General features: G+C 36.0%; 1 protein-coding gene across 1 annotated transcript; it reads left to right on the plus strand.

Annotated features, from left to right (window-relative positions):
- Positions 1-554: 554 nt before the first annotated feature.
- Positions 555-120,857, plus strand: LOC134796972 (protein O-mannosyl-transferase TMTC2). The gene is made up of 10 exons (XM_063769168.1): positions 555-725; positions 11,533-12,340; positions 54,167-55,142; positions 89,013-89,127; positions 110,077-110,162; positions 112,066-112,328; positions 112,725-112,865; positions 113,002-113,086; positions 113,291-113,469; positions 120,135-120,857. Exons 1-10 carry the CDS (start codon positions 637-639, stop codon positions 120,300-120,302), a joined length of 2,910 nt encoding a protein of 969 aa, XP_063625238.1. The 5' UTR covers positions 555-636; the 3' UTR covers positions 120,303-120,857.
- Positions 120,858-144,179: the final 23,322 nt, after the last annotated feature.

A 144,179-nucleotide genomic window follows, 5' to 3' on the forward strand; every position in this document is an offset into this window, starting at 1 on the left:
GGATTAATGATGATTTGCCTGTAATGCCATACGATGACATAAAATGTAAAAAAAAGAGCGGTATATAATTTGACTTTTTTTTATCCTGCGATGTTCAGTAAGTTTAGTAAGGGATTTAGATAGAGGTTTCAAACGTTACATACTTTTTACATTTTTACGTGGGTGTTTCGAAATAAAACTAAGTATATACTAAATCTTAAATCATGCATTCTGGATAACCTCGCCAAAAATCTACACTAAAATGCCTCAGACCTACTAAAGGCAGAGCACATAAGTAAATACGTAGACGATAGTATTAATGCTCAATTTTATCATGACCAATCAATAAAACTATAGGTACCTGATGATTAATCAAATTACTTAGCGAAGTAAATTATGAGTTTGCAGACCTCACGATAAATAACAAATTTCAAATACCTATGGTACCGTAGATATATCCGGTACACGGTACACCTTAGTGTCATATACAATTAAAATTAGGATTTTGCTTATATGATTCGTTCTAACCGAGTATAAGAATGACTGATTTGACACCAAATCACTTATATTTTTTTCAAGGTTACTAATTCAAACCCTTTTCTCTTGTTTCAGAAATGGAGTACCTACAAATATTCCTGATGTAGACGTTGCATTGCCATGGATCAGTGGGTGACGGCGGCTAGCGCCCTGCTAGCGTTCCTCCTGTACTACAACACATTAGATGCCGGATTTGTCTATGACGACAGGTAGGGCGTAGACATAATCTTACATGCCATCCTAGCGCAATGCACCCGCGTTCAAATTACATATTTACGTGCTCACTGTTGGACAGAAAAGGCTAATAGTTTGCGCGATATAGCAACTGGTTGCCCTATAAATAAACAATTTGATTCTTAAATACATTTCTTCCACATTTGGATACATATACACACGCATACACGCAAGCGGAAGCAGTTTTTATTTCAACATGAATTGACTTGAGGACTATGTACTTCTTCGTTTGCATCGAATCAGTAATGAATATTTCACGACTACTACGCCAAATGACATTTATTACATATTCCTGACTTTGTATTTTTGATAATTAGTCTTGCGTGTTAAAATCTACTGCAATACTAAACAACGTTAATTACAGGAAGTGTTTTATAACTGGCAAATTAAATACTTCCTAACAAGATCTAATTGAGCACATAATGGGAAGTATTAATACCAATTAAAAACTTTCGCACAAACGTTCACGCTAACAAGCAAAGTTATCGATCGATCATCAGCTTTGATGGGCTGATTTAAAATGTTTATTCGTGTTCAGCACTTATTATAGTTAAATTGAACAAATGAGTCTTTTCAATAAGTCATTTCATTAGTTAGATAATTGTTCTCATGGGAATTGGAACATATCATGAAAGTTATAATTTTCCTATCTATCTATTCAGCCTATATCCACCCACCGTTGAGTTCGGCTTCTTCTTTTATATCTAGTAAGTACATACGATGTAGAAAAGGTCAACAGTTATTGTTGTATACTTAAAAAATATATTTATTTCGAAACGGAAACCGTATCAAAACCCGTTAAACTTTGAGAGGGTTCAAAATCTTATAGAAACTTTTCATTTTCTCTTTCTTCTAAATCTCTCGGAGCGATAATGAGGATGGAACGGAACTTTGTTCGTGTGCAACCTCTCCAGTGTTTTGTAATTGAGGGCTTACGTGACGCAGCCCGCAGCTGCCGCTGCCTTGCCCGGAACAGTTCGGTGCTTTGCCCAACTTTATCGACAACTTTCCAATCTAAAATGGCTTTTGTTATTTATTTCTTTGCGGTACAGCCGCACTATTCCACATTGTTCCCAACAACTAGAAAACCTCAATGCTGTTAGCACTAAATTAGTATAAGTTGCAGTGCATCTATGAACTTTAAGTAGGTATTTAACAAGCTGCAGACTTTTTGTAAAATACATTTTCTAACACCAGATACAAACCAAACACTTGTTCAAGTGTTTGGTACATTCACACGTAAAGCTATTTACTTTTTTCACTTAAGATCTACGTATGATAAACCGATTTGATGCTAAGCAGTTTTTTTATAAATAATTACAACTGGTTATAAATAGGATAAGGTATTGAATAAATAAAAATTGTTAAGTCCTAAAAGTGGAAAGTATTCATATTCCTTTGACATTTATTTGGCATCTTATGGCTGAAAAAAGATTAGATTACAAGATGAGAAATATTTTATAGTGTACAACCTCTACTTGAACCAGCTCTAGGTCTATAGTGAACCGGATGAGTGGACAATGAATCATTGAAATGATTATAGATAGATTAAATGCTAGGCCGGGCAGACCAAAAAAAAAGACCTAAAAAACTATGTTCTTTTTTCAATGAAAGACAACTTCAAAATCATTGAAAACTTCTAAGATCGGCCCAAAGAATCTGGAACTTTCTGGATGCAACGGGCATTAGTAATGAACTTTAAGAGCCAACAGGAGTGGTCATTCCTCCATACAAACGTAGTCCTCGTTTTCCTCCGTGGTTTTTGAAGCTAGAGCAATGATTTTTTCAACACAGATTAATATTGTCAATATCTGTGTCGGACCGTTTTGCTTTTTTTGATATTTTTGTTTTTTAAGGCGCTAGAGCCCTTCAAAAACGGCCAAAATGGCCTAATAGACTATGCCGCAATGAGAGGCGTGGTATTCAAAACTGATATCAATTAGCCAAAAAAGCAAAACGGTCCGACACAGATAATTTCATAATCATTTAGATTTCCAAATTTGGTTACGATTGGTTAAGTTTTGGGGGAGGAAAAAGAGGACTACGAAACCTCGATTTTTGTCATTTTTACGCAGGATTTTTCGCCTCAGCTGCAGTTGTCCCTATCGCACTAATTTTAGGGGCGGAGTCAAGTTTCTAAATACGTACACAGCCAGAAAAGTGATGGGCAATAGTCGACATTTAATGTCGATAATCTAGTGATGTAAGAAGTTATCGATAAACCGTCTTGTGTGAAAATATCTAGATCCTAAGATACAAGGGGTTTTGGGTTGAGAGTAGGGAACACATTTTTGTAGTTATGATATACAATCTATTATGAACTTTTTGATTCTAATATTTCAAATTAGAAATCAAAATCAAAAATATTTTATTGCATGGTTAAAATGGGTTAACACAATTTTTAGGTACCTACAGGCACGCTTCGTAATTGTCGAGCAATTTAGGGTCCTAGCTGAATTGGTTGTTCCATACTTACTCGTGCTCTATGGAATGTCCAATTTAGCTAGAACCCTAAATGGCTCAACAATCACGGAGCGTGACAGTACAAATGATTCATGTTCTGTATATCCTGCCCTACAATGGCGTTAATATTTGGTTGTCATGTCTATACTTCGTTTTTAAGCATAATTGAAAAAAAAAAGTAAATACTAATATTAACCACTAAGTACATAACTATTACAAAAAAAGCTAAATAATTATACGATTGCATGCTTAAAAAAGACACGTCACCTTCACTCTAATGCTAAACAAACGAAGAATAAGAACTAACAGCGATAAGACCGCCTGTTGCTACCTTTATCTACATTGTAAATCGGTTTTAGGGTTCCGTACCCAAAGGGTAAAACACGGGACCCTATTACTAAGATTCCGCTGTCCGTCCGTCCGTCTGTCACCAGGCTGTATCTCACGAACCGTGATAGCTAGACAGTTGAAATTTTCACAGATGATTTATTTCTGTTGCCGCTATAACAACAAATACTAAAAACAGGATAAAATAAAAATTTTAGTGGGGCCTCCCATACAACAAACGTGATTTTTGACCGAAGTTAAGCAACGTCGGGCGGGGTCAGTACTTGGATGGGTGACCGTTTTTATAAATAATGGTACGGAACCCTTCGTGTGCGAGTCCGACTTGCACTTCGCCGGTTTTTTTTAAATTTGTTTTTATGTTTGTGGTGTAATAAAGAATATTTTAGAGTCAGACCAAGAAAAGTCTACAGCAATTTTGATAGCACACGCAGTGCAAGTGTTATTTATATGTCATAATTTCATAGAAGCGACGTTTGAAATAATACTTGCACTGCGTGTTCTATCAAAATCGCTATAGATTTTTCTTGGCCTAACTCTACTTTAAATTACAAAGTAAGGCCTAAATTATAAAATAAGGCCCATCAATGTTTTTTTTTTGTGTTTATTAAACTTGATATTTTGTCTATAGTATTAGCGGACATGGCCTCAAAATTTAAACCCGCTTAAGAATCGGGCCTTATTTCGTGCATTATATACAATACTACCCATTTTTGTGTAGTCATTATTTATACTATAGAAGCATTGTTTGAGTAGCCAATTATTTAAACAGTATTTTTTTAAAGGGCAACGGTGGCAATATTTTAAGGTCTGGATAATAAGATACAGATCTTAATAAGGATATCAATGTAAGTGAATGTTACCATGACTACCAAACAAACAAATGTGATAGAATTTGCCAGCTGGCATTGTAACATTCAGACAGTTACCTATGTACCTAATCTGAAATATGAATAAATTAGTAATATTTTAAACAGGAAAGTAAACCGAATTTTGGCCTTTTGCTGGACACAATCACAATAGTAATTTGTTTTACAAGAGGGCAAAGTTTATCGCCACCGGTTGATGCATTTGCAGCACCAATGGTAGAAAATGCAAGCTCATCATCAACTGCATAATCGACGTTTGATATGACTATTGAATTCGTTTTTTTGCATTAAGGTAACAGATTTTGACATGTCTTATTAAAAATTACCATTGAAAAATAAGTCATAGCAAATATGTTAGAATTATAAATCATATTAATCATATTAATGAGCAAGAGCACCCTAAACCGGCGAGCGTGTATGAGGAATTTTATGAATGTGAAGGAAGCGAAAGTGGTATGTCAGGATCGTAGCAAGTGGAAATCCGTGGTCTCTGCCTACCCCTCCGGGAAATAGGCGTGATTGTATGTATGTATGTATGTATGTATTAATCATATACTTTTTTATATTCTTTTGCTTTCATAAGTAATATAAACTAATTTATGAAAGCGTTTTTCAATAATTATTAATAAAAAGACACGTCATGATTGTTTACCTTCTTTCTAATGCTAAAAAATAACGAACTATAATAACCGGGCCTTATTTGGTACAGAACCTTGATTTGATAGGTACATCGGATATTCTGGGCCCCTGAGTTTGTTACGTAAAGGACAAAATGGTGACATGTGGTTAGAGCTGATACTGTTAAACTAGTGATTCTGTGCGCTAAGTATAAAAAATAAGCTTCAGTGAACTCATTAAGCCTAGAAAAAACCCTACACCCTACTGCCACTTAAGTCAATCTTGAGTCTTTGAATCAATTTCCGTAGTAGTACTACTACTACTAAGGTACTAGGAGGTAATAAGGCCTATAGTAGGTATAATAAGGCCTACCTGAAAAATAATGTTCTTACAACAGTGTAACCGTGTTAGTTATTTGAGTAACATATATGTAAAGTGATACAATTAAAAGCTAACAGCAAACCAGTACATAAATTATATCTTATGTACTTCTTATGAATTACACTCTTATAAAGGTTTCGGCTAATTACGCATATGTGCATCACGCAATAAAATCTATAAGTAGGTACCTTCTAAAGTAATGAATACTCGTATTCTTAAAATAATGTTTCGTATAATAATAATACCCTCAGGTACCTTTATAGTATAATACTTAGAGGTTAAGTTCGTTGAAATTTAGATACTTAAATAAATTACTTTCAATCGGAATAGAGATGTTTTAGTGCCTTAAATTTTCAAATAAAATAAAACTAATATGATACTGGCAAATATTGGTCATATTTCTTGAGTACCTGGGCCTTATGAGAATACAGTAGGTATATGGTGCTTATAAGAATTATGTGCTTCATAAATCGAAGTAGGTTTATATAAACGTACATAGGCATTTTACATTTTTTTTTTTTAAATGAAATCTGTTTTTAATTCACAAAAAATAATACTATTACACGTTCTTAACCTAGTTATAATCTTTAATATTTAAGATTTTAGTAACTAGGATGAGGGGGACATATTAAATTTATTCCCTAATCTTAAGTTCTAATATATTTATTACTTATCATTATAAATACATAATGTCTATTTATGTGTAGGTATATGTATTATATTTATGTGCTTACTTAACTAATAATTATTCTTGTACTATGGTATTCAGTTCTTTTTTTATTATATACTTAATCTTATTAGGCTTATTACTTATTTCTAGTAAAACTCTATTAGGAAAGTTGTTTAGAATAGTAGGTAAGTATGAATTCCAAACTCTATTGCCATATTCATTAAATATTATGTGTGTAACTAATAAACACGATTTACCTATATGTATGTAGGTACCTACCTATACTTCGGCAAGTCATCTTTGACATTAGAAAAATGCAGCAAACTTAAAAAAAATGTAATCGACAATGATCGACCTCCCATTATAAATTAAATTTAGTGCCTTTTTCTAATGTTAAAGTTGGCTGTTGAGTGTAAGAGTATATATAAGTAAGTACACGATTTATTTTCCCTACCCTTTTGACTCATTATTTGACGTTATCATGAATTCTTTATAAATAAGTATCATAAGTAGGTACCCTACGTACAACACAAATGTCATAATTATTGTAATATTATAACCAGAAGTTTTGTAAACAACACGCAGGTATAACAAAAGGTATAGGTATACTTGAATAAAGGTAGATGAATTGCGTGCGGTCCAATAGGTAACCACAACTCACGGAGTCCAAAACAATAAGCTGATCAGCAAAGTCAAGTAAACAAAGCCAAGTCACAGTAGTAGAAAGATTATCGAGTTCCGTAAACGTAAGCCGGGTCAAAAAATTCAATCGCAACACAGTAAGTAATAAGTGAACGCCTCGTGGCAGTAACGCACGAAAAATGACATTGCAAATTGTCGGCAATGAGGCGCGCGCGGGTGCAAGCGTACGCATCTGTGTGCGTGCATTACACACACAAATACAGTCTCTCACGCCCCGTCAGAGCGACGGGTATATTCAGCTTGAAATCTCAAAATTGACTTTTAGCTCAGCTCCCGTTTCGTCTTAACGGGCCGTCACAATAGATCAATGCTGGTCGATGCGACACTCAAAGGCCCACAACACCCCAATAATAATAATACTAGACTTGCAGACAGTCATTCATAAAATAGTAATGATTATAATTAAACAGTTTTAGTCTGGGTTCAGGCGGAGTATGTCACTTTCTTAGGACGTCACATTCTGAGGACGTCACATTCTGAGTTCGTCACTTTCTGAGTACGTCACTTTATGAGAACGCCACTTTCTGAGGACGTCACTTTCTGAGTTCGTCACTTTCTGAGTACGTCACTTTCTGAGTTCGTCACTTTCTGAGTACGTCACTTTCTGAGAACGCCACTTTCTGAGTACGTCACTTTCTGAGGACGTCACTTTCTGAGAGCGCCACTTTCTGAGGACGTCACTTTCTGAGTACGTCACGTTTTTTAGCATAGGTACGATATCATCATCATCATCATATATCCAAGCAGATGAAGTCGCGGGTCGAAGCCAGCGCAACATATTATCTACAGTCCGTAGATATAAATCTCTCCATAACTCTCAGAATGACCTTCGGATTTTAGAAAGATACATCGGGTATCGGCGGTAGCACGCGAAGGTGATACTGTTGTTCTGCTTTCTTACTCACTCGCAAAAAGTTAGGGATACCTATTGTCTCAATGTAAAACGAGCCCTAATTTAATGACGTTATGCTTAATATTTGGTTGAAGACTATATTGCTATTTGACTTTTTGTCATAATCTAAATAAAATAGAATCTGAATTTGAAAGCAGAACGTCACACCGTCATTTATTACTTCTCGCTGAAATTATACAGAGTGGTAATAATAACAGGCATATTTTTTTGTAGGTAAGTGTATTTTTTATATTTTGTGTTTTTTTTATTTAATCTCTAGTTTTAATTAAAATTTACTTTAACATAAAAAAGTCAATTAAAACAAAAATTTTAAATTTAATTTGTAAATAATTTTACAGTACTTAAAAGTCACATATTTTAATATGAATCTAAATATTTACCTACTAGTTATGGTGGTATTAACTACTCTATACAGGTTGGTACAAACCTCAATGTCCAAAATTTTTAAGTGAAAACTTCTTTAGCGGCGCTGTGCACTTTTTGTGATGGGGAAAAAATGTTAAGCTCGCGACAGGTCACGTGACCGTAAGATTCGTAAGACGTAAGACGGACACGTGACCTGATCGAAAAACTGTTAGAATGTCATTGAGTTTTCACTTCTGCCGGCACTCCCGGAGTGCAACCCGTTGTTGTTTTTTTTAGATTCTTCACTACGGGGGCTATCAGATTACTAATTTGGGAACTTTCCACCTCGATTCCTTTGACCGGTGACTCTGTCAAATTATGACACTTTTTTTTACCTTTAAAAAAACTTTGGGACTAGCAGTTTCTAAAATAACCAAAAGTCGTTGAACTCGCATGTTTTTTTTTAATTAGGTAAAATCTAAACTTGACCTGCTTGAACGTAAAACTTTGACTTTTGTCTTTTTTTCCAACTCGCAGCCAAGTGAGGATGCTGATTTTTTTAAGCAACTGCGTCGTTTGTAAAGGATTATGTTATAAAAAGAAACATTCAAAAAAGTTCAATAGTTTTTTTTAATAAATTAATTGGTTCGGCCCGGAATTTCTTAACAAAAGTTAAAAGTTCAAAAATTCATAACTCGAAAGCTACGAAAAACCGGCTAACATATTCTATAATTGAATTGAGGAATCTAAAAAAAATTTGGACGTCGTGGTATAGACCACCCTGTATAGTTTTGAGTGTTGGATTGCAAGTTGCAACTAAATTGATCAGTACGACACTGTCATTTTCTATTACGCGAATACGTCCGATTTTACCCGAAAAACGAAGTTCATTCTGAGAGTTAACGGACTGTAAGTGGTCAAACAAATTTGTCATTAAATAAGAACAATAAAAACTACACTCATCCTTTTCTTTTGGGTGCTAGTACTAGTGTAAGACAAAGATAGTATGTTTATTTCTGTCTATGTTTGTAATGAGACAGTCCTTTGACAAACTTTATAACCTTTTTGTAGTTTCGGATTTTAAATAGAAAAAAAATGAGCGATGTCAAATCGGCGACATGATAGATTTTTATTGTCAGGCTAAAAGTACAATGTAATATTAATTTAAAAATTCATCGTGTAACCTATATCGGAAGAAAACAAACAAATAAATTACATTAAATATATGCAGAACATGAGAACTATGAGAGTATGGATCACTCCATACGCAGAAGTGATTGATGGCTGAACATATATTCTGAATATGCCGTTGCCGATATGAAGAAAAAATCCTTTGACGCCTATTCTCCACAACTGACACGAGAAGAAATATTGTCTGAACCAAAACTGCAAGAGCTGATTTTTATACGCAGATATCCAAAATTTACACTATCATCAGAAAAAAAGACTTGAGTTTATGGAGACATGACAGAAGACGCGGTATGTTGAAGAATATGTTGTCACGAAAGGAGCGGCAGTCCGTTTAAATGTAAATATGTGGGAATGACCTTCTACTGGTGTCAGCGAGCTTGCCATGATACCTTCACCAGCTAATCACAGCGGCGAATGATAAAATCATGGTTCCTACTGTGCGAAACATTTATGTGTATTGAATCGAAGCTGTTGCCGGCCTAACTCCAATCTGTGGCTAAATGTTTTGGTGCTTGTAGTTTCTAAGTATTCTGAATTAAATAATGATTTAAACATAATTAGATTGTATTTTTATTATGTATTTCTCTATTTTTCACTTTATTGCACGAAACATAGGACGTTTTGCCAAATGGAATTCTCTACCAGTCAGGCGTAAGGCAAACAGAGATTTGTATTGGTATGTAGGATATAAAAGCGTACCGTATGTCGAACAGCTAATCTGGTTGCTGGCAGTATACATTTTTCGTGCAGGTATATTATACTGTTAAATCGTACCTATGCTAAAAAACGCGACGTACTCAGAAAGTGACGTCCTCAGAAAGTGGCGTTCTCAGAAAGTGACGTCCTCAGAAAGTGACGTACTCAGAAAGTGGCGTTCTCAGAAAGTGACGTACTCAGAAAGTGACGTACTCAGAAAGTGGCGTTCTCAGAAAGTGACGTACTCAGAAAGTGACGAACTCAGAAAGTGACGTCCTCAGAAAGTGGCGTCCTCAGAAAGTGACGTACTCAGAAAGTGACGAACTCAGAATGTGACGTCCTCAGAATGTGACGTCCTAAGAAAGTGACATACTCCGCCTGAACCTTAGTCTGCGGGTGAAAAAACGCAGCAATTAACTAATTACCGCACGCCCTATAAACATAAATAATTGGTAACACCATTTAAAAGAGTTTACCTTTATCTATGGATAAATGTTTAGATGTACCTAAATTAACGCAGTTTTAGCCGTGATGGTATTTTAAAAGCATTTTTTGAAAAAAGTTATACCATATCAAAATTGTACCTAACTCATGTAAAGCATAGTCCTTCTCACAATTTGCAATACAATGGTGAAATGTAAAAGATCATTTTTTCTCTCTGCATAGTAAGCGCGGGTTCGGTCCCTATAAAATTTTATTATTCAATCGTCTATATCCCTGGCTTTCCTCTTCAAAGCAGGAAGCACAAAGGGATTGAATGCATTAGAAATCAAATTATAGGTCCGTACGAGATATTTCTTCCAGATGTTTCGTTTATCGCAGTTAAAGACAAAGATAATGTTCTTATCGAAGTAAAAATAATACACTTATTATAATGTAAAACATCAACAAAAACTCCACAGTCAATTAGAGTAATAATAAAAGTGATCTGTTGGCCGTATCCCTCAGCCACCCCGCGGCAAATTCACACATCAGCCGGCAAGCTGAAATGTACGGCTCACCAAAATCAATCCCAAAGGATAGATTGGTACGTTTAAACGTGTCCATTATTTAGACGGTATTCAGCCGGCAAAGGGAAGGACGAGGCTATAGGGCAGCGGGCCAATCGTTCGGGAAAACGTCGTATGAGATCCGAGCTCAGCGATCGAACGCGCGCCGGGTAAGAAGGCAATATTTTATTTAAATTAAGCAGCTAGGGACGCGTGTTTGGATTTGTTATTTCGCAAAGGCGGATGAAGGTATGGGTTTTCATAGGCAAATAAAGGAAAATCCTTTATTTTATGAAACCAAATCTGCATTGAGAACAATAACACTCAAGTGGGGTATATTTTTATATATTAACCCTTATCTTGACTTTGCGCATCACAAATGACGTAATAAAACTTAAAAAAAAGTGATCACGACGATCTATGAATATGTCCTTCTTTTTGTTGGTTTTTTTTACTCTTGACCGAAAATAATATATGCATTATATTAAGTAACGGTTTTCAAACATAAATTTCCCGCGTCCACGCATACTATTATGAATATTCACTTGCCTTTGATATGCTATAACTGGGACAAACTCAGATTGCAATTTTATTTTGCAGACGGGCGATCCTCTCCAATCCGGACGTCATCGGACACACACCGCTAAAGGCACTATTTGAAAACGATTTCTGGGGAACACCGCTCACAGACCCAGGTTCACACGGTTCATATAGGCCGCTGTGCGTCGCTACATATCGGCTCAATTACGCTTTTAGTGGATTCAAGCCATGGAGTTTTCATTTTCTAAACGTAGTTTTTCACTGCATAGCGTCAGCGCTCGTTGTTGTTTTGGCCCGCCGACTGATGCCGAGTTCCTGTATACGAGTGGGTGCGGCAGTCGCTGGGCTCACCTTCGCAGCCCATCCAATACACACAGAAGCAGTGGCAGGCGTCGTAGGCCGAGCGGATTTGGCGGCTTGCAATTTGTTTCTCATAAGCTTCTTACTGTACAGCGAGCACATCCGATTACGTGAACAACGCCATAAACGATTATGCAGACATATCTTAAAAAATAATTTAATGCGAAGATCGAGCTCAAGCAATGATCAGCCGTTTCGACTAAGTTGCCATAGCTTGGTCCAGCACGTCATGATGAACTTTCGTCGATTATTGAAATGTGGTAAAGCGGGCCCTATGAAAGTGTTAAATGCCTGGGAAGCGAAATCCGAGGCAGTGAGACTGAAGTGTCAGTACAGTGGCAGTGTCAGTGAGGACTCTGGTGAACTGTGGCAGTGGATGACCCTAGCAGGAACTCTTTTGTTTGCCGCGGCTGCTACATTATGCAAAGAGCCCGCCATCATGGTCTTGCCTCTTTGTATATTTTACGACTTTTTGAAAGGAAATCGCCCAGAAGATCTCTACGCAAAGGTAAGATTATGTAATGTACCTATACAGTGTGTGTCTTTCATAACGACACTAATTTTAAGGGCTGAAAGTATAAGTCCTAATGAACTGAAATTAGCATATTTAGTTAAAAAATAAAAAATAAAAATTTTCATACAAATTAATTGGGCACGCAATGTATCAGTAATAAATTTTATTAAACTTAACAATTGACATGTGATTTCATTGAAATTTCGCTCTTAGTGACATCTGACACCTATTACAATTACCTACATCGTACATGTCGGTGACACTTTTGATTGACAAGACCGTCAAAAATCATGACAAGTGACCTTGTTCGTAAGAAAAGGACTTAACCGCCCTGCTATCGCGAAACACTTTGCGAAGTTTCTCCTCTCTTTCTCACTCACAAAAGTTGCTTGAGGAGAAACTTCGCAAGTGTTTCTTGGTCAAAGTTCGATTGACGCTAGTCTAGCATCTTGCATAGCTTCGCCATACATTAGAATCATATCCGCTAATTCTTGCGAGGTATAAGGCGATGGTCGTGGCATTTTGGCAAGAAAATTATGACATGACAATTTCATGAAAAAAGTCACCTAAATTACGTCAACCTACCTGCATCCTGTCATACCAGCCAGTGCAGTCAAAGATTGATGTAAGTAGGTAACTTTGTGTTAACTAAGAAGGCGGAATCAGATAATCGTTTCGTTTAAGTACCGATTGACAACTTCACATTGATTGGGTTGAAGTGTCAAGATAACATCGAGTTTGTTGATCAACACAGACATTCGTAATAAATTTAATAAGCATGTTTGAACTAGGTAATGTGATTTCTAAGAAGTGATAATAAATGTATGTGCAGTGATTTTTGATATCAGTCTAGTTCAGTGAATATTGCGATTCATAAATGTGGTGGCTAAGACACAGAAAGATTTGTTGATGTAAATTTGTTGTGCTAGTGTGGTCAAAATTGCGTATGTTTTAAATTGCAGTGTTTTCTAGTGGATAATTCAGTAAATAAGTTAATGTGGGTAACAGTTCCGAGTTACTTTAATGTTTTGATCGAATTTAAATGGAAACGAAACTAGGTCTTCCTCTCTGAAACGTCAAATAAATGTTTGCATTACATTGCTGCTCGAGAATTTTTAAAAATTAATTACTCTTAATAATAAAAGGTAATCGTTATATTCTTTTGATAAAACTGTTAACAGCACTTTAAACTATCGTAACTTAAAACCAATGTCGTTATGAAAGACACACACTGTATAAGTTTAGAGTAAAGTAACCGAATTAGTGACACAACAGTTTACTACTGACAACTGGTATTGTCTACAGTTTTACGAATACAGATATACTATAACTTATGTATATACTTCTACAGTTGGCGTTTTAAACTATCTTCCACATTCTAACTGTTTCACATATAAAGTCATATCTATTAAAGTAAACAATATCCCACCAAAAGCATTTTCATGTAAAATGTTACCAAGTTGCCGTATGACTCGCATTTTCAAAAAGTTATCAGATCTTATGTAGAGCCAAGCTTAGAATAACTCTATTTACATGCCCTCACGTTTCAAACTCCTGATAGGCGTATTCTCATTTTAATAATAGGTTAATGATTAGATCTGGATTAGATACATATCTGATCTGTCAGTGTCAAACATTTTTCTTTGGGTTGAAGAGACCAGAGCCATATCTAGTCCAGATCTAATTCGTAACTTGTTATTAAAATTAAAATACGGCTGTTAGCATACATAGAGAAAAATTACAAAGAGTGCTCACTCTATACCGTAAAACGGGGTCAACAGAAATCGCGGGGTGAATAGAGAAATTTTTAACTTTTTCTTTCAAGTTGTTATATTTAAAAACGTACATCTCTAAAATTAGATTTTTTGAAATGCATATATTGTAGACTATTTATTCTTTACATTGATACCAAAAGAACTTAATCAAACTGCCTAAAAGTTAGATTTTTTTGACTCTAAAGTAAGGTCTCGCCGAGGTAAGAAATGAAGCCTGACTGAACTTTGTTCTAGCGGTAAATGTTTTGACATTAACTAAGTAAAAGTTAGCTAACCTGGTAATATAGTATCTGTAGTACCTAAATAATAAATAATATCACTAATTTTCTCTATAATAAAGCATTTTTTTGCAAAAAAACAATAACAAGCAAATTTACGTGATAAAGGGGTCAGTGGACACGCATATGGGGTGAACAGTTACGCCATAGGGGGTGATTAGATACAACAAAGGGGTGTAAAGACACGCCTTGGGGGTTAAAAGACACGATAAATTAATTTTGTGTCAAATAGCTGTTTAACAGATATATATACCATTTGCCAATAGAGTATCCACATAATAATTACCAAATTCGATGCCTATGACAACTAAAACTTAATATTTCTATTCACCCCTTTCTTGTGTCTATCGACCCCGTTTTAAGGATATGCAGAAAACAGGTAGTTTTCTTTGATTTTCTCTGAATTGGGTAGGTAAAAATTTATTTCACAAATGCAAAATTAAAGAGCTAACCAAGACTCAAAAAATGATATCAAAATTATTACTTTTATCATTTGGATTTTTGGCGAAAATCGTCCTTGAAGTTGAAAATCGTATCTTTTCACCCCGTTTTACGGTACATCAGTTTTAGTACCAAAACGACTATTATTTTCGTAGTCGACATCTAGCATCGAGTAGCGGAATTATCAGTACTGCTACTTGACAATACACGTTGCGACAACCGAAAAGTCTAACGGCGCGATTCGGGAAATGAATTAGAGATTAACTAGATACGATATAGTAAAGATAATATTATCTTTACTATGTCATATCTATTGAATCTCTAATTCATTTCCCGAATCGCGGGCCAGCCGCCATAAGGTACCTTTTGCCGTGGAACGTCACATATATTTAATATATCGTATGTAGTTAATCTCTAATTCATTTCCCGAATCGAGCCGTAATGCTCAACAATTTTCCGCTAATATTATAACCGGATTAACCGGAACTCTATTTTCGGCTTCTTCTGCTTCTAATATTACTTTTGTGGTTCAATACAATTTTCGTGAGTCGCGACACTTGAGACATCTAGTATCAAGTAGCGGTACTGATGTTTCCGCTACTCGATGCTAGATGTCGACTACGAAAATAATAGTCGTTTTGGTACCAAAACTGATTTATGGAGTGAGCACTCTATGCTTACTATATTTCTCTATGCCTGTTAGTCAAAATAATTATGTGAGTTGGCCGTTTCGTTACTCGGACTGTCACTCTCTTCATTACTTTTATGTTATGACAATAGTTCTTGTAGTAACGAAGTCACACAAAATCACCATTAGTTTTAAAATCACGAATGCAAACAAATTAATATTTGCAGGTACCCTCATTAAAGTAATTAATGTAAAACAATATTAAATAATGAACTACTTATGTACTTTATTACTTCAATAAGCACAAACACGGCCGAGTAACTCCTACAATAAGTTTCGTAGAGATCATTTACCAAAAACTTGAATATGCGGGGGATTCAAGTTTGTAAAGCTAGAGGGACGGCTGCTTGAGCATTGATATTATATTCCGCACAGTAACCCAGAGTACATTAAATCCGTCCTTTGTACTGTATATACTGGTTTTGCGGGCTGTATAAATACTTAAATAGTTGAGTTAAGTAGGTTTCTGTAGATTTTATCACAAAATTCTAAACGGATAAAAGATTTTGAAGTATTTTTGTTGTCGTTAAATACTACTTTATTAAGTAAATACCTAAGTAGTAAATTAAGAAAATGCCAATTAATTATATTCGGATCATTAAAATGGTTAAGTATTTGTTTCTTACGATCAATAAATAGGTAATATTTTTGTTTAGTTTTGTTTTTGGATTTTTATCGAAACAGTTTACTTTTTGGGAAAAATACGCACGCTTTTCATTGCATAAGGCTGTGGTGACTAAAAGTTCAAGGTCCTTATAATATTGGTTGTGCACATTCCACCCTGTACGCTTTATGTAAATACCCGGTTATAGGGTATTTGAATATGACTACTAAGTAGTTTCTTTTTTCGTACTGTAAAAACGACTTGCCACAATGGAATTTATATGATATACTAGCAAATGACGTCACGGTCAGCTTACTTACTCTTTATAGTTCTACACGATGTATAAAATACAAATGACGTCTAAAAATTACTTCTGTCTACGTTTGTTGGTGCTTTATTTCATGCATGGTGTGAAATAATTTATTTTACAGTACATATGGTCCTATTTTCCCGCACTAGTGAGTAAAATAGCACTTTTCGTGCGTATGTCAAAAGTTTAAAGGGCCATTTGTACTGTAAAACGTTGTACGATACACGTGCAAATAGGTAATTCGCAACTCGTGTCGATTTAAAACACTCCCTTCGGTCGTGTTTTAATTTATCGCCACTCGTTTCGAATTTCCTCTTTTCCGCACTTGTATCGTAAATAACTATTTCATATCTCATGCTCTGAAAGTGGGTCGTTGTTGTTCTAAAAGGTGCGCAGAAAGTGATACGTTTATGCTCTAGCGCAGAAAAGTGGTGTACTCCTCTGCGTCCCCGTCCCACGAACAACTGGGTGGAAACAAAATGGAAAAATAGTGTCTTTATTTCCTCGCCTGTAACAATTGGTAATTGTTTAATTTTACTAATACCACGTTGATCCTTTTTTTTTATAAAAAACGATGAAAGTAAATTGTTAAAAACAAATTATTCTTAATTTCTTTCGTTGAATTCTATTTACTCGATTTCATAAGACTCGAACCAAAAGGAATACACCAAAAATATTTTTTTAAACCTTACACTTGCGTAAATGAGCAAAGGCAGAATCGTATACAGCCACAGTTAAACGTTTGTACGATATTAAATTGGTTTTTAAAGTTATTTAGCACTATATTCATAAAAATAAAATAAAATACAAGATAAAAATTTCTTATATTATTAATTACATTGTTATTTAATATTTAAAATACTTTTATTATGTTATTGCGTGGTGCGGCGTACCAAGGTCGCGGTGCGGTCCGGTAGTCTGTGGCGGCTTTTAGAACGAAAAAGTATAAAATTAAAAAGTATGAGGCAATCCCGCTGATTTTCACACTATAATGAACAAATCATTTTAAAATTACTGCAGTTTGTTAAAAAATGTGTGTTTTCGTAAATATGCAATCTGAATGATTTTCGCTAGGGTTTATTAATCTTCACACATGTAAAGTCTCCGATTGCAAGTAAGTCCTAAGGAAAAAAATCATGGCCGTAGGTATATTGGGTACTTCAATTACTGATTTTGCGAAATTGCCTTGTCTTGTTTGGTTTCCTCGCATTCGATATGAAAAGTAGAGTGTTTAACTCGGGTGAAAGGCACCATTTCCGTCTCGGACTATTGGCGCTCTCACTGCGTTCGAGCGCCAAACTACCTCGACAGAAATGGGTGCCTTTCAACCCTTGGTTAACAATCTACTATTTAATACAGTCATCATACATATTTAATTGTTACCCGTTAACAAATTTATTTTCGCCTTATTTAGCAAATAATAAAATAATCTATGAGTCAGAAAATAACTGTACAAATTTCGAATAAATATTGCGTAATTTGAATATAAGCAATATTCATTAATTCGCAGAATTAATGATTATACACGGTGTGGCCTGTAACACGAGCAAATAATTAAAACATAGATTGTACCTACTCCTCAAACAGTGACACTTTTGTTCAACAACTTTTAAAAAATATGCAGTATTTAGACTCCCTATTTTTCATACAAAATAAATATTATCTTCAATGGACGCCATCGCCACGCCATATCATTGTGATTGACGTTGCTTGTCACGCCTTAAACATAACAAAATTCGCAATACATTGCGTCTTAGAATAAACTTTAAAGTGTATTAAAAATCAAACCACAAGTTATTTTTAAAAGTCGCTGAACAAATGTTGGTCAGTATGAGGAGTACAGCCTACTGTTTAATTTTTTGCTCATATTATAGGCCACACCCGGTATAGTACTATACGTGTAATAATTTATAGTACATTATTATGGTGCTACTTTACCGCACTAATGCGATAATTAGCAAATTACGTAACTATCTCGAAAATTTTAAGGGCCATATATGTAATTGAATAGGTAATTCGCAACTCGTGTCGATTTGAAACACTCCCTTGTGTCAGTTTTTGTTTGAAGAAATGTCACTTTTGACACTGATAGATCCGATCCATAACGTATCGAGATCTAGTTTTTGACGTTTATTAAAATTAGAAACAGGCCGTATCTCTTGATAATTGTCGGGAGTGTCGAGACTCATGAAAAATTAACAATGATTTCTAACAAAATAACACGAAAACATACTATTGTCGTTCGACATTATACTTTTGCACCTGGGAATTTGACAGATAGGATAAGTTAATAGCACCCGTGTTTATTCCTCGCTGCTTTTTAATTTTCCACCGACTGCCTCCTCTCACGTGGGAAATACTCAAAAGATAATCGTATTCCGCCCCGCTCGGTGACTACATACATCACTTTCATTCAGCCGTCAAGTACCTTTAGTTTTTATTTTATTTTATGCGCCTCGGTTATTTTATTTCACGCACTCTTTGAGACCTATTCGCACTTTTTAACTCAACCTGATTTGTTATTGGTTTGGTACTGACATTTTACGACCTGCAGTGGAGACTTTAAAATACTAATTAAATTCCTTCAGTTATTTTCGAACAAGTTAAAAGCTAAATTTATACCACCTAAAACAGGAATGGTCAAACCGCAAAAAACCACGTGTCGAGAGAATTCCGCGCCCGAGTCATTTATTACGAGGAGGTACCTACATTAAATAACAAAGACACGAGCGTTGAAAATAATTTGCATACGAAATAAATTATTTAGAGAACCTGCTAATATTTGGTAAAATTTCACGCAGTGACCTTAGTCTGAATAATTTGTAAAGTTATTCAGGGATAGGCTTTAACACATATGACACGGAAGCTTTATAGTATTTATAGGTTCGTCCGTTTGAACTTCCTGGCGTATGGCATTTTTTCTTAGAAATTTTAGATTTATAATAACACCAAGAAGTTTGGTAGGTGTGCTTATATGATTAACTACTGTTTTGTAACTAATTGTTGTTAAGTAAATATATTTAATTATTATAAACGTATTTCGAACACTCTCATATCACAATACGAACACTGTCGGCGTTTTAACGGATCATCGTAAATAAGGCGTCGCTTATAAGGAGGAACGTTATGCTGTGGTTGAAATAAAACAGGCTATTGATCAACTTTTTAGGGTTCCGTACCCAAAGGGTAAAACGGGACCCTATTACTAAGACTTCGCTGTCCGTCCGTCCGTCCGTCCGTCCGTCCGTCCGTCCGTCCGTCCGTCCGTCCGTCCGTCCGTCTGTCACCAGGCTGTATCTCACGAACCGTGATAGCTAGACAGTTGAAATTTTCACAGATGATGTATTTCTGTTGCCGCTATAACAACAAATACTAAAAACAGAATAAAATAAAGATTTAAATGGGGCTCCCATACAACAAACGTGATTTTTGACCAAAGTTAAGCAACGTCGGGAGTGGTCAGTACTTGGATGGGTGACCGTTTTTTTTTTGCTTTTTTTTTCGTTTTTTTTTTGCATTATGGTACGGAACCCTTCGTGCGCGAGTCCGACTCGCACTTGCCCGGTTTTTTTAAAGCCTGACTTCTATTTGGCCTTCGCCATTTGCATATTTTTAATGGTACTAATTTATTTTACTGACAAGTGACAACAGACGTTCAAAGTCATTGAATATCACCGATGTAAATAAGAAGAATTTGCAATTATAAACGATTTTACGACAAAAATGCCAAAAAAGATTCTCAAAGACGAAAGAAAATATGTTATCAATTCCAATAAATACTGTTTTGAAATTGGTCATTGACAAAACCGATACTAATATTTTATTATTGTATAAAACATAAAACTCGTTAGTTTGTTTGGGTTTATCTCAATAGGTTTGATTTTATTATTTGAGGTAGAAATATATAGCTCTACTATAAAAATATTTCTAAAAACAATCAGACGTTCTTGCCATTGTCACCAGTACAAAATAATGTCCCACGTAAAAATAGAGCCTTAACCCTCTGCAACTGTGGTGACTTTTTTAGAGAGATTCTTCTGATGTGGTGTCTATCAGACGTCATTTTCGATAATTCATTAAAAATAAACCAATGGAAAATGATAACTATTGTTTTATATAACGATCATTCCATTTATAATTTAATAAATTCAATCGTAAAATAGGTTTAAAATAAAATACATAAGACATATATAATAAACTTTAATGAGATCACAGTTTCTTACAATTTATACTTAGGCTAACTTAACCCTTTACCTACGGGGCCTTGAATCACTCTGTCATCGCTCAATACGGGCATGTTTTGGCGAGAGTCAGCGGTTAGGCATAATTTCACTTATAATACTTGAAACTTTTGAAGTATTATAGCTACACACTTGAAATCACACACACACAATAAGTATAATGTGTTTAATCAATAAATAATCACTTGGAGTAATAATATTCACTATTTTTTCTGATATCAAGCAATATATCAGTCACTAAGAAATTGAAGATTTTTAAGTGACTACTCGCGGATTTCACAAGTTTAAGTTTAAGAACATTAGTTCATAGTATATTTTACACAAATAAGCACTTAAATAACGATAATTATGAAAATAATGCATAAATATCAATCACTTAAAACGTTGCTTAAAAAAATTTGCCACTTATGGAAAATAGTGATGTGCGTCTATGGACACAGTTGTCGATATATCGATAACCTAGTAAATGTAAAATTTTACAGGTTATGATTTTGGTGAAATTATTATTAGGTAAATAGTACCTAATAATGATTTCATAACACGTTAAATTCCAATATTTGAACCAAACACGCTAAAAAACACTCCAAACACTCCCAAGCCGTACTCTCATATCGACAACAAGTCGATGAAATTTAAAACAACACTATTGTCCGCCATATTGAGTTCAATTATAAGCACTTCTACAGTACGGGTGTTAACCCCAGTCAAAAAAGCGGTAATTTTAAAAATATGTTTATGTCAGAGCCATCTACCGAAACATTATGATATTTTTTTCTTTGCATCTATACTAATCCCAATGCGTAATGTGACCGCTATTACCAAGACACAAGGTCTCATTTAGATTTAAAAAAATATTGAACATGACCATTACTTCGATCAACTATAGTTGACACCCGTTCTGCAGCGGTGTTGCCTTACTGGCAACTCTGGTTAACACCCGTAGGTAAAGGGTTAACAATCAACAACTTCAAGTAACTTAATTAATTTTCCTTCTTTTGAACATTGTATTTATACCTAAAAAAACATAGAGAAAATTTAAAGAGAGAATAAGGCACTAATCAGTCCTGAAGTTGGTACTTATTTTAAAGGATTTTCCTCGATCAGCCATGTAAAATATAATTATTTATGTGGTGAGCTCAGACACTATAGAAACATTTTACAATATTTTTGTGAGGTAACGTCTGATAGACACCATAATTACTATGAACAAGTACATCATTTTATGAGGTGAGGTCTGTCAGACCCAGGACTTTTTGCTGTACTCACGTCTGTGGGACACCCGCACCTCATATCCCCCGGTGCATGCACCACGTTGCCGCTCGGGCATCACTGTCCGATGCCGCTCGTTTTAGGAAGGTAATGAGCGAGACAGCTATATCGCGCCGTACGCCGACATAGCAACAAAAAAATATTTGGCGGTGTCTGATAGACCGCACATCAGTCGCAGAGGGTTAAGCCATTTAATTTTGAATATTTGGATTCAGATTTTGATGAAAAGACAATTATTCTAATCTAAACATGTTAACTTCGATTCTGTAAATACAATGTTTTGACATTCCTTATACAAATATATTATCACGAAGCTAATACACACTGTACCGAATATACATGACGTACCTACCTACACACATTATTGCCTTATGTAAGCTGTTCGTAGCGACACTATCTCAGGGCCAAATAGAAAGTTGACTCGCTTTATTTTTTTTACTATATATCTCTATCTATAAAGTTAAATATACTCGTAAAATGAACAAAAAATATGTATGTTGCCATCTTTCTCGACTCTTAAAATAATACAAAATATAAAATTAGAAATTAGCAAACGGGTAGGTAGATGTCAGATGAGGTCTGCTTGAAATGGAAATAAAGGAATCGTTAATTTGTTCGAATACCCGCATTTTAATGTGGTTCAATAAAAGCGGACTATTTTGATCTAGATCCACACCGTCCTCTCATTTTAGAGATTTTCAGACTCGATGTCTATCGACAACGTTTCTTACTTTATGTCCATTATAATATTTACTTTTGGATTACAATTAAGTTATTTAAATAGTGCTAGTATTAAGAGGCTAAGCAAAGTTAAATTTGCTCACTGTATTTCTGGGGCCTATTTCTCGCACGATATTAGACTAATAATATTAGTGTGTTGCCATGGTAACCCATACGATTTGACAGTTCGTGGACTAATAATATTAGTCTAATACCGTTCAAGAAATGGGCCCCTGAACGGGAGTGTAAGGAGAGGACTGTGTAGTGTGTACTCTACTAATTACGGTGTCGCAAAATCTTAAAACTAATGAATTAAAGAAATGTGCACTCCTTGTGTGTAAGAGTGCACATTTTTTAATACTCTTCTTCTCCTATCCATATGTTCTATCAAGCCGATTCCACCCAATCGTGTACTGACAACAGGAACAAGTAAATATTAAGATAAAATCACAATAAAATATAATAAACATATTTGTGCTTTACAATTAAATATATTGCTTGGCTAAGTACTTGCGTTTTACATAGGTCATTATAGTTACAACGTTTCCAACTGGATGAAGTTATATTGATATTTTTTAAATATATAAACTATCTTTTATTTAACTGACGGTTCCTGCCGGTGCACTATCAAACAATTGAACCCAATTTAGATTAGAAGCTCCACTTAACGAGCCATCGTGTGCTCGCTATAAACGTTACTGTTTGTTTGCGCATACGTCGTAACTCAGTTGACTAGGAATATTCTCATAACATCTACATTGTAAACTATTTATAGTAAATCTTGTAAGACTTTCACAAACAAACCTTTTATGTTTTCCCTTTACTCACATTTTATTGATATCAACGTAGCAACTTTAAGCAATCTCATGCAATAAAGTGATAAAATAGTTAGCTCGTACGAGTACGAACGAAACTGGTTCAGACGTACCCGTATCGACAAAAACATATAAAACAACCATTAAGACAACAAACTTGCGAACTGTTTTGTTTCTCTTTTTCATATCGCTTCATGGGCACAAGTGTCGTGTCAAGATACATAAGTAATACATAATGTTTACTGAGGAACATCGTTGGTTGTGTCGCTCAGAATATAATATGTTGGTTGAAATATTATATCTAGGTATATTTTACATTATCTTATCCATAATAAGTAATTAGTATATAATGAAAATTGTTCAGTAATTTATACGCACACATGCAAATTATGAATCTATGACATTATCAAACTGCACAACGGGACTTAATCGCGTATTTAAGTTTTAAGATTTACCTCCGACGTTTCGAGGACGGCGTTGTCCCCGTGGTCTCGGAGAAGACTGGCTCAAGTTGACATCAACATCTTCTAGCCGCGCGAGTTTTTCGAACTACCCGCACTTGGTCTTGTTTATCAGTTTGAACGTTTTGCGCACTAGGGATGTCACTCTGTCGACACACAACACTAACGATATTCGATTTATCGACTGTCGATATTCGTTTCCGCTTACATTTACTAATGACTGGATTCCATGTGGATGAGATCTTAAAACCCTCGTCCCGATTAAAATTGCAATGTTTTTTGATTTCAATGGCTTCCCGCACTTTTCTACTGTAGAAATGGCGATCCGTGGAGAGGATTTTAGGGTTATGCAGCTCAATCCAGTGGTTTGGTCCTGACTCCAGCAAATGCTCAGCCACCGCAGACTTGTTGACCTGACGATTTTTGACAGCTGCGATATGTTCCTTAACTCTTTCTGCTATGGTGCGCTTAGTTTCTCCGATATAGGAACTACCACAACTGCAATCTATTTTATAAACGCCAGGTGACTGGAACGGAATAACGTCCTTCGGTGACCTTAGGCTCCCTGCTACTTTGGATAAAGGTGTGTACACCGTCTTTATAGAGTACTTCCCAAGTACTGTGCCAACTTTATCCGTTACCCCTTTTACATACGGCAAAAATGCCGGCTGTCTGGAGACATCAGGACGTTTCCGCGTTGCCTTTCGTCTGGGTTGCCACTTTTTTACCTTGTACCCGTTCCTCCTTAGTACCTCCTGAATATGCGACATCTCACTCTCTAAATATTCAGGGTCACACAGATCATGTGCTCTGTTTACTAGCGAGGTAACCACCGATTGTAAGTGACGAGGATGGTGGTGAGAAAGGGCGTTCAAATACCTGTCAGTGTGTGTAGGTTTCCTATAAACAGTATGAGTTAGGGTTCCATCCACTCGACCAATCACTTTCACGTCCAAAAACGGCAAACTGCGCTGTGATTCCAATTCATACGTGAACTTCGTCTTCGGATGAATTGAATTTAGATATCGGAGTAGTTGCTCCACCTCCTGCTTCCCACCCTTCATAATACAGAAAACATCATCCACATAGCGCTTCCACAACTTCACCGCCCAAGGCTGCAAGTTTATACTGGCTTCGATATGCTCCATCCAGATATTTGCCAAAACCGGTGCTACAGGGCTACCCATGGCTACCCCATCAATCTGGAGGTAATGCGCGATTAAGTCCCGTTGTGCAGTTTGATAATGTTTAATAATCGTGAAAGTTTAAATCAATGAATCTATGAGTCTTTAAATACCTATATTACTCAATTACCTTATTTGAGTTGCATTCTTGTTCTATCAATATGACTTGACGATCCTCAGCATTGGGTAATTTGATTGCTGGTGTCTGATTTCTTTTTACTTTAAGTTGGCAGTAATGCCTAATGTTTTGTCATAGTCGATACATTCACTCATCTGATTGATCTGATCATCTTTATTGATTTATCGTATAAATTGACAGACATTAAGTAAATTCAATTATTAGCTACTTCAAATTTATTACTAGGTCATTCAATCTAGTCTTTATAATTAGATATAACAGTAATATAAAACATAAATATTAGATAACGTCAACGTACCTACAAGCTTTTTGCTAAAAACACCATTATTTATCGCGGCCAGTCCTCGTGACACTTCAAACTAAATCATGATTCGATTGGGTACCTACCGCAGATTATTGATTTTCTACATATAAACGGTTTAGAAAATTAGTAGGATATTGAGGACGAGCGTAGGAGCCTAAATAAATATTGATTAACTGTCGTCTCACACTTGACTCATTGCTCTGCATAAAATTAGTATTTGAACCTTTTCGCGGACAGCCCCCAATATTTCTCCCATCTTGAGGACTAAAGCAATTTTCTGTAGCTCTCGCCATTAAATTAACATTTGGGCTTTTTCTCCTCTCGCTTGCCCTCCGCCGTTCTGCGCCGGCCCAGGCCCAGTATATTTCAGCGGTCGCGTAATTTGTGGCTCGTAAATGTTCTGAAATTGGTCATCCCTTTGGTTGAGGTGAATTTATGGCCTCCTCGGTCGGCCTGTCGAAAGGGGAATTAATAAGTCCCCTCTAATGGTGAAACGTACCCTTGCCATCAATTTGAATGCCCCAAGATTGCCGTAGAGAACTGAAACGACCATCTGGACATGAAATATCTCACTTACGAATTCTTGCTCTTATTCATTTTGTGCTCTCGATAAATTGGATTCCCGACAAATGCCTCATTTTATTTCTGTTACAAAATAGGATCTTACTGTTCGCGGTGACAGGCACAAATTGAATACATATTATAGATTGCCCGGACTGACGGATTGTACGCTTCAACCTTTCTTTTCAGACTCGATTTACGAAGCATTATATTCAATATCTACTCTCGCTTTTGTTCACAATAAAACTAAAATACCTCAATAAAATCGATATACATACTTGCAGGAGAGATAAACTATATTTGATAGTAATGATTGACTTAAAGTGCGCCGCTGTTAAGAAAAATAGGTATTTAGCACATAATTACAAAAAATAAACAAATGAAAATATCCCATTCCACAGACAGGATGTACCTACAAAAATAACATACCTACTAGTCTTTATTTTTGAACCCTAAAATACACGAACGAACTTCCACGACCAATTTAAAGTAACATTGCAGTTTTGTTAATGGAATTGGGTTGCAGTGACTTGGCTGCAGTAAAGTTTGTCTCAAAATATCCTTGTAAGGAGATAAACAAACCTGGCTGTAAATAACATCGCTCGAACGCCTTCTTGTCTCGAGGAAAGAATAATGGTATTTTCTATTTCGTTAGGTCGGGTGAGTATAGTTATGTCCACTCGGACGCCTGCCAGCTGCGGCACAGCGCGTCGCCGCTGGCCCCGCCGGAGCCACGGATATAGCTTTACATTACAGGATGATCGGTTTACTTAAATGCGAATTCAATATTAGTTTGTACAATTCAACATGAATACGGTGTTTTAATCATTTAAGTAGTTTTATCCATTTAGGTTCAACATGACCAATTCTTTTTTGGAAAAGGAAATGTAGCAATAAATATCAAGCTGTCGAGAAATTGCTTGACACCTTTATTTATTGTTTACTTTATCTGGAGCGGCTTCCCAGCTTTGATCATTCCAAAACTCCAAACCTTTATAGTACTTATTGTATGTTGATTAGTGCAGCTCACTCGCACTGATATTTCAGTGCGCGCAAGATGAGTAACATCAAATCAAGATTATTTCGGATGCCGCTCCAGATCGATCAACATGAGAAAACAGTTGTCAGTTACAGTGTTGGTCTACTCTTTATTTATTTGATCTTTATTGCACCATACATTAAGGTACAAATGGCGGACTTAATGCCTTAAGGCATTGTCTAGTTGTCTACCAGTCAACCAATGGGTTAAACCAGAAAGATTAAGTAGGCTTTCGCAATAAGTAATGACTAGGTACTTAACTGTTTACAATAGTCAAATTTGCGGCATTTATTAAATAGTTGTGTGCAAACGCTTAAGTAGCATATTACGATATAATAATATTATTACTTCATTTACTTCCGCCGTAGCTGCATTTTTTTGCATTATCGTGCAATATTTATTAGTCGTTTTCTGTTAAGTCAACGCTTAGATGAATAGGTATACTGATACTTACTACCAATGGCATTCATTTTTATTTAAGCTTCTTGGACCTCCAATACACAAATCGGTTTTTTTTTATACTCTTACATATTTTTTACTTAATATTACTAAGCTACGCTTATCTTTAGTTTATAGTGGGACCATAAAGAAACATTAATACAAATTATATTATCCCACAGGCTCTTCCGTCTACTTTATAAAGGTCCGCCAGTAAATCAAACAGCCGTGAAGTCCCCCATACTTCCATATTTTCGCACCCAGACTACGCAGTATAATAGCTATTGACCAAATTTATCGACTCTCATGTCATAATTTTATCGTTTTGCGGTGGTTTCTCTTACATATGCGTCGCCGTCGGTACGCGTTCTTGATAATATACAATGAATTCATGTAAATCGCTGTCTCCCTGAATAGATTATTTATCTCGGTCGATTACCGGTCGGAGAAAAGAAGTATTATGGCTAATGTTTTAATGCTTTGATATATATACCTCTATATAGGAAATGTAAAAAAAGGAAAATAAGTTTATAAGTATATCTTAAGTTTGCTGCTATAAAATTGTTATTTAAACAAAATAAAGAAAAAAGAAAAATGGTGTGTTGTACCCTAATAAAATTAGTATAGCAATTCTTCTTCTTCTCTGTCATATCGCTCTTGACAGAGCGGTCGTGGTCACGTTGACGCGTCCGCTTCGGTAGTAGAGGCGGACACAGCTCTTCGCACGATCTCCCGCCATCTCTCTCTGTTGGCAGACTGTCTGGCACAGTCAGATACGCGGTTGCCCACTGCGGATTTTATTTGGTCAGTCCAGCGCATAGGTGATCTGCCGCGCGATCTGGTTCCCTCCACTCTTCCTTGTACGACCAGTCGCTCTATGGAGTCGTTATCTCGCCTAGAGACATGACCAAAGTACTGCAGTATAGCAATAGATACACATATTACACATTCAGTAAAAAACATCTTTTAAAGTAATGATTTAAGAGATTGATGCTTCAATTAACGTAGTCCTGACATACCAAAATAAACATCTGCGATTGCGAAATAACACTAGCTTATTCCGTATCTGTTAGCTATAAGACCCATTATCAGCCCTTTTTTTTTGGATTAGATATGATGCTTCAATTAACGTAGTCCTGACATACCAAAATAAACATCTGCGATTGCGAAATAACACTAGCTTATTCCGTATCTGTAAGCTATAAGACCCATTATCAACCCCTTTTTTTTGGGATGAGATGTATGATCATTCGACGTCCTGTTTGACAAACCGAAAAGGAAGTAAGAACGTTAATTAACACGTTTTGTGATGTTTACAAAATCTGAGTGCCATAAACACCTTAATGCCCAAAGCATTTGCTTGCTCACGTAAGGGGAGATACGTGCATTCAAAAAGAAACTAAGCAGAGAATCCGGAACGAGCAGTCACAAAGGAGCGGAAACGAGAGGCAAACGCTGTCTGTTGTACGCGTTCTGCCATGGCTTTTTATGGATTGAAATCACGGTAACTAACATCAATTTATCTAGGTTATCGTTTGGTAATTATTGTAATGAATTATACCGCCGTCTAGTACTTACCTATTCTAATGAAATAAAATTCATATCATCGTCTTCCTTTACTCGTGTGTCTCGAATAAGGTAAAAAGATGGAAATCAAGCGACGAGGGAAAGTACTTATTATTTAATTTTAATTAGCTCAGCTTCATTACTGAAGGAATAAACAGCAGTCAGGTCAGGATCAACGGTGTCTTACAAACACGTGTACGAGATATTTAAACTAGGTACTTAAACACCTAAGTATAACTCCATACAAGTAATTGCCACATAACGAAAGAGAAATAATTAAGTTGTAATAAAAAGCGTTTTTATATTTTTTTATAATGTTTGCTGCAATGGAGGAAATGTGTAACTAAAAGTAAAAATTGTTTACTTGTCATTTGATGTTGTCTTATAAAAGTAAAAATATTCAAAACGATCAATGAAGATGATTTCATTAATTACCTAATCACACTTAATGTGTTTTCTTCGTTTCGTATAATTATATTAACTACTCTTTTTTTCATAATATATATCGTTTAGGACTAAAATCTCTGTATGTGTGGGCTGGTCACAGTAGAATTTATGTATCGGTCGGAGGCGTACGAAGTTCCTTAATCTAAAATCGATGGAAACGACGTCGAACAAAGTTACGAATAGTAAAAGTTCGCAATCGAAAAAGTCAAACATTTTCTTCCAGCACCTGCGAAAATAGTCGACTACTGGTAAAGAAAGTTGCCACAGCAAACTCATTTTATGAATTAAGTATACAGGTTCTTAAAAAAATATTTAAATATTTTTTTCCTCTGTAAAACCAATTGAAGGGATGTTTACAAAAACAACATAACTGCTTAGAGTGGTTGACACTTTTTTAAGAACATTGTTAATCGTTTCAGGTGTCAACCAGTGTAGTCAGTTATGTTGTTTTTTTGTAAACATCCCATCAATTGTTTAATTACAATCTATGGAATAGTTATACGACTTCGAATCGTATTAGTACACAAAAACCATTTGTAATATTGTTTATAGATTTTTGCTTTTCTTGTAAAGAAGCTAAGCAAACGACCAAGAATATGATCTGATCAATATGGAAAATGCATAACTATAAGAGATAAATCAACCATTATTACTAATTTTTTTTATCTATTAAATAAAGCAATACAATGAGAGGCTAGAGATGTAACGCAACAGTTTTTTTATATTAAGTCACACACAATTCAAACATTGTACAAGTTTTTTTTTGCTTTGAGCGCACCTTTCTGGTGTTTCATTTTTGCAAACGCTCGTATGTTAGGAGTCCTTTTGTTCTGCGTGTCGCAGGTTGGCGTGGATGGCAGTAATTTAATCTGTGTTCACAACGCAGTCGTCCATGTACCAGTGGGACGAATTCACGAAAAAGGGCAAAGCCTCAAAATAAATGCATGAATAGAATGCAAAAAAGTTATAAACGGGCATTTTCTACGAACCTAAGTTGCAGTAAGCTTTATTTTATTATGTTACTTAATACTTTGAGTTTATTCATCTTGTTTCCATAAATGTTACTTTAAGCGGGCTTTTGTATTGGAAAAGTAACCTGGAGAGCCTCTTGTGCATTGTGAAATGCTTATTAACTGTGTTTCAACTTATTTAGATTTACCTAAATATTTTTCCCCTGGCCGTACCTATTCATTATACGAACATCGTAACTTTACTAAATTAAAATAGGTAAATACACCGTTTTATTTTGGGTGTGCGAAGTTCTTGGCGAGGGAGCTAAAAGAGACGACAATGAGAAAAAATTTGGAGCACTGTGCATTATGATATTATTTGACAAATGTCAACTCATTGCCAAGAGGACGACGACACACTCATATTTTTGTATTTCCGAAAAATATAAACACATTTTTTTTATTTTTGTATAATGAGTCCTATACAGTCATTTGCCCGTGGGCCGTGTCTTTTGCAGACATCATGCATCCAAACGTCACGCTGAATCATTAATTGCATACAGGAGCACTCACTCTTTTATCTTTTGTGATAAAATCAATTACATTATTCGAACTCAAGCTGTAAACTATAGTGTAAATAAGTCAATTTTTGTTTTATAATGGTTTTATTCTACGTTTAACAAGCAAATTAAACGTTTAATTTTACAAAAATATTTTTTATGCCTCGCAACTCCCTAAAAATCTGTTTACATCGCGTATGTAGGTAACGCTCCGTCTATTAGATAAAATGTTTTTGACATGTTCGCTTATGCGTGAAAATGAATCGTCACCAATGCAACGAAAAGTGCCTTTTTTGCTTTTAAGTAATTAAGTTTGTTTACGATCGACATCGTGCATCTTTATACTTTTTACATGTAAAAAATAATTAATTTATATAGTGATGTATGTTACCAATTAGTAATAAAAGGGATGTTGTATTTAAAATGTTAGATTTGAGTATTTTATGAGGACTCGAGTTGAATATGACGTTGCCGTACATTTAGAGAAGTGTTTTAAAATAATTAAATGAAAAATAATGTAATAAAAATCGCTCCTTTTTAGGGTTCCGTAGTTAACTAGGAATCCTTATAGTTTCGCTATGTCCTTCTGTATGTATGTCTGTCCGTCCGCGGCTTTAATGCTAGAAAGCTGAAATTTGACATGTATAGGTATAAATCAGTTACGCCGACAAAGTTGTAAAATAAAAACCAGAAACTTTTTTTTAGTTATTCTTATTTTCCAAAGATTAATAAAAATATATATCTAGCCAAACTTTTCCCAATCATTCAAAGGACATATGTACAGTCGAAAATTTTAATTTATGACCCATTTTGTACCTTGTCACAGTGACAATAATATGAGGTTTCTAGCGACTTTCATATTGATTGTCACTGTGACAAGCAGTGTTGGCCGAACGTTAATTGCAATTGACCATTAACCAGTACAAATTGAACGCAAACGGTAACGGACGGTTAATTTGTACTGGTTAATGGTCAAGAATATTCAATTGCATTAACGTTTCGGCCAACATTGGTGACAAGGTCCGAAATGGGTCATAAATTAATTCTTTCGACCATACGTCGCTTGCTGTCGGTTGTCACTTGTACATATTAACCTTGGGGCCTAGTCAATATGTCAATCGACAAGCGCCAAACGAATAGAATAAATGTACCGGGATGACAGATGCTACGAAAAGTCACGTGTTTTCTATCAAATATTGTCATTTTAGCTAGGTGCCCTGTAGGTACATAGGACTTGTAACAATACTTTAGTGCGACTTAAGGCGCTGCGCTGTTTACAAAAGGCTATGAAACGAGCGAAAGTTAGTTATTTTGTTCCTTAAAATTACTAAATTAAAATGGAAAAATAGGACCTATGTTTAATTAAATAAAATTACTTCCAATACTCCGTTAGATATAATCTATATTATGCAGCACTTGTTAAAAATAAAGGATGGATAACCTATCATCATAGAAATGTCTGTAAGGTGGGTATTCGGTAAGTACTTGTAACCAATTAACCCCAAAAATCGTGTTAATAAGCCCTACTTTATAAAATCGTAGTAATTTAATGTAAAATAAAGGTCTATAATTCAGATTCAGATTCATATCGTTTAATAGGTACGGTGTCATTAATGTCAAAAACATATAAAATATATCACATACGAGTACACACCTAAAACTAATTTTATTAAACTAATTAATGATGGCATATAGCTTTAAAAACTCCCGGGTACACCTACCACTACAAACACGTTTTTAAGAACTGGGTCTTTGGTTTTTACTGTAGTAAGTACACACCATAAGGCGAAACCAGGCATAATGTTGGTACATTAAAGAAAACAACAAATAGGGTATACGTCGCGTCGGAGAAATCCAGCTCTGCCACCGCTAAACATTTGCGAAAAGCACCTCGTCGATAATGGGGCTAATTGAAAACCACGGGGCTATTTGGGAAAAAAATGGCCGTGGTTAGTCGAGTCGAGTCAATCTAATGTAGTGTTGGTTAGTGGTCACAATGACGCCGAGGAATTCACAAACGTGCTTAATTTTTTTTTTGTGTGTATTGTTAGAAAATCAGTGCGATAGAACCTCGTCCTACTTCTATTCAGATTTTGGTTCGTGGTAGGTTAAAGCTTTTTTATATGTTGTAAAGCTATATGACATCATTTTAGGCCTTTATTTTGCATTAAATTTTGTAGATTTTATGAAGTAGGACTTTTTAAGACGATTTTTGGGGTCAAGTACCAAATACCCACCTTGTAAACATTTCAATGAAGGTAGGTTGTCCATGCTTTATTTTTAACGGGATAATGCTGCAAAATAAAGATATACTACGTATCATGCCTTAGGACATAAATCGACCCTACATGTCATGTACTTAAGAGGCATTAGTTACGTTTCATATGTTTTTTGGGAACTATAAGAAAAAGTTAATTTGCGAACGATAGGACTGTTATTGACACTGCTATTCATGTATTCATGCCTGTTATTATTTAAGAGCCATATAGATTTACCAAATACAATTTAGTAACTTTTTTATAAAGATTTAGAGAGACAGAAAAAGAAAAATATTCTATCTTGATTTGACTAAAATATATGTTCAGATTTTCTCCTTTTTTCTTTTTTTTTATTGATTTACTGCTGTCAAAAACGTTACTTTTATGTAATTTTAAAGGCGCACATTTTGGGTACATATACATGTGATTATAGTTAATAAAATTTATTTTACAGTTACATAAATATTTTCAGAAATCTTGTTTAGTGTGCATACATTTGGGTTTTTTTTGTCCCGAAAGGACCATGGGCAACTTTGTATGGAGCGTGGACCCAACGCCAGCAGAAATGAGAGTAAGGTCATTAGATAGGTATTTTTATGTACTTCATTTTGTTCTATGGGCACTAAGCGGAATTCCATTGCAGAACTTGGTAGTTTAGCCAAAATGTCGTCACCCTTATTACCTAGGCAATAGAGACTAAGTAAGTAAATTAATTGCTGCAGGGTAGATATTCGCGCACCTCCCGCCGGGCGATCACGCCGAATGATTTGCCGCTCTCGCTCGGCGGTGGACTCTATTGCCTAGGTAATAAGGGTGAGGACATTTTGACTAAAATACCAATTACTCAGTTCTGCAATGGAATTCCGCTTGGTGCCCATAGAACGAAATAAAGTACAGAGAAATACCTATCTAATGACTTAACTATCAATTCTGTTGGTTTTGGGGCAATTTTGACGCATAGTCCTTTATTAGAAAATTATGGTTACCCTGTTTTTAACAAGCTTTTATTAGGTCGACCTGTATGTAACTAACTGTAATGGAATCTAAGGTAACTTATTTAACCATCTTCCAAGGATCGTAGCGTCATGAAAATTGGCAGCTGTATGTAGTTCTGATGACAATACAATAATATGGTAGTGTCGAACTGATCTGATGATGAAGACAGGAGGTGGCCATTGGGAACTCTGTGATGAAACAACGCAACCTAATTGTGTTAGGGGTTTTTAGAATTGTCTCGATGAGTATTAGTTGTCTGTCGTAAGAAAAGTACAGTCAGCGATTTAAAACAACACAAGCTTCAAAATTCAGTAAAAACCAGTGCGAGACCCATCGATTTCCATATAGCCCCAAACATTAAATATTTGGGAACACCTCTTTAAAAAATCATTATTCGTTCTGTGTTAACAATTCAAGCATGTGTAGTACATACAATGATGGAGAAAGATGCGTTTTATCCATCAAAAATAAATAAAAAAATATTTTTGATATTAAACATGGAGTTATTGATGTTTTACTCCAAAAATTGTACCGAATAGCCCCAGTTTACGGTAGTTAAAAAAAATTGCCGATAAATATCAGGCCAATTAGAACGTATACTGACATCAGAATGATATAATTCAGTTTTACTATTCATCGACTGTAATTCTAATAAATAAATAAATAAATAAATAAATATTGGGGACATCTTACACAGATCAACCTAGCCCCAAACTAAGCAAAGCTTGTACTATGGGTGCTAGGCGACGATATACATACTTATATAGATAAATACATACTTATATACATAGAAAACACCCATGACTCAGGAACAAATATTAGTGTTCATCACACAAATAAATGCCCTTACTAGGATTCGAACCCAGGACCATCGGCTTCGCAGGCAGGGTCACTACCCACTAGGCCAGACCGGTCGTCCTTAATTCTTGAATTAAGATTTCTTATACCAAACTGCAATTAGGTATTTTTAATGTATGGGCTCCCAACCCAACTCAACTATAATATTCATTTCGATACAGTTTAGTCAACTATAATGAAATTGACCAATCACAGCTCGCCGCGATCAAGAGGACGAACCAAAACTATAGCTCAAATTAATTATTTATCTTAGGTTGTATAGTAGAAACAATTGGTTCATAAGTCAGAAACGCGCATGTGACACCCTTAATATAGCAACATCCATAGACTACGAAAACTACTTAGTGTTGCATCCATCCATCCATAGGCTACGGTGGCCAAAATCGAGAAAACAACTGTCTAAAAATTTAATTTAGCGTGGAGCAAGTACCAGGGCCTCATGAGTTACGAGAAGGTGTCATTGAACCAACCCGCCGAGCCGCGGCGGCCGGGGCGCGTACCAGTATGAAGGTATCGCGGCTGCTCGCGTATATTAGCTGTATACTTTTGGTTTGGTTTGTTTGTATGATTCTGATTATGATTGACTTAACATGCACAATTCTGTACACGCCCTCTTTGCTCTCTAAATACGAGTATACCTACGTTCGGTATAACGGATTCTTGTTTGTTGGCACGCTGGTAAAATATTGATGAACGTCTTTTGCGCAACATATTCCGTTTGCCCAAATCATTTTACTATTATTGTAGCAAAAATAATTAAAACCAAAATATTATTTTGCTAATCCGCGAAAAGATAACGTGCTAGTCAATCAGTGCTAACCCGTTATACTTACTTGCGTATTTTTACATGCAAATAATATTCCCACCCTCCCACCGCAAAAATAAATACGCAAATAAATATAACAAACCACCACCAAAGGAATAAACCTCGACACGTGTTTCGCCTCTCTACGAGGCATCCTCAGGAGTTGTTGACGGTCTGACGCCCGGCAACGGAATGACCTGTCTAGAATGGTCGGCCATATTTATACCTTGACCACTCCCCCTACCGTGCAAGTGTGAGTGAGATGGAAAAATTCGTAATAACGGCGATGACGCAACATTCAATTGTTCGTTAAGAATCATGCCCCTATTGTTGTACCTAATTATTTCCAGTTGTTCCAGAACACCCAAACGCAATCCCTTTTCGCAAACATGTAAAATATCAAAAGAATGATTCTCAGATAAAGTGTGACCTGTATCTAATAAGTGCTTTGCAAAATTGGACTTCTCTGGATGGTTATGTCTATATGACGCAACATGCTCTTTATACCTAGTAGTGAAATTACGGCCCGTTTGCCCCACATACACTTTATTGCAATCGTCACAGGTAAGCTTATAAACTCCAGACTTTTTCCCATTCTCGATCTTATCTTTGCCATTGCAAAGCTTTGAGTGCAAAGTATTATTTGTCTTAAAGGCCACAGGAATGTCGTTAGACTTCAAAATTTTGTAAATTGCATCAGACAACTTGCCAACATAAGTTATGCTCGCTTTATATTTTTTAATCGGTTCAGAGGATCGTTCCGCATACAACATAGTGTTGACCATACTATTCCGCTTTTTCCTGATGATACCATCCACAACAGACTTATCGTAACCATTCGAAACTGCTAAGTGATAAATATTATTTAATTCAATCTGATAGTGTTCATCAGAAAGAGGCACAGTCAACATTCTATGCACATAACAATGAAAAGCAGCCAACTTATGCTGCCACGGATGCGTGGAAGAAGCCGGGATAACTGTATCGGTATGTGTAGGCTTACGGTAAATTTTGAACTGATGCCTGTTGTTTACTTTAGTGATTGTTAAATCTAGAAAATTCAATGAGTTGTCTTGCTCTAGTTCCTTTTTAACCTTAATTTTTGGATGCTTACCATTAATTTCAGCAATAAATGCATCCAGCAGGCCCATACTACCCGTCCAACATATAATCAAATCATCCACGTATCTAAAATAGTATAATATATTATTGTTGCCCACAATATGCTGGTTCTCAAAATGGTCCATAAAAATATCAGCCATTAAAGGACTTAGTGGTGAACCCATAGCCAAACCGTGATGGTTTGGCTATGCAAATAATACTGTCCCCCAAATCTGAAATAATTTTGTTTCATACAAATCGCTGTTAGATCTATCAATTCATCTACTTCCCCTGGATGTAAACGTTGCCTTTCAAAAAGACCCTTAATAATTGTCCAAATGTTCATTTTATTTATTACTAACACTCAATGCAGTAAGTACATATATAATTAATAATATTTACACAGTTAAGGTTACCAGAAAGTAAATTCTCCATTATTATTTTTGTTATGTATTATTTTTGTTGACTCGTAGAATAAGTATTGTATACAATAGTGATATAATCAAGCTTCTCAATCTCGTACCTCACTTAGGCAACTCAGCAAGCTTCGTTGCCTAAACACGGTACTCGACTGAAAAGCTCTCTATTATAGCACGATTGTATAAAATACTATATCATACGTTTTTCTCGCGTCAATATGAGCGACAAGTACGAGCGAAATGCACGAAAACTAAATGCCATCATTTTGATTTCAGTGTACGTTTGAATTGGCCTGTAGATCTCCTTTTGAAATGTGAAAAATTTCATCAATAATAGTATTCCACTTTGAAATGGGAAAGAATGAATGAAACACAATTACTTAAACAGGAACTCGACACAAGCGTCCTATTTCTTTCTCGCCTACTACAGTAATGGGTTTGGTGCTCCCTCTCCTGAGTAGAGGCTGCGCCGCCCCTCCCGGCCCCCCTGCTCCCCAACCCTGTCTCTGACGCCGTCGGTGCCACCAACAATGACCTCGTATTTCAGACGGAATTGCTCAAACATGGAACAACGAAAACGTGGAATAGCGTTCGGAATATTTTATATAAAGCACATACAACTGCGTGAAGCAACACAGCGGCCGGTTTAGCAGCTGCCCGCTCGAGCTAGCACTAGAACAACAGAGAGTGTAGGTAACGTACATTTAAGCACTAACATTGTCCAAAGTAAGGTTGTTACTAATTCAAATAGTACTACGAACTCCTTATAAACTAAAGAATGACGAAACGAGTAGTAGGTACAATTGGATAATTTAGGACAAAAACAAAAATTATTACACCAAATGGAAATTACAAGCTAACTATTATTACAGAGTTATGTTGATTACCGTGTGATCTTTGTGACCAGTTCCACTTTACGTCCAGCACAATTCGTTTAACAACCTCAAAAATCTGCAGTGCCTAAATACGTGTCATTGAGGAGTTCCGTACTCAGCAGTAACAATGCGTTTTCGGCAGTTACAATGCAAATGCTAGTTTGTTGTTAAAACAGAAAAATAGCTATATTCGTGCCTATGTGACTTAACTTATCGATTATATATTTATGTTTTATATTCCATAACTTAAACATTTTTTAGAAATGAATTGAGAATGATAAAGATACAGCTAGGTAGCAAATAAAAAAACCGAATTTAGAACCACCTCCTTCTAATTTTTTTATTTGGGTTAAAAAGATGAAATAAACCTCGGTTTACTTCACCGTTAAATATATAGCCAGGACATAAACTCATAAAACTGTTCCATTACATCTTTTCCCGTCGGTGTTCGTGGAAACATTAAACTTTAAATACCTACCTCAAGGGCTTATGGGATGATGAACGCAAAATTTTTCCGAGACCTCGTTTGTTTGTGTCTCAAAATTTGCTTATTTATGTTTTATTGTGATCAGTTAGTATGTAATTAGACAAAATCAATATTTACATGCAAATATTACCATTCAAGATAGTACAAAAAACCGTGGCAGGATAAGGGACCATCAATACCATCATGTGGCTTAAATAATGGCTTTGCTGATTTTTTTCTGATGATGTTACCACGTCGTTAGTAAGTGCATTTTTTCTTATATTGAGTGTTAAGATATGTAAAAAGTGGTTTTACCTAGAGACCGCGTCATAAAAAATATATTTTCATGAAAGGTGTATTTGAAACTAAAATATGATTAATTTTCGGTAAATTTTGAATACCGCGCATTTGAAAGATAATGGCCAGCAAAACTACATACTATAGGTATTTTAAGTAGCCTCATATTTAAGTACGTCCACCACAAAATGTTACATGACATCAATATAGCACATGAAGGCTTGTATGTGCACGTGCTTTGTGCCTATCATTTTTTGTGTGGTTGGGAAATATACCTACAAAGACGGCTATCGAAAGAGAAACTATGAAAACTAATTAAGTAAGAATGATAATGAAATGACCAGGCCCCAATTTCACATCGGTGACAGGTGCGACAATTGTAAAACATCACTGTTGCTGACGTCACAGGCATTCATGGGCTACGGTTACCACTTACCATCGGGCGGGCCGTATTCCTGTTTGCCACCATCATTGTATTATTAAAAAAACTTTATTAAGTATGTATCTAGAATTCTAGAACGGGTTGCGCCATGTACCTACAAGTTTCAAACTGATCAACGTTACTATTATATATTTTACGGGTAATATTAGAAGGTTGGTTAAACTTAAGTTTACCCTAGTATTACCCAACCCTTTTGGGTAAAGTTCGAAAATGTATACAACATTTATCTGTATTCGGGCTTTACCCGTACACACCCAACATTGGCTGGGTAATGGTGTAAAAGTTGATTTAATTTTCGGGCAATACTCAAAAGGCTTGGGTAATACTGGGTATACCCAGGTAAACTTATGTAAGTTTACTTAAATTAAGTATACCCATGTTACGGGTAATGCTAGAATATTAAGTAAACTCAGGTTTACCCGGGGTTACATAGGATTACCCAAGCTTTATGGGTAAAGTCCGAATATGAAATAAAAAATAATATGTGTTCGGCGTTTACCCGTACTGTTTCAGCACAATCCAGACGCTGTTTTCGAAGTTTTATCTCTGTTATAAAAGCAATTTGGTAATAATTGAAGGCTTTCAGTTACGTGACAATTATGATTTGCTGGGTAAATCCAGACATGTTGCATGTTACTCCGTTCTTGAAACAGAACAGTCTTAGGGCATATTACGTAATATACATTATGTGTAAAATAATCACTTGGAGATTCATGTTCGCGATGTATGGCTTTATTCCTGTTTAGTTAGTGTTTTGGCATGACCTCCGAAGACGGGAGCCCAATATATAAATAAAAATAATAAAATAGTAAACCTTTAATATCACGAGTTGTTAGGTACAGACTAGGTGCCTAGCAACTCACAAGGTGAAAACAGGCTCGTGGTCGCAGGTTTATAACGTGCCAGCCGGCCTAGCCAAGGTGACAATCGCTATCACTTCGACAACGAAACGCTTTGTGTCTCTCTATCACTCTTTCATAATTATCATGGTCTAATAAAACATGGTCTTCCATTCCCAGAGTGACACGGGCCTACGTCACAATAACATTGCCACTTTATTTCAACATAACATGTTACATGGGTACATTATACCTATGGTTAATAAGTTAAAATATTTCTTTATAATTTTAAAATTTTCATTTATATGTATTTTAGCTTAAATTTTACAATAACACGTCATTTTTAATTACTCGTTAGCAATATCTTCCGATTCACGAAAGAAATTTCAGACTTTCGGGTAATTCTGTTTATACTACTGGCAACACAGGATAGCGCTGTGCACATTTGACAATTCGGATCTAGATAACTTCATGCCCTGACCGTCATCCTTGTCGAACGCGTGTTAATTGTTATTTCCTTCTCGCTCAGTGTCAGCAGTCGCAGTGTTTTCCAAACTTTTCACGTCGTAAGCTTGGTAATTAATGTGTAACTGTGAATTAGTTTTTTAAACGTTTGTCTTGTATAGATAAATAAAGTTTAATTTAATACATTAGATTTGTTTTATTTTACTATGTTTCTACATGAATAACTTAAAATTAATGCCGTTAAAATAATTTTCACCGTTGGTTAAAATTCTCCCACATTTCAAAGTTTGAGAACCTGTAAACAGCATGATGACGTAGGCGCGTGTCAGTTAGGTCATACGCGAATCTCGGAATGGAGTACCAGGCGGAGTATATTATTATACCATGATAATTATTAGTACGACAGTGACAGTTGCGTTTCGATCGCTATGAAGCGATTGACATGTTGGCTACGCGGCCTGGCTCGTTTCTCCTTTTATTTTCAGAAAGTCAAAGGAAAAACTTAGAGTGACATTTAAATGGCAACTGCAGCTGCATTATTGATACGACACACAGTCCATTTCCAACGACAGCAGCACTACCTTTCATTTTACTATGGAAATTGACAATAACACCGACGCGTTCGTACTAGTAGTGCAGCTGCGGTCAGGAATGCATATTACCCATGAATGAATGTTACCCTAATGCTGCGGCCTTGACGCGGGTACTGTCACTGTCAATTTCCTTGACAAAATTAGTGACGGATTTAATGAACGTTTTAATTCCAGCAGTCACTCATTTTATCACGCCCGCGTTTAGGCCACCGCAGTAATGGCGCAACAGTATATTGCAGGCACAGGACAGCTGCGATAGAAACCCGATAACAGTATAATTGTCTTACAAATGGCCTCGATGACGTATACAACATGCTTTTTTATGAGAAGAACCTTATACAAGAAGCGGTTCTTTATTTACTCATTTCGCAAAATGTTTATTTATATTATAAAAAATCTCTAAAACAATCTAAGTAATGATTTAAATACAAACCCTGGCCTCTCGGTACGTTAAGCACCGATAGTAAGTAAGTAAGAAGCTTTTCAAAGCTTACTTACATAAAATCAACCACTAAACAATCATATACGATAATTCATTTTATTTTAGTAAGCTTTGAAAAGCTTTTTACTTAGGTACTTACTCTCGGTACTTAACGTAAGGCCAGGGTTTGTGTTGAAATCATTAGACGGTTTTAGAGGTTTATTATAATATAAGTAAAAAATTCAGCGAAATGAGTAAATAAAAAAACGCTACTCGTATAAGGTTCTTCTCATAAAAAAACATGCTGTATACGTTATCGAGGCCATTTGCAATATAATTATACTGTTATCGGGTTTCTTTCGAAGCTGTCCCGTGCCTGCAATACGGTGATTAATTTATAAACAGCTACTTTTCAAGTTTTCCTGTAAATTTGTTATAATTTTATGACTGCTACACACGAACTCGTGCGTTGCTACGTCAGGTTGTAAAGTACTTACTAATGTTTTGTCGGCCATTACAGCTTTGAGTCAAATTATTGTCTCTATCTTCATATTATCAAGATATTTTCAAGTTTATTATCTGCATTTAATAGTGTATACTGTATAACATTTATAGAATATATATAATAAATGAACTGCTTTCAATTTAAAGGCTCCTTCTTGTCGTAAATAACGCACAACAAAATAAGTCGTTAGGTACCTTTCGTTTAATTATTTTTCCTTCAACACATTTAAGTGGATTTACATAAAAAATAAGTTACTATTTGTTAAGATTTCATGGACAACTCAGAACCACTTAGGTAACTAAAATGTTGACTACTTATACCTAAATTGTTATATTAAGGCCACTAAAATAGTTTTTCTACATCTTCTGTGGGTACTTAGTTATTGATTTCTACTTTTTTCTTATCCTGCTTTCCACATCTTACACAATCTGTAGTAATATTTTAGCTTGACCATTTCTCATAGAATGCGTAGGGTTTAATTGAAGTGTCCGCGATGTTCTCGAGACATTGCGGAATACCCTTGTTTACTTTCCAAGTCGGTACAAAGCGAGCAGACTGTTGACGTTGACTGTCACGGTAAATACTGGTGTGCCTTTATTTGCCGAGCAGACCATTGAAGGGACTTAATATGCCGAATGTAGCATTTGTTAAAAGTGCAAGCGGGTATTGCAATCAAAAAACTTAAATACATCGTTGTTATGAAAAAGTACCTGCTAAGAAATGTTATGCACTTTAAACACACGATAAAACAAATTTACGAGTGTCAACAGATTTACGGGTGTCGGCGTGACTATGATGTAAGATAAGTTAGCAAAGCAGTATGATTTTCAATCCTAAATACCTACCTTGTTATTTATCATTCATCATCATCATCATATCAGCCCTTTATCGCCCACTACTGAGCATAGGCCTCTCTTCTAGTACGCCACTTGTCCCGGTCCTGAGCTAATCTCATCCAGAAGTGACCCGCAATTTTCCGGATGTCGTCCACCCAACGAGCCAACGGACGCCAGGCGCTTCTTTCATTTGAAAGCGGCCACCATTCTGTTAACATTTTAGTCCACCTGCCATCACTCTGCCTAGCAATATGTCCCGCCCAATTCCATTTTAGTTTGGTAATGACGAAACCCACGTCATGCACCTTGGTGCGGCGACGGATCTCGACATTCCTGACTTGATCTTGAAGCTTACCATTTTACCATTTACCATTGATTGTTTTTTTACCATTGAGTTATTATTACTTTAGAGAAGACATCCCAACAATGAAATTGCTGCAATCACAACCTGTACCACGTGACCAAAACGTCGTAAGCGCCGTAAAATTCATGGCGCTTATGCGTTTAGGTCGCTAGATTCTTACTTCGCTTATCTATGCATTGATGTCAAAACAACATCAACTCATGGCGCAAAATACTGGTTCTCTGTGCCGGTTCTATACATTAGTAATTAGTTCAAATGTTTTTTACCTTTCTTTGAGAGACCTCCATCTATCATTTCACAAAGTTATAATTCCATAGGTCTAAAATATTTTTTTTTTTCGTTACATGAAACTTTATAATTACCATAATTAATAATGTAAGTGACTACATGGAAAAACATAAATATTGTAATATTACGACATTTGACGTACGTGTTGCTGTCAAAAGCTGAGACGTGAAGAATGATTGAGTCGGCTGACAGCACAGCAATCCATAAATATCTATACCTACACGCGGCAAGACCGATAAACTTTCGTTCCCGGCAGACACGAATTCTCTCATAATATTATTTGCCGCTGAAAATACGTGCCTCGAATAGCACCATTTACAAACCGGGTTATAACTATAAGAATTTGAAGGTTTCATCTAAATTGGTTTTCAATCATAGGTAGTTTAGTACCCGTACCATGAGTCACTGACAGAGTCAAAACGGACATAATACGGGCTACCGTTTACGAATTATTTACGAAAAACTATAAAAAGGGACCTTTAAACTCCGCCCTACCCGTTAGCTTCACTCCCACCCTCCGGTACTTTTAATATCTTGTTTAATACACCATTCCCTACAACTATGCCAAAATACGTTTATACACATATTATTTCCCCCGTTTTTCCTTCGTTTGTTGGCCTAAAGGCAAGCTTAGGTACCTTAACATTGACATTATAATAAATATACCAGGAAAAATATCTACTTTGTATACCTATACTTGATATTTCTATGAGATTACACTAAATACACCTTTCAAATACAAAATAGGTTGCGCAGATTAGTTAGCCGATTTGCCGTTAAAAGAACTCACACTAAGGTGTATTCGGGTATTACCGAATGTCGGATAATTCCGAAATTCAGATGAAAATCACCCTTAATTCCATCATAATAAAAGTCTCTTTCGGAATTATCCGACAGTTTTCGACATTCGGAATTACCCGAGTAAACCTTATATCGTTTTTATTATTATTATATATTATATACTTTAACATATTTTCGATCATTTTGTCTGCTATAAAAGTCCTAACTAAAAGAAATCCTAAAATGTGATTGGTGACGGTTGTCCACCTCGCGGTATGCGTGATTCTTTTGCTGTTCCTGTGACGCCTTATCCGCCTTATTAGACGCCTCATCACATACCTAGACCACGAGGATGACCTTTTTAGGGTTCCGTACCCAAAGGGTAAAACGGGACCCTATTACTAAGACTTCGCTGTCCGTCCGTCCGTCCGTCCGTCCGTCCGTCCGTCCGTCCGTCCGTCCGTCCGTCCGTCCGTCCGTCCGTCTGTCACCAGGCTGTATCTCACGAACCGTGATAGCTAGACAGTTGAAATTTTCACAGATGATGTATTTCTGTTGCCGCTATAACAACAAATACTAAAAACAGAATAAAATAAAGATTTAAATGGGGCTCCCATACAACAAACGTGATTTTTGACCAAAGTTAAGCAACGTCGGGAGTGGTCAGTACTTGGATGGGTGACCGTTTTTTTTTTTGCTTTTTTTTGTTTTTTTTTTTGCATTATGGTACGGAACCCTTCGTGCGCGAGTCCGACTCGCACTTGCCCGGTTTTTTTTTTCATGTAACTATCAGGTAAAGTCCTATTATATTATATTACCGTGGGTTATAACATTTTTGAAGTGAAAACTTCTTTAGCGGCGCTGTGCACTTTTTGTGATGGGGAAAAAAATTTAAACTCGCGAGAGCGTAAGACGTAAGACGTGACATCACGTGTGACGGACACGTAACGAACGTTACGTGATTTAAATGCCATCTAGTGATCCCTCTATCTGGTACTAATATAACTTGAGTACTAACAGTGATGTGCTTAGGGAGTTCAAGTAATGCGACGAAATAACGCTAGATGGCGTTAACCTCAATTATACATAGTGCTGCAGATATTTTGCACTAGATGGCGCCGTTATTCATATTTTGACGTTAGACGTAATACGCAACTAACTGTACAATGTAACTGTTACAATGTCATTGACTTTTCACTTCTGCCGACACTCCCGGAGTGCAACCCGTTGTTTTTTTTTAAATGGGATGCCTTAGTTAAGGTTACAAAAACAATGTACGTGTCTTTGTCTCTGGTAATGTGGTAGTCGGAATTAAAAAAGCTTTTTCCTGTTCCAGAGATTTCGTCATGTAGTTATGAGGGCATTAAAGTTAATGGACCCCTCGCCTCCATCGCCCACCTCGGTGACTTTATGAGTTTATGGCTAAGGTATCTCGCTGGCTACATTTTTATTTCTGACTTATTTCGTCTTTGAAAGCTTTTACTGGTTTACCCCACAAATTACCGTAATTTTACAAATTGAACATAATGTGCGGCCCCGATACTGGGTTTTTGCTGTCTGTACATATAATATAGATGTTAAATAAATATAAAACATTGCACTCGTAGGTGATGTTCATAATTAATTATAATATGTGCTTACAATGTGTTTATATTATACAGATCAATATATTCCACATCTATTGTTTGCCTGTAATAAAATAATCCACATATGTATTTAATTCTTGAATACGAACGAGCAATGTTCCGGTATTTATTTGCTCTAGGTATAACCTAATTCTGTTATAGTTATATTTTTAAGGCAACAAAAGGAAATATGTAGTTCTAAAAGTATTTAGATAAAGCCTAGCTAAATACAAGCCACGAATGTAGCGTAACCGATAAACGGCATAACGTGACAATGCATTAGCTCACGGAAATTGCTAACGTTCTCGCTACATTTCAACTCGTGGGTAAACGTCAGCGGTGGAAGGTAATTCTTACCGATACCTTTTTAGATTAGGTTGCTGAAATGATTCCAGAAAGTTTTTCACTTTAATCTAAGACACGTTTGATTACATTCGTAGCCTGGGGTTAGCATAAACAAATTTACTAAATAAATGTAACATGTGAGGAATTTCTTGAGTCATTCCGACGTTGGTTTTAATTTGTTGTCGGTACTTACGAATAAACAAAATATAAAATCAGAAGGATTTGCTTTAGATTTTGTTATAGCCGAATTAGACATTATACTCTTATGTGAATCGATGATATTGCTGCCGGAACTGAGTGGTGGCTCGTTGACAGTTTTAGCTTCAACAAAACGCTAAATACTAGTTGAATTGTTAACTAGGAAAACAAAGTAAGCATTGACTTGTTTATTAGTTGCTTTCGTCAACGATTTTTACAACTGCGTTTCGCTCGCATCGCACTCTCCGTTTCGTTTTCTCTTACTTTATTCGATTATAGTTTAAAAATCGATGATCAATGTTACCCCCAAGAATCAAAGTAACCCCTGTTTACGGAACATAAATATAAAAAAATAACGACGTTCTTTTGATGGAAAGGCCGAATGGTGTGAAAAGGCCAGTAGCCGTTGCTTTACAAGAGACTTACGAGTCGCAATACTTTGGAATAATCTTTTATATTTGTCCCTAACTCACAACATACATTATCAGTAATGGTCTAAGAGCTAACTACGGAAATAGGTTTGCAATTTATAGAGCAACGAAATCCCACTAGTTAGTGTGCCCTACTATCATTATTAATTAATCCGGGCGCCTGGCAGCTATTCAACGGTGGGTGTGACAGTGGTTGGGCAACAAAGAGGTTGTAAAAACAATTGAAGGTGTGCAATTTATAGAGGGGACCGAATTTTCACCCTTTGGGTAACGAAACACGATAAAATTTGACCCAGTAAATGAGATGACTTGGCACTTTTTCGCGCATCTTGGACGTCACCTGGCATTACATTTCCCCCAACTAAAACGCCTGGCAATGTTATATTCGAATTAAATACATAATTAGCTATTATATCACACCAAACTCAGAGCTCTATAAATTGTACACCTTCAATTTATTTGACACCTCTCACACCCACCGCTGAACAGCTGCCAGGCGCCCGAATTAATAAATAATGATAGTATGGCACACTAACTAGAGGGATTTCGTTCCTCTTTCTGTAAATTGCAAACGTTATACTATTAAGTATAACTTTACTATTGACAGTGTAGTCGAGGGTGGAAGCCCTAAACGACGGCGTTGCATGAACAAAGGATTTCCTTTGGCAGGATTGGTCCTTAAGACCCAAGGATGGATTTAAGAAGTGGAGCCACCGAGATTTTTGATGTAAATTTTTAGGGGGCGGGGGCTCTCAACTTTATCTTGATATCTATATCATTTTAGTTACTAGGCCAAGTTTGGTATCGTTTTCGTATAAATCGGGGATGCCGAATTCATTTATGATATCATTCCGGCATCATTCCGAAGTAAAAACACATAAAATATGAAAAAAAAAAACTTTTTTTTATTCCTCTTCACGTTTAAACTGCTGAACCAATTTAGTTGAAATTTGGTATAGAGATGGTTTCAGTCCCAGGGAAGAACATAGGATACTTTTAATGTCAAAAATAATCCCTAAAGGGTGTAAAAAGGGAGGTGGAAATTTGTATGGGGATTCAATAACCGCTGAACCGATTTAGATAAAATTTGGTATAGAGGTAGTTTGAGTCCCGGGGAAGATCATAGGATAGTTTTTTCCAAAAAAATCCCTTAAAAATGAAAGGTAAGGTGTAGGATTGTATGGGAAATCAATAAACGCTGAACCGATTTGGATGAAATCTATGTCTACATCTTTGATTTAGTTGAAAATGATACTAAACTTGACTTAGAACCTAAACTTAAAGAATTATTAACCTCAGACGTCGCAGACGCTTAAAAACCCCCCCACCCCCCACCTGCAACAAAAATCTGGGTGGCTCCACTTCTTAAATCCATCCTTGGGTCCTTAAACCATCCTGCCAAAGGAAATCTCTTGTTCATGCAACGCCGTGGTTGACCTTTTTATGCTCTGAGCACACACAACTAGTGCGGTGATTGGATGAAATGAAATAGGTAGGTACTTAATGAAAATCTAATGGAAGAAAATAATGACTATTAATTATTAACTACAAATTGTATAGCTTTAATGTTATTAAACTGATAATGATAAGTTTAGGTATATGAAAAAAACAGCGTGCTTACATCAGACACTTCAGACAGTTTGTTTATTTATATTTACTTTGAGAGCAGCGGGTTTAGTGTGTTTGGTCTTTAGAGTGTCGTGCCTTATGACACTGAAAAGCGATGCAGATTCGTTGCTTAAAGCCGCAGCTTTTTTCAAAAGGACTGGCAAATGAGCCGGCATTTACGAGGCGAGGATGGTAATGTCAGCCAGCCAGTAAATTTTCCAGATAAGCGCCCCTCTGACGTCTAGGCCAAGCTCGCTCGCTTATTTCATTAAGTTATTTGCTTTGACTTCAAGTTGCTGCTAGCGCAATAGTCCTTGAGCACAGCGTGGGATTCCTAAATGAACCTGAGCTGCTCATATTAGTAGGTATCTTATTAGCGTTATATTGTTTGCGCGTATCTCTTTTATTAATATACAGTCAGAACATACAACGTCATATAATTAAGCTACAGTTAAATCTAGAGAAATTAATGACAACAAACAAACAAGAAAATACCTAATGTAAAACTAAATTTTATAAAGTCTGGCTTTCATTTTCATATTTAATTAAAGCAAGCAGTAAAAGTAAATTAATATTTTTATAAAACATCTTAATGACGACTTATACCTTTCCATTTAAATCACTTTTATTTTCTATGTATAGTTAGTTTCCCTCTTTGTGTTTTTACTTTTCCAGGAATAGTAGTGACAAATTAGAGGCGAATACTGATTGAAAATTGCATAGGTACCGCATCGCAAAATCTAGGTGGTTGTGAAATAAAAGGGTGTATACGAGTAAAAGGACAAAGCACCATTCGTTTAAAAACATAAACGATTTCCATATAAACAAAATGCGTAAAGTTTTACGTCTTAATGTTGAATATATCGATACCGTTTATTTTGACAAATGTAAATGTAAGGTATATTAAGTTAAAATATATTAATTATATAATGTGTAATACAACTTTGGTTTTTAATCTTATTTTGTCGAGGTTATTCATAGTAGTAGTGACCTTTTGTCTCTCAGAGTGGTAATAGACGCTTCGCAAAGCGTGGCTTCGTCAACTTATTAGCGTGTCTCAGCTAAATTTGTAAACATATATTATTTATGTGTATATACGGTGACTAGGTGTTATTCATTCGGTTCATAATCAAACTCTGTTATTAATGTTGCAGTTCTTTGAAAATAAGGACTGGATGTTATGACATCTGGTAAAATTATGATAAAAGTTATATGTAAAGTGTTTTTCTATCAACTTGGTCACGTACTTGATTGATTGTGTGTAAAGTCTAAGACAAATTTATCAGGTGATGAAGAGGGCGCTGTACGGCTCCTTACATTGTTCGATAACCCTGGCGGTCAAAAGTAGTCGATTGTCAATTTACTTAGTGACCACAAATCTTTGTTGCAGTTTCGACTCAGTAGTCAAACTAGTGGGCACGATTTTTACTTAGACTTTAATTCTCTATTACAATCAATATCTATTTGGTTATACTGAACATAATTGTAGTTGTTGTATTAAGCTACAACTTTGATAAACAGATTGAACAACAATTAATCTTTGTTCGAGAAGAACTCATCCCAATTCCCAAAAGTGAGAAAAGGATCATCTATAATTCAGTTTCCCTGCTCCGATTGAACTAATTTCGCCCGTCAAGTTGCGCGGAGAGCGCTTACCACCTACGAGGCCGATGGTGGCGTAAATTGTGCTGGAAATCCGAACCGGCGTCGTTAGTTCTGAGGGTTTCCCCTGGGCTACACCGGGTAGGGGACGCGGTACCTTCATAAATCTTTTCCACGAGCTTCCCCAACTAACAAGCCAGCACCTTCCGACTCGCTATCGAAACCCTACACTAAATAATCCTACAAACTTTCATAATAACGCCACTTTAAATAGATTGTAATAACTAATCGTGTTTTCGTATGAATCATTATATACGTATTTAGAGTAGGGGTTGACAGTAGGTGCTTCTGGTAATTTAATAATCTAAAGGGACGTTTCCACGCGGCTGTAAATCAATTTTATCGTGCGCCTTCATTGAGGATTAACATTATTACACTTCTCAGATGATATTACACCACTCATGGTAACTGTTATATCTCATATCACTAAGTTATTAATTAAACTCGTATTTTGCCTAGAGCACATGCATGTATAAATACGCAATTATACGCACAAAATTATTACAGTTAGGTAAGTATAATAATATGTATAATTATAATAATTATACAATTCTTTATGGTGCACCACATAATGAAAAAGAGAATATAGAAAAGAAGAAAAATTACAACTAGGTAGCAACAGGCGGTCTTATCGCTAAAAAGTGATCTCTTTCAGACAGCAGGAAACCAATAAATTACAACAGTGAACGAATAAGTATACTTTGAGACAAGTCTTTTTAGGGTTCCGTACCCAAAGGGTAAAACGGGACCCTATTACTAAGACTCCGCTGTCCATCCGTCCGTCCGTCCGTCTGTCACCAGGCTGTATCTTACGAACCGTGATAGCTAGACAGTTGAAATTTTCACAGATGATGTATTTCTGTTGCCGCTATAACAACAAATACTAAAAAGTACGGAACCCTCGGTGGGCGAGTCCGACTAGCACTTGTCCGATTTTTTGTTGTAGTTCCTCATAACCGTATACTTTATATGTATAGTACCTATAGATGGAAAGGGCAATTATGTAACCTGTAAACCTATGAAAATGTACCCGGCTGGTTACATAATACCTAGGGATGTAATAAAGGAAAGAAAACACAAGAGTCCACTTGATAGCTGTTTTATTTCTTCTCTCAAAACTCCTACATACCCTAAAATTACATCTTCTAGCTCAGACTGCTAACGGTAGAGCTGTTGGTTCATTAATATCTGTATTCCTACACTTAGGATAAACCACCAACAAACTAGTTGTTTAATTAAATTTTATTCAGATAATTATAACACGTAAAGTTACACCTGTTAGATACGAATATCTAATAACACTTATAATCCTATTGTAATGGTTAGGATTTACTAAAATTTCGGAACTCGTAGATACGTTTGTTCTATCTTACTCGTAATTCTATTCTTAGATAAAGTATGAATAACCCCACATCGTAGTACCTATGTAGTAGTAATAGTCTTTGTTATGACCATACACTTCACTCTATTCTCAATATTGTCATCGAATACATTGAGCTCAGTCACATCTTTTAGCGCTGTTACTCGTATTTTACTACAATTTACCTACGGCTTAGGTACAATTTAACATAATTGCTCTCCAATTTACCTATGAATAAAATTATACACATAACATATAATCACGCCTATTTCCCGGAGGGGTAGGCAGAGACCACGAATTTCTACTTGCTACGATCCTGACATACCTCTTTCGCTTCCTTCACTTTCATAACATTCCTCATACACGCTCGCCGGTTTAGGGTGCTCTTGACCTGGCCATTTTGTAGGTTTGACTTCCGCTCATAAAACTGCGACAAGTAGTTTTGACAGTCCTGTCGTAGTGTTAACTTGGCCCTAAAAAAATTCCAAGAGACTGAAACCGGTGGAAATATGAGGGTGCAAGGTCGACTACATGGCGGAATAATTAAGTCTTCACAACCAGGCTCTCTCAATTTTTGCTGAGTGTAAGAGTTATTTTAAAATCCGCCAGATACAAACAGTCCAACCAAAGAGTTTATACCTATTTATTGCACACCTATAAACTTTTTCCTCGACCTAATAATATCTCTAATGACAATAAGCTACGCATGAAACAGATAACAACATCTTAGAGATACTCGTACCTTGCCATTTGTCGCTAAGTACGGAACTGTTATAGAGGAAAATATTTTTTCTTATTTTCTACCTTGTCAGAATTATTGACAGAGGGCACTGATCACGGGAATCTTTCCTCAACTTATGCTGTGTACCATTCTTTACTAGGTACTCAGTCAAACGGTTTTTATATATTAAAACAACAAAACAACGTTTATAGACAATAAAATAAATGAATACTCACATAGGTAGTTAATTATTTATAAATGACACTTTACCAAAATTTTAAGAGTAGGTAATATGTCTCCTCGAAGATTTAAAGACGCGTTTTCATATGATCGTGTTTATTGAAAGGTTGTAAAAAATTACCATAATTCCGAAACATTGCAGCAATTTCTTTGACAGATATTAATGAATTCCTGCAGAGTGGTGATCAATCAAGTTTTGGTTTGAGCAAAATTTTCGCGGCCAGAAGTTAGGAAACATTTTGTAGGAGTATATTTTTTATGACGTGAATTGAGGGAACAATCTTCCCTAGTGCTTATGTAGGTACCAAAAAAATCTGCAATGTGGACTCTCACTCCGAGAGTAACCTACCTTAATTTTTTTTAGACTTTAAATTTTTCCTTAATTCCTATAAACAGTTGACCGATTTTTCTTATTTTTTAATTGCCTCTTTATTGCACAAAATACATCGTACATTAAAAATGAAAAACACGACTGTAGTTCAAAAGAGAACTGAAAGGCTAAAAATATTTTTAGATAAATATGTTAGTTACTTGACTTAATGAATGAAAATTTTGAGTATAAGTGTGCAGCCAGTGCAGTGTCGTAGGTACACAGCAAATACAAAAAAAATGTATTCTGTCCAATAAGTCAAATTCAGTCGAATCAATAAGGACAAACATAAGGATCGAATCACTGTACTAAAACATGGTAAATAAAATAAAAGGAAAAACATAAAATCGAAACTTATTTCAATTTAACAGGAAAAAACATATTATGTATCCTAACTTATCAGTTGTTCGAAAAACAGGGGCCCCCCTGTTGTCGGTTACATAAGTTTATTCTTTTAAGGAGCTCATTTTGAGTAACTTTTAATAGCGTGTTGTGATGAATAGTCAAAATTGTATTGCGAACCTCAGTTCTCAAGTCGTTTACAGTTGCATATGCTTTTTTTATAAATTTGATTCGTGTCATAAAAGTACAGAATGTTGTGTTGGTGGTATTAGAAATTTCCTGTATGTTTATTTATAATGACACTAAGTTTGAGGATTATAATGTTAAACAGTTATAAAAATACAATAAATACACTTTAATGGAAAATCAATCAGACAATTTAAAAACTTGGAAGTGCTCGAATTGGAATCTTGTCCAAGACCGTGAAACTTTCCTTTATTATAAAATTTGTAAAATTATAACTTACCTATTTACATACGTGAAAAAATATTTATTAAAAGTATTTTTTTGTTTGTTTCAGCAACGATGGCGGAGCGTGTGCGCACTGGGGATGGGGGGAGTGGCCTTACTGTACTGGCGGCTGCGGCTGACAGGGGCGCCTACGGCTTTCGCCACCGCCGATAACCCAGCCTCTCGCGATCCTTCGTTCCTCACCAGGACATACACATTCGCCTATCTTCCAGTGTTCAACTTCTTCCTCCTTTTATACCCATTTCACCTCAGTTTTGATTGGTCTATGGACGCCATACCACGAATAACGACCCTTTTTGATCAACGAAATATTTCTACCATAATTTTCTACGCAATTATCTCTAAAGTAACCTGGCGGGCGATAGTCACAGAATTTAAGAAACGTCAAGAAAATTCTTATAAAGAAGCAAAGTATTATAAGAAACAAAATTGTAAAAATAAGCACAAATGGAATTACAACTGCAAACAGTACAATAGACAGGAACCTATAGACAGAAAGAATTACCATGCACCTCACAAAGAAAACTCGGTTAAGCGGCAATTGTGCCCTTGCAACGGCTGTAAGCATGCGTTGACGGAAGAACACACCAGTGCATGCCGGGCCATCAATAACAACAACACAATGATGCATCACTCCGCCTGCGTGTGTCCGATGGAACACAATAAGACGAAGGTGCAGCCTGTGCATAGACAGGTTTATCGCAGCCCTCAAGTGGCCATGCTCATGTCTATAGCATTAATGGCTCTGCCGTTTATTCCGGCCAGCAATCTCCTATTCTACGTCGGATTTGTGGTTGCGGAACGAGTATTGTATATACCAAGTGTTGGATTCTGTTTATTACTTGGCCTAGGAGCTGGTGCTTTGACCCGGAGTTGGCACAAAAGTGAAACTAAGAGCAGAATATTCATGCTTACTCTGTTATTGGTGTTGTCGGCCATGTGTGGAGCTACTTTAAGAAGAAACCTCGACTGGCACGACGAAGAGAGCCTTTTTAAAAGTGCGCTGCATATAAATTCGCCAAAAGGTATGTATTTCTGTAATTCCCTCTACATACTATAGTGTTTTTCATATAAATAGCTTGGATACGGTAACAGCTGTCATCTTCATATGATTTACTTATAACCTTAGAACGCAAAATATGCAAAATATGTATTGAGATGACAGCTGCCACCGTACCCAAGCCATGTGAAAAATACTATGATATTGCTATATTCGCATAAATACCACGCCTCGATATTAAAAATAAGCCTTCGAAATCCACAACTCTTATAGTTATTTAGGTGCACGGGGATGGTTCCCCTTGCCTCTTAACGGGTGAAAGAAAAATGATGAAACTTTTTAAATAGTCAAGACCAAAATGTAATTACTTACCCAACTGAGATTGCAGTTAGTGTTGACAGCAGTATCTTTTCCAACATGAAACAGATTTATTGCTTCGGAGAGCGCCAAAGTTTTCAATTTAACGGAGGACCATCGTATTAATCTTCAGTCAACGTCGTATCAAAAATATGCTATTTCACGCCGAAATATTTGAAGTCGACAGAGCTAACATTTATGCTCTGTACCTTCCAAAGTTTGTTCACAGTTGCTCCCTCGTTACCACTCAAAACTAAGACACAATTAATTTGTTTGAGAGACAGCTACAAACTACCTGTCCACGGCGTGTTAGTAGCGTTCGCGGAGTTGGAAAGGAGGCTGCCACGGCACGCCTGTCCGTCGAGCACGCCCTCGAGTTTATAATGTATTCACTACCTCTACACAGTCGGACTCTTGACCTTTCTAGGACGCCATTAAACATGCATGTGCGAGGTCCCGCGGGACCGCCCCGGGTTTCTGTTCACATCACAAACTTTCGCCCAAAGAGAAAAGTTTGGCTTGACTGTTCTCGTTTGCCCTCACTTCTATTCATACGGTCCTCATCGAATATTGAGATGTTGTACGCCTACAGACGAATATTATATTTCAGAGTTATATTCTATTTTTACTACCCAATTAATTCACTGACTTGTAATTAGTAACTACCTATTTTAAAGATGCATAATAATGACATTCATGACATGTCCTTTTTAGCCTACTACTTCGTTACACAAAATGTATTGTTATGTTATGTAGGATTTGTCGGTGTGAGTTACTGTTTTCTTTCATTCATGAGTAATGAAATTAGGTAGGTAAACTCTTGTATGTATTGTTCGATTGGCGACCGATATTCAAAGACTGAACTCAAGCCGTTGAGTATTAATTTGGGTTTTAAATTTATTTAAGTATGTAAATATTTATGAAACAACGTGTATTGAAACACGTTGTATTGTCAAAATAAGATACACAAACATAAATCACGTAACTGAGTGTCCTTGTATACTTATACGTTGGTCCTATATTAAGACAAAAACACGCGAAACTGAGTTATCAACAGGTCCAACTTAAATTTGGCAAGGGGCGCCGCCGAATGGAAAAATCTACCTATAACTTATTCAGAAGCCACAAATATAATAAAATATGTTCCCTTGCCACAAAAACAATATTTCACCTAAATTATGACACTTTATCGAGGGGTCCCCGATCTAAAACTATCTAACTTATTTGTGATGGGTTCGAAAGAAAAAAATAAGAGGCGTGGGTCATTTTTAAAAGTTTGTGGATGTACCTCGTAGTTTCAGGACGTTCGGAATCACTTGTAAAATATTGAGTAGACGCATGTGTCAGCTGGCGCGTTAACTTATTTTCCCATGAGGATTACCCACGGTGACTAGACGGGGAACGCGAATGTAGTTGCAAAGTATGTCGCTTTCCCAGTCGAGTAATATTTGTATAGCTGAGACTTTGCTTCAGCACTCGCACTTCATCCATAAATTTATTGAAGTACAAATGCTAACAACGGTTGTCTTCATTTCGTTCGAGGTAAGATATCGGATGATATTACTGCCGTTACGAATCTATTTAAAAAGTTAGTATTTTTTTTATTTAAAAGGGGTTTTAGGTACACTATAGTGCACTATATCTAAAAAATACTTTATTTGGCCAACAGTTAATTCTCTTATTAAAAACTTCACAGTAGGTAAGCTAAAATATATTGAATTAATTAATTAATACCTTTGTCTTTAAAACCTAGATTTCGCGAGCACAGCAAATAAATAGTCTTTTAAATTGAGTTTTTTTCCACTTCGAACTGATTGAATGTGAATTTGTAATGAAAATTCACAAAATATATTATTTTTCATAATAATTAAACGCTTCTAGGCACCGACTTCAAACATATCAGTTGCTGGCACATACCTATAAAAGGGATAATATTTTATTTCGGTCGTTATCTTTTTTTAAAGGTTTTATTTTATTTAAGGAGTGATCCGGAAAAAAGTAGCAGCACATTATGTGGATTTTTCATTTTATTTTGTAATAATTTGTAAGCAGTTCATTTCTATAGTGATCTGTAGATACTATTCTTTACAATTAAATACACTCGTATTTAATACAAAAGGGTGAATTAGAGTTTACGCGTTTTATATTACATCTCTCATGACACTTTTTGAACAGTGTCTTTTGAAGGAAATTATAAGGTATTACTCATACACATCGTTTTTTGTAAAAGTTTGATAAGCGAATTAATGCATTATCAAATTATTTTTCGTTCTATATAAAACTTTTTTTATTTGCCTTCACTTTGTGGTAGTTTCATGGAATTTCTACTTTTGTATATTTGCCATTTTTACAGAGATTTGTCTTCCATAGAAAAACCTCTGTCAGAGGTTAGATTGGAGAGACTTCCTAACTACCCAAGACAAATTCCAGTTTATTGGAATAGCTTATTCGTTAGATGATGTTCTTAAAAGCATAAAAAAAGTTATGAAACTGGAACTTCATTTGTGGCATTGTAGAAAACGGTCAACAAATATTATCAAATTGTACTGTACAAAAAGTTACAAAGTACACTGCAACACAAATGGGAAAACTCAAACTATTTCATATTTATCGATATTATTTTATTTTATATTTTTACTTTATAGTATAATTAACTAAATTACAAAAAAATAAACTGCTACATAATTAGCAAAAAAAATACCATATTATTCACTGCTACTTTTTTACTGGCATTCTCAAAAGTTATTTACGGCGTTACATAAAACACTTCCTGGGTATCTTTCGATTAATAATCATGATAATTAAGCAATATTAATAGATATAATGCTTCTCAGATTATATTTAGGTCTATTATTCCTGGATCATAATATATTGGCTACTTAAGTCGATCCGACAAAATAAATTCCATTAAAGCGGTTAAATGTAACAACCCGAAACATAAATCACAAATCAAGTGTTTGCGGAGACTGTTCCCTATTACTCTATAATATATATCTTGGCAACGTCTCTTTGTTCCATTCTTCTCAAATTTACAATTTTAGTGCTGGCAAGGACGTATGCGTAGAGTAATTTCTTGGTAAAACTGTTCAAATGAACCTATTTATATACTTTAACTTTCTATTGACCTACTCGTATTAATTGTAACTTCTGTACAAGTACGTCACAAGTAACCACCAACAAGGTATTCGGAAGTCTTAATTAATGTAGGTATACAGAAATGAACAGAATGAATAACACAGTTACTATAATTATATTAACTTCTTTGTGCTAACCTAACTCAATGATTGCACTTGCACTGGGGTGGTATTGCAACCACCACCATGCAGTTTGCGTAACATGCGAAACGCAGTTAAGAGAATTCGAAGTCACAAACCGGACGAGTGCGAGTCGGACTCGCCCACCGAGAGTTCCATACGAATTTGTAGGTACATATTATTAAAAGTGTAAAAAAAATTAGGTACAAAAAGATTTGGTCATCCATACAATTAAATAATTACAAATGTATCGTTTTCTAAATACTTAGTATAGAGATTTTATCGCAAATTGGATCGAAGCATTTCGAATAGCTATTCGACTTAATAATACGTGAGTGACCCGTTAAAAATAATTTTAATATAGTATAGAGAGTCGAAATATACTTTTTTTGCGGCATCAACGGTCGTACCTTATTTACGTTAACTTAGAAGCTTGATTTTTTTTACTACTTCAAGGGACGTAGACTTACATAAGTATATATTAATGGTTTTAACTTCATCTCAATGAAGCTTCATCGCGTTCCCGAAGTAAGGTTCTTGACAGAAAGACAGACGGACAGCGAAGTGATCCTAAAAGGGTTCCGTTTCCTTTTTAGGTACAGAACCCTAAAAATCATTCAAATTAACTGGTTCTCGATATCATACGTAAAAAAACAATTTTATTCCTTGAAACGCATCATACGTGCTAAAGAGGTGAAGTAAGGTAGGTAGGTAAAGGTAGGTTGGTAATTTAAATCTGTAAAAAATATTTTTTTAATTAAACTGTCAAAACCACAGCATGCATTTATTATGCAAATTATATTTATTTTAAAGTTTTACCACACTTAAGCCTTATTTCTAACTCGACAGCTTTTGCAAAATTCAACCAAAGCTCGTGTTGGTTCGGCTACAATCTATCCAATACCTTTAAACGAGCAATTCTTGTATATTTATTTATATATATATATTTCGAGGATCTCGGAAACGGCTCTAACGATTTCGATGAAATTTGCTATATGGGGGGTTTCTAGCTAGGTCTTATCTCTGGGAAAACGCGCATTTTTGAGTTTTAGTGTTTTCCGAGCAAGCTCGGTCTTCCAGATATTTATGATTAAAACATAATAGTTTTGTCATGGCTCTTAGCTATGCCTTGTGCTCTATTAGTTCCGAACATCAAATCCAGAACAAGGGTAGCAAGGCCGTAAGATTTGTGCCTGCAAATAATAGGGCATTCAGGGTTTGCTCTGCATTGTGCTTCATACTCACTGAACGGACTTATTGTTTCCAATACAAACGAAATATAATGAATCTTATTGTAAAGTTTTGTATTCATTACATTATGCTTAGGAGTAAGGGTTTCCTTTTTTTAATAATTTAAGTGAGTATACTTACCGGATTTCCTAGAAAATTATGAAACTAATTGCATGCGAAGGCAAATAATTTTTAAATTTATTTAGATGAATTAAAACTATTTTAACGTTTCCTTTCGTTGTCAGAGATCATTTTAAAACTCAAATATACGCGATTATGTCCAGTTTTTGTAATGATTTGAAACAGCCATTATCCTTCCTACTGATATTAAGTAAGTCACTCAAATCCCTAATATGGTTCATCATAATAATGAACTTAAATGACTTATTACTTATTTAAACGATTTCTATAAATTTACATTCTAAATTAAATACATTTGCATTAGAAACGGACAAAACTACAAAGTAGTAGTTAATATCCAACTGAGCTATCCCAGTGAAAATCGGGAGTTCTGCCGAAGCCAGATGCAGCAGTTACTTCACCATTTAGCATAGCATGAATATTTTATCTCAAAATTTTAAACTGTAACTTTACTGTGGAAAGAATCACTTCATTTGGTTTCAGCTTTCGTTAAAAGTAAACTTGTGAGCCGTCGCGAAACGTTTGTAATATCTAACTTTTGTATTATATTACCTACTAATTACGAGGCACGTCATACATGTGTACCTACTAAACTGGCTAATTGCAAACCTTTACAGCAACGTCAGTTAGTCACATGTATATAGTTTTAGCGCATGATCAAATATTATCATCACAACCAACCACGACACAATTACGATGTATGTATAAAGAAGCTTCCTGCCTCAGCTTTATTCCTAGACAATATATTTAATGTTTCATTCACATTTCTTTGGTATCGTTATCAAGACGTTTTATACTTTATTTTATTATCACCAGTTTCAAATAGGTACGTAACAGTCATGTACTTGCACTAGAAGCTGACAAAACTACAAAGTAGTTGTTAATATCCATGCTCGCGCTTTCAATAAGCAGATATACAACAAATCCATGAAACATTTAATTTCCTGAAGCTATTCTATTGAACGCCGTAAATGATTATTTTAATTATATGGGGAATGGGTTTGTTAATGTACCACCTGTATTGATCAACTTTGGTTACGTCGGCGCCGCGTTAACTGGCTTGTTAAGTGCATGCAATGCTTGCATTAGGCCACCAGCCAGCTAACATTTGTTTTTAATTTGAGCCGACTTTTCAGTGTATAATGTCTGATATTTAACGGATAATCATGGAAGATATGTTATTAAAATAATAAAACTTATAGGTATATTTTTTGTTAGATACAATATAGGGTCATACAGGCGATAGGCGGTGTAAAATTATTTGTTCCTAGATGCGAAGGACTATAGAGCCTAATTTCTTGTTTTGAGTTATATTAGCTCAAACCGCTTCCGATTTATCACTATATCATATGTAAGACGTGTAGACATAAGAAAATGGCGATAATTATACCAACAAATATTCTATGAATAAGTACATTTCATAGTTCCTTCCCGCTTTATAATGAAGAAATTGAATAATTGTGTATACTTAACGTTTTATTGAAACCAAGTTTAATGTACTTAGTTTAATTCACTATCCACCACCGGCTCGATCTATTTATGAGCATAAGTCATATTACATATCTGCCGACTGAGCCACAGGTTCAGAATCACTTGCAGACAACTCCGTATCTATCAGCAACAGAATTAACTAAATTAAGAGGTGTATTCTATATTCTCATTCTAATAACAGGTTATGAATTAGATCTGGGTTAGTTATGGATTTGACCTAATTCATAGCCTATTATTAAAATCATACGCCTATAAGTATGTCGTCATTATACTCGGAGTAATCATTATATTGGAAGATTATCCAATAATTAGTGTGGTAAAAACGAATTCCTTCAAAAACATGCAGTTCTTCTACCTAGTACCTACTACATTTTTTTAAAAGATGTAATGCGAAACCAAGTCGGTTATTTTAGTCAGTGCCAGGGGGTATTAAATTTAACCGTATCAATATTAGATTAGATATTTTTATTTTTAAATACGGTAGGTAGGTACCTATAATGACTCTCTGTCTGAAATTGTTTGGAAAAATTTAACGGCTTCTCCTGAAAAGTAGCCGTTTTACAGATCCGACTCTTTTAATTGGGACCGTCGATAGGGTAATTTTTATCAATCATCATCAACATTCCGCGAAGACGAAGTCGTGGGCAGAAGCTAGTATAGCATATAGACTGAATAACATGGGGTTTTTCCTAAAAACATTTGCTTCATTTCAAATAACTTACGAATCGAATTTACTCGTTCGAAGCTAACCGAAATAACCTTTGTTATATCGAAGTCAGCGGCCTATTCAGGTCAGATTAATCAGCTAACCAGTGTACTACATATCAACCCAATCCACAAGTTCAATAGATCAGCCGTCGATATTGAAGCAAAAGGTGTACGTACCCAATAAGCCCCAGGCTTAACCGATTAGGCTACCGCCCGTGTGCCGGCAAATTCGCAGTAATAGGGAGCACCCTGTGATTGCCTTGTTTCGAACACGCCAGAGACAAATTGGATCGAGTTAGCTCTCAGTGCACGTTGCTGTCAAACAAAATGGGAACATTTTTCTGAAATTGCCATTAGGAAACGAGTCATGTAACTGCTTGACCGTTAAGTGGTGACCGTGTGGACGGCGTTATAAAATTTGTAAAATCTCCTGCGATAAAATTGCAAATAAATTTGCCTGGTTACTTAAATGTAATTAGGTACATTTAAGTACTAAACAATTATTATTTAATACTATTTTTCATCGCATTTAATTACTATTGGACTATTAATCTATCCATAGTGCTAACAATCACGATATCTCGATGTTTCTTTCCTTCTATGAACCATTTTGCGTTACATCAGCGCTGAGACTGGGTCATTACGGCACTCTTAAATACTATTCAAAAATTACAAATTAAATTTAGAGTATTGTACTTATAGTTCGAATATAAGAATAAAAATTATGCCAAACGTTAATACTTTAGATAGTTGGGTCCTAAATAAAGAGTCGAGCGCTTTATGGCCGCTAAAGACATTAAAACTCTTATACTTATATGGATGAGTGCGCCTGTAACTCTTTCCAAGTCTTGTAATAAAATTGTACCAATGTGCGTGTCAACTTTTTGACATTAAGCAGCATTGACACAGAACGATTTTGATCTATTATTTAACACTTACAGATTCCAAAATTGAATCACAAGCGTAGCGGGTGGTTGTAAAAGTGGAATCTTGAGCATTATGAGAGTTCCAAGGCACGAGGGTTAAACAAACTTTGCTACCGAGTGAAACCAAACATTTCATCACGCAAACACGAGGAAAATACTAACTGTAAAATTCAAACGAACGCTATTAAATATTAATCATTCAAAATCATCACTTTAAAGTCAATTCCAGCAGTCAACATGAGGAAACAACTCAATATTTGCAACAAATTACTTTGCCGCTCTTGTGGATAAAATTCAACTTTCTTTTAATTTTTTTAAGTAGTTTTGTTTTTGGTATTTTTTCCGGATCCGATTGTCTGTAAAAATATACATATCTATTTGATTTATGTCTTTTACATACATATATAAATTGAATTACTTATTAATATATCCCGAAATAAATCTATATTAATCAAAATTTGTTTTAAGTTTTCTTATGATATACATCAGTGTAGTTTATTTACAAAAATAACACGTGCGTGTCGAAACCTAATGGTTTTTTTCATAAATTTATTATCTAACCAGTCGAAAGAATTGAAATATATATATAAGGCTGAAAGGCTCTTCGGAAATTCCAATATGTTTGTATATCTCGTATTAACTGAAACATGATAGTCCCCAAGAGGGGTTTCCTCAAATGATTTGTGGAAGTCTTTATTGATAAATGCTACTGTTAGAATATAAATATAAGACTCACTCGTAAAAGCCCCTGAAGAGGCAATATTATCTAATATGGTTAATATTATTTTGGTAAGGTATATTTCATTTATTACAAGCTTTTACTTAACTTGACTATGTATGTTTGTACGGGTCAAATCTTGTAAATTAAATTTAACCCACTTCCCGATTTTCGATGAAGCTAAAAATTTGCACACGTGTGTAAACCGGATGACAATGTAATATTATGGTATTATGGAGCTGGTCTGATGATGGAGACAACCTCATTGTGTTTGGGGTTTTTAGAATTGTCTCGAAAAGTATTAATTGTCTGCGGAAAGAAAAGTACAGTCAGGGTTAAAAGCTTGTACCGAAAATATATTTTTTGCCAAAAACTTATTATGTACCTACATTTTTTTACGGAAGTATTTACATATTTTTTTTTACAATCCAGCTGCGTATTCGCGTCCAACTAATCCCAAAGTAAACAAGTAGTAAATTAAGTCGCGATCTAAACTTTAAACTAATTATATTACGCTTTGTTCAGGATCATATAATATTTACAAGCTCTCAAATCAAATTTTATTATTAAAAGCTTTGTACTTTTTAACAGTCAAAACCTTTGTGACAGAACTTATTGACCTAACTAACTTTATTTGTAAAATGTATAAATGTTTTCCAAACAGCCGCTGCCCACTATATTAATAACTTTTGATAAAGAAGTTCTTGAACAAGTGAAAGTAGTTAATACAAACTTATAGCGCATACGTACAGTTGCCTCAGGTAGGTACATTATAGATAGGTAGTCGTAATTGCCATGATTGTGTTCTTTATTTCTTGTAATTTTTGATATTAGAACAACTCATTGGCACTGATTTGGTAAGTATCCCTAGCAAAGAAAAACCTTTTTTTTAAACCATGATATTTTTTTACTTTTTTGTTTACGCGCGCATTATTAGATCCAAGAGTACCTATTGAATTATTACATTAAAATTAACAACATGATCAGATAAAAGTTACTATTTGTACGGTAACGCAACAGAAAAAAGTTTGCTTCCATACAAAAATGATGTGTCCCTGATTTTTGTGTGGTCTATCCGATTTGATGGATTATGTACACCATAATTATGATGTTGCGAGATACCTTGTCTTCTACCCTGGTTTACTTATTAATTCATGTTCTGTTGACAACACTACTACATCTAGCTTATTGTTTGAGCTAAGTACATAGTTGATAGATGTAACAAAATTAAGTGCATTCTGATTAATTGGAAAGCAAATGCGGCTTCAGAAATGCATGTATGTACTTGTGACTATAACAGGAAGAAAAGATGAAGAACTTTCTATGAGAAGGGTTCTTAAAAGCATTTTTTTAAAGGTTACTTGTATTGTTAAAATCCGTATAGGACTTACATTTTCTAAAAGTAGGTACTAATCTTAGCCAGAAAACAGATTTTACTAAAATATCACTTGTGTTACTCGTATCATCCCTACTATAATATTATTAATTCAAAAGTAAGTCTGTCTGTCTGTTACCTCTTCACGCTTAAATCGCTGAACCGATGTAGATTAAATTTAGTATAAAGATAGTATGAGGCCCGAAGGCGGATATAGGATAGTCGTTATCAATCATCATCATCTCACGCAGACGTAGTCACAGACAGAAGTTAGCTATGTTATATCTTAAGGAATCGAGTAATGCATTATTATCCTCTAGCCTAATCAAGATAAAAGGTTGTTGAGAACTCTTTATCTGGTCAGAGTGTAGCGTCTAATCGATTAAGCTCGGGTGTTATCGAGTCCATCTGGTCGGCCGTGGAGCTAGCAGTTCCGCTCCGAGCGCTCTGAGTGTGAACGTGTTGATTGTTGCTGTGTTATTGTTTACGGTACGCGGTGCTAAAATATTTACAATGGTGCAATGTAAAAAGTGTAAATTGTTTGTATCGACTGCCAAGGAAGATACCATCAAGTGTAAAGGTGGATGTGATGGAATTTTGCATAAGAAATGTGCGCGTAAGGTGGGCCAAAAAGATCTTTGCGAAGATTGTGGAAATAAAGGTTCTCCTACAATGCCTAGAATTTCATTGGAACCTGGAAACGTTACGGTGGAGGCTCTGCTGAAGGAGGTAAACAAAAAGCTCGAAGTAGTCTTCAATATCGAAAATAAATTGCAGGAGATGTCAGATCGGATAGATTTGTATTCAGAACGGTATGGGGAGCTGGTCGAGTTCAAAGAAAGAGCAGAGAATAAAATTACCGCGTTAGAGAGGAAAAATGTTTATTTACAAAAGTGCAACGCAGCCCTGGAGGAAAGAGTAGAGTTGCTCGAACAAAAAGAGAAAGAGAAAGTAATTGAGTTGGCTTGCGTGGACGAGATCGAACATGAAAAACTAGACGAAGTAGTAGCATCTATTGCCCAAAAGCTTGATCTAGAAACCGAGGACATTGAGCAGGTCCGGAGAGTGGGTGCCCCAAAAAAGAAGGTAGACTCAGAACTCGGCGATAAGCAGGCGCGCGCGCGGCCGATCGTTGTTACCATGCGCACTAAGGCAGCCCGGGACCAATGGATAAACAAGCGTAAGACTCGTCTCACTAACGGCGCAGTTTTTGGTAATAACAATCAAAAAAGGATCTATATCAATGAGGATATGACTAAGTTCAAACGCCAATTATTTTGGTCCGCTAAAAACCAGCTAAAACCTACGTACAGTTATGTGTGGTTCCAGAAGTCTAACATATTAGTAAAGAAGAGTGAGTCAGAAAAGAAAATTTATAATATAAGAAGCGAAGAGGATATCAAATCCCTAATTGAAAACATTGGAAATACCACAGAGTAAACAGTATAATACATAAACAGGTGCCGTTATTGAGCGCGTACACACTACTTGATTTTTAATTACATATTATAATAAGTTATATATGAACAGTGCATTCGATTTCTTAGATGAGGATATCGAATATACTAGATACGACAGTACAACACTATGGAGTGATAGTATTAAAAATAAAACGAAAGAGTTAGATATTATACACTTAAATATTAGGTCACTTAGAAAGCAGTTTGGAGAGCTCCTTGTATTACTGAAGCAATGTGATGAAAAAATTGACTTGCTTATATTATCAGAAGTAAATGTTAAAGAAGAAGAACTGTCATTTTATTCAATACCTGGATATAATCTGCATTCTAATACGAGAGAAGAAAGTAGAGGAGGAGGATTGCTGATATATGCGAATAATAACCTCGATTTTACTGCGGATAAAAGGGATATTACATCATCGGAAATGTTACATGGGAAGTTGAAGATCGAAGATAAAATAGTACATGTTTTCTCTTTTTATAGACCGCCTAAAAATAACAAGATAAGGTTTGTGGAGGAAGTCAGATACCTACTCAAACAGATTCCCCCTAATGAGGACGTAATCGTGATCGGGGATATGAATTTAGATATATCAAGCGACGATATGAATACCATTATTACAAGTTATAAAACCATGTTGTGTGAATACGGTCTCCAGTGCGCTATACCGTCGACGGAGATAACGCGCGAGGCGATCGTAGATGGAAGGCTGCAGTCGTCGTGTATCGATCATGCGTGGGTGCGAAGGCGCAGTGTATCGCGCGCCGTCGCCGCGCACATGCTTACCTGCAAGTTGTCCGACCACCACATCATAGGGATACGGCTAGACTTAGTTACAAGCGATAATGACCCGAATGTGCGTGCGTATAGGTATGCATTGAATAACCGTAAAATTATAGAACAGCTGAAAATAATAAATTGGTCTGAGTTGTTAACAATCGACTGTCCCTTGATTCTATATGAAAAAATATGTTCTGTTTTTAGCAACATCTATAATGAGTCATTAACTGAATGTAAACAGGAAAATAAAAGAGTAACACAACCATGGATAAATAAAAGATTAGAAAGCATGATTGCGCAGAGGGATACATTATTTAGAATTTGGAAATGTAATCCTAAAAATATGAATTTGAGACTAGAATATACGCGATACCGAAATAAATTAAACAAAATTATAAATGTTGCTAAGAATAAATACAGACAAAATGAAATTGTAAAATGTGAGGGTGATTTTCGAAAAATATGGGGCAAAATTAATAATTGGATAGGTCGAGTTAAGGGGAATGTAGACAGCACAATAATGAAATATCTGGGAAAAACTAATAATGTGGAAAGTATCTGTAATCAGTTTTCAAGTACTTTTACACAGGAAATTGTAGAAATAAAACACAACTGCGATCAAAAGTTCTTAAATAGAAACTCCTATGTGAACGAGAGTGATGTGTCTTTTAAATTCAAAAATGTAAATGGCAGCGATGTCGAAAAAATAATTGACAAATTGAGTTATGGGAAAGCACCTGGCATAGATAAAATAAGAGTGCAGGATATAAAAAGTGTTAAAAAGGACTTAAGTATAATTTTGGCTAAGTTTATTAATCTGTGTTTGTCAAAAGGCCTATACCCCGATCAATTAAAAAAATCTATAATTAGGCCAATTTACAAGCAAGGCTCCCATTTAGACTATACAAATTATAGGCCAATTGCTATTTTGCCTGTAATAAATAAAATAGTGGAAAAAGTTGTGGTAGGACAAGTGAGCACTTTTTTAGAAAATTTCAATATAATATCGCAAGCGCAGCATGGTTTCAGGAAGGGACGTAGTACCGCTACAGCCTTGACCCAGTTCTCTAATTATGTAAACAAGAGCCTTGACGGCGGACAACAGGTATTTGCTTTGTTTATTGATTATAAAAAAGCATTCGACACGCTGGACCACGAGCAGCTGTTGCAGGCAATGGATGAATGTGGCATCAGAGGACCCACGAAACAATGGTTCCGCGAATACCTAAACAACAGGACCCTGCGCACGGCCATCAACGGGGAGTCGGGTACCGACGCGCACGTCGCTCTCGGTGTGCCGACCGGTTCTGTATATGGGCCGGTCGGGTACATCATGCATGTGAACAGCGTGTCGAATGTAGTCCAAAACTGCACAGTCTACATGTACGCGGATGACATGTGCCTGTTGTTCGCCGGCAAGGACGTCGCAGACATGGTGAGTAAGGTGCAGGTGGATTTTGAGAATGTTACTAAATGGGCCCATGACAATGGAATAATTTTGAATTTAAATAAAACTAAATGTATGCATATATTTTCTCCGTACAACAAGATAGCCAAAAATGTAAAGGCATGTGAAATTAATGTCGTAGGACATTCATATGAATGTTTACATAAAAATAAAAATAATTGCACTTGTAATAAATTAGAAGTAGTTGAGGAATTTAAGTATCTGGGATTACTAATAGATAAACATTTCAATTTCAAACTTCATATAAATCAAATATGCAATAGGCTTAGGTCTATTTTGGGTCAATTTTACCACCTAAATCGAATTGTTAATAAACGCACCTTGCACATTGTTTACCATGCACTTGCTGACGCATTATTAAGCTATGGACTCAGCTGTTACGGACTTACCTTTAAAACTTATTTAGATAAAATAAAGCTACTCCAGATAAGATTAATTAAATATTTGGTCGGTTATAAAACTAGGAAAAAGCACAGACATAATTATGATACACTTTTCTCAACTTGTAAGATACTTCCTGTGCATTGTAAGGTTGTATATTTAAATGTGTTACATAGTTACTACACTGATGATTGTAAAATACCAAGAATAAGTAAGCGTGACACTAGGTCTGCTAAGAGAATAAGATTGACACAACCGTCAGCAAAAAACTATTATGGTCGAAGAACAAAAGAATACTTGATCCCCAAAATTTATAACGAGTACCCTCTTTTACTTGAAACACCTAAATTGAACATAGGTAGATTGAAGTCGAAATTTAAACAGATTTTACTACACAAATATGAAAATTTAACCTAGCTACCTACTTTCTTGTGTTAACAAAGCGTTTGTGCCGCTATAATATTATAAGAATTCTTCCTGTTATGTTCGTGTTATGAAATGTCACTATTAGTACTATGTTAGATTATAGCAAGATAGATTTAGGATACATACATATAGGTAAATTTATATGTTCTTAATGATAACTTAACTTGTCACTTAATAATTCGTGTACCTATTTAGCTTAAGATTAGTTTAGAGCGCACCGCCAACAAACTGTCTCACAGTTTGGCGAAACATTAGATTAAGGTACTAAATATTGTATTTTTTCTGTTAAATTTTCAATAAAAAAAAAAAAAAAAAAAAAAGCCCAGGAGACGGGTGTGTTTTATTTGATATCATAATTTATACTGGCATAAAAATGTTACTCAAATGTAATAATTTGTAAACATACTGTGTGTGTTCTTGCAAACTGCCCTGTGTTTCTTCTGCGTGGTATAAGCATACATAATTTTACAGGTCCACTCAAGGGAAGGGTGAATGAATTTTTCTGGATAAGTTGTAAGGGGCCCAGAATACAAGAAAAAAATTATACATTAGATTAATTTGTCTTTGTTTTTTTCGACAACATACATACATAAGTGAGTACTTAGTTTTTGTTTTGAGATAAAATTTTGTTCGATTATAAACAATTACGTCAATTTACTTTCTATGATTTGATTAAAAAATGTACATCTGTCCGTCGGACTATTCATCCAGACGAGGACCCGGGGATTAACGCCATTATCCTAGTTGTGAACTTGTTTCACGGCTCCTTAGATGACACTCGACTTATCTGTACTGACTGTTTGATCTCGAAAACGGTTCGAAGACAGATGTCAATTTGTTTGTGATAGATCTCTCTTGACGGTTTTTGAGAGCGTAATTAGCGACCTTTTTAATCTGTGTCATTTATTGTTTAATTTTAATTTAATTGTTAAATGGTTTTCGGTTCTGTGTATGCCAAAATTTATCTGCAAAGACTCTGTCAAATTGCATAATATGTACTTCGATTGTTTCAAATGTTTCTTTTTTTAAATTTTGGTTGTATTTATACAATTATTCAACTATTATCAGCTACAGATATTCGACAGTTCGAACGGTACGCACCAGAACCAACGCAGTCAAGATCAACCCAGAAAACCAATCACACTTTCAACGCAATAATCCACGCAGTCAGAACCAAATACGGATAATTTAAAAATATTTGTAAGATAGATATATCAAATTTGACGTTTCCGCGATTCTGGAGGTCCTCTTGAACGATTTCGACAAGTTATGACTTAGATATCCAAGTCACATCTAGTCGATATCTAATGTAGATCTAGTTGATCTCTAAATCGTCTCAAGATCTTGTGATCATCTCGAAATCCGAATAGGCCTGTTTGTCAAATTGCATAATATGTACTTCGATTGTTTTAAATGTTTCTTTTTTAAATTTTGGTTGTATTTATACAATTATTCAACTATTATCAGCTAAAGCCTGACCAGGAATATATGATCATTTTCAAGAGGGCGCTATTATTCTCATTTATATGGCAACAGTTCAGTATAGTCTGAACAATGTGGATTGGCAACTCGTTATTTTGACTTACATACGTTTACTCACTCTAATCATAATCAGTATCCAAATATTCAGTGTTCACATTTTTTTATTGTCGGTTTTTACCGTATAAAATTCATGTATTTTCTTACGCGTCACACATAGGTCAAAATTACCTTACATAGGGTCTGCTACATTGTCAATGAATACAATTGATCGTCTCCAAAGCCCATAGCAAAGAGCTATTCTCTTTGTGTATAGAGAGTTATTGTCATAGTAAATTTTGTAGTCAATGTAAATTTATTGCCATCTATCGACACAAGATTAAAACTAAAAATGAAAATCTATATTATGTATATCTTTGCCCATAGTAAATGTTTTTTCATCACACTCGCTCAGTAAATGAGGAATTGCACGCAGGTTTAGCGGGAGTTATAGAAAAAGTGTTTTCCCTAGGGAGTTATGAAGTTTCTAGTGCCATAATTAACAGTTTTTTGTCAATATACTTAATTTTTGTATCGCAAGTGTGATGAAAAACATTGTGTCGGGGCGTAATAATATTGTAAACTCGAGTCTATAAATCGCTCCGGCAAGCCGTCGCGATTTAACTTATCGTTTGCAATATTTAACGTACGCCCCATGTTGCACAATGTACTATTCAAACACATCTTTGTTACTGTACTTAAGTATTTCCTCGCTAATGTATAACATAACACTACAATAACCAAGTCGTAATAACCAGACTATAATGACATTTTGATTTGTTTACCTGTCAGCTCTGATGTTAATTTGGAAATGTTTCGTAGCGAAATAGTTTAATTTCCCGAACGGTTCTTTTCCAGCAGTTTATGTATAGTTTCGGCCATTTCTTGTAATTTATTATTTAATATTCAACACTTAAGTATTATTCAAGTAAACCGCCACAATGACACTGACAACAGTGACAACCTATCATTAAAATTATTGCCAGTGTAAGAAATTAGTTCCAATGAAATTCCGCAACATGGCGCATGATCATATATTAATGGTCAGGCTTTACAGATATTCGACAGTTCGAACGGTACGGAATGGGAGCGCGCCCGAGCGGTGTCCGAGGTTACGAACGTTTGATTGATTTAATATAAGGGTAAAAGAAACATTGTTTTTTGAAGTGAAAACTTCTTTAGCGGCGCTGAGCACTTTTTGTGATGGGGAAAAAATGTTACACTCGCGAGAGCGTAAGACGTAAGACGTAACCCTCTCTTTCTACTGCGCGGCGAAAATGTATGGCTGAGCCTGCTGTTTTGTTTAGGCGGCGCAGGGCGCTTGCGTGACGTCACGTGTGACGGACACTGTTACAATGTCATTGTGTTTTTCTTTTTTGATTTAAATGCCATCTAGTGAGTTTCCCTCAATCTGGTATTAATATAACTCTAGCACTCACAGTGATGTGCTTAGGGGTTTCAAGTAATGCGACGAAATAACGCTAGATGGCGTTAACCTCAATTATATATAGTGCTGCAGACATTTTGCACTAGATGGCGCTGTTATTAATATTTTGAGTTACAATGACGTTTGCTGGGGGCAAAAGAAACTGTATGAGGATTCCCTACAATTGATTATTTTACCCCAGGGTTGGTTTTCTTAAAGATAAATAACAAACTAACCACATTGTTACTATGGTCCGTCTTTGCCGTCTCGTACTTACATTCATTGTCGTTTTCATACAACAAATTAAATGAAAATACCTACTTACCTTACTGATCCTAATAGTTACTGTGTCAATGGTAACTAAGGCATACATACGTAATGAGCATTTAAGTTTCCATTAGCTATAGGAACTTTCTACGTCAAACGGCCGAATGTTTGTTAAGGTTGGTAAAAATATTGTGTGCTTTGGTTTTATTTAGGTAATCTTTATTGAAAAAAAGGGAAGGTAAACGTGACAATGATGGACACAGTCATGTTTAGCCCATATACCTCAGAATAGGTTTTTGGTCGGTTAGAAGTTACAGGCTCACTCTCCTCTCGTACTAATTTTAATTTGTAAGAATAATTTTTTTTCAGTGGGTCGAAAACGACCCCATTGGCATATATGGGTTAGTTGAAAGTTTCGATAAATGAGCCCTCAATTCTAATACAGGTTACAGCGAGCGAGGCGAGCTGTTCGGGATTAGCGACCGCACGTATCCTAGTACTCGGGGGAGTTCTGTCACCCAAAAAATGGGTGGGTGGGACAGAATCCTCTGCCTCTGGCTGGTCTTAGCCGGCTGTCTAGAATGGAATCGCGGAAGGGCAGATGTCGAAACGTACCTAAGCGGCGAGTTCGCTGTAGGTATGTTTGAAGTCCAAAGAAACCTTTCTACCCTCAACCCCCACACCGATGTTGCCCTTGAGCCATATACTATATGTCGCTTTTGGGGGCGGTACGATCTTGTGGCTACCGGGCCAAATCAGCTTTGATTGACCTTAGAAACAATTGTGCCAACCGGCATCGCCTGACACAAAAGTGTATACTCACTGCACTTACTTAGCCTACGAATACAAGTTCGAAAAAAATATACATTTTGAAAGGCTTTCTCTCGGAAAATATAAGATGTACAGAGACAATTCTAGTGTCTTATTGTAGCAAATTTAGTCTACTTTAAAAACGCCCTAGGACGTTACTATCAAAAACTATAATCACCCAAATCTAAAAAAAATTGCGGTTTATTCGATTTTTGACAAAGTTGCGTTCGGCGCTCGAGGTCACAAACTTGGATTATTCATTGGGCCAACATCATAAACAAGTCTGCAAAAAATCAGAACTACCGGATTTGACGCAAACGTAAAATGTATAATTTTACTGTATTATACTGAAATATTACACAAATGTTTGGCGGGAAATTCAAAAAATCTTGGGTTGGTCACACTTTGTGTAGTAGGAATTATAGTTTTGATACTAGAAAATATTTTTGCTTTTCTGTGCACACGTAAGGTACCTAAGGATATAAGTTAAATATACGTTGACGTGCACTCAAAGTCAGCTCACATAATTTCTACCACTATGTAAAGTACAGTCGACGATAAATACATATGTTAACACTTTCTCACCATATACCATTGTAACAAGGCGAAAAATTAAATGTAGTGTAAATAAGACCTAGCTCGATAATACCGTAATATTAATTCATCACCAAAAAAAAATACATAAGTACTATGCCAAATCCTAAATGCTAAGTATCAAAATATTTATAGAGCACCAACCTCCTAATTTGTTTACATTTGTTTAGGAGTTGTAAACATTGCAGTTTTTCGTTATACAACGCTACACGTCGACTTCGCACATTGTCGTAATTATTTACGAGCTTAAATAATAGTTTACGAACCTCACTCAGTATAGACATTATTAATATTATTTAAAATAAACCCCATAAACCGCAAACAATTTGAATTAATGACATAAATTGACAACTGACTTTTAGCTTTTTTTTTTAAATCATAGACAATTGGTGATACAACAACGAAATATCTGTCAACAATTTTTGGCTAGCCAGACTCTACACTGTAAATAGGTACTATCAGATATTTGGTCTGCATAACGCTCGCGCGTCGCTCGCTTAACGCAAGAAAGCAGAAAATCAGAATATAATGTTAAAGTCTGAAGGATATACAGTAAAAGTAAATAATTCAAAAACAACAAACTCTTTGTACTGTCATGTTGCCTATATCCCGTCAATATATCACCGGCTTCAATTATTTGCTTTATTCACTTCATTTGGGTTTTTATATCGGCCATTATGGTAATGACTGGTTAGACGAAAGACATCAAAATGCTTTTATTGAACGTATAGGCGTCATGCGCTACTCTGCATTTAATGGTAGTCATAAGCGAAGTGTATTTCGATGAAGTCGATATTTTCATATGTTATGTAGGTACCTACCTACACAGCGTGCTGTATAGGGATGATCGAGTCTGAGAGAAACTGCACTATTTAGATAGGTATTTTCGCAAGTGATGAGGATATCTTCATAACAACTGTAGCATTTGGTATGCCTGAGTATTAAGGTATCCGTATATCTATTGAAGTGCTTGTAAATTCTGATTTTTTTTAAAGACAAAGGATATGTTAGGATAAGGGATCCCTTTGTTTCCCATAAACTTATTGTTTCGAATTTCGATAGTCAGAAATTGATATCCATATAATTTATGGACATAAACATCAATAGTCATAATTTTTGTTAAGTATAACGTTTCATAGTTCTAATGTTAGACATCTATAATATTAAACGTTATAATCACAAAAGTTATAAAATTGATGAGTATAACATTCAAAGGTATATCAATAATTGTTCAGAAATATTTTAAGGCATATATTTTATCGGACTAATGGTCGTAAATCATATCGTTTTAATGTCATCCCTTTGTTTCCCATAAACTTACTGTTTCTAATTTCGATAGTCAGAAAATGATATCCTCTAATATTCTAATATTTAGGAGCTATAATATTAAACATTATGACTTTCAATAATTATGTCAAACAAAGGGACCCCCATTTTTAATGACTAAAATGAATTACGTCTAAGAAACCAAATCAATAACATCCTTCATATAAAGAAAAAAGAAATCTGTTTCCTCAGGTAGGTTTGTTAGTTACCTTGTGTCCATCAGAGCGGAAATAGGAGCCCCGCGAAGCGGGGCTCCGTCGACTCGTTGGCGGGACGAAATGGCTTAATAAGCTACATGAAAAACAAGAAATGGCGGGGAAATCAGTAAGCCAAACAATAAAAAATCTGTTTCCTCAGGTAGGTTCGTTAGTTACCTTGTGTCCCTCAAAGCGGAAATAGGGGCCCCGCGAAGCGGGGCTCCGTCGACTTGTTGGGGGGGGACGAAATGGCTTAATAAGCTACATGTAAAAGAAGACATGGCGGGGAAATCAGTAAGCCAAACAATAAAAAATCTGTTTCCTCAGGTAGGTTCGTTAGTTACCTTGTGTCCCTCAGAGCGGAAATAGGAGCCCCGCGAAGCGGGGCTCCGTCGACTCGTTGGCGGGACGAAATGGCTTAATAAACTACATGAAAAATAAGAAATGGAGGGGAAATCAGTAAGCCAAATTTAAAATAATCCCAAGGTAGGTAGCATGCAAGCATGCAATTTGTATTGTTTAATTTTATAACTATTGACAATATGACTAATAAAAGTTATGATGTAAAACGTTATGGTCTAAAAAAATCGGAACTTGAAATTTAGGGAATGCAATAGAGCCCCTACTTTATCATTATAACCTGCGATAAAAGACCTTACAACGATTATTGTAAGCAAGTTTATTGCCTTCAACATTATGTAATAGTATACCTTCTGGACTTTGAATATTATGAGTAACAGATTTTATGACTAACAATAATAATGACCTGCAAAAATCGGAACTGCAATTTATATTGTTAAAATTTATGACTATTGACAATATGACTAATAAAAATTATGATGGAAAACGTTATGGACTGAAAAAATCGGAACAAAAAATTTATGGGAACCAATAGAGACCCGTTAGGATAAGTTTCAAGTTACCATTAATTTGCATTGTCATCCGATTCACGTATATGTATGCAGCTCGGCTCAATCTAAAATCGAAAAGTATTTGACCCACACTAACAAACTAACATACATCATAACCAGTGATCGTACATTTTCCAGCATTTTTGGTGCAGCAGAGTGGTGTTAACGGAATTGGTATAAATAATTTCAACTGAAATGGTAAATTAAGGTTAATATTAACGTAATTAACGCTAATTAATCATTAGGGTTGAAATTATTTAAACCAATTCCGTTAACACCACTCCGCTGCACCAAAAATGCTGGAAAATGTACGATCACTGATCATAACTAACAGGGCAAGTTAAATAAAAGCTTGTAAAATAGAAGGTAAGTAATTGAAACCAAAATATTAATAAATAGTGTAATTTTTTTCTAATCGAAATAAAATCTCATCATAGTGGCAGCGGTTGTTTCCTGAAAGCACTCTAACCTAACGCGGGGTTAAATAAAAAAGTTAGTCTATTGACGCGGTTCTATTGTGTTTATTTGTTTTACCTGTTGGCTACTCCACTCCGCTTCCGGAAAATAGTCAGACATCGACAGGGGTTTTTTTTAGAAATAATTCTGTTTCAAGGATCGTTCGATGGATTTAAACTGTTATGTTATAATAGTACATTACGATAGAAGTGCTAAAAATAGGAAATTCGCAAAGAGTGGCGATGAATAAAACTAGACTTAAGGGAGTGTTTTTATATCGGCACAGCGCAATCTTTAATGTATATGTAAATTTTGTACATGTACAGTTCTACTTGTACTTAAATACTGTAGTTAACTATTTAAACTTATCAAATAATGGTCTCATCCTTATTAGACACATGATAAACATCTCACACACGCAAGGTATACGTTTCTGCTTCAGCTTGTCTTTTAGAACAAACGCTCACATTGCATCTCCTAATATGTATAATATTGGCCTGCACGGGTATGATGGTCGTTCTTGTCTACGCGACAGCGTGATAAAACGGTATCCGTCACTTTCTAGTAATCCCGCGGTGTAAAAAATTGACAGTTATTTTGTCACGTGGATAAAGCCATCCATAATACGCCTGCTGAACGCATTGCAGCAGCAATGCTGCGCTGCGCCGCAATCGGAACGTATCTATAGGTATTATATCATAGAGAACTAAAACACTTTTACTCTTCTCTCTTAATTTTGAATCATATCATTTTATAATATTAATGCAGTTGAAGTTTTGTATCAGAATCGGCTCCGAGAATTGCGTGCGTGGCGGCTGTCGAATTTCGCTCGGATACTTTATAGTCGCGTTAACGTTTATGACGTTGAGTCTCCAACGACCATTCCTCCAATCGAACGCCGCCTTTGGCACGCATCTATACTGGGGATTATTCTTTAACGAACTGTCGGGAAAGTCGTATATTTTGTTATTTGAGATCATCCTTATTCGACACCGATATGGCAGTAAGTAATAGCAGGAACGCAATTTTCGTTTTTTCGTTAATGTTGATATGTTTTACATTTGTCATCGTATTATGTATTTAACTCTTACCACAAGGCTGAAAGAGTACTTTATACTCGTAACTGTTGTAACAACGATCCCGCGTAGTATGGCTATGTTTTGCTGCAATGGTAAAACTACCTAATTAATACGATACAATAATATTAATCCCTACTTCATCCCTACTATATAATATTATAAATGCCAAAGTAACCCTGTCTGTCTGGCTGTCTGTTACCTCTTCACGCTTAATCCGCTGAGTTTTAGATGAAATTTGATGCATGGATATAGTTAGAGACCCGGGAAAGGACATACGATAGTTTTTATCAACCATCATAATTATCATTTCACGCAGGAGAAGTCGCGGGCAGAACCTACAAGTAGATATGTATTAATAAATAAACAAAAACAATCTCAGTCAAATGAAATGTGTCTACCCACTAAGAAAGCTTGTTCAACGAAAATCAATAATACGTACATGTTCCCTACCGAATCTACCGATTTGCACACTATGTAAGACGGTGACCGTTATCCATCAGGCGACCCATTCCCACTGCTATTGCATAGGTAAGAAATATACCTGTTAAATTACATTTACTCAGGTGTTTGAAGGACATTGCTCATAAATATGTTAGTGCTAAAAAGTATTTCCTGCCCAAAGATTCATTGTTACTCGATTTTTTATGTCGCAATGAATACTAGGTTTTATGAGCATCGTCGCTGAGACAATAAATGCTTGGCTAACTCTGCTTCTCTCGCTAGTATATTTACGGAACCCTTTGTCAATGTATCAAGCCATCAAATAAAATTCTCTGTTGGATTTTACAAACCCTACTTATATTATCTCTTCTGTTATCTCTTAACCGCGAACCGGTATACCTAGATGAAATTTTGTATGGAGATAGTTTAATTCCACGCAGGTCAAGTCATGGGAAGAAGCTAGTAAATCATAAATACATTATTAAATTAGCATGTCTTTCCCATCACGGAACAATGGTGTTCCGGACCTTTGGGAGGCGTGCGCGGAGCCGAAGCCAACACGTAGAGGCCCTTTTGACACTTTAATGAAATGTAAGGGGTACACCGAGCGGATGCTGCCCTTGCCCGTGTCATGGGACGCACGCAGAGGCAGCACCCGCCAGGGTGTAAGGGCTATTGAGAGTTGATGGAATCTAAAATGAACTAGGTTATTGGGTGAAAGCGATGGACTAAGAACTGAGCTATGGGGTAAAAAACCGGACGCCTGCCTAATAAAACGGTATGCAATTTTATTTCCGGCAGACGGTGACTCGCCCTCACAAGATGGGCCCCCACAAAAAGCGACATCTAGGATGGCTCAAGGGCAACACCGGTGTGAGCGGCTCAGGGGTGTCGAGAGGTGTGCGCCGCTTTCTACCCAGTGGCTGTTAACAGCCACTGTGCCAACTCGCGTCTTATGCATATTTCACTTCCACCCCTGGAACTTATAGCTCTAACGACTCCACTCTGGCCGGCCGGCTAAGGCAAGCCAGAGGCAGAGAATCCTGTCCCACCCACCCTCCTTGCGGGTAACAGAACTCCCCAGGAGCACTCGGGTACGTGAGGTCGCTAATCCCCAACAGCTCGCCACAAGCTGCCCTGCGTTGACTGATTGCACTGGTAAAACCAGCGGGCGATGGATTAGCATTATTATTAGTCTGTAGCGTCACTCAAGGCTAATTTGAAGAAGCTTTGGCTTTCCAATCAGCGTGATCTGGTTAAGTACTAACCTTAACTTAAAAACTACTGAACGGATTTTCATGTGGTTTTCACCTATCAATAGAGTGATTCTTGAGGAAAGTTTAGGTGTATAATTTGCTAACCCGTGCGAAGCCGCTGGGGCGGGTTGCTAGTATTATATTATAATATATTTTTAGTATTGTATGTATGTATGCTAGTATGTATTTTATACTATAATGCTATTTATGTATTTTATGAGTTGACAATATGTTAGTTTACTTTTTTAAATATTACTGTACATCCCGTAAGTTTGTCAATCTGACCTGACTGGAGTTTTCCTCTCATCTACTCGAAGGCTAGCTAGAAGAGATCCCTTATAGGGATAAGTTCGCCTTTGTACTTCCATTACTGTAATTTATTTTTGTAAACCTGTGTCGTGTACAATAAAGTGATTACTGCTATATACTACTAAATTAAAACATTACACCAATATTACATTAATTATAAAATACATCACATAATTACATTACATTTACACAAGTTACATAACACCAAAAAGAAACACAAGTCACAAACAAAGCAGTACTGACTGACTGACTACTGAGTCAGTCAAATATCCCACCCCGCGTCATCCCCGGCGCAAAGGTGCCCAAAACGCTCGCCGCATTACCGCGCTGAATCGCGATGGACAACCTCTGCACCAGGAATGACCCGGAGCGGGGATCCAGGCCTCTATCTCGCAAACGGTTCCCAACCTCCTTAAAAAACTCTCTAGCCTCTGAGCACCAACAACCAGCCGTTTCGACCGCCAGAGGCACAAACAAATAGCCGTCCAATTCCGCGTACTTCTCCCGTTTTCTCAGCGCCGCCACCTCAGCAGCTGCCCCTGCTGCCCTCACGGTGCGGCCAATGTGCGATGCAGCAAAAGTGCTGACGCATGTAGCGTCCCAAAGCACTTTCCTCTCCGCCAAGGCACCAGCGTCAAACCGTCAGGCCTCTTACCATCCGACCGGCTAAGGCCTGGGGGCTCAAGCATGCATGGAACATTCGCGGAAACAAGCGCCCTCCGGACCAGATCGTTAAGAGCGTGATGGCGTGGGAATCTCCCTGCACATCGACCACAACTCAAAGCGTGGTGGCCGTTGCTCTCCACCATAGTACCGCAGATGCATAGGTGAGGAACACACACATCGCAGCCCAGGCGAAGAGCCACCGCCACCCGCATCGAATCGTTGTCAAGGAGGGTGCCCAAATGCGGAGATGGAAGCGCTTGCAACCACGCCCCCGATTCTGGTGCGGACCCCGCCAGCAGCCTCGCCCTATCCGCCCCCACTGCGTTCTCTATCAGACCCTCGACAATCCTCTTGACTCCAACATCGTCCCATAGCCGTTGTACGTCCGGCTTCTCGGGTCGGGGCGCGTTCGGATTGAGAGCCATCCAAGCCGCCAGAGCATCAGCAGCGTAAGGTATGGATACCCTGTTACCATTAGGAGATAAAATTCGAGTAACAAGATCCACGACCCCACTCGCCGATGCCAAGAATGCCGGTAGACTACTAAATTAAATATCATTGAACATTTTTTTTATGAATTTGATTTAAGTAATGTATAAGTATTGGGCTCAATAACTTTTTAGTATGGTTTAAGGTTAAGTTTATACGTCTTTTCTGTAGACATCACAAAATAAATGGACTTCAAAACCTAATTTTCTTGCTGAACCTTTATAGACATCATCAAACGTCCCCTACTTCTTGAAAACAATATCATAAAAACTTTAGTAAAGTGCACCCAATATATAATGTCCACAGAAAAGACGCCTGTGTTTTTTTAATGTTTTTGCTACACTGTGTATTGATGTAAGTAAAAACAGTGGAATCCAAGTCTCTAAATCCGTTTAACCACGGTGATGTCTGTTGGGAATCCGTAGTGTAGTAGTGGGAGGTAATCGGGATTCACGCAAGCGACCCGATGCCTGTTTATAGCTACTATAAAAGCGGTATACTAAAGTGGGGGACATGGCAGATACAAACCCATTCCCCCACTAAAGCTATAGAGAATTCCGACACTTTATTATCTAGGGCCTTTATTGTTTTATTTCTTTCACGTATAATTAATTATCTCTGTGTACTCTAAAATTTCCATACTATAGTCGGTCAAACAAGTTTGTCAGTAGAAAAAGGCGCGATATTCAAATTTTCTATGGGACAATAACCCTTCGCGCCTACATTTTTTAGCCGCTTTTTTCTACTGACGGAAATGGTTTGACAGACTATAAATTGTTGCCATGTGTAAGCATGTTACGTCAAAAATGTGACAGCTACGTAGAAAGTGGCGCCCTCATTTATTAACCGACTTCCAAATCTCAAAAGGAGGAGATTCGATTGTGATTTTTTTTTATATTTGTTACTCCATATCTCCGTCATTACTGGACCGATTTTGAATTTTTTTTTATTATATGTATATGCAAACAGATTGGTCCCGTTTTTGTCAAAATCCAGTTCTGATGATGGGATCCATGAGGAATCGAGGGAACTCCTATAACATATAGTGATTTATGTGTTTTATCAACAAATCAAGCATATACATTAAAAATAGTGACATTTGATGAAGTGGAATTGCTGATGATGATCAGAACGGAACTCTTCAACGAAGCATAGTTCACGTTTGGCGATTTGTCCTCTTCGTTATGTTTGTTAATTAAGTTAAGTTTTTAAGCCACATTTTTGTCAAGCTCGAGTTCTGATGATGGGATCCACAAGGAATCGAGGGAACTCCTCAAATCTTAAAGGCAAGCGTATAGAGATTTTTATTTTTATCAGAAAATCAAGCATTTTCTTCAATTTCAATCAACCAGACCCGGAAAATCACTGATACCTAAGCTTAATAAACCACTATGATTACCTACCATAAAATGTAGGTATAAAGTATAATGATGCTAAACTTACTAGCCCCTCCCGCTCAAACCCCCGTACACCGCACCACACGCACCGTTAAGTGGGTTAGGTTAGGTTTGAACTGCGATCCACACAGAACCGAAAAAAAGTGGGTTAGGTTAGGTTAGAACTGCGAGCCTTACAGAAACGAAATGCTACTATAAAAGTGGTTTTGGATAGGTTCGAACTGCAATTCTCACAGAACCGAACTGCTATCAGAGAAGTGGGTTCGTGAGGCTAAAACTGCGACCCTTACAGAAACGAAATGCTACCTACTAGAAAAGTGGGTGGTTTTACCTCCTTTTCTACATAGTGCACCATCTATGTACAACAATCTTTCACCGGCCCCCATAGAAGTCGGTTTTTTTTTCTTGAAAATTATTTTCTCCCACTTTATGCCGAACTATACGAGTAAGTAGGTGCAGCAAAGTCAATCGCTCCATATACTTAATTTTTGGCAAACCGCGAGTTCTCAGTTCGGGGCGAACTACTAGTATAAAAAAAATCTATGAGTTTCTACAACAACAAAAAAACTGGTACTGGTATTATGACGACACACCACTGTATGATTGTTGATTACAAACTCCCAAGTTGGTTATTTATATAGATAATTTGTATGTAATACAGAGCAGGATTGCGTCTGTCTGTCAGTCTACATATAGGATAAGTAACTATTACTTGCATTGCTTGCGGTTCTCTATGCATAAATCGGACTATGCAGACTATCTGCTGTACGGGAAATAAAAGTGAGTACAATTATTATACATGGTTTCTAAATATCTAAATATAATTATTTGGCTTTGCTTACACCCTGAAGAAATATACTGGTGGTCCTTGGTTTTCTCCATATTCGGTACAATTTTACTTATTTTGTTAACGATTTGCAAAAAATTCTACAACTTTGTCACATTTAAACGTTCAACGCTAAATACTCTGAACGTTATATTACACAAAACACATTATTTATCCCCAGCGGGCGTAGCATGGTTTCATTTTTATCGCCTGTCACTATGCCCGTCACTTTCGCACTTATACAGTCAACGGTAAAAATATGGGTGTACAAATCATCTCAAAAATATGTCCCATAACTCTTATGTCAGTGAATTAAGAACTATGGGACATATTTTTGAGTAAGTTGTCTACACCCATATTTTTACCGTTGACTGTACACTTGTTACAACGTGACAGGCATGGTGACAAGCGATAAAAATGCGACCGTGCTACCGCCGCAGGTTCCAGGTCTGTACTGTTATGTTATTCTTTTGAAGCAATCAAATTAAAAAAGTTTGTTATTGAGAGAACTCGTAGTTGCTCTGTACCCAGGAGACGAGTGAGCCGCGACGGTGGAAACTTCCACAGACCTAGCAGTAGGTACCAAAACACATCAGTTTATACTTACATCATGTTTTTGTTAAATTCAAATACTTACATTAAAAGAAATGAAATGGCATAGAGTCCGTCTAAGCTCTCTGCATCGACCTTGATGGAACCAAGTTGTAAGCATCACATTTTCATACATATTTGACATTTATGATGGCGTTTGCAAACGTCATTGCAAATAAGGCCGTAGGCCCGGCGTGAGCTTGTCAAGACACTTTTACTATTGGGTCGTGTTTAGCGATGTACATTTACATCTTAGAGCATTTAATAACCGGAGTCGCCTTTAACAGCTTACGTCTCTACCAAAAACCTTGCACAATTGTGCAAACTTTTGTATCGTCTATCTGACATGGCTATTTGTACGTTACGTACAAATCATGTAGAAATAGCCATACATTTGACGTGACCCTCCCCCACAAAAATCGGAAGACTGTTTTGTACAGAAAATGACAGCCAAGGCGTGTAAATGCTACATTCCATCAATCTCTAATCCAACACCGGCATTACTCATATAATTAACTTTACCAAACAATAAAAAATTACGACACGCCGATGTCATTTTCAATATTGATCGTCTGAGATACAAAGGTACATTTCTTCTTTAATTATTTTTAAGATCCATTAGAAAGAAACCAATATAAACATTTTTTTTCTTTTTCGAAATAGGTTCTTAGTTGAAGACAGATTTTGCAACAAAGTATAATTTTCATTTCAAGTGCGAGATGTACAGCAATCTGCAAAATTGTTCCTATGGTCACATTAAAATGGATTTCATTCATAAAGTGGCCATGCTCTTTTGCAGCTAGGTCTACTTAAGAGACAGGTACAGAAAATTGTAATATACGATTGTAGACTATACGATCTGCTTAATGTAAGTTTACACTATCGGAAAAGACTCGTCGGGTAAAACTTAAGTACCTATTAAGTTTAATTTAAGCTAAGGAATATACCCTTAAAAATAACGAAGTATTTTGACAAAGGTGCCCAAAACGCTCGCCGCATTGCCGCGCTGAATCGCGATGGACAACCTCTGCACCAGGAATGACCCGGAGCGGGGATCCAGGCCTCTATCTCGCAAACGGTTCCCAACCTCCTTAAAAAACTCTCTAGCCTCTGAGCACCAACAACCAGCCGTTTCGACCGCCAGAGGCACAAACAAATAGCCGTCCAATTCCGCGTACTTCTCCCGTTTTCTCAGCGCCGCCACCTCAGCAGCTGCCCCTGCTGCCCTCACGGTGCGGCCAATGTGCGATGCAGCAAAAGTGCTGACGCATGTAGCGTCCCAAAGCAAGCACTTTCCTCTCCGCCAAGGCACCAGCGTCAAACCGTCAGGCCTCTTACCATCCGACCGGCTAAGGCCTGGGGGCTCAAGCATGCATGGAACATTCGCGGAAACAAGCGCCCTCCGGACCAGATCGTTAAGAACGTGATGGCGTGGGAATCTCCCTGCACATCGACCACAACTCAAAGCGTGGTGGCCGTTGCTCTCCACCATAGTACCGCAGATGCATAGGTGAGGAACACACACATCGCAGCCCAGGCGAAGAGCCACCGCCACCCGCATCGAATCGTTGTCAAGGAGGGTGCCCAAATGCGGAGATGGAAGCGCTTGCAACCACGCCCCCGATTCTGGTGCGGACCCCGCCAGCAGCCTCGCCCTATCCGCCCCCACTGCGTTCTCTATCAGACCCTCGACAATCCTCTTGACTCCAACATCGTCCCATAGCCGTTGTACGAGTACGTCCGGCTTCTCGGGTCGGGGCGCGTTCGGATTGAGAGCCATCCAAGCCGCCAGAGCATCAGCAGCGTAAGGTATGGATACCCTGTTACCATTAGGAGATAAAATTCGAGTAACAAGATCCACGACCCCACTCGCCGATGCCAAGAATGCCGGTAGACTACTAAATTAAATATCATTGAACATTTTTTTTATGAATTTGATTTAAGTAATGTATAAGTATTGGGCTCAATAACTTTTTAGTATGGTTTAAGGTTAAGTTTATACGTCTTTTCTGTAGACATCACAAAATAAATGGACTTCAAAACCTAATTTTCTTGCTGAACCTTTATAGACATCATCAAACGTCCCCTACTTCTTGAAAACAATATCATAAAAACTTTAGTAAAGTGCACCCAATATATAATGTCCACAGAAAAGACGCCTGTGTTTTTTTAATGTTTTTGCTACACTGTGTATTGATGTAAGTAAAAACAGTGGAATCCAAGTCTCTAAATCCGTTTAACCACGGTGATGTCTGTTGGGAATCCGTAGTGTAGTAGTGGGAGGTAATCGGGATTCACGCAAGCGACCCGATGCCTGTTTATAGCTACTATAAAAGCGGTATACTAAAGTGGGGGACATGGCAGATACAAACCCATTCCCCCACTAAAGCTATAGAGAATTCCGACACTTTATTATCTAGAGCCTTTATTGTTTTATTTCTTTCACGTATAATTAATTATCTCTGTGTATATAAAAATCTCTTCCAAGTTCACAGTCGTTTAATTAAATACACTCATCAAAATCGTTTGATAAGTTTAGATGCTCCGGCGGAACACGAAATCGTATTTAAGTAGGTACATACATAGCCAAAATGGCAAAAACGAACCCTTATACATAGTTCCATCATGTCCATCTGTCCGTCTGCCAGTCCGTCCGTACGCCCGTCCGCCCGTCCGCCTGTCTGTACGTATGTCACAGTCACTTTACTCGAAAACTGTAAGCTATATTTACTTAATTGGGATATTAGGAAATAGGTGTATTTTGTGAGCTGCTAGTTAGAAGTTAAAATTACATAAAAATATATTTTTAGTTCGTATACATAAACATACTTAGGTACTCAATCCATGTGTCTACAAATGAAAAAATAAAAAGATTTTTTTTTGTAGAAATGAACGTATGGCATATTCGATAGGCCTATAAATAATCTCCCCACTCCAACTGTTAAACTGAGTACACTAAAAATACAAATTAATAGTATATAATAGCTCAATTAAAAGGACGTAAGTGCCGCAAAGGTTTGCCCTTTTGCTTTTCATATTGTATGTATTTTTTTTGATAGCCTAGGTACGTATATCTGAATAGATACATACCTATTTACAATTGTGATTCTGATTTCAATGCCCGATTCTGAAAAATATTATTAGATTGACTGCTATTATAGTTATTGGCTACTCCATAATAATTGGGCACTCTTAACAATGAGACTTATATTGCCTTGTTTCTTTTTGATTTGTTAGGAGTGGTCAATTACTATGGAGGGGCAAATAACTATGGCGGTCACACTAGATCCCTTTTGTCCTAAATCTACTGTTTTCATTAATATTCCTTTGTATTCAACGTTTAGGAACTAGCAGGATGCTATGTGGCTAGGTCACGGCGTTCTCCGAATAGCTTAAATACTGGCAAAACTCCACACTTTCAAGCATTGCAGCTGACTGAGATAACGCGCGAGTCGAGCTGCTAAATTGGGGCAAAAGGAGTTAGTAATCTCCTGTTGTGTGTAGGTATTTAGTGCTCTACATATGTACATTTTGTATTCGAATTTCTATTCGTAAATTTTAATCAAACGTACCTACTAAATACAATGCGGTAGCAAATACAAGCTGACTTGTGTATGTCGTATGTTTTGTAAATAAAATGTTTTGTCCTTTCCCGGGCCTCAAAAACTATATATCCATACCAAATTTCATCTATTTAAATCGGCTTAGCGGATTAAGCGTGAAGCTTGCGGGCGTGAAGAGGTAACAGAGACAGCAAACAGACCGACCGTAATTAATATTTTATGACTATGCAATGACAAGACAGTACGTATTGTGATAGGTAACAGTGTGTTAAAATGTATACCAGATCTTCCAAAATAAATAATATATTAACACACTGTAAAGAAATAACTAAAATGAGGTTTCTGGTTAGTCATAAGGTTATTGTTACGTACGAAAGTTATTTATGCAGCTTATAATGTTACAAACATTGTCATAGAATTTTGTATAATCAATTTTATTTATTGGCTGCTATAACATATTCTTGTTTTACCTATAATATATTACCTAAATTTATTTAAAAGTGGAAAAATTACTGTCTTGGGTGAGACTTGAACTCACGGCCTCTGGATTGATTGATACTGGATTATCAATCCAGAGGCCGTGAGTTCAAGTCTCACCCAAGACAGTAATTTTTCCACTTTTAAATTTATTCTAAGCTTAATAGCATCGTTCGCAGACGTTTCTGCTTGTTAAAAATTAAAATATATTACCTATTGAATTTACGCTGTAATTAATTTAAACGGTAACAATCCTCTCCAATTAATGGCTGAAGTGGTCTGGTTAGTTAGTAAAATATTACTGATATAAGTAATACGTTACCTCGTCAATACGCGTTCCAAAAGTATTTTTTAAAGAGAGAATTTACAACTAAAACATTTAAAAAAACATACTTGCCTTGCTTAATGATATTTTCATTGGTTTTACAATATGAGAGATGTGGCAACTGTGGCAAGGGGATAATAATAATTGTTTGTTCCTAACTAAATACTGCTCACGTACATATGAGAAAATAGTGTACTATTCTACCGCGTCGTATGAATAATAGAACGTAAACATTAATTAAATGCTTTTTTGCAGCATACGGCAACCTCGGCAGCGTGCTGAGTGCGCAGGGTCGGGTTGCGGAAGCGGAAATCGCGTTCGAGAGGGCGCTCAAGCACAGACCTAATATGGCCGACGTTCATTACAATTTGTGAGTATAATACTATTACCTCCCCTAAGAGACTTGATACCGTATCAAAGACCTGAGCTTAAAACTGGTTTTGATTATATGCCAAGTGAATTTGTGAAGTCTATTTCGTTAAGTAAATTAAATTTAGTTATTCTGTAAACAAACTGCATTAATTAATTACACGTTAATATGTTAACGAAGCAAAAATATTTTAATTGTGATCGATAACTAAAAACATAGTTTTCGCCAGGCTAAAAAATTACTCAAACATAGATTTGGAAAAATCGGAGACGGGGGTTTGGTGCTTCACGGCCTCGTTTAGTGACATCTGCTGCTGGCGGCGACGCGTGTAATCTGTTTGGCCGTTTTGAGTGAAAAGCGCATTTGATATGAGTGTTGACACAAAAAAGTCCTAAAAATTGACAAACTATTTTGTTAACTCGTTGAAATGTTTAGGTGATGCGATAATCGATAAAGGTGACTTTCAGATGACGACAGCAGGAGCGGGAAATGAGTGATGTCCATGTCAATGCTCTTGATCACAATGCGTTAATGACAGCAACGCAGTAAAAAAGATACAGTGACATTACCCGCGTCTACGCTGCATCAGCAACGTTCCAACAGTAACGCGGTTGCAGTCGCCATCCAAATTTAATTTAATTTTACCACTGTCAAATCAGTACCAAGCGGATTATTAGCTACGTTCGTAGCGCGTAGCTCGCGCTGGCAGTAAATGTGTTAAAACTAAGATTTAACGTCTTTGCACTTCAATTTACACAAGCCTGTTTGCAAGAAGCAGACTAATTCGTAATACTTACCTTATTTCTATTTCACTACTGAACCATTGTTTCTTGTGAGTAGGGGAGGTAGGGGACCATTGGGCAGTCGGGAGGCTCGGGCACCTCCTTGTAAATCAGGACTTATTACAAGGGGGTGCCCGAGCCTCCCGACTGCCCAATGGTCCCCTACCGCCCCTACCTACTTTAGACTTGAATGGGTAATCAAATCCAAATCTAACTCCAATTCGATATGATTATACTTTTTATGCGCTTAATGTTCATACCATATTTTTCTATCGCGTTTTTGAAAACGGGAACGCATGAACCACTAAAATAAACTCAATCAAATATGTATTACTTACGTAATTTTCATGGTAATTAGTACAAATTGAAAAATCCAGGACATTTCCATTGTAAATAAGGTAAGACCGGACTATTTTTCGGCGAGTATGAACACTATTTCAACAATACAATATGTATAGGTACCTATGTAAGTATGTGTCATAACTAATATTTAATGAAAGCCATTATCATTAACAAGTTCCAACAATTTAATATCTGTCCATAAAGTGAATCAAGTATGTTAATATTCGGGCTAGCTCTAAACCCGTTCGCTTGGAATTCCACTCTGTCCCTGTGTCGGTACTGACTACGTATGTATCCTTTATGAATAGAACGTGATACCGCGATATCAAAATGGTTTTGTACTAACTGGAGCGGAACGAAATATAAGGTGGTGTCCATTCATTTGGGTTGGCAGTGCATGAGCATATGACTGCACTTATATAAAAGGTTAATTTCTACAGGTTAAAACTTCTACGCAAGCAGGGCATTCAGTGTCTCCAATAGGACTACCCAGTCCTATTCCAATTACACACAACACACAATACAATTCCAATTTTCAAACTCTATTTGATATTCTATTTCACACTCTCACAAGCTAACTGCTAAGACTAAGTAAGTTAATAAAGCCATAGTTTGCGCAACCACACGTTTTCGATTCAGTATTAATATGACACTAATCATATTCGAGGATTAAATTTTACAGTTGAATTTGTAGGTACTTACTTAATATGTAGTTAAGTAGAATAAAATTGTACTTTTATATGTAGTAATGAAAAAAAACCGGGCAAGTGCGAGTCGGACTCGGGCACGAAGGGTTCCGTACCATAATGCAAAAAAACGGCAAAAAAAAAACGGTCACCCATCCAAGTACTGACCCCGCCCGACGTTGCTTAACTTCGGTCAAAAATCACGTTTGTTGTATGGGAGCCCCACTTAAATCTTTATTTTATTCTGTTTTTAGTATTTGTTGTTATAGCGGTAACAGAAATACATCATCTGTGAAAATTTCAACTGTGTAGCTATCACGGCTCGTGAGATACAGCCTGGTGACAGACGGACGGACGGACGGACAGACGGACGGACGGATGGACAGCGGAGTCTTAGTAATAGGGTCCCGTTTTACCCTTTGGGTACGGAACCCTAAAAAAGAAGAATATGCCAAGATGTTTTTCCTTCAAATGGGCCATATTACTATAGGAACTCTTTCTACACCCAATTTCTGCCTCATCCGGTAAAATTTGATTAGAGTGAATAGAGTTAATAAGAAACCAAATGATATTATTGTGAAGACATCACCTTGCCAATCGTTAATACGCAAATAGTACATTATTGTCGAGGCTCGGAAGTAGCTACTTGCAGGCTGAGGATTCGTTTTAAACGGACGACCTTGGGAGTCCGTTTAATTGAATCCGAAGCCAGCAAGTAGCCTTCCAGCCGAGTCATATATAGTGCTTTTCTCAAAAATGGTGCAAGAAATATAAATATCATAGAAATATTTTACAAAAGCAACTTTCTTACGTATATATTTTCACAGAAAAAAGTAGAAACAATTGAAAAATTAGCTTTGCCGCCTTTTTATTTTTTTAATAAAAAAATAGAAGTGTATTTTTCTGCCGAAAATACGCCAACCTATTTGAGACAGCTAAATAGTCGCGGTACTAATCATCTGTTTGGCTGTTTAATGGGCCTGTGCCTTCATTTGATATGGCCATTTCAACTTTTAAAAAGTTTGGAACTCGACAAATAATGGAATTTGTATGCGACATTGCAGTCCCAAAATCGAGACTGCAATGTTTTTAACTTTTTAATTTTTGACTGACCATAAACTACGCGCTTCGCAACCTATTTTTTAAACGGCAAAGTCGACTTTGCCGTCCATTTTTGAGAAAACGATATTTACAAATAGATATTCCACTAAACGATGTTCGCCTTAGGTACCTAAGATAGTTACATGTTGCGTTTTTATAATGCGGGTTATTTTTCTCAAAATAAACATGACGACGTGCAAAGGGGCCAGCCCTGCGGCAACCATTTCCGATAACAACAAAAGTTTAATGTACTCAAAGGGTTTTTTAGTTTACCCTCTCCGAATGGAGAAATAATAATGGCCGTGTCTTTTCTTTCGCCCCGGGGAGCTAAAAGGCAAAAGGTCCAAACCCTTATTACGGAGTTGGCGCAAGCAAATATTTTAATAATACAAATTTTATCATACTTTACGGATGTTTCATAGGTACCTTGAACATTTTGTTTGTATGCCCCATGTTTTGCATCTAAATAGGAAGCGTGATGAGAGTTACGTACAAATGAACTCGTTTATTTACAGGAGCCTTCATGGCATGGTAGCGTTTATCCTTAATGTACAAAATTCTTCTCTTTCGCACTCATTCAGTTAAAAACGAGAACATTACTTAACTAAACGAAAACAACCGGTATTTATAAAAAGAACGTACCCATACGTATAATAAGATACATACTTGTTAGTCTTAGATCAGTGCATACTTCTTTTAAAAATTGTATAATTATTAATCGCATATATTATAAAGAATATGTTCCACATTTTTAGGGCACGAAATCACTCGAGCACGTAGCAACATGTCGCTCGAGACTTCTGCAAGAACATGCGGCGTGGATGATCTATTGTGACAGCTGTGTGCCGTGAGAAATTTTCTCAAATAGTTCTTCTATACCTTCTGCATGGCTAATAAGATCCATATTGGAATAGCGGCTACAAAATCAGTGCACGAACTGAATTGCCAACGACGAATATAGCAGAATCATTGCCAAATTTTGTAAGACTTCCAAAAAGATTAGCTTCCGTGTGAGAACTTGACAATTTTATTGGATTTTAAGAAATGTACCAAACGCTAAGTTAGTATCGGGTGGGAAATAGTGTTGTGAATAAGGCTAATTTCGAGGCTTAAAGATTCGAACCCTTAAGACTCTCAAGGCTTAATGCCTCAAAAGCGGCAAAGACGATTTCTTACATATCTATACGCGTAAAATAAATAAATACAATTCTCAAATATAGTCGAGTCTTCAAGACTTGCGAGTCTTGAGGGCTCGAGTCTTTAAGCCTAAAAATAAGCGTTATTCATAACACTGGTGGGAAATGAAAATATAACAGTTTTGTTGTTGTACAGTGTCACAAAAAATTAAATATTTATCCTCTACAATATAAATGGATGTCCAGGTACATGGGTCATATCATGATAAGTATCTTGTAAGTTGTAATATCTACCTACATTCATGAGGCAGATATAACGAAATTTAGATTTTCGTTTTTCGCGGTAGGCCATCTGGACACACGTGCACTCCGACACGCGCCGTGGGATAAGGAGCTTAAATCATTAAGCTCTCATGGACCACATTCCATTGCAGTTATATTTTAGAGGATAAATATTGTAATTTTTTGTGACACTGTACAACAACAAAACTGCTACACTCATCTTATCTCACCCAATACTAACTTGGTGTTCGGTACATTTCTTAAAATCCAAAAAAAATGTGTTCACCAACGAGACAGTCCCAGGGCAAAAGATTTATTTAAATTAAAATAAATCAATCTAATACTTACATACTATTTTTGCTACCAACTTTACTTCAAAACTATATAGTGTTGCTAATGCCAGGGAATTGCTAAATAGCTTATTATAAGTAAGTAAGTTCAAGCGCTTAGGTTTCATTGCGCCATAATTTCGTTTTACCCATTTTTCAAAATTCATAAATCTCCAAAAGCCAAAATGACTAAATCCCAGAATGTCCAATTGTTTTTCTCGAAATAGCACATTCCCAAAATAGGTACCTAAACTTCAAATCGACATGATGTCACAATAACTAAATCTCAAATTACGTATATTTACGATTGCTACATTAATTAGGTACATTATCCTATGTTTTCGTCTATAGTTCCAGCAGACTTAAAAATAATATTTGTGCGACAAAGGTTTTAAAAATATATTTAAAAAGAAGTCCCATCGGATATTCGGCAATTCATGAAACATAATTATATTTTAACATTTGGGTACTTATTGGAGACTTGGACGATATGAATTGATGTCATTATGACCTTTGGCCATTTCAAGATTTGGCCATTGTGGAAACAATTACACATTAATGCATTTCGGAACCAAATTGTTTTCAAATGTAGGAAAAATAAAGACAATGACGATACATTTAGGTACAGTGAAACCAAAGCATTCAAGCAAAGAGAATTCAGACTAGAGGAATATTGTCAAAGTACCTAAATTATGTGGTTAGTACATTTACTGCCATCTTTCGACACAAATGATTAACAGTTTTAAAACGCCATTTGACTTTGATCCTTATTTTTTCACTGATACGTGAGTCTAGTCGAGAATAGAGGCTAAAGGTATAGCGCCATCTTTTTGAGCGATGGCGCCATGCCTTCGGCCTACTCTCGACTAGATGGCGATACTTTTTGACATTTAACAAATTTAACACATATCAGTAAAAAAATAAGAATCAAAGTCCAAGTTCTAAAAGTTCTACAAGTGTTAATCATTTGTGTCGAAAGATGGCAGTAAATGTACTGACTACATATGTAATTTACTTTGACAATATTCCTCTAGGTATTTCAAATTCTCTTTGGTTCAAGCAAACTGTTACAGCGTGTGTAGAGCCCGTACGTGCCACGACCCCGCGTGTTCGAATGCACTAGACCACATTATTCGGTTTCCACGAACTATCGAGCCAACCTCGTCATGATTAAGGCATACGAGTTAGTTTAACTTTTAAGTACCAGACGCTGCATTGTAATTGGAAGAGGTTTAATTGTTGGTTGAATTAATACATACTTAACCGTTTTGAATTATTCACGGTTAGTTTCACTAGACTTATATCGACCGGGATATAACGCGTGATTACCTTTTGTATTGTTTTCGAGCTTCCGGAAATTCGAGTGGTTGTTTTGTTCTTATCCCGGTCGATATAAGTCTAGTAATACATACTTGTGTTTTTTGTATTACACAGGATGTATTCCTTTATTTATTTGTCTTCTTAAGTTAAGTAAACCTACAGACAAAAATATTACAAAGTACGTATACCTAAGCATAACAATATTATTGTATAACTAGGGAAGATGAAAAATAAATTGCTCTTCTAAAAACAATATTCCTTATTTAACGGCCTCCTAGCCTCGTTGGTGCCTACGAAGCAGGAGGTTTCGGGTTCAAATCCTTGTAAGACTATTTGTTTGTGTTATTTATCTATATCTATCTATCTATAACAATATATCGTCGTCTTGTAACCACAAAACAAGCTTTATTGAGTTTACTGTGGATTTAGGATGATTTGTGTAAGATTGTCCCATAATATTTATTTATTTATTTATTTCCTCCTACTTAATACTTATACCTTGGTAAGTAGGTAATACAGTATCTTCAATGATAGGTATATTGCAAGTTTGCAATAAACATCCCGCTATATTTAAAAATCATTCAACCTTTGTATACTGATCTATTTATATAATTATGCGTTTATTGAGTACGAATGGAAGGCTGTAGGTAACTGTTCCGCGCTAGCATTTATGGGCCCGACGGGTGCCACGGGGCGCGGCGCGGCGACACTGGAACGCGCTGCATCGCCGATAAGGGGTAGATTAAACTCGTGTTTGCTCACACACACATATTTAACATTCTCGCCTGGCACGACAACGCTATTTGCATATTTGTTTGCAAATGTTTCGATGTGCGAAAGCAATATAATAAATTGCCTCGGTGATACGTTCTGTCCTACGGCATGTTCACGGTTGACGGGATTTATGATACCAATAATTGCGGTTTCGGCTTATTGGATCCGTATTATCGTGAGCGCAACCATCATTCACAGATTTCAAATTGCAATGATGTTTTGATACGGCCGGTCTTTACCAAAGGCAGAGATTGTTCTCATTGATACAGGCTATGCATCCAATAGCAATAGATACTCGGCACAATGAATTAATTAATGGCTGATTAAATATACTATAGCTCGATTTGACTCAGCTGAAATTATCATTCTGAATTTGAGCATCGAAATTGTGGGTATAGGCAAAGATAATTTATAGACTAGAGGAATATAATTGTCAAAGTAAATTATGTAGTCAGTACACTTACTACCATCTTTTGACACACGCCATCTTGCATCATCTTTCATCATCTTTTATCGTCTTTTTAGAACGCCATTTGACTTTGATCCTTATTTTTTCACTGATATGTGTTTCGATATGCCAAAGGTATGGTGCCATCTTTTTGGGCGATGGCGCCATCCCTTTGGCCTACTCTCGAGTAGGGGGCGATACTTTTTGACATTTAACAAATTTAACACATATCAGTGAAATAATAAGGATCAAAGTCAAATGGCGTTCTAAAAGTGTTAATCATTTGTGTCGAAAGATGGCAGTAAATGTACTGACTACATAATTTACTTTGAAAATATTCCTCTATTTCAAATTCTCTTGGATATAAGTAGTTAAGGAGTGATCCGGAAAAAAAGTAGCAGCATATTATGTGGATTTTTCATTTTATTTTGTAATAATTTGTAAGCAGTTCATTTCTATAGTGATCTGTAGATACTATTCTTTACAATTAAATACACTCGTATTTAATACAAAAGGGTGAATTAGAAATTTTCGCGTTTTATATTACATCTCTCATGACACTTTTGAACAGTGTCTTTTGAAGGAAATTATAAGGTATTTCTCATACACATCGTTTTTTCTAAAAGTTTGATAAGCGAATTAATGCATTATAAAATTATTTTTCGTTCTATATAAAACTTTTTTTATACTTTGTGATAGTTTCATGGAATTTATACTTTTGTACATTTGCCATTTTTACAGAAATTTGTCTTCCATAGAAAAACCTCTGTCAGAGGTTAGATTGGAGAGACTTCCTAACTACCCAAGATAAATTCCAGTTTATTGGAATAGCTTATTCGTTAGATGATGTTCTTAAAAGCATAAAAAAAGTTATGAAACTGGAACTTCATTTGTGGCGTTGTAGAAAACGGTCAACAAATATTATCAAATTGTACTGTTCAAAAAGTTACAAAGTAAAGCCTGACAACAGTTTATTTGACCCTCGCCATTTTGCGGATTTTCAATGGTACTAATTTCTTTTACTGGCAACAAGTACTGTTTGACAACGAACGTTGGATGTCATCGAATATCACCGATGTAAACAAACGGAAAATATCTACGAATATATTCAAATATAAACGGTTTTATTACAAAAATTCCAAAAAAATTACCAAAGATGTGAAAAAAATTGTAGTGAATGCAATCAAATACTTACAGCTTAAAAAAGACGAAGGATTACATAGCATTCCAATAAACAATGTTTTGAAGTTGGTTGTTGACATGACCGGTATTGACATTTTATAGTGCGATTTTATTGAACTGGTTAGTTGTTTGGTTTAAACTTTAATATTCCATTTAAGGTTTATGTAGATCAACGATAAAAATCCTATAATCGAATTGGAGACTGAACGTTTTATAATCGAGGTTGGTGGTCCTGAAAGCGACACAACATCTGATGAAAATCAGACTTCGTCAGAGTCAGAAAACGAAGAATATATGTATAAATATTGAATATTTAGAATCAGATTTTGACGAATAGGTAAATTGAAAGAACCGCATTCTCTGTAAGCAATGTTTTGACATTATACGAGTATCAACATGAAGCCAATGCCCACTACCCCGACTATACGTGACGTACGCACATTATGGCCATACGTAAGCTGTTTGCAGCGACACTATCTCAGGGTTAAATAAACTGTTGTCAGGCTTTACATTGCAATAAAAATGAGACCACTCAAGCAATTTCATATTTATCGATATTATTTTATTTTATATTTTTACTTTATAGTATAATTAACTAAATTACAAAAAAAATAAACTGCTTCATAATTAGCAAAAAAATATACCATATAATTCACTGCTACTTTTTTACTGGACCACTCCTTAGGCTAATTAACTACGATGTTTCACATTGTTTGACACCTTATATAATGAGAAATGGTAAGTATATTGATGTCATCTATGAACGAAGTATTATTTCTAAAAGTTTTTTCCTGAAAATATAGACATTTTTTGGAAAATAACAATGGTTCTGACGATCACATTTATTTTCACAATTTTGATTGTGATATTTGAGTCTAGTGAAATGATTTCTTACTCGTCGTCGATACCAATGTTTCTTTGAATCTAGCCTGGCGGTAAGGCAAGCAGCATTCAAACAATTTCGTGGGTTCCAGCCGTGGCTTGTATCAAGCTCGGAACTTATGTACTTACAAAATATGTATTGATATTTACCAATAGCTTTTCGGTGAAGGAAAATCTTCGTTAAATCGGAATAATACGAAAAGAAGTAGGTAGGTACCTAGTTTTCCACTCTGTGCTGAACAAAAAGTAGTACTTGTGCCAACCAATTCTTAAGTTTGGTTAGCTGAGTGGACCCCATACTCTCTACATCTTCTCTTAGACAAAAAATTTGGATAATACTGTGAATATGATATATTATGTTAATAAGGAATAATCATTTAATTTAATGTAAACTTCATAAACAAAGAAAAGAGAAACTTACCTGATGCATACTTGAATCCACAATCAAACTATATCCCATCAAAATCATTACGTGTATCTTAAAATATGCAAGTCTAGTAACGCCTTTCGTCTACTCCAATAAAGTTTTGAGATGTAGACCAGGTAACTGTAAAATAAAATCCTATCTACCAGAACCAACTTTTAATGTTTTGTTGGGCGTGGCAAGTGCTAGGCCTCTATAACAGTCCGTTATAGTAAATACAGTTTCTTGAGTAATGACCTTTATCAAATGCCTGCCGCCTTGTATTTAGACAAGAGCATTTTGTCACTATTCTCATAATTATAAAAAATCAGCTGACCCTTATTTCATGCAAGACAGTACCCCTTATTTAAAAGGATTTCAATGTCCTAATGTGTAGTTATATCAACCTTTGTTATATCTTGTATCTTAGTTTTTAATGTAATAAATATATAAATATTTAAACAACCATAATGGGGTTCTATCGCTAAAAACTATCGCTTCCTGAAGCACTACCACCAGTTTTAACATTGACATATTCACTCACGTTTGAGTAACTTACTTTCTATGCATCTCGCTCGTACTCGCATATTAGTGCAAGCGAGATGTATAGAAAGTAATTTACGTGGACGCGAGTTAATCTGTCAATGTCAAAACTGGTGGTAGCCGTACTGAGCACCATAATCGACGTTATTTTAATAACCGGCAAAGCTGTTAATTATTTGTAGCTTATTTTTTACCACGCTAGTATATTTTACCTGCTGCATTTATGTAAATACGAATTTAGAAATAACTTCTTAATCCGTATTTGATAAAGTTGGTTACGAGTTTGAAGTTTCTGATTTCCCACGACGACGCGCCCGCGACTAGGCCTCGTTTAGTGTCAAAGCGCCGACCGCACTCAAGCCAACTAAAACTTTATAACAAACTTTCCATCACTAAACTAAGCTAAGCTTAGCGATCGATAAAACTTTAGAGTAAAAAAAACATAGGTTTTTTGTCTATATGTAGATAAAAAAATGTCTTTCTGATTGGATACCTGTAGTGAAAAGATTGAGAACAGTGTTATACAATAATTTATCGTTCTACAAATGTATTTGTCCACGTTTCCTTTTATTTCGATTTGCGACTGTTTATGGCTGATTTATTTTACAAACAAGGTACATTTTACAAGCTTTTATTTACTTTCACCTGTCCCGTTGTCTGCCTGTCGGTCTGTAATCAAATCTTGTAAGTTAAATTTGATCCACTTCCCGGTTTCCGATTGAGCTGAAATTTTGCATTCATGTATAAATCGGATGACAATGCAATGTTATGGTACCATCGAGCTGATCTGATGATGGAGACAGGAGGTGGCCATAGGAACTCTGTGATGAAACAACGCAACCTAATTGTGTTAGGGGTTTTTAGAATTGTCTCGATGAGTATTAGTTGTCTGTCGTAGGAAAAGTACAGTCAGCGATAAAAGCTTGTACCAAAAATTATATTTTTGCTAAAAACTTATTTACTCGTACTTACATAAATATTAAATATGTGTTTAATGTGCTCACGTGGCTGAAACATGTTTTTTTTTGTAGAAGTTATTTTGTAGAAGACGTGTACATCCGAAAAACGTAGAAAACATTCGTAAAATTAGTTCACCTGAAATAGAGCGCCTTATATTGTATGTTTTGTGGTAACTGAATTGTTAAAAGTGCTTGTTGATCTTAACATGCTAGTTAGGTATTGAATGAAAATTCAGTTATATTAATAATAATGAAAGTCACGACCCCATCGCCGCTGGTTTTACCAGTGCAATCAGTCAACGCAGGGCAGCTTGTGGCGAGCTGTTGGGGATTAGCGACCTCACGTACCCGAGTGCTCCTGGAGAGTTCTGTTACCCGCAAGGAGGGTGGGTGGGACAGGATTCTCTGCCTTTGGCTTGCCTTAGCCGGCCGGCCAGAGTGGAGTCGTTAGAGCTATAAGCTCCAGGGGTGGAAGTGAAATATGCATAAGACGCGAGTTGGCACAGTGGCTGTTAACAGCCACTGGGTAGAAAGCGGCGCACACCTCTCGACACCCCTGAGCTGCTCACACCGGTGTTGCCCTTGAGCCATCCTAGATGTCGCTTTTTGTGGGGGCCCATCTTGTGAGGGCGAGTCACCGTCTGCCGGAAATAAAATTGCATACCATTTTATTAGGCAGGCGTCCTGTTTTTTACCCCACAGCCCAGTTCTTAGTCCATCGCTTTCACCCAATAACCTAGTTCATTTTAGATTCCATCAACTCTCAATAGTCCTTACACCCTGGCGGGTGCTGCCTTTGCGTGCGTCCCATGACACGGGCAAGGGCAGCCTCCGCTCGGTGTACCCCTTACATTAAAGTATCAAAAGGGCCTCTACGTGTTGGCTTCGGCTCCGCGCTGGTGTTCCGTGATGGGAAAGACATGAAATTCATATATATAATAGTACATTGTGCAACGAGGGGGTAAGTGAAATTTTGCAAACGAGTGCATTGAAGACTCGAGTTTGCAATATTCTTACCCCCGGAGTTACACACAATGTTTTCATCACACTTGCGAAATAATGGGGTTGGCAACTGTCAACGGTTTGCATAGATGGCGCCATCATAGCTTGCCCCTTTTTCTATGAGATTTGGCTTAAAGGGCTGGCATCCAGGGCATTAAAAAAACAAAAATTTGACACAATTCTAGGGATTGACGGGGCAAGCTATGATGGCGGCATCTGCTAAATACTTCGACCGGCCAACCCCATTCTTAAATACGGTGACATTTCAAATATTCGTCCGCCATATTGTCATTTTTTGACAGGGTTAGACATCGGAGGCACATGCCAATCTGGCATTCAGTCATGATTGAAAATTGTGTAGAGTCGGACCAAGAAAAGTCTGCAGCGGATTTGATAGCCCACGCAGTGCAAGTGTCATTTATACGTCATAATTTCATAGAAGTTTGACGTTTAAAATAACACGTGCACTGCGTGGGCTATCAAATCCGCTGCAGACTTTTCATGGACTGACTCTAAATATAATTTATGTAAATGGCTATTAACTTATTAAAATTAAATATTTTAAAAATAAACAATACGATTTAATTATATTCTTTAGTATTTTGAAAGTAAAACTCATTTTATACCTTGAATTTTAATAAGTATTTTACTTAGAACCATGTAGTTCGTATGATTAAAAGTAGGAATTACATTTTCGCACGTGTATTGTACAACGTTTTACAGTACATATACGGCCCTATAAATTTTTGACATAGGCATGTATTGTGCTTAATCCCGCCCTAGGACGGTAAAGTAGCACCATATGTACTGTAAAGAGTATTACGACCATAAAATATTCAGCTATTTCATCACTATCACTCTAATGTCACGACCCAAGCCACTTACTCCATTTTCAATAGCTCACTATTTCTAACCTAGTTTCCCACCAAGAGGCGCCGCTCACGGTGATTCGATTTTCTCGTAAGAGCCCTTCTTTCTTATATTTTCTTTGTTTTCTAAAAAAGCTCGTTTATGTTTATGCGATAATTTCTCGTTATTTTCTTGCAGAATATTTTTTATATTAGACACAGCACAGGTCAGATTCTAGTTGCACATTTGCTTTCTATCAAATAAGTGCACCTAAATTATATTTACAGGGGTTTATTCAACACTTAACCAAATCGCGAATTTTGTCGCGATTTAGGGGTGGGTGGGTCCCATAGCAAAAGCGTCTGAGTGTGACATTGGCATATAATATATTCACCTCGAAGATATGGTTAAGTGTTGAAAAAGAAAACCATATACACGGGGTTTTTGAAAACTCTGTTATCTTCGGGGTACTCATGGCTACATAGTAATACATTTACGGAAACTGAATGGTATAGTTAAATATAAAAAAAAAATACCTTGTTTATTAAGATTTTTTTTACTTTTTTCTAAGTAATTAAATGCTGCGAGTTCTTGTAACTATTTAACTTAACCAAACAATTAAAAACTTTCATCAACATATTATCAATATCATTTCGAACATCGTTTGTCCAAGATAGTACCTATACTTGCTTTTAATATAAAATGCATAACTTCATACTACACCCTAATCAAAACGTAAACAAGGCAAGTAAGTGTACTAGGGGCGTTATCAGTTAAAAAATAATTGGGTCAAACAGATCACTGTGTTATGTCTTTCCTGTAGACATACACAAGAGTTAAGGGCTATAAAGGTTAATTTTCTTATTTAACCCTTATCCACGTGAAAAGGTCCTCCTTTTATTTAAAGAACTATGATAAAATCATTACTTACATGCCCACAAGCTGTTAACTATTGCCCACAGGAGAGAAAACTAGCGTGTTATCGCGAACAGCACATTTTTCTCTCCTGTGGGCAATAGTTAACAGCTTGTGGGCATGTAAGCAATGATTTTATCATAGTTCTCTAAATAAAAGGAGGACCTTTTCACGTGGATAAGGGTTAAATAAGAAAATTAACCTTTATAGCCCTTAACTCTTGTGTATGTCTACAGGAAAGACATAACACACTGATCTGTTTGACCCAATTATTGATTATCTCCGAATTTGAGCTAATTAGAATACCGGTGTCTTTGAGAAAGTAACTTAATGTAAGTTCAGGAATGCACCCTTATAATTAAAGGAGTTTAAAAAACACGGTTAAGTACTATAATAGGTAACTACAAACACATATCACGGCACCAATCAGATCCTTTTTGTAAAAATATCGTGATATCATTTTAATTTAAAAATTCGGCATCAATCGAATATCATACCCATCATGGCGATAACATGCTCAGAGCGAATAATATAATTTTACAAAACTTATTGTGTTGATGTGCTAATAGCAATGAGAACAGGTCAAGCTGCCCTGTGAATATTGTTCCATTCTGAAATATGTATATATAAGCAGTTTATACTGTTCGTCGGAAAAACTAAATTAGGGTGAGAAAAAAATGTCCTATAATATTTATTTATTTTATTATTTAATCTGCCGCTTTTATCCGGTACACATATAGATTCACTTTTTTTAGGTCGTTTTCAGCTCGTCTCGATAGTTTAAACGTATTGGAGCTCAGCTACTTATGGTTTATTAGCTTTATTACTCTTTATTGACCTTCTAATTAAAAGAAGAAAGGTTTATTGACACTTCGGCTCGGTCTAGTTAGTGCACTACCTATTTGAATAATGAAAGCTCGCAACAAGTACTTAAGTAATATTTAGTGCCAGTTGCACCAACCACATTTGACAGACTGATCAACATCAGCCGGCGCGCCCCGGCGCTTTATTATGAAACTTTCCATACATAAAAATTTAGCGAACTCTTTAACGATACGAACAGTTTGGTGCAACCGACCCTTAGTTACCTACCAAAGGCACAGTACTTACTGATTTGACGCGTGTCAAGTAGACATCGTGAGATCATGACAAATATACATTACTGATGTCACAGTAATGTGTAGGTTTTTAATGTAAGTGTGATAGTGAACATTAATTTAACTGACAATTTGTCACGTCGCTAAATCGCGGAATGTCGGTATTGCGTGACTACGTAAAGCCCGACGCAGACATCCGAGCCGTTTCGTGAACATTCGTCGCATAAATTACTTTCAATTTATACGGGCTGCGTTTACGGCGCTCGAACGTGCCAAATTAAACAAATACGTGTGATCATAATTTATGCGTCGTTACACGTTTATAATTTGGTGCCAGTGGTGCCCAATTATTTTGTTTGCATTATGGAAATTCATAAAGCCATGTTGTCTAACTGTGTGAGCGATGTTTGCCAGATTACCTAATGACCACTGCAAGACATGAAATCACAGATAATTTCTAAAATAATACGAATAAGTAGCGAATCGTCCCTTACATTATATTATTATCATCCGAAAGGATTTCAATACTTGACAATGTCTTGTCTAAAGAAGGCCATTATGACCACAGCATCACAAGGGGCCGAGTTTGTTTTTTTACTTCAGTAATTTTGTGAAATGTTGATTATTATAGTTATACGAGTATGTGGGTAGTAACAGAAAACACTTAACTGATCAGAGATATCAAGGGCCAACAAATCCCAATTCAACAAGGCTACTTACGTTCAAAAACTTTTAAAATATTGAGCATAGGTTGTAATAATAGTTATACCTAACAAATCCTTTTAGTGACACCAGTTGTCGTTAAAATATAAAAAAAAATCCTAATAAAGCGGTCTAATTACCTACTTGCCACACAAAAACTCTTTAGCCCTATTGGCCATCGGACATCACCATCAGTAAACAAGGTGAAGTGCTAGGCAAGCTGATAAAGTTCTAACAAAAATAACTAACATTAAATTTGGTTGTTCAGTTTGTAAACAACTTTTAATTAAATTTTAATACCTGCCTTTAGATAATAAGTAAGTACCTAAATACCTTAACAATAACCAACATCACAAACAACCCTAAGAGTTTCAATATAAATTAGTAATTGTTATTGAACATTTAATTGATTCTCTTAGAAACTTGGTAACTGATTAATCAAAAATTTAACAAGAATTGTGAAATAAAATAAATTAAGAACAACTAATTTAATTTTGCCTATTTTATTGTATTGTAATATTGAGTCGGCTATAATAATATTGTGGTTATATTTCTGAGTAAGTAAATATGTTCTATTAATAGACCTACGAACACAATAACCATGAAAGGCAAATTAGGTTACATTGTTAACATATGTATGTTAGGATTGAAACCATAGTGATTCGCCATTGATATCGAAATATCGAGTTCGAACCTACCGACTGCTCAGAGAAGAAGAATGGGTCGTTTTACCGTTAAGTAGGTCTCTTTAACGATAGCGTCTAAACCTCTTTAAAATACAACGTACAAATAGATCAAATTATAATAATACACATGCCCGATACTTTTTAATAATACCTATACAATACGGAAGTGCAAAATAATGAGCGGTAGCAAACAGCAATCGACAGCACGAAGTCCTGTAATGTGCTCTTTGTCTAGACTTACACAATAATGAGAGAGGAATTAGTAACAAATTGTTAGTAGAGTATGGTCGGGTCGGACGGTTCTCATTAGTGTTCGCCGGGCCCACGTTGAGCCAGGCTCGTTGCGGAGCCTGCATTATTCATGTGGACAATATTGCAGCCGCGGTGATGCGCCCGCTAAGTGAAGAGCGCCAGCGTTTATTGGCAGAACTTCTGTTATGTGGCCCTATTAGCGGGACACATCGTTCGTTTGCAAGCGTGATTGCTTTTAGTGCACTGCGAGTATTGCCCCGGTGTCGCTTTGTGACGCGTAAAGCGACACTTTAGTGTCAGAAGAACCTCTGTGTTCAGTTAAAACCGTCGCCGTATGTGCAGTTTCAAAATGTAGCACGTTGAAAATGTCATGCAATCAATGCACGTATATTATGTTATGTCCTAGCCTACTTAACCCTTGAAAGGACATGTTGTTAAGGAGTGGTATTTCTAAAGGATATACAGTGTTGTAAGGTGAAGGCGCACTTCGACCCCTTCACCTTAATCATCGAATCAGCATTTACTTTGAAATTGGAAATTGACAAATAATACTTACCTTTAGATCAGCTTGTACGTATATAAATATAAATGGTAACTAAGATAGCACTATTGAAACTGTGTCCATTAAGTATTTTATCATTTACTCGTAAATTTGTTTACTGTTACTTAACAGTAAACAAATAATGATATTGGTCGATTTGTTGAATATAAATCTGTTATATTTTTTTTCCTTTCTTTCTAAGTAAACTCCTTATCTCTATGAATTTCTTCTGCATATTATACATATATAGTTCTCCTCATCGTTTTGGATGACGGCGACCAAATACCTAAATATTATTGGACGTTGGCTAGCGTGAACCCTGATGTGGCCGGCCAGGCCAAACTTGCTCTTAAATACTTATGCATATTAGTGCATTTCTAATGCGTCCCTGATATAAAAAAAAACGCCATGGCCTTTCAGCCTTTGTTCAAAGGATCCCAGTGGCAAGTACCTTAGACCCATTTCGAAACAGTGATTTTGATGTTAGACAATACTTCTCATACTATCTTCATTAAATACTTACATACGAGGGGTGTTCAAAATATTCTCGGTATGAGAATGAAAACAAACAAGTACGAAAAGTTTTATATTTTTATTTTTCAATATACTCCCCCCCTATGTTCATCCACTTAAAAGATCGATCAATTATTTTTTTTAATCCCTCATAAAAATATTTTTTATATTTGGTGTAAAAATGCTCCTCCACTGCCGCCTTCAATGCTTCATCCTCAGAAAAAAAAATCCACGCAGATCCTTTTTAAGATTGGGGAACAAAAAGAAATCGCTGGGGGCTAAGTCCGGATTATACGGTGGGTGAGTAACAGTTTTAAACCCACATTCAACAATAGCTGCCTTGGCAATATGAGCAGTATGGACGGGGGCGTTGTCACGCAGAAGCAGAACACCTTTGGTTAACTTTCCTCGCCTCTTTTCTTTGATTGCATCCTTTAATTGACGTAGAATGTTAGCGTAGTACTGTCCTGTGATATTTAAACCTTTTTCTTTATAGTCGATTAGTAATATTCCTTCACAATCCCAAAATATCGTGGCTATGACCTTGCCAGCTGAAGGGACGACCTTGAACTTCTTGGGATGAGCTGAACCCTTAATGTGCCACTGCATGGACTCTTGTTTACTCTCTGGGTCATAATGATGAACCCAGGTTTCATCTCCAGTAACTATTCCTTGCAGCACCTCATCAGGATTTTCACCGCACAGGTCAATAACATCGAAACAACACGCTACACGCATGTCTTTTTGAAGCCGAGTCAGCATTCGCGGAACCCATCTTGCACTTACTTTTGACATATTAAGATGGTCATGGATAATATCATGTATGATACCAATAGAAAGATTGGTTACTTGAGCTATAGATTTTACCTTCACTCGACCATCTTCCAATGTAAGTTTTTCCACTTTATCAATATTTTCTTGTGAAGTAGCTACTACAGGCCGACCAGGTCTAGGGTCATCTTCAATACTCTCCCTTCCACGTTTAAATTCGCTTGACCACTTTTGAATGGTAGATAAAAAAGGAGCAGACTCACGGTAAACACAATCCATTTCCTCTTTTATGGTTTTTTTTATTTTTACCCTGTTTTGTCGAGAATCTTATGAAGCATTGATGTTCTAATTTAGTTAACATTGTCAATTCGCACATGATGTTCATGTTTGTTCAGCAATTGCAGGTAAACAAAAGAACATCTCGGTTCGAATTATACTTTTTTTTAATGTCAATGAATAAACCTTAGCAGCCAGTAACGAAAGAAATTTTAGAAGAGGTTGTAAGATATCAATACCGAGAATATTTTGAACGCCCCTCGTATTTTTTGCAGGCGCTCGAATGCTCATGAGGCCAATTTGAACTTTTATTTTGATATGTAAATAATGTTATTTTGTTATCATTTGCGCGTGCATTTCCCTCGTACATGTATTGGAGCTCGTATATGTATTGGAGCAAGAGAGACAAACGAGTGAATGATAACAAAATGACATAATTTAGATATCATTTTGACTTAAATATGTAAGTTTTAATTGGCCTTCATATGTGCACACATGAGAGCGCAACACACTGACAGTCAGAATCAAATACAGTTGACTATTGATTGAATTTATTGTTATTTAATGCAGGCTCCTGCTGATAGTTGATAGTTGTCTAATTGCATATTGATTTTAACAAAAGCAAAAAAACAATACGTCACAATTTATTCTAGCATAGTCTGATTTGATGCCGAGCTTTTACTTGTTACACCATCCGTTTAGCTAGTAGAATGACGTAGTTATAGCCATACGTGTTAATTTTTTATCATCATACTGTTCTGCTCTACGAGTCCTTGTCGGCTCGGAACTTAAGCCTGCGTAATTATGCAATCTCGTCCTCATCGTACGGCCGATGCTGCCTCTCGCCGGTAATCGTCTAACTGTTACTAAAATTGTCCTTCGACATCAGAAAGGGAGGTGTTTTTCCTTTTACTGTAATAGCGCTCAATCGATATCTCAGAAAGTAATTAAAGTATTGTTAGTAACGCACAGAAGGTCCACTATTATACTTACCCAAATCGATATTTGATAGTTAAAGCTCATCACCAAAATAAATCGTTCTTCCTCGTATATAGGAATCTACCTACGTTGTAATGAATGTACCTATTTAGTATGGGTAGGCACAAACACATGTCACGTGGTCAAGTTGATGCTCTTTTAATGAGGCTTAGATATGTATAAGCAATCATGTCATCATGTAGGAAGTACAGTCAGGCGTGGCTCACTCCGCGATTTCGTCGCTTTGGTAGCTAAAAGTACATCCGTTCCACACCAATTTTGGCGGCTAGCCATAAGTCGTGCGTGGCGCTGTCGCCACCTAGCGGCCATATCTGTCCTGATCGTAACAGACGCGTTTTATTAGAGAGTGAGTCTTCTGTACCTAGTACTATTATTTATTATGTGGTACAGTCAATAAAATTTATATATGTACCATTTCGTACCTACCTTGTCACACTGACAATTAATATGAAAGCCGCTAGGGGTCTGGCATTATTGTTATTGTGACAAGGTACGAAATGGTACAGACATCAAATTTCTCGACCGTTCAGTGACACACAAAGTTTAACAGAACCATCGGAAATTATCTTTTATTTTATTGTAGGTATCCCTGCTTGTCGTCGGAAAAAAACATCTAGTATAGGTATTTTTAAAACTTCATTCTTTATATAGTTTTTAGTGGTCTATTTTGTTTAACGTTAATATTTGCTAATGTAAGTATCTGCCCGTGCGTTTCAACTCAATTCCGATTTAGCAGATTAGCAATGTAATGTGCATACTGGTTACCAAAATATCGGAAAGCAGTTTCACCAAATGTATAGTTAATATAGTGGCTATTAACCTAGCTGAAAACGTTTCATTGGGTATACTTTGCACTAGGCATACAAAACAGATAACTTTTTATAACATGAAATATTGTTTTAAGTACGGGTTAAGTAAGATTGGGAATGCTAAAATGAAATGCATATTTAAAGAGTAAAAACTACAAATTTACTAATACAAATACATACACTCATAAAGAACGTAAGCGACATTTTACAAATTTAGTTCACTTAGATCTCATTTTCATCGATAGCCGTATATTTCGCTTTTACTTATAATAATGTATTGTTGTGAGTAATGTCAAACCCGAAGGGCTATACTGTCCGATTGTTGAAAAAATTGTTAATTTGTGTTAACGCTTATTTGATTGTTTCAGAGGAATCATACTGCAAAACCAAAGGAGATACGGAGAAGCTATAAAGAGTTTTGAAAAGGCGATTAACTTCCGACCTTCCATGGCTTGTAAGTACCTAATCTGGATATACATACCGGGTGTGGCCTGTAACACGAGCAAATAATTAAAACATAGATTGTACTCCTCAAACGGTGACACTTTAGTTCAACAACTTTTCAAAATTATGAAGTATTTAGACTCCCTATTTTTCATACAAAATAAATATTATCTTCAATGGACGCCATCGCCACGCCATATCATTGTGATTGACGTTGCTTGTCACGCCTTAAACATAATAAAATTCGCAATACATTGCATCTTAGAATAAACTTTAAGGTGTATTAAAAATCAAACCACAAGTTATTTTTAAAAGTCGCTGAACAAATGTTGGTCAATATGAGGAGTACAGCCTACAGTTTAATTTTTTGCTCATGTTACCGGCCACACCCGGTATGTACTTGCCGATCATTTTCTAATACACGATATCCGCAAACCAAACTAATAGGTTAAAACTGGCAAGGTCGTAGCAAAAGAGTAAAAGATATTGTAATATAGGTATACGTACCTGGTCATCAGTTTGCTTTGGGGAATACCTATAATAATCGTAGGAAACAGATAAAATTTAAAAATAAAATAAAACGAATAAATACGTTAGTTGATGTAAATTATAATTATCAACCAATTTAATAATTTTCACCATAAGCGAAAATTAATAGTGCATAGTCATTATTTACCAGGTCACTTTTAAAATACTTAATGAAAATGCAATGCTTTTAAAAATAACCTTTTTACTTGCACAAGTATGGTAACAGGTTTTCAAATAAAAGCCGAGTAGGTTAAAGTTAGCTCTGTATACCGTTAGAAGGAAAGTTGGGCCCGTGTTGAAACCAACTTTCTACTTTCAGTAAAAAATAAGGATTAAAAGAGAAAAGATTTTACGTTCACTGTAAATTTACTCATAGGGGAAGATAGCCAACATTCGGTCACTTTTTAGATTTTGATTTTTCAAAAATTGGTCTTAAACATAGATTGCTCAATTAGTTATTATAACATTCTGCGTAAATTCCGCTCCCTACTCAAAAAGTTAGAAATCGATAACTTTTATAAATTTTATAATAAATGAATAGATTGAATTTTAGTAGAAGCTCTCGAATGCACGAATCTACACCTAGGGGGTACATTCGTACATAGGTAGGGGAACATTCAGTTTAACATCAAAATAATTATCATATATATTTTTGATTGGCCATGAAAATAGCAATGATGTAATAAATTAAACGTTAAAACTTTTCGTCAATAAAAACATACTTTTCTTACAATACAAAATGTTACATTGTTGACATGACAAACAGGTTTTTGTAAGACAATGTTCCTTCCAAAACATCTTTTGTCGATGTAATACTTTTTTTTATCTATTAATGTGGTAATAGTGTCTTTCTGCTTATGATTTGTGGTATAGGGAATGACACTATCTTTCCCTATCATATTTGGAAATTTTGGTAATTGGGGTACATTAGTACAGTTTGTTTGTAATCAGGAATGTGCCCCTCTAGGTAGGAACCCCCTGTACAAACCTACCCCAAAGGTAAAAAAATGAAGATTTGTGCCTGCCCATAAATCATGTAGCAGAACCTACAAAATTCCTATAAATATTAGGATAATTAGAGATTCAAAAATATGGTTTAAATATCTACAGTGGGTTTTGTATTTTATTTAATTTCATACTGACTTCATATCATAATACTATTTTTTTTACAAAACAGTGTTAGTTAGAACAAAGAACATGTAACAATAAAAACTGGTGGCCTTGTAGCGGCATTCGATCTTTAATTTCTTTTTTTTTATTTTGACATTAGTCGCAGTGCATAGCAGCTATTAGACGCATTTCCCTACTCGTTCTGCCTTCTTAACTATCTACTTTAAGTTCTTACATCTACCTATTATTAATTCTCGACGACTGTGCCCCTACAGTGGCGTACGTAAATCTCGGCGTATCGCTGATGGCGGATGGGCGCCTCGCCGAAGCAACCAGCGCGCTCCGCGCGGGCGCGCGCGCTGACGGCGTGCGTGTGCGCGATCGGCGCGAGCACGACGCCGCCCGCGTCTCGGCGCTCGTGCAGCTTGCGGCGCTTCATTCGCAAAGGGGGCACTGGCACAAAGCGCTGTCAGCGTACAAGGAGGCTCTACAGATACTTCCGACTAGTAACGTCCCCGTTGTAGGGTGGACGAGACATGTAAGTTAAATTGAGACTTTTCATACACACAGTGCCCCAACAACAACATACATAAAAAAATCCAATGTGACATCGGGAAATCTGTAACGCCAATGTAATGTTGTTCAAATTAAGACAATATAATCCCTATCTCTCAATCCCAAATACATTAATTATTAAATATGTATTATTAATGCACTTCCACTGTAGCTATTAATTAATATTTACCTCTATAGTATCTCTAAGATGATAAAATCACATAAACTTTTCGGATTGCCAAACAAATTTTAGGACCAGGTATAACTTTGGATATTACTTTGTGTTGGTATAAATTTTATCTTGCTGTCATTCAATTAATCAATCAACCAACTCAAATGCAATCGAGTCAAATGATTAATTGGTATCCTGTCATACCAGAACCTGTTGTCCATGGTCGGCGAAGTGCACATGCAGCTCCAGCAGTGGGCGCAGGCAGAGCGCAGCTTGCTGTCAGCGCACGTCGCGTCGCCGCACCACGTGGGCACACACGTCGCCATGGCGAGAATACTTGCTAGGAATGTAAGTATAAAATTAATTTTTCGTGATATTACGATCAATTTACATGATTGGCATCAAAATAATTCGTAAAAAATGTGCAGTATTCGATGTATTCATTATTTTTGATATCTTTCAAGTATATATTCTATAAATACAGGCTACCCGGAGTGTGGAAGCGGAAATGTGGTTTAACAAGGCTCTACTTCTGGCACCAAATGATCCGTCAATAAGAGACCAATTTGGTACGTATTTTTTTCCTATTTACCTATACTTCAGTTAAAATTTTAATTGGTCGGAACGGAATTATGACGTACGTTTAAAGGATGCAATAATCAATAAATACGTATAACGACAACCACTAGCATTATACACTTACATAATATTAAATGTATGAGTTGGGCAGTATAACGTACAGCTTTATGATATTAATTAACACTCTGCAATAGGGATGTTTCTAAGATCACAAAGGCGAGTGAGAGAAGCCGCTGAGCAGCACGTTCTGGCAGCGCGCCTGGCTCCGACGGACGGCGTGCGCGCGGCAACGGCGGCGCGCGCGCTGCGGGACGCGCGCCGCTGTCGCTCCGCCGAACGGTGGTATGCGAAAGCTGTGCAGTTAAAACCTGAGGTAGTACTTTTTGTAATACATACATTCATAAACTTTGTTCATTGATTACCCCCGTTTAGTATAAAGAGTCCTTCCGCACACCCTCAGATCTCGATTTCCAACTCCTCGAACCAGTGATATACATACCTAATGCTATTAATGTTTGATATGTACCGAACCTTTTTTCCGGTTCCGGTTGTCAAAACGTCAACATCGAGTTAGTTTGCTCCTACTTTAATAATTCGAGAGTGATACTAAAAACTATCGCATAGTGCTAAAGTGTAGTACAGTGTGGAAAACTAGTTACCAAGTGCCTACGCAAATAATAAATTCCACTGATTACTGAAGTTACTACGAACAAACAGTGAATAATCATCTCCAATAATAAAGTGAGGTTAACCGCCTAGTCATCCTGACATTAGTGAAGTGTTGCCATATAAAGATTGCGTTTTGTTCGCAACCAAGATGAACAACGACGAATTGTTCGAAAAACTGAAACAACATATTAACAAGCAAACAGATACCTTAATTAAGAGAATAGACAACATCGAAGAAGAATTAAAACCATTAAAAGAAGAAAATACATACCTTAAGGAAAAAGTGTCAATCTTAGAGTCAAAAATAACCTCATTGAAAAATAAAAATAAAAGATATAATCTGATCCTGCACGGCTGGGCAGAAAGCAAGGAATCTAACTATGAAACTACTAAAAAAATATGTAGCCAAATGTCAAACGAACTTGAAATTGAATTAAAAGTGGACATGATATCAGGAATCCAAAGACTCGGCAGATATAACAATGAAAAAATAAGACCAGTCCTTATAACATTTACCTCAACCTGGGTGCGCAATGAAATACTACATAACAAAAAGAAATTAAAAAGTGGAATAACTGTAAAAGAAGACTTTTCAAAAGAAGTAATTGCCAAACGAAAGGAACTTCAGAAAGACTTAGAAAAAGAACGTGAAAACGGGAACATAGCTTACCTGAAGCATGATAAACTCATAGTGAAGCCCAAAAAACCAGTGTCCAACAAAAGACCTCTTATAATTTCACCGGAAACTAGCACACAGGAAAACAGAGAAGTCCGTAGACCCTTAAAAGTGAACAAATGTCAAGATCAGGATAAGAATGCCTTTGATATCATGAGAGAAGGCGCATACGCCCTTTCGTCTAAGAATGACTATAACAAATAGCAATTACAAAAAAGCGTTAGCAACCGGATTACCATTAAAAACATAACAAACCAAAAAGAACAGCCTCCCCCAGTACGGCCGGTCACCGAGGGGGCAGTAGACTACCACCCTCCAGCAAACCTTAAAAAACCAAAACGAAAACAATACCTTTATATATGCACATGGAATGTTAGATCTTTAGTGAAAGAAACAAGGATGATAGAACTTAAACACAGCATAAAGAAGTTTAATTGGGACATAATTGGCTTGTCAGAAGTGAAAAAGGAAGGAAAATCAATAACTGAAAATGAAGACTACATAATGATTTATCATGGCAAGAAAAGTGGAAGAAACGGAGTTGGATTCCTCATTAAAAAACATCTCAAACCCAATATAATAGATATAAAAACTATATCAGATCGTGTTATACGCCTAGATATAAGCCTACATCAAAAAACATACCACTTAATACAATGTTATGCTCCGACAGAAAATTCAAGCGAGGAAGACCTAGAGGCATTCTATGAACAACTTCAAATTGCTTTAGAAAATACAACTAAAAATACAATAGTAATGGGAGACTTCAACTCTAAGATTGGTATACCAACAGCAGAAGACAAAAAAGTCATGGGCCCATGGGGCTATGGTGAGAGAAATGAAAGAGGAAACACACTTTTACAGTTCTGCTTTGAAAACCAATTTTTTGTCGCCAACTCACTTTTTAAAAAGAAGCCTAAATACAAATGGACTTGGGTCTCACCAGCAGGAAATGTTAAAAACGAAATTGACTTTATCCTCGCTAAAAATACTAAAGATATTTATGATGTGCAAATAATTAATACTACATTTCCCACAGACCATCGACTTGTTCGAGCATGTATCAATCAGGATCTAGTGGAAAGAAAATCGCGAATTGGATGCCGAAACACAATCAAAAATTTAAATCCACTAGAGAAAGAATCTTTAAAAAACATCATTGAGGAATACATAAACGATGTGGAGTTTGATGATATTGATTTAGCTTATCAGAAATTGACAGAGAACATAAAAAAGGCAATGACAAAATTACCCATGCGCAAAAAATCAGAGGAATCTATAATCACACCATATATTGAAAAACTTATTAATGAGAGAAATAGACTAAAAAACAAAGAAAACAGAACACGCTCCGAAAGGAATCAACTGAAAGCCCTTTATAAACTTATCAAAAAACAAATTAATTGCAATCAGAAAAATCACCGCTATAAAATAATAGAAGAGGAATTGGAAAAGAGAGCATCAACAAAAAGAGCACAACGCAAATTAAATACTTCCAAACCTTGGCTCATGACTTTACATCATAATAACAAACATATATCAAACCGTGAAGAGCTTATCAATACGGCAACAGAGTTTTTTAGAAAACTGTACCAGAATAATGAATTAAGCCATCAAAATTTGGACCATCATAGCGATGAAAACATACCACTCTTCCTTGAGACTGAAATAAAACATGTCATACAGCTACTTAAAAGCACCAAAAGCCCCGGAGACGATGGGATCACAAACGATATCCTAAAAGCAATTATAGATCCACTCACACCAGTCTTGACCAAACTCTTTAATCAAATTATGACACAGAAAAGAATTCCTAAAGAATGGGAAACATCAATTATAACTCTACTCTACAAAAAAGGTGACCCTACTGCTATAGAAAATTACAGACCCATAAGCTTGCAACAGACTGTTTACAAGGTATTTGCTACAGTATTACTGAAAAGAATATCACAAGTGCTTGATAGCCACCAACCAAGAGAACAAGCAGGATTTCGGCGAAACTACTCCACTATTGACCACGTCTTTACCCTTACCCAACTCATTGAAAAGCATATCGAATATAGAAAAACATTATATATAGCATTCATTGATTATTCCAAGGCATTTGACTCTATACACCACAAGCCGTTATGGGAAGCGCTAGAAGAGCAGGGAGTACAAACAACATACATAAATATATTAAAAAAAAATCTACAGAAATAGCAAGGCGGCTGTCAAACTGGATAAAAAAGGAGAACCATTTCATATCCACAGAGGAGTGAAACAGGGAGACCCTATATCACCAAATTTATTTACAGCCCTTCTGGAATCAATATTTCGCAAGTTAGACTGGGACACCAAAGGGGTGATAATCAATGGCGAGTACCTAAGCAATCTCCGATTTGCTGATGATATAGTTCTGACTGCAAATAGTCATGAGGATTTGGTTTACATGCTTAATACATTGGAAAAAGAAAGCAAATTGTGTGGATTGCAGATAAATAGACAAAAAACCTTTGCCATGACAAACAGCGCAAAAATACCTATTATAACAGAATCGAGCCAAATAGAGTATGTGGACCAATATATATATTTAGGAAAAATAATATCATTTACTCAGCTAACATCAAATGAAGTTGACCGAAGGATAAAACTAGCATGGAGCAAGTACTGGTCCTTAAAAACAATATTTAAGTCAAAACTCCCCATACACCTTAAAAGGAAAGCCATGGACTCAATAGTACTCCCAACATTACTATATGGATGCCAAACTTGGACACTTACCAAAGACATCATACAAAAGATAAATGTTTTCCAGAGAGCAACAGAGAGAAGTATGCTTAATATTAAAAAACGTGACAGAAAAAGAAACTGTGATATTAGAAAAATAACAAAAGTAACAGATGCTGCCGAACTTGCATGTAGGCTAAAATGGAGATGGGCGGGCCATATAGTAAGAACAACCGACAATAGATGGAGTGAGAAGATTTTACATTGGCACCCACTTGAAAACAAGCGAGCAGCTCACCGCCCGAAGCAAAGGTGGGTCGATGATATTGTCAAAGTGGCTGAACATGCTTGGACCCGCAAAGCTAAGGACAGGACAGTCTGGAAGGAGCTGGAGGAGGCCTTTGCCCGACACTGGGCACCTCAATAAAAATAAAACAAATAAAATTAAATATCTTTTTAATGTAAATATGTATTTAAAAAGAGAAATAAAGGCTATATTATTATTATTATTATGTACCGAACACATCAAAGTTTCAATCACGTTTCTTTGTGTACTTTTAGTATCGACTCAGTCTTATCATTCTATCTAACAGATTCTTCATCCAACTGTGTTTGAGACCGAGCGGCGACGACTTGACAAAGGACCCCGAAATAAAAGTATTAAGCCTTTTTGACAGAACATTTACTATATACGGAAAATCTCAGATACCAGAACAGTTTTTATTGACAGTTGACAGATTGATCAATATGACTCACAGAGAACTATAAAACTTCCTATAGAATTAAATTTAGCGAACGCTTTAATGGTGACAGGCGGTTTGGTGCAACCGACCCTAAATCAGTCCATTTTTTTTCTTTTTAAATCCGTTAATGATTGTTAAAAAAATATGCGTATTTTAGATCTGTTACCTGTGAGACATATGATATAAGCACATACGTTGTGCTAATAATGATTGTATTGTAGTTTAGTTAGGGACGGTGAAAATAGATTTTAAATACCCTCTTCAAATAGTTCAACATTAAAATACTGTAAGCGACTCTATTCTTGATTTAGCACAAATTGTTTCAAGGTTACCAGTGGGTTTTATTAAATGTTGTATTAATAAATTCTACAGGGCTATTCAGACCTCCGCTCATTATATTTAGTGAAAGAGGGTTTAGGCTTCCCACGTTAAATTTACCGAACGATTTCAAAAATCATCTGTAAATCGCAATCATAGGTTTTCCAAGTGATTGTAATCCAACGTTACTAGTAGGTATACTTACTGTTTAGTTAGAACAACGCGTCCAATTCTGTGCTCGTTCGCAACCTTTATTGCATCATAGGATTAGTACTAGCGCGGGAAGAATAGCACCCAAGCGATAAATTAATCGTTACGGCCAGTTTATAGGATATATGTGATGCGATTGTCCGTACATCGTACTCCCACAACTTTATTGGTCCGATAGCGGCACGCTCGTTTATCTTCTCGCCAAAGGATCTATAACTCCTATACATAATCGAGATTAGTTTTATTACAGTACGACTATGTTTTTAATAACTCTTACATCTGACGATATACCTAGAGGTTTTTGTAAAGGTATAGATATTTATAGGTAGAATGTCTACATAATTACGTTAAGATGCTTGTGATACCGGTTTATTTATTTATATATCTAAAGCTTCAATTAGCTTTTTTACAGTACGACTATGTTTGTAATTACTCTTACATCTGACGATATACAGCTTTTTGTACAGGTATAGATAATTATAAGTAGAATGTCTACATAATTACGTTATTAAGACGCTTATGATACCGGTTTATTTATTTATAAATCTAAAGCTTCAATTAAAAAGAGCTTTGCAGTATACTTTTACGCAATAAGAGATACCCTACGCATAAATATTTTTTCATGAAATCAGAATTACGTAGGTGAGTAATTACTTCCTTTGCTAAATAATTAGTCAAAGAATAAACGATGAACCATTATATTCCATTAATTTTGTATTTAAATAGAGACGTCTCACCCGAAACAATGATTTTTTCCACTTTTCCTTCAAGCGTTGAATGATTGAATCATTAACCACTTAAAAAAGACATGAAATGTAAATTTGGATTCATGCGTGATTTGATAAGGAATAGTTTACTACTCAATTATATTACATACGAAAACATTTCCACTGAAATGTAGACTTAAAATACAGTTATTTAAATGTTACAATATTTCGAGCGGAATGACTTCAAAGACTCATCTAGAGCTTGCAGTCTAACTTCCTGTACGAAAACCAGAGTTAAACTTGATGCGAGAAGGCTTTCACGACAACTATTACCGCTAAGCGTGGCTTTAACTACACTTTACGGTCTCAAACGCGTAAACTCTTCACAATAATTATACAAAACATCTCGAAGCATTCTGCAATTGAAAATGTTACATGCAACCTAATACTATGCACCCTATAGTTTACTAAAACATAGAGTATCTGTATGCTCTTTATGGCCCCACAAGAGGACAATAACCAAGAAAAGATCCACTGAGCCATTAATACACTGTAATTAAAACATATACCTATCATTATATTCGACTGACTTATTTGTTTCTTCATTTTGGAATTTCGACTGACTTAATTTAATATTAGGATTCAGACGATCCCAATGTTGGATTGTCTTTCCTAAAGTGTTTTTTTTCAGTAGGTAGGTAATTTGCCCCATTTTTAAAAATGCAGATATGTCTGCGAGCGATATTCCAAATTTTTATATTAAGGAAAAAAATTAAAAAATTTCCTGCCGGAAGCGTAAATTCTTCAATTTTTTCCTTTAATATAAAAATTAGGAATTTGCCACTTGTTAACACTGTAGGAATCATGAAACTGGTCTAAAAGTTGAATAATTTTACGGTTTAGACTCACTTGTTTTTAGTCACTCGCGTGACATGTTTCGGAGAGCCTAGGTCTCCTTTCTCAAGCACTAACAAAAAGTTGGTCTAAAAGTGGCTCTTGTTTACAGGATGCAGAGTTCCATTCAAATTTCGGCGCAATATTACACTTAAATGGCAAGTATGCGGCCGCCGCAACATCCTACCGTCGAGCCCTGCAGCTGCAGCCTAATGACGAAATCACCAGCACAAACCTCAAGCGAGTCAAAGCACTTATGAGTAACCAGCGCAGAAAATAAGGACAAGACTAGTGTGGATAAAGCAACACATCAGGTAGTTTAGTGTATGTCAATTGCCAAAATATACATCGATAGAGTTACAGATTTATAATTTATTCTGATATTATTCGATTATTTACGGGTTTAGAAATAATTACTTACCTATTTTAAGTTACGGCAATGTGTAAGGCACACATTTCCATTGTATGTAAATTAAACAATAGTTTCCACGTAACAAGTAGTTAGGGATACGAATAATAATACAAATATTTGTTACATTAATGATAGGTCAGTATGGAATTTATTGCGATTTGATTAATTATAGGTGGTGTTATCTGATCGTATCAATACCTAAATTATTACGTTGTTAGTTTACCGCAAAGCTCAAAGGAACAAGTAGCCCGAGCTTTCAGCGGTTTGAGCTTTTGACGAATGAATTAAACGCGCACCTATATTTACGTAAATTAAAATATTGCGGAATATGCGTATATTGGGCGGTGAACAGATTTTATTTACATTTTAAAATGCTCGTCAGGCCTACAGAAATGCGTAGGTAATGGATATGATTTGATCGATTTCATACTACATACACAACTCAGGCAGCGCAGAATAAACAGTGTATTTTCAAAATTCTTGTTATATGTATGTATATACATATAGTCTACAAAAAATGGTATGAAATGTCGACTGTGCAAGTGTTATTACAAACGTCCTATGAAATTTTGACGTTTAAATAACACTTGCACAGTCTGGGCTATCAAAATCGCTGCCAACTTAGCTTGGTCTAACTCTACTTATTCCTATATTTTAGATGGCCTTCTTGAAACCAGAATTAAAAAAGTAAATCCTCTTTTGCGGGTGTGTCTTTCATGAAGAACTACTTAATGATGTAATATTTTACTTACTACGAAATAACGGCAGCATGTCGAAATAAAAATAAACTATAAATATAATTAGTATGGTATGATTATTTAAGTCCAAAGATTACTCAGTTCTAAAATTATATCCTTCATAAACCAAAACTGGTGTCACTACTCGTACCTACTTAGAATCTACTCGATAAAGTTTTGTTCACTGTCCAGCGGTCTTAAGATGGTCGCGCTTTTAGTGTCCAAAGTGTAGTCATTTAACTGGGGGCTTTTTACTCGTCAAAATGATATAGTGGCTTGCCAAACAATGGCCCAAATGTGATGGTAACCACGTCTCTTTAATATGTCACGTCAATTATCCTCCAGTTAGAATTACCACAAAACTAACTACCTAAAATTCGACTTTTTATATTGATTTGATATTGCATTATAATTGATATGCTAAAAAATTTGTTTATTTTTTATTTATTTAATAATTGCATTAATTTTATGCAGCCCCATTGTGATTTCATACAAACCTATGTATATTATTAAAGGTCTACGTTACAAAGTTAAATAAGTAGATAGTCATAAAATGTACATAGAATTTTAATATCATAACAATTTTATACAAGTGCATATAAGTATATCAATGTTGATACTTCCTATATACCTACCTGATTTTAATACTAAATCATTGCTGTTGCATTTTTAAAAATTAATTGTTTATGATTACTGTTTAGCGTCTTCCATCTAATTTTGAAAGTTGACTATTGCTTCTAATTCTTGGAAGTTGTAAATAAACAAAGAAATGTAAAAATACCTGTAAAGTTGATTCTTATAGCTGGCTCCAAATAAGAGGAGATTTCTTTTTTTATATAAGCTTATTTTGTATCTACATAAATATATAAGATTGGTAAACTGTTTTATTAATAATTCACATACTGAGTGCCTATGAGCTTAAGGGTTTTTAATGGAAGAGTCGTCCTTCTCTGACTTCACATGATTTATAATATGCCAATGCCAACAGAAAAAAAAAATACTTTTTTTCAACTTGATGTACTTTTCTTATTTTTTGATATATCTGGTTAATTATTTTTTAACACAGTATATATATTATATATATACTGGATATTCACAGTCACTTGGTATGTATTTTGGACTAATCTATTCAGCCATTTTCAATTTAGAGCAGTTCGAAGTCAACTGTGGATTGTGAAATTTTTGACCGTTTTCTAATAATTTGTTGGACCAAGTATTGATAATGTTACAGTATGTTATATATTTTTGATCTACTCACAAAGCCCTTTCATTTGGTACCCCACATGGTATGTTTAAACGACAAAAAAAAAGTTTCTACTGCCGACTTTAGGACGTCACAGCAACTACCCCCACCACTTTCGCGCTTGTTATCTCATATATTTGTATTCAGGGCATTACACTGAATGCATCGATACCATATTCACCCATATCCGAGAGGACATGAGCGAAAATCGATTTATAAAAGAGTTTTCTTTCGTTAGACGCTTTACTACTTACAAACAAGCTAAGACCCATCGTTTAACTGATAGTCTTAGCATCATAATTATATATATTTATATATAAATGGTGATACCCATTTTAAGCTCTTAGCTCACAGGCTTTATACAGGTATGTTCATTTATTTCCTTGAATCATAATGTTAAGTACATATAGCAGTGTTTATTTGAATCTAATACTTAATTTTGCTATGCTGAGTATCGAAATTAAAAACATGCAAATAATTGCGTCAATTATTATAACGAATGCTCCATCACTAATTATTATGTTACTCATACAGGCGTTAACATATTGGCTGCCTGTTTGATTTTAATGGTGTTGTTAGGAATATTCCTTTAGTAGCAGTCATAATTGTTACTAAAATCAGTCATAAATGTCAGTAAAAATCTGCATGGTTTTTAAGTCAATACATATCTAAAATCTGGTTTTGTATATATACATACATATTTTCTGTTTTTGTTACAATGTACTTATAGTAAGAAATGTATTATATTACGATCATTGTAAATAACATAATTTTAACGGATGAAATCGCTTGTTCGCATTGATAAATTAGATATTCTATGTTACATTAATTATTTATTTTATTATGTTTGTACACTTGTGACAATAAATGTATGTTATTACGCTTTATAAGTAAACTTAGATGACACGCTACAATATAATTTATATTTCAAAAACACAACGCCGTACCAAAATTGATTTCTCTAATATTTTAAGCTTTTATATACGTGTTTCAGTACAATGTAAAAAAAAACATCGATAAAAATGTAGAAAAAGAATTTAAAGTAAATTATTAAAGGATCATTTTTTCTTGATATTTTTTTTTCAGCTATCATTTAAGTTACAGTTGTACCAAGTGACATAAATTACTGTAAAACGTACTTAAACTCGGTTCTGAAAACTGCCCTTTGGCTTAACTTAGGAAACTGGCATCACGACCAAAGGCAAATGGTATCAAGCAGATGGCGGAGAACTCGTAAAAGATAACCTTGCGCAAGATCGTTAAATATTATTTTATTTTATTTCTTCGCAGATGATCCGAGTAATTTCTCAGCTTTTAAATGAAAGCAAATTTTGCAGCAACGTCATTGTACCTATTCTAGTTGACCTTTAATTTAATTTGTTTAATCACGATTTACAATACAACTTCAGTTATTTAACCTTTGCACGTGGCTTCCCTTGTGCGATAATCCTATTTACATATTCGTCCCTAATGCTCATTCCAGTAAAAAAAAACTCAGGACATACGCCAAATGTCTTGTTATGAAAGGTGAAGCATAATTACACATAAAGCCACAAACCCTACTTTTGGAAAAGTTTAGAACTACCGGGCGCGGGCATGCTAAAAAACCCTTTTTACCAAGAAAAAAAGACGATAGATACCTATCTATTTGAAGAAAAGGCATACCATTTCCAATCAGAAACGCTGTACCTACATTTATACAGTTTGGTTTGGAGACGTGATCAGTAGTTACTCAATATGAGATGATGTAATAAAGTATTACAGTAGGTTGTACGAAAGAAGTACCTAATATAAATATGGGAACTGCGTGAAGAGCGATTCAAACAGATTCAGGGGCATATAAATAAAGATAAGGGATTTTTGTTTTCACAATTCAGTATAAAACTTTAGTTTCTTCATCTTGTGAATTTATTTTTACATCTTTATTATAGGTGTTGGATAATATGATACCTAATTATATACTTTTTATCTTGGTTTCTAGATAGGTATCGTTTAAACATTTAATGACAGTGAACTAAACAATAGAGTTAAGGAGAAATAAAACGCATGAAACATTTCAAAAATAACTATTAGCATACCTAAGTTAATATATACATTTAAGGCAGTGTTTTTCTAACGAAGTATTTTTGCTTTTTCCTATGTGTACCTATTTTTACTTCGAATTTTATAGCATCATATTTTCATATCATTATAAGATGTATTGCTGTATGTCGAATTTATTGTATTAAACACACATTTATTCGTGAATTAATATATCTATATTATCTGACATAACAGTAACTCGTCGTACCTAATGGTAGGTATAAATAAGATGAAAAAAATGGAGGAATTGTAATGTAATCAATATTGTTTTTATTAACTAGTATTTATGGCGTTATGCAAGTAAAACTGCAAATTCCCAAAGTGATAACATGTTGATAATTTTGTAAATAAAAGCTTCAATATTTTATTCGTTGTTGATATTTAATATCATTCCAATTTACCTAAATATTCCTTTCCCTTTACAAGACAGTAATAATTTGTCATTTTTAAACGCAAAGGGTAGCTTAAAGGTGGCCACGACGAGCCTTCCAACAGTCCAAATAGCGTGGCTGCAATCCAAAATCGGTCCGTAAATGTCAAAAACGTACAATGTTTAATATTAGGATGCCGTCCATTTGGATGTTTACATTGTAACGGCATCCATTTGGAAGGCTCGTAAGTGGCCTGCTTTAGTAAAAAAAATAGCAAGGAAACTAGGTATAGTGTATACATATTTATTGGCATTTTCATTTTATTAGATCAGTTTCCTACAAATCGAAGTGTTAAATTTATGTGAGTCGTAATCCTGACCTGCATGGCGGCTTCAACAACATAGTGACAACAAAACATGTGGCGTAGGAAATACAACGCCATCTACTTCGGCTGTCAAACCTGGGGACAGGTTTGTTTGTTAAAATCACTTACTCATTGTTTAGATTTTTCGCGATAGACCTTTTCCTAGTGCGAGGTGTGTACAACGCACTTTGAATTCATTGGAAATTCATGTGTATTTAACTTTTTCGTATTAACATATCTATAAAATGTAACTCGGGGCAGGCGTAGCTCACTCCACGATTTCGTCGCTTTGCTACAGGTAGCTACAAGTACATCCGTTCCACACCAATTTTGGGGAAAGCCATAAGCCGCGCGTGGCGCTGTCGCCACCTAGCGGCCATATCTGTGCTGATCGTAACCGACGCGTTTTGTTAGAGAGTGAGTCTTCTGTACCTGGTACTATTATTTATTCTGTGCTCGGGGCCTTAAATAAATAAAGCACAACCGAACGGCTTCTACATGTTGAATCTGTTACCCTTTATGAATTGCGTGCCTCCTTATAAATGACCGGGCTCGAAAGGCACGAGAGTCCAGACTAAAAAAGGAGACATGCATAATATGAATAAAAAGGGCCCCAATACAAGAACGTGACTTCTGAACGACATCGTAGATAAAAAAGTACACAATATTAACTTGTACAGTCAACATCAAAAGTAACGGATCAGGCTACGCGTCAAAAGTATCTTCCACCCCCTAACAATTTAACAAAAATAAGATGTTTAGGTACTTTTGCTCGCGATTGTAGAGATATATCTATATTTGTAAAAGTATTCCACGGGGTCAGATAATTCTGGCGCATTGTTTCATTCGCTACTATTTTTGCTGACTTTGCCTACGATGGTACGGAACAATTTATGTGGGATAATGACTATAAGATGATTTTTAATGTAGTAATGAGATTCCCGTTAAGCTGCTACGACAATATTTCCGCTAGATGACTTAAGCCTGCTACGCGCTACGACGTCGTAGCTGGTGCGCGCGGAATGATGCGGTTAGCTCACTGCTGTTGCGGATCCGGACGCCGCACCTGAGGCCAATACGAACGTACATTTTGATGTTAATGTGTGGTCTCTTTGTTCTCATTGTGTGGCATACGGGTAAGTGTAGCTGGCCTTCATATTGACGCCCGTTTAGTAAACATGTAAACAGTGTTTACACATTGATTAGATGAGATGTTTATTGCGAGTTCATACATTTGCTACTTACAAATACAAGTAACTAAGTAAGTAAATAAGTGTGTAAGTTAAATACAAGTAGTAAGTAGCAAATGTATGAACTCGCGATAAACACTAATCAAGGTGTAAACAGGTCCCAACGTGAAGGCCTGCCACACTTACCCCGCAGCTAGACTTATCCGTATTGACCTTAATGGATATGAGTATATGTCTACATCATCAGTGGAAGAAAAGGATTCGAGTCCTACACCCCAGCAGGGGATAAAAGGATGGAAAAAAGAAGAAGAAACGAGTCTTATGGTAAATTATTATTTAACATACATTAAAATCAATTTTCTTTTTTATTATTTCCCTAGAATGAACATTGAACATTGCGTGTTCAAGTTGCAGACAAAGTTAGCATTGTTGTTAACCCTGCGATTAATGAATTTTCTTGCCTGAAAGGTTTAAGCCATAAAAAGTCATTATAAAGTAACTGACCTAATTTAGCGCATTATTATTAAGATTAACGTTAATATGTATAGTAAGATTGAAACAAGCGTACGTTGAATTCCAAGAAATCAAAATTGGATTAGTAATGAATACCAGTACAATAGATTGAGAATACCCTTATATTGTATTCGAATAGGCTATCGGAATTTCTCGTAATTTCAAAATTGAACTCTAATATGATAACATTAAAGGTGAATTTTGGGGATTCAGAAGTAGTTCGACAATAGACAATACCCAAATACACCTTATATCGTAATCGATATTATATTTTAGTTTATACCATAAATATACAGGGTGGAACATTTCTAGAGACTAAGCTAAAAGGATAGTGTTATCTAAGTGATCTACAATCGAGTTATTATAATCGTAAAGCTGGATTAAAAAGTTAAACAAAATCAATAAAATTAAATATTTTTATATCAGTGACAACCCTACAAAGTTATTTACATTTTAAATTGACACATTTCATGTCATTCAATAGGATCTACTTGCTAGGGTTGAAACATACAGATTTTTGCACTCATGTTTAACAAACTGTATCTCAAAAACAGTTAGAAATATTAACGTGATTAATAAGTGAAAAATAAAGTACGTAGCCTGAACAATTCCCCGTTTGCGTAAAAGTCCCTCGTTCTGTTCCACCCGATATATTGCCATTTTCAACATTTAAGAAAACGTAAAAGTGGATCGTGAGATCGTGACGAGGTCGGTCATTATGGCTTTCAAATGGTAAAAAAATAAAACGTTATTTCGACTTGTTCCATTAGTCCGGAGTACAACGCGCCTAACATCTTCTAGTGTATTGAAAAAGTATCCTCATAAGTAGGTACCTAGTGAGAATTTTTGTGCTATCTGAAAAGCGGAAACCGATTAAGTACATTCTTAACTAGTAGCTTCGAAACGACTTCACACTTCGCTGTATTTTTTGCGCCAAGAGCGTACATGGTTAGGGAAGAGATGAGTCAAATACCTAAGGAGGAACTTCGTCGACACGCGCAATTTTCCTGTATGCTACCTAAGATGTAATTTTGTTTTCATTTCATTTTATTTATCTCGTTTTCTCCAGAGGCAATTTACGTACGTACAGAAATACCACATTTGCAAATAGAGGAGTTTAATATCAAAGACCGTCATATCCATTAAGGGGTATAAATACCTACCTACTTATACAGAACATTTATACTAAAAATATATTCATATTAAAGTTGTTCGAACGTGTTAGTAAAAAACTTTTTCATAGGCTATAATGTAGATATGGGGTCCCTTTGTTTCCCATAAAGTTTTAAGTCATAATGTATTGTTTGTCATATTATCGTTAGTCATAAAACTGAAACCGTTAACTTTTCAGGATTTTCGTAAGGTTATTCTGTAGATAGGTTAGGCCAGCCATATAAATGAAAAATCCAGAATTTGCCACTGAAATTTGATCTTTAGTGCAGGGAATTCAGTTGATTTTGGTTTTGTTTGAAAATTGAACGAAACAAAAGTAATGCGACTCTGTTCCAATTGAATATGATTTAAATTTCATCGAACTGATTAACTACTACGAGTACCTATAGGTAGGACCTTAGTAGCATATAACATACAAATACAAAATACATAGCAAACATCCAAAATTCTGGAAATTCATGGTAAACACACAAATTGCCATTACCAGGATTTGAGCCCAGAGAATCTCCACCTTCGTAGGATCACTTCCAACTATATGTTAGGAGGCCGTTACATAAAAATAACGGATTAAATACTAGTTTATTTACTTAACATAACATATCAAATAACTCGCCTGCAATAGGCGCTTTGAGCTGGCCAGCTAAAAAACAAGAAATTCGGATTTCGTTCTAGGCCAGTCAAATCCGATTTTTTTCGAAGAATTAATTCCCAGCAAGCTACAAATCATTTTAATACCTTCCTTAGGTCCTAAATGCGTGTAGTCTGAGTATGCTCCATCCCAAGAGGTGTGCATTTTTTGACCTTTTTCAGTTTTTTGCTTATAGATCAAAAACGGTACATCCGACGGAAAAATTGTTCTAATCGTGATAAAAATTGTTTGAAGTGATAATGCTGATAATCTGTACTCCTCATCCTACGGCGCGTGTCGGAGCGCACATGTCTCCAGATCCTGACGCTTGCACGCGTGCCCAGATCCTGACGCTTACACGCGTGTCCTGGCTTCTGTCCTGGGAATCCTAACTTTTTAGTCGAGAGTGCTAGTAGTTTAGTAGGCTGCGAATTTACGACCTGGGGGCAGATTTTTTAATTTCGACCACTCGATTTCGTGTATTTCGTTAAATAATATCTCCAATACTAGGCACTTAAATCTACTTATACAATTGAAATCGAGTAGTTAATACCACTAGATTCCAAATTTCGATCGCTCGTATTTCAAAAATTTGCATTATGCCGTTTTCCACCGACTTTCGAGAGATGAAATCGAGCGATCGAAATTAAAAAATCGGCCCCCTGTACCCTGGACCTGTGGCTGTGTCTGTGTTTGATTGTTTTTTTTTAATCATACCATTATGCGTATTGCAATTTAACGGGTTGTTTCTGTTCCTTTTCCTTCATGAATATGGGTTTATGCGACGTCAATCGTCACAATACAAGAGTTTAAAAAATCTTACCTATAAACTGCAGGATCTCGTAAAAACTTGTTGATTGCTCAACAAGTATGTTACATATAGGTTAGCTTAGAATTGTCAACATCGGTTTTTGAAACAATATAAAACAGCGCCGCGAGCGAGCACCGTGTCACACTTCATTAATATTAATCGCCGGGCAAGGCCGGGCGGCCACTGCGCTCACTTCATGCATAATTTCAGTTCGCCGTCCCCTACAAATTTTAATTACTCCAGTTGTATAACTCTGCAACTTTGTTCGGATACGGCCAAACATACGTGATAGCAACGCGCCGTTTGTTTTCATACCAAAATTATACCTCGCAGAGTTATGAAATTGGTACGGTGTAGGTATACTTGCTAGCATACTTTGTTTATATTCGTATATGGTAGAATGTTACTTAAGTATTAATATCTGGTTGACCGACTTCGACGTCGATCGTAAAAAAATATAGCTTTGTTTCTTTATGTCAATCTTCATGTGCGTTAACGTCAACTCAAGTTCAACGAAACAAATTTTCCCAGGAATGAAGCCCAAAAAGATCAATTTTCCATCTTTATATGTAGGCTCACACATTAGGTATAATTTCCATATTACATTTTAGAGCCATTTTCGCCAGGAATGATTTACAAATATAATATGGCTACAAATATTACTTGTATATAATAATAGAATATTAATATTAATAGAAGTGCTAATGGACTAAAATTACATTAGTCATCGTAACACCTGCTTTTAAAATATTTCATAATGTATCCTATGCTCATAAAGTGCTTCTTTATGGATCAAGGTTGCCTCATGCTAAACCGGGCCGCGCCCGGGCCGAGGCGTCCGACACGTCGGCTGATCGGTGATCACGTCGTGTTTTCCATAGAAAACGGAGCGCCGGAAGCTCCGGCCCGGCCCCGGCCCGGTTTAGCGTGAGTCATCCTTTACCAAAGGCACAAAAAATAACCTGTTTTCAAAAACAAAGTGCGCTTGGTCTCGCGGCTTGCTGGGGCGTGGTGACTGTTGGTGTAGGCTCCACGCGCGGCGCCCGGGGGTGCAGTGGGTGGGACGCGTAAGAGCATGAATGGTGGCACTGAGAAATTGCTACTTTAATATAATTATATTACAATGGCTCTATTTTACAGAAATTGACCTTGTCGCAGTAAGTTAAATATATATTATGTTGATAGTTATACAGGGTGGAATGGATTAATTCGCAATCGGGATTTTTTTATAACATGGTCATAAAAATCGCCTATAGTCATGACAAATTTGATTCTTCTTATATTTTTGTTTCTTAACAAATTTTCTCATACTTCTTTCTGTGAAATTAGCAGTAGGTATATATGTATTTTAGATCTAATAAATGATAAATTGTCTACATGTCATTGTTCTATGAGATCGACACGAGATGTTAAATTACTGGGAAGTGATTCGAACGATATAAATTATGTTTCCGTATGGACAGATGTCTTGTACGCAAAGCACCAATATGGAATCCACTTACTCAATAGCTGAAATTTATCGACCCAAAAAAAACCAACATAATAATAGAATAGGTAGTCGGGATAGGTACTTACTCAATTGTTCGGCGTGGTTATTCATCTGAATACGTAGATACGCAGACTCTTACGTGTGTTTTGTGCGCCAATATTTTGGTGATGGTATAATATTGATATGAGTTTTTCCATATGGAGTTATACATACCTGTTGAAATAGTTCAAATGTGAATTCTGTTCCGTTGTCTGTAGTTTGTAGCGACGATGCTCGGAATGCCATAACGCTAAATGAAATTACTTGCAAAGACGTCTGCAACCTCCTTATTTTATTTCGTGATTAACCGCTACCGCTTTTATAATGCTGGAAGAGTAAAGAGTAGCGATCGACTTTAATATACCTACCTAAGTATGCATCACTTTCATAAACACATCTACAATTTTACATCAAAAGTACGTTTTTTGGAAAATAGACAAGACGAGATGCCTGTCGGACAGTTGCCTAAATACAGATTTGATTTCCAGTTTCAGTGCTGCGGTTGAAACCTCAGTCAAATTAGAGCAATTAAAAGGTTTTATTAGCATTATACCTACACGTACCACTGTTAATCTGTATTGCATTTCATTCAACAATAACTATCATCATATACCACAGTTAATCTGTATTGCATTTCATTTAATAATTGGACTGTTTACTCATTAGATAGTGTAGGTATATAATAATTATCCAATACCTATAACTATTTGGCAGCACACTAATATTGAAGCAATTAATAAACGCATGATCGGAAATAATGCAAACTGTTTTGTTCCAGTTGTTATAACGTGATAGCATCCTAGATCATTGATAAAAAAAGTGATTTTTTATCACACTTAGGTAGCCGATTTCTAACACAGTGTTATCAGTTCTAATAGGTTTATTCTAGCTAAGTAGTTCTATTTAAGGTAGTACGTTAAAATGCCTTAAGTACTTAAGTATTTTGGGTAGGATTAAACAAATAATCAACAGCCAGCAATAAAATCTGGGAATGAATTGTAATAAGTTAATAATCATTTTGCACCAATTCAGCGGCCAGGAATTTTTAGCTGCCCTATTTTTTAACGGCTTATTATTAACCGGGCAACCAAAATATTAAACAGGAACTTTCACTGGGCATATAATAATATAATTTGGCTGTGCATTAATATTTTAGCACCAATAAATTTATATTAGCCTCAAATTTAAGCATCATATTATTAAAAAACTGGCAGCAAAATCAAGTCTCCCAAAAAAATTATAGGGAACTTGAATTGATAGGTTGGACCTATAATAATAAGTTGGCAACTAATATTGTAAAGCGATCATAAAATTTGGTTGTTTATATATTTTGTACATATACAGAATACCTAAGATACCTATATACATAATCTTTAAATACTCCATTTTTAAATAATTTAAATTTAAACATATGCATACCTAGTACTTTAAATTGACAAATGTCCTAATCCACAAAACACCACGAATTTATTTACCAATAATACCCTACTATACTTGCTACACTTATAGTCGAAATTCCTAATCATGAAACACCTAATGGCCATTATACCATTAGGTCTTTAAATTTTTAATTACTAATTTCAATAGTTACCACTGTGTTCTGCCAGAGTCAAAAGATAGGTGCGACGACGAGCGAAGCGAGGGGGAGCGTGTAGTGACCAAACAAAATATTTTAAAAGAACTTCATCTTTACATTAATAGATAACCGTTTTATTTTTAAAATGTGCTTCATAAATAGTCGCCAATATAATAATTCATTTGCCAAATAAATATTTGGTACCTGCATAAAAATAAACAAAAGCTGTAACGGCATTAAAATACAACTCATATTGATATATTTTAAGGCTCCGTTTTTGTTGCCAAACTATTAATTTTAGTACCCATTTCTATTATTTTAAACTACCCAAATTAGATTAATTAGTTTACCGGTTAAATACGTGCCTTTTTTAACCCATACCTACTTATAATTTGTATGAAGTTCTGATTTTTTGCTTCAGCTTTGTCTTGTTTGTCTCAACTCAACCCAGTTAACAGGGTTCGGTCAACAACATTATTTTTCCACGAATCCACGCGTATGAAGTTGCTGGCAGCAGCTAGTGCAGTAGGTTTATTTTTCTTTTTTATTTTGTTATTAGTTATTACGAAAATATCCACAGTCAGGTTGTATTTCGATCGTTTTACTAGGATATCAACAAAGATCCAATATAATTAAATCGATTTCTAATTCCATTTACGTTCACATATTCGATGAGTTTTATTGCGCATCAGACCTTAGGTTTAGCTCTCCCCTATTCCTAAGAGCAACTTCATAAACTGGCAACACCTGCGAAAAATGAAACTAGCTACTCAACTCCACGAACGAGTTGAATTTAAAACTTACTCCAACGCTCACTCATTTAGGTAGCGACCAAAAAATTTCATAGCAACTAGTTTTACCAACAAGTTAATTTCAGATTGGCTTTCAGCGACCTATTTTACCTAGTGTGCATGCGGGTCGCTGCTGGCATTTTTAGTTTTTTTTTTTAATATATATACATTAAGTTATGATACACATAGTCATTACACTCGAGGTGGTATATTGAGTTGAGCACAACTCGGAATGTAATAAACTCCGAAAAAAGGAGTTGAGAATGATTATATAATTTGAAACATTGTTTCATATGACGATTTAGAGCTAACTAACTAAGAGGATAATATAATTTTGCAGTTAATTTTTGTTAGGAAGCATTAAGAAAGCAAAATAAGTTACCTATTATAGAAACATATTACTTACATCAATGTTTCAATTTCAATTTCAACTTCTTTATTCATAACGTAAATTACATGTCAATTTTATTATACATATTTACATCTTATGTCTATTTTATATTAACAATAATTAGTATCATTATTATTATTTCAATAATCATAAAATATATAACATACATTTCCATACATTTTATATATTTGCGCTTGTGTCTGCTGAAACCAGATTCGAACCCGAAACAGAAAGGTTCGGTTTTACTCTAGTTTCAACCGAAACTGAACCCACGGCCGTAGCATGATTTTTACAAGCTTTTATTTAGTTTCACCTGACCGTTGTCCATGTCTGTGTGTAATCAAATCTTGCAAGTTAAATTTGATCCACTTCCCGGTTTCCGATTGAGCTGAAATTTTGCATGCATGTATAAATCGGATGACAATGCAATATTATGGTACCATCGAGCTGATCTGATGATGGAGACAGGAGGTGGCCATAGGAACTCTGTGATGAAACAGCGTAACCAAATTGTGTTAGGGGTTTTTAGAATTGTCTCGATGAGTATTAGTTGTCTGTCGTAAGAAAAGTACAGTCAGCGATAAAAGCTTGTACCAAAAATGAAATTTTTGCCAAAAACTTATTATAAACTGAAACTTCCGTCGTCATGTACAATTGGCATAGAAATTTAGTTATAAATCTACTTGGTATAATAGTCCTTTTGGAATGAGACTCAGTTACTCGTGCAATTGAATGAGGATTCTCTAAATCTTTCAACAAAATACTGTATGTTTATAATTGTATATTGTGCTGTTAGATAGAGGTCTCTTTTTGATGAACATAATATTATTGAATAAGGAAGTTATAGCGGCCTGGAGTATGGCTACGTTTGGCAACTTTTGTTGCATAAGTCGGCTGTTCTAAATTTAAAACCAAACAATAAAGTAAGTAACGTAAAATCAGGTAACTTTAGTCCACAACTTACAACTATTCATTGGTCCAAGTTCAAGTTCCGGTAAAATATGTATATATATATATATTTTTTTTATTATAATGAGTAAGTATGACGACCTGACGACCGGTCTGGCCTAGTGGGTAGATACCCTGCCTGTGAAGCCGATGGTCCTGGGTTCGAATCCCAGTAAGGGCATTTATTTGCGTTATGACATAGATATTTGTTCCTGAGTCATGGTTGTTTTCTATGTATTTAAGTATTTATATATTATATATATCGTTGTCTGAGTACCCACAACACAAGCCTTCTCGAGCTTACTGTGGGACTTAGTCAATCTGTGTAAGAATGTCCTATAATATTTCTTTATTTATAAGTATCTAATATGGAAAATAATCAACGTTAAAAACTGGACCAGTTGTATAGATAGGACTTTAGTTACCTGATTTTACGATACTTCGACGCAAACTATTTTATGGCCTATTAAAATAAATGGTTCAAGACGCACATTGCACTGGGACCCTAACAATTATTTGAAGTACTTAATAGGTAAACATTGTCTTACATAAACAATATGTAGTTTTCAAAATCCCAATCAGAATTAAAGTACTTATCTATCTCGGCTACAAATGACTGAACTAACTTAAAAAAAAACCGATTAGGGTCGTTGTAGGTCATTCTCTGAGAATATGTCTGAAGTTGCATCTAATTGCCACGACTCTTTTCATACCTTTTTTATGGGTCGCGGCAATGACCGCAGACATATTTATTGAGAATGACCCTGTAATAATATAACAGGGCGATAGAGAGATGTAAAATACAAAGCTAGAAGGGGTTTGCGCTCCTGTCGCCCTGCCGCTACTCTACCAACCGCCTAACCGCCTCACCTTGCCTACACACATCCCAATTAACTAGGCAACAAAGGGCCGAATACCTAAATCACCCCTGCGGTAGGTATATGCCAGTATTGTACTCCCTCAATACGAGTATACATTTTTGCAGCCGGCTGTCAGTCATAACAGGATGGCCGGCCGCACGTCTATAAGCCATGGGATATCGACATAACTCCGACACGTGATTGGCACAGGCGTTTTATGATATTAGCCTTTTCCGAGGGATAAATAAATACAAGTAAATTAATATCGTATACTAAGCAAATAGCTGACGTGTAAACGTGTAATTTACTTGTTAGTTAGTCACTTATTTCTTTAATAAAAGGTTGGTTCATTGGAAGAGTCATTAGACATACTATATTTCTTTCTGTTATGTTAAAAATTAAAGGATAAACAAGGATAACCTTAGAAAACTTGCCTCTAAAGTTTAAAACTATAGGCAAACGATGCAAACTTAAAGCAATATATTAATTACCAAGCACAACTTTTCAATCTCCATCTAGCCTCGGGGGCACGGCACCCAATACGAGTATATAACTAAGATAAAACTGTGTTATCTCTCACCTAAAATATTTATGTGATGGATTTCAAATTCTATACAAATATTATTGTGAGTAAAGTAAGAGCCTTCTAACTCTTTCCTTTAAAAAATATGAACATTGTACCAGCCTGTATGAAGAGTTCGGCTAGTGGTACAAATATATTTTTGCTTGATATAAATAATTGTTTAATTACCTATAAATTAGAATATTCAAGTTTCTTCTGCTTAGCAAAGGTTGGAGAACACAGCGAAATAAATATGAATCGGCTCTTTGACGTATACATACTTACTATCTCCTAAAAAGCGCATTAGTACTAGTTTTGGTACTAGTAAATAAAAATCGAATTCAATTTGCAAAAGTGGTGCTAAATAAATATATATCAAACTCATTAGTAGGTACCTACTTGTTATAAAACTGGTCACGATTTGCCGTTTAGGTGATGAAGCAAAAAATAAGCAAAATATCAATTGTAAAATATTCAACTACTTAACCTATATGCGGACAAACAGGCAGACATGACGTTACTACTAATGTTCTGTTTTTGCCGTTTAGACTACCTAGGAAATTCTCAAAACTTAAAACAGCTAAATATCTTCACTAAGCATCTATTATAAGAAGGAAATATAGGTTAACGCAGTCACTGCCAGGGGGCGTGGCCTAGGGACAACCTTGTATGAGGGTGGACGCACATGTGCGTCGGGGGCAGTGAATGTGTTAATTTAAGAATTATTATAGGAGAAGAAAATGTATGAAATAAGATTTTAAAGAAGATCCGACTTTGGTACGACTGAGAACGCGTTTTCACTAAAAATGTAGGTACTATTTAGCATAAATTGAAAAGCTCAAACAATAAAAATAATTATCAATATGACAATAGAGTGAGTTGACAATACTTTAAACACAAAATATTATTTGATCATCCTATTGTTATAGGATTAAATACACACAGTTAGCAGAAATATAAGGTACCTTTGAAGTGGATTGTATTTACTGAAATTGTATCTAAAATGCGTCTCTCTGACAAAATATTTTATTACAGTTGTTGGTTTTTATAAATGTACAAATATTTAAAATCGACGAGAATAAATGTGTGAGTTCGTGTCTGGTTACATGAGGATATTTAATAAAACGAGAGCAAAACAAAGGCTTTGAAGGGTTTTTTGTACGCCGAAGCTGCCTTAGGGTGTTGTCACGTTGTTGATTAATTTTGCCGCACAATCAAACATATTTTTTCATACGTACGGTGTAGATTGTAGAAGATACTTAAATAGCCACGCCTTTTGATTTACGACCCAATTCGAATAATGCTTCTTAGTTGTCACAGCGATACGTTACCGATCTGTCAGTGTCAAAAGTGAAATTTGTTCAACCACAAACGTCACTTTTGACACTGACAAATTGGTATCGTATCGCTGTGACATCTTTAAAAGCATTGAATTTACTCAAGAGTAAATGTGAAAACAGCAAGTTATTATTCAGAGACAGTTTCATAATAAGTAATTATATGTATGACAAAATAGGTTACCCTATTTATTATTTATGTATTTTTTTTTGAAAATTAATCATAGTTGATGAACCGCACTGTTGCGGCAAGCAAGAAGTTTACCCAATGTCACGGTAGATGGCGCTCCAAAGCACACATCGCGCAAGAAGAGATTCAAGCGACCTATAAGCGGCCACAGCTGTCAAGATTTTTATTTTTACAATATCCTTTACTGATTTAACAATATAAATATAATAAAATGGAGTTTGTTGGTATCTGAGTTTTTATTTGACATATGATACATTCGGAGAATAATATAATTATGTATTTTTACAACTATGGACTCGATCATTGAGCACAGCCGTTCGCTCCCGCCGCTGCGGAACTTCCCAAGCAATTATAAAAGTAGTTATTAAGTTTTACATTCCCTATTTCGGGATTTCCATTCGTGAAATGAATTCCCTTATAACAGGAAAGTGGTTTCATATTTCGTAATAAGAATTTCAGCAAGCGTGCCAGCAATAACGGATTCTCAATTCTATTTGAATTTATTGTGACAGAGAGAATAATCCTAACAGGTTCTAACTTATTTATGGTTCGGGCAATAATATATTCTGTTAGAAGTGTATTGTATATTGTAAATCTAGAACACGGAGATACAGATTACAGACAATCGGTTTGCGTTAAACTTTGAATCACAAAAAGTACACTCAACTGAAAACCCTTAAAAATTTAAACCATTTTTATTGCTCTTTCGTGTATACATTTATATAATTACGTGTATATATCAATTTTAGCCACGATAAGAAGTTTGGGTTATATTTACTTACCTATGTCCAAAAGCATTCTTTTAGAATTATTTATAGGCAAAGTTTACCTTATATGTAACGAATAAGGTCAACTAAAAGAGGTAAGGTCACTGTGGGCAAAGACATATGTAACTTCGTATAAGACGAATAAAGTCTAAGGAAAAAACGTGCCTCGGAATTGAAGCAAAAGTCATTCTCGAATAGATGGCGCACACACCTTTAGCCTATCCTCGGCTAGATGGCGTGACGACACCGTTTCATATTTAACAATTTTAACACATAGATATCAGTGAATGAACATGGATCAAAATGATATAAAAATAATAAAATCATTTATCCATATACATATATACATGTTTTGATAACTTTATACGTTTTCATTTTGAGTTTTAGTCGTGTGTCGATAGATGGCAGTAAATTTAGTGACTACAAAATTTACAATGACAGGACCCCTCTATACTATCTATTCTTTTTGCTGTGGGCAAGTCTGTCTACAAGGCAAGTCCGTCAACACGTTATAACTTTTGAATTTGAAGGCGTATGCGACTTTGGAGTCCAGTCGATTAACCAGTTTTTCGCGCTAGTTCCGTCACTGTAAAACAGATGGCGCTGTGACAACCAACTTCAGAGCAATCGGCCTCAACAAGTCATTTCGTGTTTTGAACTCGAAGTCATAGTGCGACAGCCGTACGAAAAAAAAATGTTATAAATAGTTTTTGAAAAGATTGTGCATCAGAAGGTAACTACGTAGGTAGCATAAGAACCAGTTGTCTTTATTCTATTTTTAAAATATCAGAAATTAGTTTCTTTTGTGTAATTATACGTTCCACAATTTATCATAATTATTACAATTTGACTAAGTTGGAAAGTCCGTCTATTATGTTCAAGGCAAGTCAGTCATATGCCGACTTTCGTTAAATCAGAGATCACCAACTGTTTTTGCGACTTTAATATTATAACGAATTGATAAGGTATCAAAAAATCCTCCTCCTCCTCCTGACTTTGCGCATGATGTTACTTTATTACATTTTGATCTCAGTAAATTAAAAGAAACGATTAAAATTCATTTTAAAATTACTATTGGTCTTTTATTTCGGAAATCATAAAAATAATTATTAGGGCGAGCGAAGCGAGCCCTATCACTAATCGACGAACTATGCATTCTTGTGGTACACTTTACGGAAAAACTACTGCACTGTTAGGTTTGAAATTTAACATAGTAATTTAAATTCATGTCTAGATGTGTTATCAAACATAAAAATATCATTTTATAAACCTAAAAAAATAAAATAAAGTAATAACACTTTGTATTACTACTAGCGCCATCTGTTGGCAAAATGATGAATTAACATTCGTGCTAATGTTAATTATTTATCTCTCTAACAGATGGCGTTAGTAATAAATAAATAAATAAATATTGGACATTCTTATACAAATTGACTACTTAAGAAGGCTTGTGTTGTGGGTATTCAGACAATACGATACCTATGTGGTGTTTTCAAGTTCAATAATGTCGATGGCGCTTACGCCATTAACAACGATGAATACCAAAGTGGGTACAATTTTGGATTCAACCCACCTCGCTTCACTTGGTTTGATTCCCATTTTAGCAATTAAGTTTTTGTGAATACCTACTAGAACAATCAATCTTGCTGTATATTTACTGCGGAGGTCAATTTACTCGTATGTTTTGTGACGCTGACGATGTGATGATAAGTCATGTTGTGTTAGCAAACTTAAATCGGGTATTTTCAGTTCGAGATACAGTTTTGGCGCCATTAATTTATTACGTAAGACGAATTTGGGGTGGAGGGGGGTCGAACATATCTTATTTTTTCTTACAAGAGGGTGGGAGGGGGTTTTCATAGTTCTTAAGTAAGATCACAAAGATGCGATATTTTTTTTAATTTCTATGAAATTATGACGTTTAAAATAATACTTCCACACTCTATGCTATCAAACACGGCAGAGTTAGCTTAAACGAGCTCAAGTACCTTTGTACAGGTACAAATAAACATTCATAAAAATATTTTTTTGAAAATAAATTATATTGGTGGGAGGGGGACGGGGTCAGCCTATTCTTATTATTTCTTACATAGGGGAGGGAGGGGGTCAAAAGCTGGCAAAAATTGTCTTACGTAATTAATGAATGGCGCCTTTAGTGTTACTATTGCTTGGAACTGCTAAAATTATAAATAAAGATAAGCATAATTAATACAAACTTCAGTAACTTAGGGCCGATACAGACGGACTACAACCCGACTGCAACTTGTATGGGAACTGCACGCCAAGCCAATCGAAACGTCGGCGTGCAGTTCAGCAAAATTACCCAGTACCCTGGCAGTACCTAGTGGAACTCAGGTTTGGTGTAACAAAGGCACATTATGGTTTGGTCATCCGACTCATCTTGATGAGCACTTAGGAGAGTAGTACCCAAGATAGAGCCGATGCCGAACCCTGGCAGTACCTAGTGGAGCTCGGGTTTGATGCAACATACATAGACACACGCTGTTTTGGATATCCGACTCGTCATGATGATCACTGGGTAGATCAGTACTTTCAGTACCCAAGATAGCTGATGCTGAACCCTGAGAGTGCCTAATGAAGCTCGGGTTTTATACAACATAGGCACACGCTGTTTTGGTCATGCAACTCGTCTTGATGAGAACTTAGGAAAGTAGTACCCAAAATAGAGCTGATGCTGAACCCTGGCTGTACCTAGTGGAACTCGATCAGGTTTGATGCAACATAGACACACGCTATTTTGGACATCCGACTCGTCATGATGAGCACTTGGGAGAACAGTACCCAAGATAGAACTCATGCTGAACCCTGGCAGTACCTAGTGGAACTCAGGTTTGTTGCAACATAGGCACACGCTGTTTTGGCCGTCCGACTCGTCTTGATGAGCACTTAGGAGATTAAGTACCCAAGATAGAGCTGATGCTAAACCCTGGCTGTACCTAGTGGAACTCAGGTTTGGTGCAACATAGGCACACGCTGTTTTGGTCATCTGACACGTCTTAATGGGAACTTGGAAGAGCAGTACCCAAGATAGAGCTGATGCTGGACCCTGGCTGTACCTAGTGGAACTGTGTGTGTTAGTTTATGTGTGGAGCAGCGTGATTACCGCCAGTAGGTATCCAGATGGGATAGTTTTTCGATCAATTGTGTGGAGTGGACGCAAAAATAAATTCAAGAACATTGGCTCGCTGACCCAACATTATGTAGGAAAGCCAGTTGGGTTCCTTACAAAAAGTACTGGGCGGCCGTGTAGGATGTAATAAGCACTTATGAAATTGTATATTACGTGTGGATGATATTGGCAATTTGATTTTGTCGTCTGGACACGTTTTTAAAGGACAAAGTAAAAGCTGTAACAGACAGGCGTACCGGACAGCAACCGGTTCGGTACGTTAAGGTAGAAAACCTTCGCGAGCCCTTACAAAGCTCTGCTTTTTGCTAGTGTTTAATTATTTGCCAAAAAAGGTTTACCACCCCATTTTGGTAGTAAATGGCGACTTGCCTTTGTTTTAGAAAAATGGTGTTTATTTCGAATCTGAACCGTATATCAACAAGTTTAAAGTAGGTACACTTTTCATTGTCTTGTTCCGTTCTTTTTAGGAATTTGACTACGAGCATATACGCACCCATAGATTGGCTGATATCATAACTAGACGGACTTCCCTTAAACTGGAACTAGATCACTCCAAAGTCAAAAAAAAAGTATGCCGGACTTCGCCACAGTGACCTTATCTTAAAGGGTTAAGTTCGCTTTTTGTACTAACACTACAACTTGAGTTTTTGCAAAAAAAGTATTTTATTATCAGTGTATTAGGTACTAAGAATTATTTATTCCAAAAATGGCTATGCTACTGACCAATTGATTAAAGGGTTGATATAAGATAATAATTTAAGGTAGGTATGTATAATGCAAGTATGTAATACATAGTTATGTACATGCATGTGGTCAATCTATGATAATATGTGTGTAATGTGTTATTATTATGAAGTTATTATGCGTAGTAAAGTAGTAAAAATCTTCTTGTTCAAAAGGAAATCTCTGTCCCTACAGTCGGTTAAATATAGGAGTCCAACCAGAAACAGCAACATGCCAGTAATGTTGGAAACTCAGCCTCAGTCTCTGTAAGTATAAATAGGTGAAGATAATGCAAAAGCAAAGTTATGCGGCCTGTCCCGACAGCGGAGGTTTTGCAAGACAAAGGAAGCCTTGTCAGTGGGTACTCTCGTATGCCCGTTTCTAGCATTTAATGTAGGGGTTAGTGGCTAGTTTCCCTAGCTTTAGCTTTTCTTTATCGATGTTTTAATGACTAGCTAGAGCAAAATTAGGTCAATAGATACTTGTGAAAGTAGTAACTATTCATGACTTCCATCTAGGTACTTTGCCAGCACCTGTACTACATACTTAACACAATATTTACAGCTGAGAAAAAGAGCGGAATTCAGGTTAAAAAATCTCAACTCGATGTCTGTACCTATTATTGATAAGATATTATTGGTATTTACGACATAAGGATGTTCGGAAAAGATATATGAAGAGATGCAAACTAGAGCCCTCTGACTGGGAGCGGAAGGCAGCGCAGCGGCCCGAATGGCGCCTCATTCATGATCGTGTAAGCGATTTTGAGAGTGAACACAGGTGTTCACCATACACCGCAGTGAGCTAGCTCTACAGATAACGAGATGATCTTAAGGCTCGGCCCCCAACCTCAATTCCCTACAACTACAGTGAAACCTGGATAAGTGAGACTTCAAGGGACGAGCAGATTTGTCTCACTTAAAGAGGTATTCCACTTACCCAGGCTCTCAGTTAGCAAGGTACAAATAAATTTCTGTCTTACAGAGGGTCCCATTAATAGAGGTGAGAATAGAGGATATTTCTCAGTTATAGAGGTGGTTAATAAGGTATTTTTTCTTTAAATGTTTAGGTAAAGTAATCCTTGTCCCTAAATATTTTTAAGTCTGTTTAAATATTTCTTTGGATTTATTTTGAATGATTTTCCAAAGTATAGATTTTTTCAATTAAATTTGTTACGGACTTCATTGCGTCTTAGAAATTTATTAAAATATTTTTTTTTATTCTTGTTACTTATCAAGATTTAAGCTTTCGTCTCGATAGTTTTAACTACATAAAGTAACTAAATGAAACTTGAAGTCGTTTAGACACAATTAAGCAAAAGCGGAATTTGTGGATAGAGTAAGAGTAAGTAAGAATACGGAAATAGATCAATAAAGTCCAACTTAGAGAGGTCACAGATTGACGTTAACAGAGGTGATTCGTATAAAATTCTAAAAAAAAAACAATTACGAAAATGTAATCTTATAAATATAGTCTCAGTAAAAGAGGTAAAATACACTCTCTGTCTCAATTATAGAGGTAAAAGTGACTATAGAATCACAACAACTAATCCCAGTTATAGAGGTTCGTTTTATCTCACTAACAGAGGTAATTCAGTGCTAAAGTGTCGGGACCGCACCATGAGTCCCAGCTATAGAAGTTTCTCACTTATCCAGGTCCCACTTAATCAGGTTTCATTGTATATAGGTGGTGCGCTGACGTGCCCAAAATGCGCTCGAGTATTTAGCAAGAAGATAGGGTACATGAGCCACCGAAAGGCGCACCAGAGAGTGGATCAGCTACACTCTAATAACACGAGTTAAAAGTTGC

The sequence above is a fragment of the Cydia splendana genome, chromosome 1, assembly GCF_910591565.1.
Source record: "Cydia splendana chromosome 1, ilCydSple1.2, whole genome shotgun sequence".
Lineage (NCBI taxonomy): Eukaryota > Metazoa > Arthropoda > Insecta > Lepidoptera > Tortricidae > Cydia > Cydia splendana.

What these genes read in the sequence shown, in the direction of transcription:
- LOC134796972 (XM_063769168.1), top strand. Translation starts at nt 637, where the DNA reads ATGGATCAGTGGGTGACGGCGGCTAGCGCCCTGCTAGCGTTCCTCCTG. An exon ending in GCCGACGTTCATTACAATTT is followed by an intron (nt 89,128 to 110,076) that starts GTGAGTATAATA and finishes TGATTGTTTCAG; the next exon opens with AGGAATCATACTGCAAAACC. An exon ending in TTGTAGGGTGGACGAGACAT is followed by an intron (nt 112,329 to 112,724) that starts GTAAGTTAAATT and finishes CTGTCATACCAG; the next exon opens with AACCTGTTGTCCATGGTCGG.